A 144,179-nucleotide genomic window follows, 5' to 3' on the forward strand; every position below is an offset into this window, starting at 1 on the left:
AGTATCTGCTGCTCTGGCAGTCATCTGTAACAGAGGTAAATGTCATTTAGAGATTACATTTGAATGACATTTATGATACCGGTCTGATTTTGAATGAGGGATTGCCTGGCTTTGTGCTGGTGGATAAGGTGAGAGGTGGAAGAAGGGGATGGAGGAAGACGTGAGGTCTGAAGAGTTGTTTATCTAATAAAGCGGAAACACGGGGAGGAGGAACAAGACAATGGATCACTGTGACCACTGTGGGAGGGGAGATGCTGCGATATGCTGGTATGCAATGGAGACATTTTAAATTAAACTAACTTTGTCTTCTCAGTAACAGTTTCTGTATTGTATCAAATGATCAATAGAATAAAGGTTAATTGATTTCCAGAATCCCAGCACAATGCTTTTTGTTTCCAAAGATTAACATGCAGATATATCAGAGACACTGTGACCCTTTTTCTTGAGTAATCAAGGCTGTAACCCTAACCCAAAGAAGTATAACATGAAACCGTGGGTGTGCTTTGAAAACTTGTGACACCAGATCAAAATCACGCCCCTCCATCCTCAATCCGTGGTGAAGTTGAGCACACAGATAGTGTGGCTCATCCCTGCCCACATGCACTTGGTCTCTCGGTCAAGTCAAGCCAAGGCAGGTCAGCCGTGCCAGAGTCACGCAGATAGCCAAATGGCCGCCTTCAAACATGTAAATACATTAAGTACACGTTGGATTATCACTATTGCGCTTCATTGCTGTCATTTCCCAAATGCTCATCAGCTATCTGATAGGAAAATGAAGTAATGAATAGCAAAATTTTGAGTACGTCAAGCTGTTATGATGAAACAATACATTTTAGCCATTGTTTTTTCCCCATTCTAATGACAGAGGAAGCATGCAAAGCTGCCAGTGACAGATGGACATGAGAGGATGACAGAATCTACTGTTTGTTTGCTATAAGAGCTGATGAAAGCTTACACATGAATGTGCAGAACAAGCAGGAAGCAGACAGCACTTTTCCTCTGTAGGGCAGGCATGCCCGGAAAACACTTGGATATGGAAAGTATGCTGGAAAAAACACAAGACAGCGACTTAAACATAAAATAGGAAGAGGTGAACCTACAGTGGTAGCCACAGACTGACAGAAGCGAGGCTGCCATATCGCGCCAACACCAGTAGGTGGTAGGTGAAGTGTCTTGCCCAAGGACACAACGACCAGGACAGACAGAGCAGGGGATCGAACCAGCAACCTTCCGGTTACAAGACGAGCTTCCCAACCCTCTGAACCACAGTCGCCCCAATACGTGGTGCACTCTACGGCTCAGCCTCTTTTACACCAACTTGGCACAAGTCTATCAAGTGTCTAGATGTAATCTGACAGTCTTGTTTAGGGGAGGGGAACACATTTTCCTCTTACATAAAAATGTGGGGATTGTGTGATGTGGTGTGACCGCTATCACTTCTGCTTTGTGATTGGGGGAATTCTTCACATTTGTCTCCCAGAGGTTAGTAGTTCAGCTCCCTGAGAAACACAGATGTGTCCTCCTAAAGCACACCCCCGGGGATCGACGTGTCACATTAGGCAGCCCTCTGCATCACTGCATGCAAAGCAGTGGAAAAGACAGCAAGCAAGAGGAATAGCCAGAGAGTGTCTTTATATTAAACCACACAATGATGTCTTTGCAGGCTTCTGTCCTGGAAGCTGTTTACTTTTAATTAAAAATCCACCCTCCTCAGTTGACTCCTTGATAAAACTTCCTACTATCCCAGCAGGGCTCCGTAAGGCGTTGGCATCTGCAATGTTTCGGAGGAGGAAGACGAATCTGTTGCTTCAGACTGCTTTTGATGGACTAAGTGTCTAAAAATAAAAGTGCCCCACTGCTGCCTGTTTTTTAATACTTTCTGTGCAACATTTTATTCACACCAGCTCTCAGGTTTTTGGCTCCTCGTCAAAAAAACTGGCGTGTAACGGCTGAGTAAGCTTTACGTAATCTCTTGCTGGTTGTGTGATTAAACATTGCTGTGCAAACTAAAAGTAAGACCAAAAACACCGGATGGCCTGAGACGCGATGGGAGAGATACTGTTTATCTGAATATTGCCCTGTGTGTTGCGCGTTGCGCGTGCCAGCGTGATCAGAAGATTGTGAGGCTTGATAAAGCTGATCTTCATAATCTCAAACTAATTCTTTAGAAGTGATAAATATATGTGCTTTCATAATAAAAAAAAATGGGAGTAACAGAATGACACATATAGACAGTTACAGTTCTTGGAACTTATAACTTCTGGTTAAGAATTAGAAGGTGTGTCACCTGCTGACCCCAATGAAATCTAAAGCCAGTGAGACCAGGAAGCAGACTTGCTCCAGTGGTTCTGAGCTGAGGCTTAGGAGTACGCCCTGATTCTAGCATAGCAGCTTCATGGAAGAGAAATATATTTTTCATCTGAAACTGGTGACATCTAGTGGGGGTGCTGAAGCTGTACAGCTGCCTGGCTCGCTGACAGAAACATCTCGAACACTCAGTTTGATTGTGATTACTGTGCTTGCTGCTTTACAGGCACGAGAGCTCAAAGGATAATCTGCACGAACATATTGTGAACAAACCCTAGATCTTAACACACCTTAACACATATTGAACTGTGCAAAAGTCTTGAGCTTTCTGAAGGTTTTTTCAGTGGTTTTCTTTGGAAGTTGGCTGCTTTTTCACTCATTTTCAGTTTTAAATATAATCTTTACCTGTTAAGAGGAGACTGTCATAAAAAAAAACATAATTTGTTCCCATTTGTTTAGTTAAATCTGTGGCACATGCCATAGGTTATCTCAGCACAGTGTGCTCCATAGAAAATTGAGGAAACTTGATAAGTGCAAGGCAAACACGGGTTTCAGGTCTAAAAAACAACCTTCCGCAGATGAACAGTATCTTAAGTCATGTCATTATAAAACAGAAGAAAACTGGAGGAGATCCTAAGTGGGCCAGACCAGTGAAATTCCCCTTTCTGTCAGTATAAAAATGTTTAACTACACATTTACTCACCACATCCTCATCTAGGTTTGACTGCATTTCTAATAGATAATGGCACATGGTTTGAGCACAGATTAAAAATGCAGTTTGGGGAAGGCCAGGCAGATCCCCACATATTAAAGAGAGGTGAATGAATGTTTATTTAAAAAAGGAGGTAAGGTAGGGCATTAAAAACGAGAAGAAACGGCTAGTGGTGCAGGGGACATGCATGAGGTGTGGGCCTTCTGTCTGACACCCCTGGGCTAAAGCATCTGTGCTGAAGGTCTATGCTCTATACTTACAGAAATTACAAGCTTGCCTAAGAGCGTCCAGCATGTCTTGATGAATAAAGGTTAGATTGTACAAGCTCTGTTTGTGCCTCATGCACTGCATGTTCCAATAAATCACTGCATCCATTTCCCATTTTCCCATCAAAATAACTTCAATTGCATTTTATTTATATAGCACCAAATGACAACAACAGTCACCTCAAGGCGCTTTTGTATTGTAAGGTAAAGACCCTACAATAGTACAAAGCTAAAATCCCAGACAATCATATGACCCCCTCTGAGTAAGCACTTTGGCAACAGTAGATATTTATCATATGATTTTAACGTTTTGTCTGCTTTTCAACTGAAGCCAATGCTGATAATGTTAAGAAATCATCAAATGTGTGAAAACAATGTCCTAAACTTGACAAACTGTTCTGTTCAAAATGTTCCGCTAAGGCCAAAAAGAAGAAAGTCACGACCTCAGAGTCTGGTGCATTTTTTGTTTTTATTTCTTTAATGACTAGAAATTTAGCTGTGTGAAATCCGCAGGGCACTTGATCTTCTGGTACCAGCCGACGACTCGGCGTCTTAACTTTTTGTCACCAGTTCAAGATACAAGAACATCATGAAAAAGACACACAGATGTAATAAAAAGTTTCTTCCCCCCCCCCCAAATAACAAAAGTTTAAAAAAAAACCCCAAAAAACAAAAAACCTTGAAACAATAATAATTATCATCAAAGAATAATAAATAAGAAGCACTCTTCCCTGTACAGACATATATTCTAGTCTAAAATCTCTTGTAATAAAAATAGAACTTCAGTGCATTTCCTTTGACACATTTCTGCTGCCCCTTCAGCACGTCTGCGATACAACTCTTAGTTATCCTGGCATTAAAGCAATGGCCTTTACAAAAGAAACAATCAAGGGACAAAGTATTAACCCTCCAGAAGAACATTTTTAAAAAAGCTGATATAAAATTTCACAGCCTTCTCTTTACTATACATCTCAAAAACACAAACCTGGACATAAAAGGCACAAGTAACTACAATTTTCAGTAATACTGGACAAACAAAAATGGAATTCTTTTTGATGAACAATTTTGGTCATTTACAAATGTATTTCTATTCCTTTCACATTGACAGCCCTGTTTCCAACAAAGTCAGGACCTGGATAAAAATGTGCATAAAAACAGAGTGCAGTTAAATGTGCACGTTTTGTACCCTAATATGAGAATAGCAAAACTTTTATTACTTTATATTCTTACTGTGGTTTTTGTTATGCTAGATAAAAGAAATCAACACACAGACAGGCAACCATGACGTGAAAAACTGGTGCTATGGTTCGAATACTCAAAAACTTCTTTAAATTCTTCTGTAAATCATGGATGCTGTGTCCTGCAGGCTAAAGACATATACATCTGGCTTGTGCTAAATCAGGTTTAGGATCAGCATGTGGTGCTATGTGGATTGTCTTTTTTTAGGCATGGTGATATACATTCTGCATATGACCATGAAGGCACCGAGGCTCCATCCAGGTGCCAGCGCTGCCCGCCTCTCACTCAGACTGCTGCAAATATTTTTCTTAAGAAATGTAGAAATAAATATAGCAAAATGATCCCAAAATGTTCTGAGTATTAAAATTGTGTTTAAAGCAAAACTAAGAAAAAAAGGTGCTCTCAGAGTTATAGAACGCGGTGCCCTCCTTTCCACAACACTTGGTGTTTTAAAGGGTTGTGCTGCTGTCCCGAAGTTCTTTAAAGATGGTGCTTAACATGACTTCAACTTAAAAATGTGCATATACAATTCAAAAAATTAATGTTTCTACTTTCAACATTTGTTATATTGTCACCAATTTTCAGTTTAATGTGAGATTTAAATCATTTGCAAATCACTGTATTCTGTTTTTATTTTACCGTACATTTTACAAAGTGTCAAAGTGTACCAGCTTCCTTTGGAAACAGGGTTGTATTTACATTATTACCATATATATATGTATATATACATATACATATACACACATATATATATATATGCACAAACATTGTTTTCATAAAGAAAAAAGTGCATCTTTATAACAAACCTGAATATTGCCAAAACAAACATTTAAATGAACAATAGTATTGAAAATGTATATAAAACCCAAAGCAATTACAAAAAAACAAACAAACAAACAAAACAGACTAGTGTAGCAAACAATAAAGCAAAATGGGATACACGATGCATCGAAGTGTAGACGCTGTCAAGTTCTCTGGTCTCTTGTGGCGGAGTCTCCTTTAGCTCCTCCCGCCACCATATCACTACCAGATGTTCGTTCCTCCCTCTCTGGCTGTTGTCCGATGACACTCGAGGCTACCGGGGGTGTTAGACTAGGGGGTGCTCTTGAACGGTCGTCACTGGCGCAGTGCTCAGTGGTCTCAGTAGAGGACCCGTGGGTGTGGACGGAGCTGTGCGAGCTGCCATATTGCTTTGAGTCTGTGGCCTCCAACTCTGGTTTGGAAAATGTTAGTGCTGTGCTAAGACCTTGCTGCCCTGACTGGCTGGTTCCTGCTGTCTGGTGCTCTGACCAGTGGTCTCCAGGAGTCCTAAGCCCTTGAGTCCTGGGGGTCCCGCCCCAGTATGTTTCAAACCTGGCCAGTGATGGCCCCTCCATTGGGGGTGATGTTGGGGACGTCGGGGTAGTAGCGTGGGACCTTGGTCTTGCCTGTACAATTTGGATCCCTCCTATTGGGATCATCGAATAAGGGACCTTGGCTTGCTGGGAGTGCATGGGAAGATGGCTGAAGATGTTGTCTGTTGTCTGGAGGCCAGGATAACCCTCACAAGTGGAAATGCGAAAAGCAGGTGGAAACAAGCTGGTGTCTGACCATGTTGGCCCTTCTCCTGCTGTTCTGCTTTTCTCCTGTAGGTGGAGCAAAGACTATGTTATTGCTAGCTCATGAGCCTGCTCCTCTAGTACACAAAGTCCTGAGAGCTTTTTGAGAGACAGTGTAGAGAAGACATATGGATTGCTTAATGTTTCTCTGGTTAAAAGTGCAGCCACATATCTGTGACTCGTCTATGAACTAATTAGAAAATAGACTTACCACTCTCATGTGACTACCTGATGTACCAGGGTTCTCCCACGGTAAGTACCCAGGGGTTCTGTGCTGCATCCCCAGGGGCGAGGGAGGCGTTGGAACCTGTGACGATCGGTAGCAGCTGGGTGAAAGGGGAAGGAGAGGAGAAAGGGGTCTGATGGGAGAAGGTCCTCGTTCGGGGGAAGGTGAGACATGTCGGCTGGGTGAGGGGAGCTCTGTCCTCGGAGAGAGGCTCTGGATGGGTGACGAATACTCCAGGCGGGGGGAGAGGCTGCGGCTGGGGGAACAGCTCTCACTGCTTGGGGAGAAGGCTCTTGGAGATGCTTTCCAGCCTCGCCGGGAGAACACTGCTCTCCTGCTCCCCGGCGAGGCAGCTCTTCTGCCGGGCCAAACTCCACGTGGGGAGGGCTCCTGACTGGTGCAGGGAATGGGACCCGGAGGCTCGGGGTCAGGAGTGCCTTGCTTCGAGTGCCTGCTGGAGCTTGAACGCCCCCCTGTTGATGGGTGGGTGTCAGACGATACAGAGGACGGTGGGTTCTCGTGGGACGTGGACTCCTCTTCCTCTTCTTCGTCATCGTCGTCGTCGTTGTCTTCGTCGTCATCCGACTCCTCCACGTCAGAAAACTGATGCTCCTCCTGTTCCTCCGAGCCGCACACACGCTCTTCACTCCCTGCTGTTTGTGCAGACACAGAAAAACACGCAGACTTTAGATATCTATTCATGCCAACACCATGGGCCCTAAAATCTCATTTACTGGATGCGCAAAGTCGTGCAATAAATCCTCACACAAAAGTCACAAAACAGCGATTTACAGGAACAAGCACAAAGCGTGAGGACAGTCAAAGCAAAGGACAAACCAAACCCGGCACCCTTCAAACGCACTTTATAAATAGACTGAGAATGAAAAGGAATTTAATTGAAAAGCGCCATGCCTCTATTCACAAACTATCTCAGCAGCCTTGTGAATGGAAAGACAGTTTAAATGGCGCATCCTTGGCTGTGATGAGTGTAGTCTGTTGGCAAGAAAGAGACAGCGAGAGAGAGGAGGGGTTGCAGAGGAAGGTTAGGGAGGAGATCGTGAAGGCTTTGAGGCTTTTTTTCCAGCTTTGACGGGGAGGTGTCAGCTGTGGCAAAAGGGCTCAGCTTTGTTTCGTTATATACCAAGAACTCATCCTTAAGGACAGGTTACAGCAGCCAGACTGTTGCAACAACATCAGGACGCTGTGGCATGTTCTGTATTCTTCATTTATTTATCTTATACTTTTTCAAATTTCTTATGCAAGGCCAGAGGGAGGAGAATAGAACATCGTGTTGCATAAGCTGTCAGTGCTGAACAGCTACTATTCTTCACAGGCAGGAGTTCATCCAGCTGTGTACCAAGATTTCTCCACAGGGGGAAGGCAAGTATGTGAGATTCATCCACCACCTGAAGTACCTGTTTCCTCGCTCTCCGGCTCATCCAATGATGACTCAGATACACCCATTGCCTGGCATTTTTTCCCATGAGCCTTTGACTTCATGTGTTTTGTAAGGTTTCCTAGGAAGAGAAAAAGAAAGAGAGTTTAAGACAAATGAGATGATCATTTTAGCAGCACAGCCAATAATGTGATCACTGGGCAAAAACAGCATTTTTACATTTAGGACCAAAGAGCTCATCACGTTTTAATAAACAGAACCCAAATTTTCCATTCACCTTTGGTTTTGAAGGCAAAGTTGCAGTGTTTGCAAATGTATGGACGGACATCGGTGTGCGTTTTGATGTGCTTTTTCAGCATGCTTGGCTTCTTGCAGCGGATGCCGCACTCTCCGCATATGTACTTTCCCCTGCCGCGACCTCTCACGTAAACATACTCCTCGTTGGACTTATACCTATGAGAAACAGACAGGTAAGAGATCAGAGACAGCAATTTTAAAGCTGCATTTATTAGATTTTAGGTCACTTGAGGAAAACCGGAACAAGCTGTAAGCACAACATTCACATTACCCCATTTGCAAATTTATCACGGTTATGGTGAGCAGATGCAGGGCAACATAACATTTAAGTCCAGTAATACCTCCTCTTTCTGATTTTATGTCTCTGTCTCATCTCGAAAAAACATTTTCCTCTTTATCTTCTAAACTGGTGCAGTCCCTGAATGTGTCGCTTGATGTGAAAGCGACAAGACCGGTTATTTCTGTACTGAAAACAGCACCACTATAAGCATACATTCACTGAATGAGTGTGTGTGTGTTACTGCTAATAAATACTCATAAAGTGAACTTGAGACCAGAACCAACCGAGGCAGATGCAAAATAATCAAACAGGAAGTCGACTTGTTTAGATGTTTGCTTCGACAGTCACACTCTGACAGACAGAAAACACTTAAGCATGGAAGAAATGAATGAGTGAATGAGGCATATTGCATAAAGCGCTATATAAGAACCAATTCATTTACTATTTGCCATTACATAACAACTGGGGACTAAGTAATCAGTGATGAGAGCCATTTTTTCTGAAACTGTGTCCAAATGTTCAGGCATTTCTACAATATATACAAAGGTCCGCTAAGCAGGGTGTGAAAGCATAACAGAAAACAATTATTAGCAAAAATATTAGAATGAGAAGGGTTAGATTAGAATCAGCAGTTAACCTAACCCCACTAACTGCATGTCGTTGAGGTGTGGGAGTACCCGGAGTACGACTGTGGCCTCACAGCAAGAAATACCCATCTTCAAACCTTCTGCTCAGCGTTCAGTTTGTGTGTTTTTCCTTCCTGCGTGATTTTAAAAAGCTTTTTTTATTTTTATGTCAATATAATTCAGCTTTGATCGTTGTTCATTAACACTTAAAAAACATAAAAACTTCAGACTGTGTATTTTTTTAACCTTTTAAAGTCGATTTGGCACTTAGTTGTGATGTTTTAGCTTTGCGGTATGGGCCTTGAGATTGCAACAGGGCAACGAATGTATTCACAATGACAACCCATTCAGCACAGAGCAGAACGGCCAACCTGAGGAAAACAAAGGTAATAGAAAACCGCAGATAAAATATGAGACCCGCTCATCCAGATAACCTCAAATTTGGCACTGCACTTACTCGTGTCCTCGGCAGCGCACCTGCCAAGTTTAAAGTGGATCTGATGAATGTTTGACGAGATAGGATGAGATAAGACAGCCAGACACACATACACATATTTCTTGATTTATCTGAGAGACAGAGCATTATGTTCGCCAGCTAGTTTTCAGTTAAACCCTGAAAACAGCTGCTAGGAGCCCAGAAGGTGATAATGAAAGCTGCAAACCCCAAAGCCCAAAATATGCACTCAAAGATACTTGGAGGATTACTGCAGAGTGCAGTCATCATTCTTTCTTCTTTCACATTGCACTGCGAGCAAATTCAGTGATAATAACAAAGATAACTGTGGAAGTTAGTGATTGCAGCACAGATACATGCACAAACACACACACACACACACACACAAAACTGAGAAACAAGGCTTTCTTTATGGTGCAGGTTGGGGAAGCCCCACCAAAACCCCTTCAGCACTGAGTCCCTCCACTACACCCTGGTGCAAAGAATAGCAGCTATTCTGCTCTGAACGGGTGGCCCTGCCAACAACATCAGCGGCTAAAGAGAGGGAAGGGAAGCCTGGCTATGGCCACCAACCTAAAATAGATACTACATATAAAAATCAAGCAACACATTTAGGTCTACTCTATAAAAAACATTGTTTATGCACAAACTTCATGTTTACCAAAAGGCTATTTGTAGACACGGCGTGGCACAGAGGTCTTATATCTGAATGAATTGTCCTCTATGAAAAATCCACTACTCATGGGGAAACTCACAAATCATTCTGAATTGTAAATATCCAATCTGTGCCGACTGTGTCTAATTACAGGATGTCACGACATCTACGAGACACCAGGCTGTGAATGTTCCCCGTTGTATAACAGAACCAGTAACGGCAAATCATAACAAATTGTTACACAACTGTAAAATAGCCTCAACAGTGAGAATGTGTTGTGTTCATTCAGGAGCTGGCTACTGTTTACCTGCCGTGTATTTCTTGCTACTGCTAAAAATATCCACCCACATATCCGAAAAGAAAAAAAAGTAAAGTAAGAGAACTTCACTTCAGTTATCTAGCATTAAATCAGCAGCATATCTCTCGGTACATTCAGTCAAAAATCATGTTTTAGCTTTATGAGAGCCTTGTTGGATGCTGGGAAGAATAATGCTTCTAACCAAAAGGAGCTACTAAAGATGATTAAAACATATTTAATCCTCATTTGAACAGAAAGAAACAGAATAAACTAATATTTTTGTCCTCAGTCTGTCTGAGGGGCACGGGTAAAGTGTTACAGGGTGTAACAAAACATGCATGGTTAACCATTTGCACCAAAGAAAACAATCATGTTTTTCACTGAATCAGTTCAGCTGCTGCCCACATAAACTTCCCCAGACTTTCACATGACTAGTAAAAAGCATTTATTGTTGCCCATTTCCTGAAATCGATTATTGAGATGACAGTGTGGTACTATTAAACTCCAGAGAAGCCTGGAAGCAGATAAAATCTGGCAAGCCACTGGAACATAAACAAAGCTGCATGATACATATTCATAAAAGACTGCTTTCTAGAATGAAATGAGTGGCACACAGCTATGATTTCAAAGTCTTGACAAAAGGGAGACAGGGATAATGAGTCGGGATGAAAAGCATTCTGTTCTCTTCAAGATTGAGTAGCTGTGACCATTTGCATGCATGGTGGAAACCAGAGGTGTGGACTCGAGTCACATGACTTGGACTCGAGTCAGACTCGAGTCATTAATTTTATGACTTTAGACTTGACTTGAAAAAATGTTCTAAGACTTGTGACTTGACTTGGACTTTTACACCAATGACTTGGGACTTGAATTGGACTTGAACCGGTTTACTTGAAAAGACTTGATATTTTACCCCAAATATAAAATTTAACATGCATATTATATAGAGATTGAAAATGTGACGTCATTCACGGGTAGAACCGCAAAGGATTCTGGGAACTCGTGGCAAGCGGTACTAGCGCACGCAGGCTTTCAATTAAAATCAGTTATACAGCGATAAAAAGAAACACAAAAATGTCAAGAAGCCGTTGTATTATTAACTGCAATAGCCGGTCGCATGACAGCCACGGGAAGCCGACGGGTAAAGAGATCGGTTGTTATCGGATTACCTCGTTGAAGAGAAATTGTTCGAGCCATGTTTCCGAAGTAACAAAGAGGCGACTGGATTGCAGCCATTCAAAGATCAAATATAACGTCCCAGAACCCTCCAGCTCACAGGTTAGTCTGCTCCAAGCATTTACACAAAGGTCAGTGTTTTGTAGTAGTTAATACGTCACTTTCATAACATAACTGGTGATATAGGTTACAAGCAAGTCTGGCGCTGAACAGAAATTGTCGCGCTATGCTCCTTTATTTATTGTGCATAAATAGTGAATTGTCCTGACACAATATTGCGTTTCGCCTCTGTTATTATGGTACATTGACAAAAACATATACTTTTATTCACAGGATAAAACAGGTTTTTTGTATCACTAATTGCCCAGTACGATTACAGCATACAGTATTATTGTCACTGCTACATTTCTGTGATGCTACCAGAAATTATTTCCACTACTAATTAATTACCGTTGAGCTCAAAGGTCCTATTAATAAACGGTTAAGGAATGTGTATTTATGACGACGATTTGTGAGACTGGTAAACTTATGATACGTACGATGGTCTTTCGTTCTACACGGTGCATTTCAAGGTCCTGCACCCATCCGGCGGTAAACTGTACCTGGGCTTGTTGCAGTGACCTGAAGTTACTAAACTTCATGAGTGTATGCACTCACTCCAAGAACCGTATGATTATAAATATGCATATAAATATGCTAAGATGAGATAGCTGACTTCATCTAACTAGCAAATGTTGTCCAGGCTACGTTGGTGATACAGTTTTTTTAATGTGTATGATATTTTTGTCATGCGATTTTAAAGCCGGTCCTACAACCGCATCCAAGAATAACATGCAGCGTATCTCAGAACTGTCGGTGAAAACTATTCTTGGAGCTAGGTTTAATTGAGCTGCATTTTAAAGAGGTGCAATTTCACAATTTGTGTATATTTTCTAAGTTCACTATTTTGTCATGTGTTGAGAAAAACACAGATTTTAAAATTACATGGTCTAATATTTACATTTAGCATAACTGCAACATTATTTCTTCGTTGTTTTTTTTTTTTAAAGACTCGAAAGGACTTGAAATTCAAAGTTTCAGACTTGTGACTTGACTCGGACTTTTACACCAGTGACTTGAGACTCGACTCTGACTTGCCTGACATTACTTGAGACTTGACTTGAGACTTGAGGATAAAGACTTGAGACTTACTTGAGACTTGCAAAACAATGACTTGGTCCCACCTCTGGTGGAAACGCAGGAGAACATCAAGGAGCAGGGATGAGAGACAGGAAGGACACAGAGGAGGTTTTGGAGGGAATGAAAACAAAATAATGTGCAGGTAAGTGAAACTGGAAGAGCTGCCAGAGAGAAATGGGCAACACCTCTGGGGTTTTTTTGTGGATGAAAGTGCACTTCCTGAAGTTCAGTGCCTTATCTACTGTTACACGGACAGCTTCTTTACACCTGACATTCATGCACCTAAGCAGGAAATGCAGGGTGTGCCAAGTGTTAACACTCTGGAAGAGAAAAACTCAAAAATAGAAAATTTACCAAAACCAAACCAAACCAAAAAGAATACCAGTATCATAGGAAATTATCCACGTAAGGCAACATTGTATACCTTCCTTTTATTCTTTTCCACTCAATTCAAATTTTAAAAAAACCCACGTTTTTCAAAGTGCTGTACAGAAAACAACAAGGGAATAGATAAGAAGTACATAGATATGAGATATAGTGGGTGCTAAACATGCAGTCACAGTCAAAAAAGGCACGGGAGACACAGTGAGCAAGTAGGCAGACTCGAATGACATTACGTAAAAACAAGTTTTAAGTCTAGCTTTCAAAATCTCAGTGGAGGGAGCAGATTTGACTGCACAGTTTGGGGGCAAACACAGAAAATTCCCAGACTCCTCTGAGTTTAAATCTAGACCGAGGGACGGTCATCAGCTGACTGGGGGGACCTGAAAGCTGAATAGGAGTGTAAGGAACGAGTCAAACCATGAAAGGCTTAGTGGACAAACAGGAGGAAATCATAAAATAAAGATTTAATCAGATACATTTAATGGGGAAACTTTAGCTCGGAATACTCAAACCTCGGGAATAAAGCACTTGGTGCTGGAGGAAAAATCACTCAGACATTTGTGGAAAGCATTTATGTGTTATCCTGATCTGGTCTGTAGACAAATATGACAGCCTCGACTGTGACTCTGACTGCTTGCAGACTGCTTCATACTGTGCCTCCGTGTGACTTTTTATAGCCATAAAAATATTAATGAGAGCCTCACAAAGTTGGAGACAACCTTTTCCGCCCTCTCACACACACAAACCCACACATACACACACAGACGCTGCTAGCTCTCCAAATTAACACCTCTAAAACACAGACATTCGTGCCAGCAGTGAGAGGAAAAAGCTTGGCTACAGGTACAAATGAAGTCCCTCTGGACTCGTGGCCTCCCATCTGTTATTGTATTTTCTCCATGCACTCTTGTCAGCTCTCCATAGGCTGTTTTGCAGTCAGCGGGCATTGGTTTATGAAGAAGTGTAATGAGGAGCTGCCATATTTTGAAACTATAGAATTAAACAATTCTTACCCTCCTTCAAAGATGCAAACCCGAGAAGGCTCGCTCTGCTTGGAGGTGGATGGTCTCTCCACTTCTCGCATCTCTTTATTTTCTTCCTTCTTTTCAGGCTGCTGCTGTTCCTTTACTTCAGTGAGGGTGCTGGGTGGGGTGGCATGTACCTACACTCAAGACACACATGGGAAAAAAATTCAAAACAACTTATAATAAAATGTTAAGTGCTGTTAAAGCAAGATTCAGTATAATTCCAGTTGTTTATCATTATGTTTTTCTAATGGCACAATTGGTGACCATGTTAGAAAATACTAGCATAGTATGCTACTATGCTAGTATGCTACTATGCTAGCAACCTAAAGAGATGAAGACCGCAGAGCTTTGACTTCTAAGATGTAGAAGTATTCAAGAGAAAAACAGACCGTGAAATGTTCTGATGTAAGCAAATTAAACATGGTCAACATTTAAGTGGAAATGTATGTTTATTGTGTTTATGTTTACCTCTGACACATGCGGCGTCCTGCTGTTTTCAGGGGCCACTTTGACTTCGGCTGGAGTAGGGGCCGTAGCCATGGTATAAATCTCAGAAGTGTGCTTCTGTTTAGAGCAGAGCAGAGACAGGGCGACCTTTGTGCTGATGCCTGGCAAGTTGGGGTTGTGAGCGCTGACGCTCCAGGTTGAATAAACTGAAGTGCGGGGGTCCCTCTGGGCAGATGGGTTGGGTTTAACATACTTCTGGTAGCACCAGTTGACTGAGGTTGAAGTGTGGAGGCTGGGGAACGAAGATGCGCTTGCGCCCACCTCCACAGCTGACACAGCTTCCTTTTTTTGGGTGATCTTCTCAGTTGTTTCCTTCTCTTCCACCTTTTCTTCCCTGTCATTTTTCCTTGGCTGGTCTTCTGGCTGCCCATGCACATCCACACTCGTTACTTCTAATGTATCCGATTTCTTCTTTTCCTTTTCCAGCTTTTTCCCAGTTGCCTTCCTTTCTTCTTCCTGTACTACCTTTGGTTCCACACGGCCCTCCTCCTCTTCTTCCTTATGGTGGCCCTCCTCCTCTTCCTCCTCTTCTTCCTCCTCTTTAACTCTTTTCTGGTGACGCTGGGCTTCTGTGCTGAGCTCAAGACTGGCTGCAGGGGACAGCATGCGCTTACTTCCTCCTGCCCCTAGTGGACCGTATCCATCTCCAGATCCTGAGGCCAGCTCTGATGACAGAGACAGAGGAAGAAGGCTCTTGACATCTGGAGAGGGGACTTTCAAGTAGCTCCTTTGCAGTGTCTCCCGTTCCACCTGGCCCATGATGACCATAGCCGTGCAAGAAACTGGTTCCTGTGAGCGGGTGGAAACCAGAATCTGGGAAAGTGTGGTATACATTGCACTGGCATATGTGGGTATATGAGTCTGGAGGCGTACTGGCACCACGAGAGACACTACTGGTGCAAGCTGTGCCAGGCATGTGGCGATGACCGGCCTCGGGTGGTGGTAGGAGATTGTCACAAGGGACTCCTGAGTCAGTGAAGAAGACACAGAAGAAATGGGGGGTCTGCTTTCTGTAGTTTGAGGAGAAGAAATGTGTGTGGTAAATCTTGGAGGAACGGGCAAGTACATGGCCTGGCTCGATGTATTCCTGGAAGAAAAATGGCGAGGAAAAGGGGGAGGAAGCTGATGGAGGGGTATTCCCAACCTTTCAGCCATGTGGATTTGTACTGGATGTATCTGTACAGGCGGGGATTCTGTGTGTGACTGTAGAAATGCTCTTTGAATGATTTGGGTGGATAGTACTTCCGATATGGCTGTGGTGACCGGGAGGAGCTGGGACAAAGACCCTGGGGGAAATGCTTGATGCCCTCTGGGGTGCAAAGGAAGCACCTCCTGAGAGGATAAAGAAATTTGTGGCTGTAACAGCTGCAAAGCCTTTCCAGTGGCATCGAGGCTAAACTGGGAGCTTACTCCAGTGGAGTACAGAGGAGAAAGATTAGAGTAGGAAGGACCAGGTTGCGGACTCTCTGCTCTGGGCAGCTGACTAGTTCTGCCTCCTACTTCCTGTTCTGGTTCCCCTAATGGAGCATGCTTCACTAGAAGACACTTTCTCCTTTCCTTCCAGGAGGATGCAGACTGCTGAGGAGACAGGGATCCATAGTCAAAGGACTTACTTCTGATCTCTGGGATCTGCTCCGTTTGTTGTGGACTAGCTGGGGCCTGCTCTGAGGCTGAGCGCCTCATCTCCTTGTGGCTTTGGTGGTGTTGGTGAGAAGCAGATGGCACCATCAACATCTGGGAACTTTGGCTACTGGGAGCTCGGGCAGCTTGCTCTGATTGTGCTACATCCTCAAAAGAAACAGAAAAGTTTGAAATGTTGCTTTCTTGACTGGGGCTGCGAGGCAAAGACATAGACTCAAAGCTGGACTCTCCAGAGGACTGGGCAGCTTCTGCCAGCCTGAGTCTTTTCTTCTTTGGTGGCAGCTTCTCTGCAGGGAGCTGGGCCAATGTCTGACTTCGTTGAGGCCAGTGGAACTCCTCTACTCTCTCTGCCTCCTAGGACAGATACATTTTTTTATAAATTTAGTATTTAAGTCAATGGTAATGATGCTAACTTGGACAAATGCATTGTATGAAGACTGTAAACAAGCAAGAAAAAAAAACATAATTCAAAAAGGTACATTTACCTTTGATGAGGATGCTGTCAGCGGGGGTGACACAGGTGGCATTTCAGCATCGGGCTCCACAGTAACAAGTATCTCCGGCACTTGAATATTTGGCTGGCGGATGAGGCGAGATGTAGAGGGTGATGGTTTTGGCTCAGGTTGTGTTTGCTGACTCTCTCTGAGGTCTGGATCTTGACTTTCCATAGATATACTCTCTTGCTTCTCAAAAGAGCTAGTGTGTTGGATGACAGACACACCCTTCCTGTCCTGCTGCTGCTGTTGGTTTGGTTCAGTCTGTAAGGAAACACCTAGACACAAACAGTAGAAAAATTAGCTCCCATTATAGGGCATCAGTATTGTGCTTTTGAGTGATGCAACTTAGCATTTTGTGGATTCTATTCCCATCTACTGTACAGTGCTACGGGTTACATGGTAGTAGTTTTTCCCGCTTTCTGTTTAACTATGTTAAGACAGTGATGTAGTTTTAGATATTCATTGCTTTAACTTTTAGGTATATGATAATCTGCATGTCTCAGATGCTAAAATGGCATAGAAAAGGTCTTCAAGAGAATAGCTGTATCGATTATGCAACTTAACATAATGATTTTAGCTAAAAAAAACATATTTTGTATGTATGAGAGACAAACCTGAGAGGGCCTGCTTCTGCTCTGGTCTGCGTGGTACTGGAATGAGGCCTCCAGAGCTGCCAGACACAGCTACAGATCCAGGACTGGGAGGATCCTCCTCCAGACTCTCCTCTTTCCTCCGCTTCCTCACAGCCATGGCTAACGCTCGAAACTTATGGTGCATCATCAGCGGGCGATCTACACTGCACGCTTTGCTTGCATCCCTGCTCTCTTGCTCCTGCCCTGGGCAGATGCTTCTGTGGGCCTCGAAGACTTCACTCTCTTGAAAGCGGGCCCCACATGTTCCACATTCAAACACGGCGGGACTCTTTTGCTGTTGTTGTTGTTGCTGTGGCTGTCTGGGTAGTTCGGTGCCTCTTGTTGAGGAGGAGGAGGATGTGGTGGGACTGGGCTCCTCCAACATTGACTCGGCTCCCAGGGGAACCTCTATGGCAGGCTGGCGCTTGAGCATACGCTGCGCATGGCCGATCCTCATCTCTGCGACCACTGCTTGCTGCTCATCAAAAGATTGGCAGAGGCGGTAACCTCTGGGTGACATGGTGCCAGAGGCAAAGGGCTCTCCTTGGCTGGTTGATATTGGCATTGAGTGGCTTCTAAGCAGAGGCACTGCTGACTGGTCCTGCGTACCCGGTGGATCAGCGTCAGGATTATGGATGTGCCTCAAACCACTGGGGCCTGCGGCTTCTCCTTTGGGATCAAAGGCATAGGGGTCTTTGGGGGCAGTAAATTTGGGTGACTCCATGCTGCTCTTCCGTGACAGGGAGGAGCGTCGAGGCTTAACGCTGTCAATCTCACTCGTGTCTACTACTGCTTCATTGATAGTGATGAGCTTGGTAATGTGTTCTATTACTTGGGTTTTGGGTACGGCGAAGGAGATGTTCTTCTCCTCGGTTCCTGAGGGTGAGGAATGTGAGGGATGAGGCTGCTGCTGGTGGGGACTCCGCTGCTGCCCTCCCAGCCTTCCATATTTCCCTAAAATAATTTCTGCGTAGGTTTTGGCACTGGAACTAGGAGGGCTAACTTGGCATATGTCAGTACTGCCTGATCCGGAGAAGTAGCCCGACTCTGTGCTGCCTTTACTGCCAGGCCCAATAGAAGAAGATGATGTGGAGAGGGAAGAGGGTGGGTCATCTGGAGAAGCCATGGGCCCACGTTTTCTCTCACTAAGCCTCAGTGCAAGTCTTTGCTTGACAGCGTGGGAGTCTTCAGGCCTCTGGCTCTCCTCTGAGCTTCTCAGGCGCTCCTTACCTCCTTTCCTATGCTGCCCCAGCATCTCTTTAGAGGATTTTCTGTGCTGGCCAGTCTCGTCCTCAGACTCAGTGCTTTCTCCCTCTGTGTGTTCCTCAGGGTCTTCTCCAGCGCCACTGCCTTCTGCACCACTCAAACTGGGCTCATCTCGACTGGATGCCAGACCCGCTTTAATACGATGGGCATGGGACTTGCGGTGTTTGTATAAGTTGCTCTTGGTCTTAAAGGAAAACCCACAGGGCGCACATGGGTAGGGTCTTTCTCCTGTATGTGATCGTATGTGTTTCTGAAGAACGCTTGGCTTGGCACATGGACGGCCACAGTAAGTGCACACATATTTCCCTGGTTTTTGTGGTTTCTTCTCCCCTTTCCTAGGTGAGCTAACCCCTTCTAGGCCCTGTTGACTGGAGTGAGTTGGAACGCCGTGAGCATGCTCACCCTGGGTGGAGGACGTAGAGGGGAGGGATAAGGTTGACGAGGAGCTTGTAGAGAAGAAGCTGCCTCCTGAGGGACCTGGGGTATCTGAACGCTGCCATGCTACTGCTTGCTGCTGCTGTAACCGAAGCAGGTCAGTGCGCTTGGGTTGGCGGTTTTGTAGGCGGCCCAAGGCTCTGTGTACAGGACGAGGATTAGAAGGCTGCTGGGGTTGCTGAGGTGGACAAGAGCCCAATGAAGATTCAGATGTCACATGCTGTTGCGCTTGCCTTCCAGAGCGCTCCCCATCAGCCGGATGGCTGGGCTCAGCCTCCATAGAGTGGGGAGGAGACCTCACAGACTCGTAACGAAAGGCTCTCGGAGCCTCATTGGTCTAACCGCATGGCAGCAGAGAGGTCAGAGGCATAGGAACATTGACAGACTAAGTTGTAAATCAAAATGGAGCACCTTTTTCAGAGTGGGCCAAAAGTTATGCAAGAGGACAAAATGAGGCATCATTAAAAGGTGCCCTGGAGCCACATGGATGCAGGTAAACATGGATCATTTCTCCGTTCAAAGCAGCTCTGCTTCTATCTAGCCTCAGCCATTTTAAAAGTCCTCCCAAGGTCTTTTTTGCATCTTTTTTGTTCGTTGGCAAGACTGTTAGTTGTTCGTCTTTTAAATGGGTCTAGAGAAACAGAAAAAGCAAAGGAAGCAATGAAAGCACTGAATGAGAAAAAGGAAAATTAATCAATCATCAAGCAGATTTCTTTCAAAAAAGGTCCATGTGAAAATACTGTAAACATAACATTTCCCTTCTTCACTTTCCAGCAAAGTTCCTCTAAATAAAACCAACAAAACAAGACAAAGTAGCAATTAAGGTCCTGCTGTTTTGACTGCAGTCAAAAAGTAAGAAATCAACAGATCATATTTAGAAACAGAAAACACAGTGGGCCCTGTGAGGAAGACTTAGTGTGCTTTTAAAAACCAAAAGAGTTACACCGATAAAGGGGAAGGTCAAAATCATTGGTGTCTTATTAGCAAATGTCATATTAAAATATACTTCCACATATCATATTATGAGAAATTGGGCTACCTTTCTTGCTACTGAATTGGGTCAGTGTTGTCATGACGACACTGACAAGGTAAGTGCATCAATAAGTTATTGCTCTCATCTGTCCTCACTTAAACTCTTATTAAGATAGTGGGTACTGCAAATCTATATTAAAATGCAAGGTCAAGCTGTTCTACATGGGAAACTGAGCATGTGCTCATCTGATGTATGCACACAACCCCAAGGTGTGTGCACAGCTCTTGAGTTCCTTAGACTGTGACAAATTAGAAATTAAGACTTCTACTCCAAACAGTGGAATCACAATCATATCTAACTGACGGCCTGCTTACTGGGCAGGAGTCTGAGGAGCCCGAGGCCAGAAAGTCAACATCCAAACTACAGGCACCAGAAAAGGAGACCGCAGTGTCAGGGCAAAGAGTCAAAACAAATGTTCGAAATATAGTCCTTGCATATCTGATCTGGCACCGAAGCTCAAGGGTGTAAATGAAGGGGGTTGTTTTCTAGTGGAGAAGAAGAACTTGACAGCAGCTGGGTGTCAGTGTTAGCCTCTCGCACTACACTGCCACCAGGGTGCAGTGTTTATGAGTAGTGTCTTCACACAGAGTCTACAGTGACACGGTCCTGTAAGACCTTTCATCTGCTCTTTCACACTTACACTTTCACACTTACACTACTAAAAAGCTGTGTTTATGAGGAGCCAAGTATAGCTCATCAGAGAGTCAGAGATGAGGCTATGATGAAATTTCATATTTTATCAAGATGTATGTACTGCAATATTTCCCCACTTACTGCCAAGCCTGCACTCCATCTCAACTCAAGACACGGGATTCTTGTACCAAAGCCAATCAAAACACACTGTGGGAATGGATTGGGTCAATCATAACATTATTGCTGAGCAGCCGTGCCCAACTGCTTACAGTCCCAGCACAGTCACGTCCAGAGTATCAGTCACCATCTAAGACGCTGATAGTGCTTACAGCTCCCTGTGTCGGAATCTGTGCTTCACTGCTCATTGAAGGAGAACACCACGTGTGTTCACTTCACAGCTGCAGACCTCTGCAACAGTGCAGACAGCATGCACCTAACGTGCCGCACAGATACCGACTGAAAGGGGGTGAAAATGTACCTATTTCCTATTATACATGCATATAAAGTACTAGGAAGGAGAGAGCTGAGGAATGAGGAAGAGAGAAAAGACTGAATCAGTGATCCAGTGGCTGAATAAACAGACCCTGCAGAAGACTGCGGCTTAAGGTGCAAGGGGTGGCAAGGCAGCAATGACAGTTCTTTATAACGAGCTACGCTTTTACTCTCTCCATATGTCTAGAAAAACACAGCACAGTCAGCCTTCATTAGAGCCAGTTTAAAGTGGAATAAAAAGAAAGTGAATCACTCTTCCTCCTGGAAAAAAAGCTCACCAGATTCTCAGCTCCATTTCCACGTTTCCACACATCTGCTAAGGGCCCATCATCTATCTGTACAGTGTGTGTTTCTCTAAGCAGACTAGTGCTTTGATTACAGCAGACTTTCACCATCAACACTCAGCAATTACACGACATAACAAACCAAAACAGCATTAAAATTCTCCATCTTCACTTTTCTGGCTTCCATATTCTCAGTTTTACGCGAGGACTTTGTCTAGGGTTCAGCAATAGCTTTTGTGTGTTAAGTCATGGGGACACATTACTCCCCAGGCCCAAATTAAAATGAGTTAGATTGTGAGTAAATGAAGAGTTGACAGACTGAAGGGTAAATACCGACACGCTTAAGAAAAGAAAAATGACAAACAAATATAGTGGGTTAAAGAAAAGAGAGAAAGAAAAGGACAAGGAAAAATGTAGCCAGACAGACAGTTAAAAAGAAAGTGTGTAGAAGGACGATTCTGTGCAGTGAGCATGAGAAAAGCAGACAAATAGCCTTCCTTAACCCTGCCGTAATAAATGTCTCTCTTCATGTAGTCGGCTATCAGGGTGTAATTTTAATGATCCCAAGCATAGCTGTTGATGCAGCCCTTAAACAGGGCAATTAGAAGGCTTTAAGGTTGGGAAGAGCACTGCTTACATTATTCATGGCAGTCTAGACTGCCAGGTTTGAATGGGGAAGCACACAGTTAAGGCCTTCCCAGGAAGACGAGGGAAAGGAATGCAAAAGTCTAGGCGACATTAAACCCTAACACACACACACACAGACGCACAGACTCTTCCGCTTACAGAGTACATACAGTGAACAGCACTAGCCTCCTCACAGCAATGCCTTATAATACTTAGTAGCCCCAAATCCACTCTGACAGATCTGACCGACCAATCAGCCGCAGCGCCCCGAGGTGACCTACCCCCGTCAACCGATCCTCCTGTAGTTTGATGAGGGGTTTTCCTTCCTCGTGATTCTAATACATACACTAGTGTACTTAACAAAAAAAAAAGATCACATTAAGACCTTGTATCATACTGATGAGGGTGAAGCAAGGTCGATCTTTGCTCTATTTCTAGACTGAGGTGCGAGCAGGAAGTTGCCAGCGCAGCTGTCATACAGTGTTATATTCTTTTTATCGGTGATGTCAGATCAAACCCCACCCCCCCAAAAAAAAAAAGATTTCATCTGTCCTGAACCATTGTAGCAGCCTTATGGTGCATTCAGAGATTTGTGGCGTGAACTAGTTTTTTATATCTGCTCCAAAAATGCGATAACCAACCAGCTCAAAAAGACGAGAGGGCAGAATGAGTGAGCAACAAGTGCAGAGTGTGTGCGTGTGTGTGCGTGCAAAAGGGGCTTTGTCAGCAGAAACAGACGTTACTGCAGGTACCCAAGGGAGCCCTGACACACGGAAGAGCTCACACTCCATCTCTTTCACACACACACACACACACACGTGCTGTCACACACCGTCACACCCTGTCTCCACTCATCATCTCTGCCCAGCAGTTATACTTCTAAAACTGTAAAACCCTCACCAGAAAATGCATGTACTTAGCTGTGGTTACACATTGCAGCTTTACCTTTTTTTTTTTATCTATATATAAGTAAATGCTAAAATTCCAGAGAAAAACATTATTTCAGATAACTTGTCTTTCAAATAACGCTAAATATCTGCAAAATAATATGTTTGGCTGTTAATTACTTTTTTTTTTTCCTGTACTGGTTTCGATTAACATGTACAACAACGCAACTAACTTTCATTCTGACTTTCAGTATATCCGTCACTTAGCTCAATAACCACCACAGGAGCTTTGTCAAAAGTTCAAACTTGACCCACGAGGAGGGTTTTGTGTTCCTTCGTCATATCCTCATCGAGACTCTGACATATTCATGTAGCTGGTTATGACGGATAAGATTAATGCATAGGAATACTTTGCACTCTGATAACTAATAAACCTTTTTACGTGCTGTCTAAAAAAAATCTGCTGTCATACCCTTCAAACACACAAACACACAGATCTCACCCCATCCCATTCTTTCTTACTGGCAGCAGCCTGGTGCAGGTTCCCATGGAAACCAGCCTACTCTGAGCAATGGCAGATGGAGAGGGAGCTGGAGGTCTAAATTTATCTCCCAGCATCCTCTCTGACTACAGACGCACACTGGCAGCAGGAAGTGAGGAGAGGTACTGCTTGGCCTGTGCACGCACTGACAAGTTGGCATGACCCTTGACATCTAACTCCACCCCTCCCACCCCTGACCCACCTCTTTTTAATGACAGCTTGAACCAATAATTGATCATTTTCAGCATTCACAGACGTTTTACTGCATTCCTAAAATTGTAAGGTAACTGGAAAATGAGAAAAGTCCTAATACCCCTGCCATCATCGCCAAAAACTGTCGATCAAACTTGGACCCAAAATGCTACAATAGTCTGAAACGTAGGCAGGAATAGTTTGATTTGATAGACAAGAGGGGGAAAAAAACCCACGGATGCTGAAAATCACACTCGCCAAGGGATATCAGCGCTGTCAGCCGCGTGGTAAGGAAAACGCTGTCTGACAAAACACCACATACTCACTCACTCACTCCCTCCCTCGCTGAGCTCTTTGCGGGACGCGCTGGGATCGCCGTACCTCTGGGTGTAAAGAAGGATTTCGCAGGGCTTCAACAAGACTGGCAGTTCACAAACTGTCGCCGTGTTCATTTTGATTAAACACAAGCCAGCGAACTGCAGGTCAATACCGGTCTTTAAATCAAACAAGGGAGAGCTCAGCTGGGTAATGCACACCTCCGTGTTTGAATGACATCTCTGGCAGCACAAAATCTGCCGCTCTGCTCACAAAAATCAACCACAACAATTAACTGACTACAACTTGGGCTAATTGCAGGCTGCCAGGTTTGCATTGTTTTATTTATGGCTGACACCTTCTCGGATTTAAATCATCTGTTTCTTTTGTAGCGACTTAGTTTGAATTATAACCCAGAATTTGACTCAGAAGTCTTCACCTTTAATTGGCGACAACCTACACTTACATCCACTTTTCCACAAAACTTCCTCAGAGACTCAGATGGTGAGGGAGACTCTGACATTAACTAAATCTGTAAGTTGTATCGTAATGTCTGCATACTGTAATTTGCTTAATGAGAAACCACAGAAAAAGACTTATTGACAACTACTTGAATCCTTCAACTAAAAAAAAAAACTCTTCTGGTTATTGACTATTCAAAAATAAGAAACTAAACTTTTAAATTTCAATAAAAAATATTTCAAACACAATAACCAACAATGTGACTCTTAATAACTAACTAGCCTGTTTGCTGTGGCTAACAAGTACACTAAAGTAATGATGAGGGAAAGAGAAGGTGAAACGAGGAAGATTAAATGGATTAGATGGATCAAAATAAGAGAGGAAGGCTGGAAGAAAAGGATAGGGTGAGTGGGGTGCAAATAGAGAAAGAGAGAGAGCGTGAGAGGGAAAGAAACAGACAGAGTTTAGATTACCTGACAGAGCAGTCTGGTCTTCCCCCTTAGAGACGCTTCACAGGCACTGTGAGACAAGCTGGGAGAGCCAGAGAGTGAGAGCGGATATGACTGTTTGAGTGGGTGTATTGCAGTGAGAGACGGAGAGAGAGAGAGGGAGAGAGGGAGAGGCTTGGGGTGAAGCAAAAAAGGAGAGATGGAGAAAGAGGGAGCGAGAAAGACACTAAATGAATGTTTCCACTGTACAAATGCAAAGGGAGGAGGAAAAAGATGTGGCGAGAAGAAAGTAAAGGCGACTCACACTCACAGAGCATCTGAAAAAAAAAAAATCGCCTCATTGCAGTAACATCATTAATTGCCACATTTCTTAGTGCCAACAGAACCGTCACAGTGAAACCAAAACCCTCCGGCTTACACGATCAGGACAGGATCGTCGGCTGCTGTTTCTTTAACTCGTCACATTGCGCGGCTGTGGCACACCTCGACAGACAGGATTACAAACAGGTCTTGCACGGGGTTTTCCCTTCAACGCAGAACCCTGGAGGCGATTCCTTGCAATTATCGCCTCCTTATCTACAAACTTATCTTATTGTAGTGGCAACTGTGCCACAGCAGCAGCCTTCGTTCCTAAGTGACAAATCTTTTGCTGACATGGACGCGTCTCGTTTACGTAAACCTTCCAGTTCCAGCCAGAGTGCCACTGTGCCGCATCTGTAAATGAATTCCAGAGTGGCATCCATTCAAGCAAGCCCCCGCATTACGCAGAACTCGGGCTAGGCCTATCAGCAGTGCAACACGAGGGAGAGAGAAACAGAAAGAGAAAGAGAGAATTTAGAATGAACGGAGGTCCTGCTGTTCCACAGAGCTTTGCCTCACTGGCAGAGCACAGGAAGTGTGAGTCACACACTCTAAAATAAACACACTCGCACGGCGTCGAGCCGGCACACAGAACGAGCGGATGGCTGGCCCGCTGATCAGAAGGCAGGCAGAGAGAACATGGATCCATGCAGGCCAGCAACACGTGCTGACCTGGTTGGGATTCACCGCCTGGAAAAAGAGGATTGTCTCCAGCTCTAATTGCTCTCCATATTTCTTTTCATGCTTCTCTTTTCAACCTTCTCTGCCACACACCATCTTTTTATTCCCCTCTTCACGTTTTTTTTTGCTTACGTCACCTCTTCCACATGCACCACGGCTGGATTGTCCACATGTCTCCCCATTCTTCCTCCTCTGGTTCGTGTTTCCTCTCTTGTTTTATTTGGTCGCATTCAATAGCAGTTTTGTTCAGGACTTGGTGATTACCCCTGGCTCTGTGCGGCTGACTGCTGTAAGGGGACTGTGCTAGCCTGATGCTGGGCTACTCTCACAGGCTGCTGGCCGAGGCACTGTATTGTGTCTCCCTGAATGTGCTCATTGTCACCATTTACAGCACGCACCTTCTATACTGTACTTCCCTGTGAGGGACCTTCACCCATCCGTCATCCCTTTGTCCTCTGTTCCTAAGACTGAAGACTTCTGACGGGAAGGTGGGGATGTCGGGGGTGGAGGCTGACGCCTGGGAACAAAACTGCCACTATGGCAGTGATTGACAGGGAAGTCGCTTTACGCAGACCTAATGATTAGTGAGGCCAGGGAACGAGCAGCAGATAAACAGTCGGATTTGGAGCAAGAAAGAAAGCTAGGATGGCTTAAGGAGAACAGGACAGATCATATTTTGAAAAGTAAATTAAAATGGGAAGTGCAGCAACTGTGAAGGTGGGACATAAAGCTTTCATTAGGCTATAATAAATGGTAACTGTATACTACCCACTGGCCCAAAGCAAGCAAGACTTACAGTATGCAAAGCTGCGCTCATTTACAGTAAATGGAAACAAAGGCTCCCCTGTGGTACGGTCACACGAGGCAGCTTCATGTGTACTGCAGACACCTTCATATATAACATAATGCAGGGACAAGAAACACCTAAAATGCAAACATTGTATTATAAGAAACACTGTGCCGTTTTGAATCGGCCACAGACTATAATTTAGACCAAATGAGTGGTTTGCGCATTTACAGACAACCATACAGATGGCATATTTTTGGACTTTCACCTCATAAACTGCAGACATAGGCAGTAAAGTGGGCAAACACGGTAGTATGTAGAGAGGGTTCTCTCTGTTCCACGGGCAGATTATTTCAGACTTGTGGTCTTCCAGTAAACTGAACCCCTCTGTCCATAAAGCTGTGGTATTATGATAGAAATAAGAGTCATTTAAAGAGGGAGCGTACCTAGTCTACAAAAGCTGCAGTGGCTCGGTGTTGATCTACCTGTTTGTTTATATTTGGAAGACAAAAAAAACAAAACAAAGAAGAAGAGTGCCTTTTGAGAACTAAACCACTAAATCTGGTCATTAATCAAAAAAATACACTCTGACTGTGTCACTGTTTCATGCTCAGCCTCCACTTCAGAATATAAACTTTGTATGACAAGTTTAATCACAGCAATATCTCTGACAGGCCACACGTCAGGTTATACTCCTGACTGTAGGACTCCAATAAACAGTGAGCACTGCTCAGCTGAGGTCAAATGGAGTCATTTTAAAAGGAAAAAGGATTGCTGGACAATCCCTTGGCTTAGTGTAAACATGCATCCATTCTCTGAACTGCTTATCCCACTAAGGTGGCAGGGGAGTTAAACCTTTCCCAGCTGATGATGGGCCAGGGGTTGGGTACCTCCTGGGCAACGAACACTGGCTCATTATAGAGCAGCACAGTCATTCAGGCTTACATCCACGCGTATGGCCGATTTAGAATCTTCAATTAACCTGAGTTAAATAATGTTATACATTCTTTGTGACGATAATCTGCTGCCTGCCCTGTTCACTGCTCTGACATTCAGGGCTGCATGCAGCGAAAGTAACCTGCATGTCATTAAGCTGGAGGGAAGCAAAGGAAACTGTACCTGGAGAAACTCCACATGCAAAGGCTCCAGCAGTTAATGTGATACACAAAGTTTAAAATGCAACATCCATTTCTAAATGTCCATCCATCCATCGCAAACTAAGATGCTGATGCGATGTCGAGATGATATTCGGATGTCGAGGTCAGGTTGTAGGCACTTCCTGAAAACGTGAAATTGCTACATTTTAGCACATTTGGTACTATTTTCCAGACGATGGAAGATTGGAGATTTGTGTGCCTTCCACCAGTGGCTGCTAATGTCGCCTGAAGCAGCAAAATAAATGTGTGGTTTAAATCAATAAATATCTGATCGATGAAAAATATCCATAAATCTAAAACAAACTGTCAGCATAACTATTTTGGACATGTTTTTCCCGAGGGTACCTGCTTGTTGGCATTCAACAGGATTAAGGAAATAAACTGTATTGACAGAAGTGCTGCTCCACCTATAGGAGCATGAAAGTCACGCCATGAAGCTCCCTGCACTCAGTTTCTGTTCTGATGTTAATGCCAGAGGAGCTCTGGACGATGGCAAAAGAACAACAAACGCTATATAAATATTGAGAACTCTTGCAGAAATAGCAACTCAAGTCCAAAAAGATCTGTACTTGTGTTTTGATTATGTGAAGCCATAAACATTTGATCAAGTTATTATTAGCTTTGAACGATGATGGAAAAGACCTCAGAATTATGGAGAAGTTTTACTAGGAACAAAGTCCGGCAATCAGAAGCAACAATGAAATTGGAGAATTTGTCAACATCAGAAGAGGTGTACGGCAAGGGTGTGTGCTGCCACCTGGCCTATTTTCTCTGTACAGCGAGCACATCATGTGCAAGATTGAATGAAGCCAGGAATTGTGGTCAGTGGCGCCTAATTAATAACCTGAGGTATGCAGACGACACTGTAATCATTTCAACATCTAAAGAAAACTTGAAGAAAATGATCAGTTTTATGCCACCAATGAACTGAATTGAATCCAATGAGCTCTTTAGATTGACCTATCCTTTCACAAATGTTTGTAAAGACACTCAGTGGCGATGGGACTGAAAACACCTGACTTCAAAGATTAATAGCTGTACTTTTGTCCATATAGTGTAGCAAAGCCAAATTTACAAATCCAAAGTATCAAAAAACCCCATTGATCTTATAATGACCAGTTACAGAAAGGGAACCAAGCGGCCAGCTAATGGAGTTGAACATGCAAGTCTTTTGTTAATGCCGATCGATACATACCCAGAGCAGATGTGATATGTGACCCTGCAAAGCATTCATAGCCTTTTTTTTTTCCACTCAGCACCTCTGCATTTTATTTTTTAAACAAATAATCTAAATATTAAATAATATAATGCTAAATCCCTTTCTTGCTGGCTATTCCTCTAACTTTTCTGAGAAACAAAAGAAGGTAAACTTTAGCCACGCACAGCATACTCATTATCTTTTTCTTTACCACGCTGCTGTAGCATCATTAAGTGCCAGTGTCTATATATCTGACAAAGTAAGCTTTATATTGTGAGGACAGCTACCAGGAAATCGCGTCCGCATGGCTGCAGAGGGTAGTGATTATGGAAAGTAGCTTGGTGCTCATTGGTAAGTGTTACCATATATAGAGGCAATATATCATTTGCAATTTCTAGTGTAACGGCTAAACCCGGTTATTATATATCTGCACAGTATTAGTAAAAGTCTTCTGAGATCATTTTGACTCACACTTCAAAGGCAAAAAGGGTCTTCTGACATGTAACAACTTCAAAGTGAGCAAACGCATTGCAGCTGAATGGGGAGTTACTGTAACAGAAGTGAAACAAACGGAAAAAAAGAAACAAAACCTGTCTTCGGACAGCTCAGTGCCACACATCTGAATGCATAACTTGCAGCATGCAAATGACATACAAGAGTGACAAAGCATTGTGGAGGGAGGGAGGGAGGGGTTAGCTTGAGCAGATAAATATAGAAAGAGGAACTGACATTTTCAAAAGCTGTCCTCCCAGCGCTCGCAAGTTTCAGTGATGCGTAGATGTCAAGATCACAGTGCACAGTCTCCCACGCAGCCCACCGTACCCGCCGTTCACACTTGGCTGCTTTAAATTTGCTCTCTTAGTTGTGGTGCGAACTGAAAAGTGTTGGCTCGAGGCAAACCTGCGATGAGATGAAGGTGTCCAGTTAATTGAAAGGAAAGGGGACAAAGATGCAGCTCTTGGTATTAAAGCCATGTGACGAGCACGTGAAAAGCATCCACCTGAATCTCTTGGCAGGTTACCTGTATAAAAAGGTTAGAAAGTTCTCAGATTACCCAACAATGAGGGGGGAAATATGCTATAGTCAAAGAGCACCCTGATTGCGTTTATAGATTCCCACATCAAGCGATTTTTTATCTTGTGACAGCGATCCCTTGGTGCGGTTACTTTTGTTTTTGCTGAATCGATCTATTTTTCTCGATGAAGTCACCCAAGTGGATTGCTCCCCAGCGATGGAAAAGCCGGTGCTAGTTCCTCTTTTTGCAGCTGCTGTACTGCATCCTGTGTGAAGCTGCAACAGGTACGACTTAGCGCTGGCTGCTTGGTGCGTGACCCGGCATCAAGCTTTATCTGCACATCTAAGTAAGGGGTTATTTTGTTAATTCACGCCGCCATGCTGGAGCTGCTCGTGCTTTTACTGAGGCCTACACAAACACAGACACGGGGGAAGAGTCAACAGGTGGACGCTCACCCTGAGTGTGTTCAAACATGACAGTTGGCCTACAGAAAGTAGCAACACAGCAAACCTCGGTCCCCACCTTCCTGTTGCTCGGTTGGCAGAAGGGCATTCTTCTGATCAGGGAGTTTACTCAAAGCTAGCCCAGGCCAAGTAATTGCTACCCACAGTGACAAACAACTCCATTCAGTCTAAGTGTCGGTTTACAGTTTACTCTCCCTCCTCCACTGCGAGGCCCTGCTGACCATTCTGCTTGGTGCCACGCTGCATTAGTGGCCTGTCAGCAGAGCCTCTCCTGACGCATCAACGCCTCGTCAGCCTCCAGACCCGATGCGCTTATATACAAACGCCGTGTGCCACAACCCGTCTGTTTGTGTGTTTATTTCTCTGAAAGTGGAGGTGTGTGTTATGGAGAGAGAAGGAAAGAGTGCGAGACGCAGAATAACAAGACAGAGAAGAACAGAATGTGCAAATGCGTAGGAGAAAGGCAGGGACAGAGAGAGAGAGAAGGCTCTCGCATGTGGTCATTTCGTGTTTTCATAAAGTGCCTACAACCTGTCCTCAATGATCCATTTGCCATCTGAGACCAACTTTAAAAGGCTGTCAAATGCATTTACAATATTCAGCCTCTGTGTCTTGAGACCAATGCCCCCGGTCTGAATGAAACAGTTAGTCAATCACGCACAGAAATCGAAACAAAAAGTCAAACTGCACGTTTTCTTTGTGGAGTCATGAACATGTACAGATGCAGAAAAGTGTTATAAGTTTTTACTTTTCCCTTAAGCAATTATGAATGACAGTGATGAGATTTTTAATTTTCCCAGCTCCGTGAGCATTAACGCTGTCAGCATTGCACCCCATCCTCAACATCTGCGATCAAATGCCACAAACCACCTTTCCAAAACCTGGAAACTGAATGATGCCCACAAACATCCATCAGTCCATCCAGCTTCAGCGTATCCAATTTAAGGTCCGAGGGAGGGTAAAGTTATCATAGGGCGAGACCTTGGGACAGGCTGCCAATCGGCCGCACTCCTTGCACACTAACAAGGTGAAAAACAATTGTCACAATGAATAAATACAGAAATATTTGACCACCGTTGCGCTGAAAGTAAAGAAATGTATTCAGATTGTATTTAAACCAAACCAGAGCATCAAATAAAGCATCTACCTGCCCTGATATGTTTTTATCTCACTATACTGTAAGTTTTCAACTGGAAAGCTTGTCGTTTTTGCTTGATGAAATCATATCCAGTCTGATAACACAAGACAGATGGAATATGGATATACTGAAGGTTTAATGAGAACAAACGTGCATAATCATCGTGCTGCTTTCCCTGCGTTCATCTCGTCTTTCCAGCTGAAAACCCTAGAGAGCTAAAGAAACATAGCTTCACTGTACTGTAAACACGTGGTAGGAAGAATTAAGATGTCAAGATGAGTGTGTCAACACTTGCACGCTGCTTAGAAACAAAGTGCCAGCATTGAGCAAACACTTGCACTTGTCTCTCATTCCAATACCAAAATCCGAGTGCTGCTTTACGGAGGTAATTTGCTATTAACAAGTGTGTGAGAGATCCAGAATTTATGTGTGATGCCTTTGTTTACGCTTTAGATGAACCATGGCAAAAACTCCTGCAAACCAAATGCCCCAGACAGACAGAAATGTGTCACTGGCTACACTCACTCACGCTGGGATGTACAGTCTAGTTTGGCCGTTTGGGATGGTAACGCTGCCGTATCACTACAAAGACACGCTGCTCATGAAGTGTCATATTGTGCGTTTACGGTATGTGACACACGCGCTGTAGATGAGCATTATTCTCTCTCCTGACCACCCAAACTAGAGGTAATTGAGCCCAAAGGTCATGTGACCCGCTTTAGGGGTATTAACTGTGCATTCCTCCATTTGTTATCGGCCCGTAAAGATCTCCTCTAAGGGAAACCTGACTCCAAAAGCCAACTCGCCACCTCTTCTCCCTCCTCTCCCTCCATCCCTCCCGTCTCCAGAGTTGCATCCTTCTGCCTGCGAGCCTGATCATTTGAATACAAAGCAGAGAAACAAAGGTGTCCTTAAAATAGAGATGCTGTCTGCAGTGTGCTTTCAAAGAACCACACTGCAGAGAGAGCGAGAAAATAGAGAGAGGATGAGAGGGGGGGGAAAGGGAAAGAACAAGAAGGAGAGAAAGACAGCAAAAACAACAGGCATATGGTGAGCAAATGAGACACTGTATTGATGTAGGATAGGTGGACAGACACATTGATTTCCTGCTAGTTCTTCTCTGGTTATGTACGGCTGATTTGTCATCCAATCCAGGTTGAAGCACGGTCTCTGAACTTGCCCTAAGCCGGGCTTCACAGGCTTCTCTGTCTCAGTATACACACAGTGGATCATTATGTTACCGCTCAGAATGTTTTCTGTGAGAATCGAGCATGATAGAGTGCATGACGAAGCAAAAGTATCAATTCTATCACCAATTAATTAAATGCTATCCTAACCAATACTCTTACTGCAGTTTAACACAGGCACAACAACACCTGAAAACAACACCTTGACAATGCAAGTCACAAAACTCAGACTCTTACATCTCCCTGTTTAAATGTGGTACTCCGGTTCCACCGGAGAATTTGGAAGAAACTAGCTGCCTGGCACCATTTGCTTTGCGTACCGTCCACCTTTTAAATAAGTACATAGATACTTAGTGGCATGAACACAGAGGCTTTTCCAACCCTGCAGATTAAATCAAAGTGTTTAGGGACAAAGTCTTATAAATAGCAACCAATCAGAGATCCCCTTGGAGTTTCACAGACCAGGTGAAGGAGCAAAGCTCTGTGCAGCATAAACTGTAGAGACAGCAGTGAGAAATGGAGCAAATAAGGTGGTTAAAATCATCACTGGATGATGGGGAAATCCTGCACACTCAACAATAATTGGATGGCAGGCTAACTGAGAGGTGAAGCTCAGCGTGATAAGCTGACAGGTGTCTTCCAGACTAAACATGCGGTTAAAGCGGTTTCAGGGAACATGATACCACGCTCATATCTAACCATTGAACATGATGCTACAGCTTAAAGCCACTCAGCTTAAAAGGGTACGAAGGTCGGATGGGCTGTTTCAGTTTCGGCACCTCTCACAAAGCTCATAAGGCATCTCCTTAAAACAGTGATTTGTTTAACCTGTTTAAAAATCAGGCAGGTTTTTATTACTGGACAGAGCTGTGACTGACTGTGTGTCTGTATTATACTAAAGCATTTTACCATAACAAACGACTCCGACTTTAAATATCCACTGAAGGCTCATAAGTGTGTTTCCAAACTGCTGAACTGCTCTTCTAAGGAAAAGAAAAGCTCTAACTGGATGGCTTCCATGTAACAAGCTTACATGCTAAGCTTTTATATCATAGTTGGACAGGAGGAGATGCCTTTTCATGCACGCTGGACAGATTGTCTGATTTAATTTTCCCCATTCTGGGAGATCGTGGCTCAAGAGTTGGGAGTTCGCCTTGTAATCAGAAGGTTGCCGGTTCGAGCCCCGGCTTGGACAGTCTCGGTCGTTGTGTCCTTGGGCAAGACACTTCACCTGTTACCTACTGGTGGTGGTCAGTTGTCCGGCAGCCTCGCCTCTGTCAGTGCGCCCCAGGGTGGCTGTGGCTACAATGTAGCTTGCCATCACCAGTGTGTGAATGTGTGTGTGACAGGTTGTGTAAAGCGCTTTGGGGTCCTTAGGGACTAGAAAAGCGCTATACAAATACAGGCCATTTATTTACCACTGCTGGACCCAGAGAGCACTTTTAGATGAACCTCTCAGAAAACTCAACAAACTCTAAATTTACAAAACAAATCTGTGCCCTTGATTTGAGGAGGAGCTATTTTTGATATTAGATTTAGATCATCTTTTTTTTTAGTCATCATGCAGCCTTGAAGGTTTACTGCATGGTGTGAAGGTTACTCTTCTAGCTGAATAAAGTATTTACGTATAACGCAGTAAGGCGGTGTTTGCCAGAGTGTCAATATTGTGAGGTAGGAGAACGTGGAACAAAGATTAAAAGATACAGACTTGATTTTCTGTCTTCTTTTCAGTCTGTAACAAAGACAAGTGCAAGTGTTTGCATTCACACTACAAGCTAAACAATCAATAAGTCACTAAAGTCTGTTCATTTTCTAGAAAGCTGAAAAATAAGGGAAACCCTGATGAAGAGCATGTTTGATTCATTGGTTTTTATGGTCAGCTTCTACAGATCCAGTCTAGTTTCAACTAAAAGAAAGCACATGAATTGAGAACAGCACCAGAGTTCAATTAAATGCATTTTTAAAACAAATCAGTTCAACCAAAATAAGGTTTATTTTGGTTGAACTGGACCCGAGTGTTTAATGTCATCGTGAAAAGAGTAAAAGATGAAAACAGGCCGTGTACTCCGGTAACAGATAGACAGAGTTTTCTAAAAGTACGGAAACTTGTTTAGAGACCATGTAAAAAGCTGATGAGCAAGTCATAAGTCTGAACCCACAAAATTCAAACAAATGGCAAGATGTGCCCTCCAGTGAGCCGCTAAACTGAGAGTGAAAATCTAATCTAAAGACAGAAAATCGAATCTGCCGACTCTCAGATAGGATAACTTTCATTACTGTAGCAGTCTGACTCAAAAAAAAGAAAACATCGACTGTGCATACCGTCGAAGTAAAACAGTTTCTCTGCAAAAACGGCGAAATCAAGGAGGCTCTGATTGAGAAGATGGAGCGAAAGACAAGTGGACGAGTGACGACTGATTGAAAGTCAGCGAGAACACTTCCTGTACCGATACCATAAACATAAACTGATAGATTAAAAAAATGAACATCAGTTTGCAGACCTGCCCAGCCTGTGAGTACAGCAACTGTGGTTTGGCATGTGTTGTCAGCTTCGGCATGAATCTTAACTTAAATCTTAACTAAAATGTGAAAAAGATTACTGAATTGGACGGTTTCAGTAACAGGGTGTTAAGCAGTTACAGTAGAAAGTGTGTTACTGCACTCCCACCCATAGAAGAACCTGCTGCATTTTACAACCTTTGGCTTTAAAATGATAACGTCGGTATTTGGGCGCGTTTCGGTGACACACAGTCAGCAGGCCTTGGCAAATGAGAGGCAGAATACAATGCAGCACACTAGTCACCATGAAAAACTGCACTGGGGATAATCTGATAACACTGTAGTTACACAGAAAAGCAATAAACTGTGCATTACATAGATTGATGGGGTAAAACACCGGTACCCTCAACAAAACAAACCACAGCTCCTGGGTTTAGTGCTTCATGAGCAAAAAAAAAAAAAAAAAAGGAAGAAAGAAAGAAAGAAGAAAAAGTTGAGGAGAAGAAAAAAACGTTTTCAACTTCTTGATGAAAACAGCAGTTAACCTATGACACGTGTTTCACCATGCTCCCCGTGAACAGTAGTTACAACTGTAACCAGTGAAAGAGAGTTTCTATCCTTGCAACACGCACAGCTCGCACTCATAAGACAGTGCACGCCATGCACCTAACCATCGAATCCTGCAGAGCAATTTCAGTCCGGGTTTACAATCTCAGTGGAGAATGCAGCTCTCCATTCTACACCCTCCAGCCCCCGTCCTCTCCCAAACCCTCACTAGGGTTTCTCCTGATCTCCTTCTTCTGTGTTATTTAGGCACTCCCACAGTAATGGACACTCTACTTAGGGTGCTGCGAGTGGGAATCCAGCCCCTGCCACTCCAGCTCGTGAATATCAGCTTCTCAGATTTGCTGTGAGCATCCACTAAAACCTGGAGGCTGTTGAGAGAGTGCGAAACAGAGACTGGGCCTGGCGAAACAAAGAGAAAAGGACTCTCCCTCTGTCTTTTACTTCAACGCATGCTTCCAGCCGTGCATCTCAAGCGCTCTCTGTGGAAGCTGGTGTCAGACTGAGCCAGAGGACCCCTGTGACGGTGTAAGACTGCTTTAATGACCCAACTTTTCCTTTAGCTCTGGCCTCTTTCCTGGCTGGGAAACCTGTCATTAAGCAGACATAGAAGGCACGGGGAGGAGAAGGTGGGCGTCCTCAGAGGAAAAGGGCACTACCATTAAGCATATTAGAGTTGCAGAATGTTGATGAGAAAAAACAAAACAGCGTTTGCAGTGACTAAGCTGGGGCTGCTCCCTAGCACTGTGCTGACGGAGCAAAGCTGGGAGAAAAAACAGGGAGGAGGTGGGGGACTACCTGGGTGCAAACATTGGGACTGCTGACTGTTTGAGGTTGTTGAGGACAGCAGGATTACATAATAAAAACCACTGTAACATCTCAGACTTAGGAAGAGCTTCCTACAGCAATCTCTGTCTTTTCCCTCCAAAAATAAACGCTCTCATGTCTCCCGCAGTCGTCTGCTTTTGTTATGGTGGCAAATCCTTAATTATGACTTGACTTATAACACCCAGTTAATTTAATTTCACCGCTGCGTGCCGCTAGCTGAATAGTACTGCAAATCCTTTAAAAGGGGCGAATAAGGAATGGATGGATAGATTTATTTTGCAGGATTTTCAGCCTCCACAGTTTGCCCTGTGTTTTGGGAGGGGTCTCCTCCCAACTTTACCCACATCTCATTCATCTTAGCTCCCGGGAAAGCCAAGACTTTTAGCATCCAGTTGTGGATAAACATCCACATGCTTTTTTTTTTTTTCCCATTTTCTATCATCTGTTTATTTTCCCAATTACACTGGGTGAGTCTGTGTCAGCAGCTCTGGGGTTTTGCACTGGCAGGAGGCGGAGAGAGGGAAGGGAGTATCCTCTCCCAGGGTGAGGAAGTTTCTAGAGGAAGCATGGTACAGACAGTCGTGTGCGTGCGTGTGTGTGTGTGTGTCAAATACCTCGTGGTCATTATGATAAGTGCAGAAAGAAATATATTTACAATTGTGTAACAAAAAAAGAGCCAAAATATAAAAGACAGTTTTCTTCCTTCTTTCCACACATCCCCTAATAATGGGGCTCGTGCTTTGCCTGCTGATCCGCTCAGATTGTGTCACAAATGTGTCATGAGATTACTTCACTAAAGCCACGGCGTGTTGTGGACATCCTTCACATACTTGCAGGCCTTCTGGTTAATTCTGAGGCTGACGGATAAACTCGTCTCAGTAAGGATTTATGAGGCTTTTCACACAGACAACTAAAAAAGCAAACGTGGTTTTGAGACCTGAAATTTAAAATTTAAACTTAAAAACAAAACAAAAACAAAAACAAACAAGAAACTAAAACATTATTTCAGGCTAAGAAGACAAACAGATTTCTGTCACAGCCCAAAGTTTTCAGGGCCAAACTGCATCCGTCTGCTTCTAAAATGAGGCAACAAAATGCAAGCAGTTAGACAATCAGAGTGTCAGAAAGCCCACTGTTTAGCTCCCTCCTCATTTAGAGGCCAAGCCAGAAAGTGAAGCACACCTATAATAACGCTAATTCCTCAATAAACAGGAAAACACGGGTCTGTGGACTGGTGGAATTTTACAATGACAGCCAGGGTGATAATTTTTCTGTTTGCCTGTGAAAAACACGGGTTTGTTGATCACATGGAGCTATTTTAAAAGCTTAACTCGACTTAGATTGACTATTAAAAACAGTGACTCAAAGCTGTGCTACAAAAACAAGTTTTGTTTTTACATTTTTCTGGATTTATTTCATTTAAAGCCTGACAAAAAACGACATCAGATTAGGGAGACTGCCACAAGTTGGTGAATTATCCGAGTGAAAAAAAAAGTTCCTCTGAATCAGTTCCTGGACATATTTAACAAAATAACCTGTAATCTTTGCAAATTTTAGACCTTGCCTAAATAAATCAAACCTGTTCGACAAAATCAAACCAGGAAGATTTCCCACCCCCCGTATCCCCTGCACTTATTGCAAGCAAGGAAAGACCTTTTGCTTTGGAACGGCACCAATGTAGCGTGAAGAGATACATCTGACAGTGTTACACTGGAATATGACAGGCACTTTGATTTTATTGAAGTACAGCAGTCGCTCTGTCTTCTGTCTAGGCCAAGCTAGGAAAGTTATCTGTAGGAATGCTCATGCAAATATTGACCTTCAATTAGGTGAAACAGACACCCGCGCTTAGGGGCTGCAATATGGAGACATCAGCAAAAACATCGTACAGGCAAACACGTACAGAATACATCTAAGTGTGCAGAGTGTATGTAAACACATCGTGTGTCAATACGCCTCCTTTTAATGCCAGTGTACTGACAACTGCAAAATCTGAAGACTTATAAAGGTAGTTTTAACCTCAAACAGGATGTCAACAAAGCATCTGCAGCATCACAAAACCACAAAAAACACGAGCTATTTGGTGCTAACACAGAACAAACGCAGACCAAAATGTGGGGAGTTTCATGACCTTTAAAGTATAAAGAGAGAATGGCCTTCCCAACTGACACCAGTTGACCACACTCTTGCATAATTAACAGCATCTAAAGTGAGGTGTTCTTTGCATGACCTTACCTGACAACGTCAGGGCATAGCTTGCCTAGAAAGACTGTGAGAAACAGCAAATAGATGCACGTGTGCAGCCCACAGCCCACATGTGCATTTTTCAGATTAATTATATTTTTAATACAGCATCGTATTCACCGGTTCGACCGATATATTGGATCACACCGCAGGGCATGGCAAATATATGTAAAGAAATAAATAAATAAGGGCATGCCCCGGAGTTCCCCGTAAGCCAACACAGCTCACATCATGTAAGGCACAGCAAGTAAGAAAGAACGGCGCACTCTCCCTCCCTCCCCACTTCAGTGACAGTGACATGGCTGGGGAGGATTGTGCTGGAGCATCGCCTGCTGTCTTGATTTGCTCGGCAGATCCACGGCAGGGTTGGAAGGATTCTGCCCTCCCAAAGCCCTCTTACCCTCCTGCGGAGCAGAAATCCCCTCCAATCCTCACTTACTGCTCCTGCAGGAGTGCCTTACTCACTGAGACAAAGGACTCCATTAGAGGAGAGGAGAGAAATCAGCTCTAAAGAGAGGAGGGAAAGCTAGTATGAGGACATGCACACACACATATAAATATATATATATAACTATATAAGTGTTCAGCACTGTGTCTGCATCGCCTGCATAGTTTACACACTCTCATGGGACTGATATAAGATGAGACAGATTGAGAGCCTGCATCTGAGGACACAGCAATAGGATTTCAGAGAAGTTAAAGCAGAGGTAAACACTAGTTATCTTTGCAGGTGTCAGTTAATGAACACAGATTAGAGCGGTGAACAGGCATCATCTGGAGATTGCAATCTGTGCAGATGCATTGCACGCTGAGGGGTGTGGTCAGAGCGGTGTCTTGGGAGTCGGCAAGTGAAAGCGAGAGATTTGGAAAGTGGTGGAGATATCTGGTAGTGAAATATAATAACTTGCCTGCACCATCGATCAATACGCACACTGGGTGCGTTCTCTTTCTTTCAAGCCAACAGATGCAAAAAAAAAACAAACAAACTGGAGGATTATATGCCTGACCTCCAAAAAGTGCGATTTAATTCTTTCACATAACTGCTAACTCTAAAGCTGAAACTTTATCGTGCGTGTTATCACTTTTGCTTTTGTGTTTTTTCAAGCACTGATCAGCCTCGCCCCCAGTATTACACAAAGCTCAGCAGTGATATCCTGGCGGAGCCCCCTTTCAGACATACCTGTGGTGTGGAGCACAGAGGCTTACAATCATACTACAACAATAAGTATTGCAAAATGCCGGCCGCTGCAGACAGCGAACCCCGTGCACAAAAATGCCCTCCGTGTTGATATAAGGAGAAAACACACAGATTGTTGCATATCCTAAAGACGACAACAGAAAATACAAATCTGGTGATAATGGCAATTTATTGGGTCTCGAGAAAAGTTGGGAGTTAGGATGTAATCAACTTGTCGCCTATTTTCGAAGAAGGATTGTCATTACGTGCAGCAAACCTCTCGACATTCCACTTGGCTACCAATGGTGCTCGAGTGGGTAATGATTAACGCTTACGGAGGGAGTGTTCGAGCGAGTAACCACTTTGTTGCGCTTTCTCTTCCTGTAAGAACCTTCACTGCCTGCACGGACATCACCGTCCAAGATTATCATTGTATAACCTGGACGAGCACACCTGGGAGCGGGCCAGGTGGCGGCACTAACACACATACGGCACAGACTCTGGTCCCTGCCTGGCAAACACAAAGAAACTCCATTTGAAGGGGCCAGCCAATACACAGGCCCGGGTAGGAGGCTGAGTGTAGGCCAGACACTGATAAACAACTGTAACCCCTGCAAACAAACACAAACACACACACTGACCTAAATGACACCAAAGCAGAGTCATGCACTACACAGAAGGCCACAGGGCTAGATAAGTGAAGAAAATGCTTTTTAATATTCAGAATGCATTACAGTGTTACTGAATGCCTGCAAAAGGATTATTGGGCTACTGGGGCATTTGTGAAGTTGCCAGATTGGCACTCCTGACCTCCATTTTACTCTGTGTGCATTTGTGCAATTTGTGTATCCAAGACTTGTTCCTGGTTTACTGTTTACTGCCTCTGAGCACTACAGTGCATCTATTCTTCTCCGGTGCCTCGGAGGAACAGGATTAGTGACCAGCCACAGAGAGATGAAAGATGTGCCCTCTTACCACACATCTTCAACATGTGTTCTTTTTTCCCCCATGAAGATCCCAATAAAACCCCTCAACATCCTCTCGAAGAAAACAAGACTTAAACCTGCTCGCACACACCAACAGCACCAGAGCCAACGCTCGGTTTGAATTTTCGTAGAAAGGTGTGACGCCGTCCGTGAAACATTTCGCGTTAAAGGTTCAGTCTAAACTGCCAAGCTCGCTTTGAAAAAAACCACACATGCTCCCCGACCTTCCTGCTCCGGTGCTACAGTGCTTATCAGACCTTGCTGTCTGCAGGGGATGCATCTGAAGGTTTGAGCAGGAACTCGACAAGACCCCTTGCTGCCAATGGCATTTCATGCAGTAAATCAACACGTTGCCACCTGCAAGGTTGAGTGAGAGTGCGAGAGCTGCAGAGGGTATGCCAGGTGACTGTGGGTGCACGTGAAAGTAGGGATATGGGGTATAAGCTGTTATTAATTGACCAGAACTGGCCTGTTTTCTCAAGTGGTACTCGTGCCAGTGGGAGAGACACCAAGACATAGAGCAGAGTCGAAGTTCTTTAGTAATCACTGTTACTCCTGACACTTATATTTGCTCTTATTGTGCCTGATCAAACTTATTGCTCAAGACTTCAGCTACGACACTGAATATTTTTTATATAGTGAACTGGCATTGCTAATCCGTTGACTTGTGTGTATACACACACACACACACACACACACACACACACATATATATATAAAAACAGGTTCTGCAAGACCTTCGTTTCCAACTTTAAGACGTAGTAATCTCTGACAGCAGGTATTTTGTCCAATGACCAAATCCTCCACGACGCGAACAGTCTTGGAATTCTGCAAGGAAATGGAGCGGCGCTCTCCTCAGGTGCCTGCTGAGCTAGCGCCTTCCTTCAGCCAGCAACACCACAAACTGGTCTTGATCCAGGCCAGAGTGGAGCACCGTAAGTTCGCCACTTTCTGCTGATTCACTAAGAAATAATTGCATATAGGCCTCTCTCCCTTTTCACCCCACACCACCTTTACTACTATGGTGTGACATCTTACTGTATCTTTGTGGTGGGACTTAAAAGAGTACAGCTGGCAGACGTCGCCAAGGACGCTGCAGCATAGAGGCTGCTGTGTTTGTTTCCTTTTCAAATGCTTGCACTGATGAGGTACTGAACCTCATCTCCTATGTAAAACACAACAAAACAAAACAAAAACGAGACAGCATCAGCTGGCTGTGGTCTTCATCTACACAGAACAACAGATTTCAAGTGCTATGATTTCAGATTTCAATGCTTTCCTCCCCACTGCTGTCAGACTCCATAATAAAGACTTTAACTGATCAAGCACACACATCCATACATATGCAATAATACTAAGTGCAATAATCCTTTCTGTCATCGTTGTATTTTTACTCAGTTGTATATAGTATTTGTATTTGTATTCTATTTTTATCTTATTGTATATTTATTTTATTTTATTCTACTGTATATAGTATTTTATTTTATTCTATTCTGTACAGTTGTGTACTGTATTTATTCTTATTGTATTCTAATTTTTGCCTCATAACTTTTGCACTGTCCACTTCCTGCTGTGACAAAACAAATTTCCCACGTGTGGGACTAATAAAGGTTATCTTATCTTATCTTATCTATCCATATCTCACTTCCTGTAAAAGTAACATCAGAGGTGCAAAACCATGACTTTGCCTTATGCCAACTTCTGATTTTACACAGACAGATAGAGTTACACTAAAACTCAATGACACAACTTCAAGTAGATGAAAAGACCAACAAAAAAAAACCTGTTTTGTTAACTGAGCCCATCTATCATATAAAAGCAGATCAACAGAGTACAAAAGCATGATGTCATCGTCCAAAAATCTGCCAAGTGTAGGTGTAGCCCATTACAAATAACTTCACAGGCCTGATCGTGAATCGCGTGTTTATGCGTAGCGTGCGTGTGCTAGCCCCCCATCCCCACCACTCCTGCTCTCCTCAGCCGGTTAGCTATTGAGGACAGCCGGGGTGAGTGAAGGTGCATGATGAAGCATATGCTGTCAGCTGTATATGTGCAGCGCCCCTGCCGCTACTTCAGCGTACAGTACTTTGGTGAAAAGGGGAAAAAAAAACTCGCTCTGCTGCTCGGGTCCGCTACACGCAACACATCTTTAATCATTTATCACCAAAACGCATCGCTCAACTTCATATCACACTCACGCTTTTCAAAATAAATAAACACCAAAAATAAAATAAAATACGGCCGGGATCAGCTGTCAACTTCACACCGTGTACCCCTCCCCTCTCTGTCTCTCTCGCGCTTTCTTTCTGACGAGCACCACAAGCCAAATGAAAGTAAGTAACAAACAGCCGACACGGTTCATATTTACCAGCTTGCTACAGTGCTGGCGCTGCAGCCATTTATCCCGTTGCGAAGGAGCCAGAAGTCCGCATTTCCTGGATTGTGATGCGCCGGGATCAGCTGCTGTGCGCCCGGGTTTCTGTGCAGGGAGGACCGGAGGGGCTGGTTGTGCTTCCCACTGTTGTGTCAGACCGGACAGCGATGCCACGTTCAGCAGATCGCCACAAAAAAACAACATCTCGCCCTACGCAAGACACACTCCGCGGTTCCGCACCACCCCGCGCGGTAGGTCCGGTGGGCACCGCCCTCCCGTCAGCCTCCACCAGTGGGCTGGCGCGCCGTGCCCCGCCTCATGAATAATCATAAGCTGTAGAAGGACGCCATTGGTTGAGAGGAGCGGTTCCTGGTTAATGCTGTTAATTCTAATTAGCTAGACAAGCTCGCGCAGTGAGCGTGAGAGTTCTGGAGTCAAACTGAGCCGTTTATCCACTTTGTTTTCCTCCGTGGACCTACACCATCACCGCACACCTCCATCCTGTACCACAACAGTCTACTTGAACGAGTGACTGAGATGACATCACACAAAAGATCTTAACAATGATTTGTTATGAGCTGAAACCATAAATGAATTAACTTCAATTGCGCAAGGGTGCTGTGCCATTCTGCAGTTTTAGGACCCGATACCAAGTAAATACAGGGCCAATGTAACGATATCCCTAAGGATACTTTTAACCTTTAAAGGGAGCTTATGTAGGGAACCGTGTTATGTTTATGAGATGAATGATCATCAGTTAGCCAAAGTTGAACCCATTTTAATGGCCAATTGATTACTGATTTTTACTTTCCACAATAATTGCTTGATATAACGTTATAACAGGCCTGGTATGTAAATGTGTCTGTCTCTAAATCATATTGGGTATGATTCAGAGACAGACACATAAGTATTAAGCCTATCCTGCTATCGTGCTAGTACCGTTCCAATATCAATACAAGTTTAGGGATGGACACTATCGATATTTGGATCGATCTGCTCACTTCTAGTTTGCAGTTTTTGGCAGACACCCGGCTGCAACGGGTGCTGATCTGTTGACCATGGCTCTCTGACCTTCTCCTATTTGTGGGCCCATAAGTAGGGACTTATAGGAGGTAGATGCAAAAGGTCAATGAGAAAGGCATTCCTGGAGATCAAATGGTAATCAAAGGCCAGTGGACATCAGAGTGCACGAGTTGTGGTAACTGGCAGCCGGAGCTTATCTCTTCACCTGACTCACCCATCGTCACTGCCAAGGCATCCAGCAACTGAATTGCACATGTCCTGATGTTTCACTGGAGAATGCACTTGTGAGCGTACAGTTAGTCCTGCTCTTTTGTGTCTTATATTTTCTGAGCTGTCTGTGCATCTGCATCCAGCACAAAAACTCTTTGTTCTCGTGGCTGAGAACAGCTCTGCAGCGGAGAGGGGAAAAGGAAAGGAAAAGTGCGAGGGAGGTTGAGAGGGAGGGGTGGATGCGAGGAGAGGTGTAGAAACGAGAGGATGGGAAAGCAAAGAAAAACGGCGTTAGGAAGTGAGAGACGGAGGAAGAGACAGTGAAAGGAGCGGGGACACGCTGTGGTGTGAGCGCTCCGGAGTGCTACAATATGACTCTGACGAGTTTATGTAACCAGACCGGCCTGGCATTTGGCTCACAGCAGACGCCGGGTGCGCTAACTATTATATAACTGCATTAGCTGCTCCTCTGAGCTGAGGGAGAGCATGCGCACACACTCAGACTTGTAGACTTCCAGCTTAGAGCAGAGGGACTGCTTTGCACTGTAGCCTGTGCTGTGCGAGAACGTGGAAATACAGAGGAAGTTCATCAGTTCAACAGGAACGAGCAGAGCTGTTAGCGGACCATACATATTTAGTGGAGAGAAACTGCACAGCGCAGTCTGTCGGGAATCAGCATCTTCCCATCATCCAGCAACAAGTTTCCAATCCCGAAAAGCCTAATTGGGGCTTAATGTTGGGTAAATGTTTCCAGTGCTCGTGCAGTATGCCAGCAGGGTCCAAACTCAATTAGCTCCCCTGCATGCAGTGCATAATCCAATGGGCCTGGATTCCACTCTTAAAACCCAATTACACCTCAGACAGGCATTTCCAGTCATTCCGTCAAAGAGGTGGTCAGGGATGCATAACCCCTAACAAAAACGGTACTTATCTAAATCAGCATCAGGAGAAGTCAACACCGCTCACTGTTCAATATTTGCAATATGAAAGTGCGAAACAAAACTGAAATAGTCTCATGCTTTAGTGCGGAGGCGGAACTCGTTCTTGACTAAAATGCGGCCAAACACTGACATTTGCAAGCCGAGATTAAGGTCAGGGCTAACACTGCAAGTGATAACGATTGTCTGAATCAATCTAAAATTAAAAATCCCAGCAGGCCTAACTAAGCATGGCTGCAGAGCTACACTAAGTGGCTCATAATCAGCACATTACAGCTCCCGATTATTACGGCGACAAATTGCATCTGATGATAACAGAGGAAATGAAAGTGAGATTTATGACGCTGGAGCCAATGGCCGAAGACGAGGAGAGTCTTAAATCTACTCAATGAGAAAACCAGATCTCACATTTGTACACCTGATGATAGCAGGGGAAATAAAAGTGAAATTTATGACGCCTGGCTAATTTGTTCTCGGGTGCTGGTGCTGCCTGAATTCAGAGGCTGTTACATTTCAGATGGGGCTAATGAAAGAAGAGTGTTTGTTTAATAAGTCTGATTGTTTTATAATGTAAACGCTCCAGTCAGTGAGGGAGAAATGAAGAAATAGGAGATAAAACAGTTTTGTGGGGTCAAAGCGTCAGAGATTTGGAGGATGTGCTGCAAGCCTGCTCCTGTCAGAGGACAGACATGGCTTCTTTCAGTTTTGGTAGTTTACTACAAATGCCTGTGCGTTTGACAGTGATTACACAAGACTTGACATGCACTCTGTTTCTCCATGAAGTGAAGTCACATGTCAGGCACAAGTATGCAGACAAAAACTGCAAAAAGCCAAAAGGAAAGGCTGGCAAACATGCATGCAATGCGCAGTGTTCCAGCATCACCACATCACAACAAGCCAAATGCAGAAACAGAGCATTGGATATCACACCTGCAGCTGCAGTTAAAAATTGTTCAGTTTTTCAGTAAAGTCCTTTACGCAGATGTTGCAGCCACACAACTGCTGTCCTCTCCTGTGGCAGTTGTGTTTTCCCGGCTTGTCCAAATTTAAATCTGTTGAATAGTCATAATTGGACTCCAACAAGTAACGTACATGTTTACAGAAATGGAAGAATGCACTTTGCACACCATAATATTTTCAGAGCTGTTTTCTTTAAGGATTTAGTGAAGTGTTGTCATCTTCCCCACAGTGTTTAGGAAGTCTTTGTTTCCTCAGCTTAAAGTGAAATAAATCAGATTTCAGTCTGTCAAACAGGCACAATCCATCAACTCAGGATTGAAATGGATAGGCTGATGGAGGGGTGTTGCTGTAGGAGGGTGGAGGTCCACAGGAGGAAGTATGTCCTGAATATTTCCACATTCAGAGCCGACTGGATTGAGTGAGTGCAGCAGCCAAAACCAACATGTCCTGTCTACCAGCCAGGCAAGGAGGAAATAACACAGCGGAGATTGGCACACACTGTGCTGTCTCTGTACCAGCAGAGAGGAGCGATTGCACACATTTTGCTGCTTTGATTTCGAGTTAAGAACAAATGTGTAAAACATGGTGAGAGCTGAACCCTTTTATAGACTGGAAATGGTTCACTTTCAGTTTAGCGTTGTACTCGTGTGACAACAAGATAACTACAAGTACAATCAGCAAAGCATTAGCAGCTGATGAGTGTCCCCCAATCACACAACTGATGGACAGATAAAAATCAGCACATTAGCGCCTGTGAGCTCCTTCTCAGTCCCAGACTCTGGTGCCTCATCACTTTAATCTACATGTTAGGAAAAGAGTGCAATCAGCCTGCGTCCACCATTAGCACCCATAAGCATGAAGGATTCATGTCCAATCTATAACACGAAACCTGAATAGCCCTACAATGGCAAAGCCACCAAAGAAACAAGCACAGCTCTGCCCACAAACAGGTTTTGGTGTAAAACTCCACGTTTGTAGTTGTGATTTATTTATTTAATCCAAAGTTTGTATTGAGACTCATTTAAAACAATGAGTGGAGAAGCGTTTCATCTTTATTAAAAACTGAGTCTATACATAAATTACGTTTACAGTTTATGTTACAGACCAGTGCTTTATGGCATGCAATGACCAGATTGCCACGATGTAAGGCAAGGTGTAGTAAGCACATCAGCATTAGTGATCTATTAGGATACTTTTTGAAAAGTGGAACTACAGAAAGGCACTTAATAGTGTTATGAAATTTTAAATCATGATCCAACATGAAATTTATCTGTAATATTCCCCTTAATGTGACAAAATATATAAACAACGTTAAAAAAAGTTAAATCAATCAGAAAACTTTTGAAAAACTGCATTCACTACACTCATATGCAGCCAAAGAAACACAACATCCGATTCATGTGTGTGTCCAGCGAAATGTCTGAAAATGACAACTGCAAATCAGGATTGTACCAAAAACTTTTTCCACAATTACAAAATATACTCACCTTATTTCAACTCATTCCAGTCAGACTGAAATTGAGGTAACAACTATATAATGCATATGTAAGAGTACTGTATCACCATTACAGCCATCGAATCACTACGAAAGTCAATACCAGCAATAAAAATCAATAACAGCAATTTGAAAATGCATTATTATTGTTTTGTACATTGAGACATTTAAAAATCCAGTTTTTAGCCTAATAATTCACGGTGCAACCTCCTTACTATAATGGCATTTGTAAATGCAGGTAGGGTGGGATTTATGCTTCACCTCCTGAACCATACCACTGCACGACGCTGACTGCTACGGATCAATACAAGAATCCTTGCTGCAAACAGTTTGCTATACATGACATAAACACTGTTGTCTGTGGCTGTCAGAGGCATGGAAAAGCTTAGCACCGGAGAAAAATCATCTTAGCTTGGAGCAGACGAGGAAGAGCTGAGATTAGACTGGCTGTCTATTAGGACACTCTTGCTCAAGGTGCAATCACATGTATTTGCTTGCAGCCTAGTAGCCGCGGGGAAGCCCTGTTATGATCTGAAGGGCGTGCCATATTAGTCTTATCTAGTTTTCACAGTCACCTCATTCTGAGGCTCCCGATCAGGGCTCTCCTCGGTGCCCCCTGCAGTAAAGGAGTACAGCTAATCAGGGGTATTCCAGATTGAGCCAATCAGAGAGCTCTGATCTGAAAGACCTTTAAAAGGGAATCTAACTGAAATGTCTGAGGTATTGAGAAAGTGCCTTGTTGCTGAGTCGTTGTTATGGAATTTAAAACTTAGAACGGAGGTACTGGTGCTTATATGCTCACACTACAGAAGGTAGGGCGGCAAGCCTATTAATGTGAGTCACTGGAAAATGAAAAATTCCCATGGGTAAGTAAAGACTCTAAACTTACCAAACATTTAAAATCTTCTTAAACAATATCTGTTTTAATTATTACACCAAATAAGCCAACCAAGAGGTGTAAACCAACACAAACACAATAACAACACATACAAATGTAAAAACAAAAACAAAACAGAAACATCAAGAAATAAAAATTCTTAATAACATTCTTTCTGTTTCCTTCTTAGCAACTTGACTTCACCAGCCGCCAAAAAACAGAAAACAAATAATCAAATATAAGTGAAAGATGATGCACGCTCAGCTGAAATCCCTGTCAGGGAAAATAAGAGGGGCAATGAGGGTCCAAAGGTAAAGCCCGAGGCCCAGCCAGCTGGAACTCATCTTCACCCAAACAGCTGGCATAGTGCTCTGCATGACCTGGGTGTTGGTTTCTGGTCTGTTGGAGGACACAGAGTGAAAAGCAGCAATTTAGTTTACACCAACTCAACCTACCACATGTTTGGAAATTCATCCACACTTCCTCTACATACATGAATTGGTCACAAAAGAAAGAAAAAACAAAGATACTCTGGTGGTGGGTGAGGTTCATCTAAACCGAGATGATTCAAGAGGCTGCCATTCAATCTGTGCTGAAAGAATGAAGAACTTTCAGGTGAACTAGTCTGCCCTCTGGTGGTTCGATTGGAGGGTGTCAGAACTTTAAACCGCCACATAAACATTGAAACATGTTTTATCCTTTGTTTTGTTTTTTATCTTTAAATGTTTTACCAAGGAGCTCCACTGCTACTGTGCCGCGATCACAAGTAGCTGTATGTAAGTAACTGATAAAGGTGAAAATTATGGATTTTAAATTCACCGTCAGGGTCAAAAGTCTCATATCGTACCTGTTGCTTCATGTCTGTCAGTCTGCTGTGAGTACTTACTTGTACCAGTTGGTAAGAGTCATCATGATGTACAGAGAGGCCAGACAGAGGTGGAAATGGAAAAAGGAGTAGTTGTAAGTGACACTCTCCTCTTCATTGTCAACAGCCCTGCGGATACCATCCTCTCCAACCACACCCTCTCCACCTGACCCTCCGCCCTCCTCTGTCTGCATCAGCTTGTTTACCTGGGTGTTGCTGGATGAACGGATACTGAGGGAGAGACAGAATGAGGAAGTTTAACAAAAGCAAATAAAACAGAACATATATTATTTTCCGGCACTGCTAATCTTACCTGGCATAGAGAGTACAAAAGAGGAAGATGATCAATCCCACAATGCCCTGAGCATCCCACCACTGCACCTGTCCTGTAGGGCTGCCACCAGACGGTTGAGTGGTGTTGACGTTTGACACTAGACTCAACAGGCTGGGGTTACACTTACGATCTGTGCACAGAAGACCACAAAGAAATTGTACACACCAATTATAAAATGATTTGAAAAGCACATTATTATACAGTGAGAAGGTCTGCAAAATGACATATTAATGAATTAAAGTCTCTGACTTCCATCTTGACTATAATGGCAATACACATTTTTTAATGTTTTTTTTCCTCTTCTGTAACTAACAGCACTGAAGATGCAACTTTAAAGTATCAAAAATCCATGAATACACCTTTTTCCCTTTACTGTTAAACTTCTAACATTTAAACGTTTAATTATTTATTCAATGTTTTTCATCTCAACAGTGTCTTTCACACTAGTGCTTCACTGGTGTGAAAGTTGCTTCACAACTCAACTTCAATTTTATTTATATAGTAGCAAATCACAAGAGTCAGGCACTTTAATATTGTAAGTTAAAGACTCGACAATATTACAGAGAAAACCTCAACAATCACACAAACTCCTATAAGCAAGCACTTGGCAACAGTAGGAATGAAAAACTCCCTTTTAACAGGAAGACACCTCCAGCAGAACCAGGCTCAGGGATGGGCAGCCATTTGCCAGTACTGATAAAGTGTGAGCAGAACAATAGGGAAAAAAAACCTGACCTCTGACCTTGAGGTTGAAGTCACTCACATTCAAACTCGTCTGAGATTTTTAGCAAATACACCTATCGTATTCATTTGAAAATCTGACGTCACCTCGTTCTCCAGTTATTGTATTCACTAAATTGGTCGTCCACAGCTTTGAGATGACGAGTCATTACATCTTCAGCGTCACGTCAGTGGGACTAAGATGACTACATCTTAACATGAATGTAACTAGTCAGCACAACACTGCCCATTGTGACTACTCACAGGGGACATGCAACTCACATGAAAATGAGACACAGAGGGTGTGCTAACTATTAGCAAAAAGCAGCTCTTTGTTTATTTAGAGTCCCAGGGAAAAACTCACCTTTCAAATAAAAATGCTGCGACAAATAAACAGCAAGTACATATAATAAATGACAACAGTCAGGAAACAGGAAAAAAAAAAAAGCATGCAGGTAAAACCGAAGGTAGACTTAGGATTAAGAAGTCAGAAGACTCACTGGGATTGTTGGTCATCGCAGACCAGGTGACATACATGGTGTAGAGGGAAATAATAGAAGCCTGAAGCAGACCAGAGTACGGTTGAGTTGCCTGTAAATAGAAAAAGTAAAAATATTTAACAAAATAATAATAAAATAAAATGTTCAGCTGCTTTGAAAGGAAGGTTTATTTAACAGTGTTTGAATGTGCTGCTTGTTTGCATCACAAACTCAACAGAGCCTATGAAAAAATACTCATTCATAAAGACTTGGGGAAGAATATTGACAAAACACTCAGAAAACCTGACCTCTGACCTTGAGGTTTAGGCCACAGAGACTTTAACTCATCTGAGACTGAAATAAATATCATAGTTTGATCTACCAATAAAGTCCTACGTTGCATGTTTTTTGAGTTATCACATTTACAATCTTTTGGGTGCACGCCATTCGCCCGCCCATAGGTTGACAATACCCCATCAACCTTTTACAACTAAGTGGTAAAAAGTACTTAAAAGGATTTAAAGGTACTTAAAACTAAAAAGTACTTAAACCATCAAAAGTTAACTAAAGCCATTAACAGAATGCAAAGAAACAACTGCCATGAGTTTCTATACAAAACATGGGGGAAAAGAAAATAAGAAATAAAAAAAGAGACATTAAGTGAACTTAAAAATAGGTGTAGTGTACTTTTGTGATACACCAATTTGTATCACAAGATAGGGCAGACTGGTTGCTACACTAAGTCCAATGTGAGAGGAAGAGGAAATGCTGATGGCAAGGCAGATATGAAAGGTTTTAGTTATCAGGGCAGCAAACATTGCCTGAAGGACCTGGAAAGCAGCCCTTATTACTACCAGCACTAATTCCTGGAAAGAAACCAGAGAAAAAAAAAATACAAACAGCAGCAAAACGCAAACATCCGGGTTTCTTTCAAGCACTGGTATCTGCCAGAAAACAAGTTCAGTCCGCTGACTGCGACAGGGAGGGTGGCAGGCTTTCTGCTGCAGCCGATGAATGTACTGCTGTCTGTTAGCTATGAAGCTAAAGTGTATGAAACAAATGAAGTAGCTGCAAAGGTACAGCTGCCATGTCGCTACCAACCCAGGAGGTGAGAGAAAAGGAGATCAGTTAGAGAGCACTGAATAATGCTTACACGAGTTCACACACAGCAAACGAGGATATAGCCTACTGTAATTAATTAGGTATTAGGTTGGCTGAACAAGTTATTACAATTTTCTTAGAGCTTCTCAGATTTTCTAAGCTGTTTACATTAAAAGTTACACTTTTTGACTATAAAAATAAAAACCTCACTCTGCTTAAGCTAATAATAACAATGTGTTTGCTGTATGTGAATAACAGCTATGTACCAAATCATTAACCAGGGTATTGTTTGCATTTACCAACCTCCTCCATATAAGGAGGCTGTATTCTATTCCAACTGTAAGAGTAACAGACGAGGTACTTCTGAGCAGGTCACATGTGTGTCACACAGGGATAACGCAGACCACCATTTACTGTCACATCCACACCTAAGACTAATTTGGACACACCAGTTAACCTAACAAACACGTTTTTGTACTGTGATTACTGTTACTGCAGAACATGCAAACTACACTCAGAAAGCCAGCTGACCAGGAAGTTGTTGCACTGCCCCAAACTTAGACAACATTCAGTTTTTCTGTTTCTGGTAAGAGAGTTGGGCTACAACACAAAACATTTGCCTAGCTCTGGTAGACACCGTTCCCTAGTGGTTCACATTTTACAAATCCAGTAAATACCTTTAACCTCTTGCAATCGCTCCTGTGCGGTATCCAACATGAAGAAATACAGTTTCCATGTTTGTACCTGTATCTTTGGTAAGACGGAAACAATGGAGACGATGACGCAGAAGATAAGGTTGAGGCTGATGAAGACTTTGTGCTCTGTGCAGTTATCTGGCATTGTATAGTAAATGTAGAAAAGCACCACAGCAGCGATAGCCAGTGCATAGTGGAGGACAGTGAAAGACAGCAGCCCTGGAATTGAAATGAATACACAATAACATTAATGATGGTATAACAGGATTATTATTTTAAGAAAAATGATGAAATTGACTCGGGCAGCAGAGAAGCTCTGCTTCATCCTGTGTCAATGCCAGAAATGTCACATACCAATATAACTCAATGCTAAATCAGATTTTGTGCGCTATCATTATTTTAAAAAGTCATTACAGTATCAAATATGGAGTCTATCACAAAACTCTTGAATACGTTACCTGCAAACCAGCATTTGTTCCCATTTTCAGCATTTTCTACCCAGGCTTTGTTCCAGGAGTGGGCAAAGTCAATGAGGAGTATGAGTTGGATTATAATGAAGATAAAGGATCCCACCAATCCGAAGTAAAACCACACTGTGAAATGAAAAGGAAAAGATACAGCATCCTCAATCTGCTGAACAGGTATGTGTATATTCTCATTATCATTTCTCAAGAAAAGGATATAGTACAGTTGCTGTTTCTTGTAATTCAGCAAACAGATATTCATACCATCGTGAAATGTCCCATCAGGGATGAAAAAGGCTCCCACTGTAATCCCGACCAGGATCAGAAACTTAAAGAACCAGAACCTGAAGATTTACAAACTTACAATTAGTACAGAAGAAATACAGAAGTAGTACAGTACACATACCTCCCTCCCTGAACCCATTCTTCTGCAATTTAAAAAAAAAGGTTCTCACCCATTTTGAATAGCTGCACGTGGGTCTTTACTGCTACGGACACGAATCATGATGACACAGAACAGAAAGAAGAAGCAGGTCATGGCAAAGCACATTCGATACACAGACTTGTACCCCACGATGACATTACAGTCAACCTGGTTTTCAATACCAGGTATTGAAGTTCCGCCCTTGCAAAATCCTGGGATCTGTGGAACAGATGAAAGTCAAATCAAACAAGCTTGCAGTTAAACTTAACTAAAAAAGTAAACCATGTATCAAATAGCAATTCAATTACTACTGGTTTTCAGAGGCACTGCAATACAAGTCGTGACTTAGACGTATCACTGTTTCCAGCTTAATTGTTACAAAAAACACAATGTTACGGTACAGGGTGGGCCATTTATATGGATACACCGTAATAACATGGGAATGGCTGGTGATATTAAAGTCCTGTTTGTGGCACATTAGTATAGGTGAGGGGGCAAACTCCTCAAGATGGGGGGTGACCATGGTGGTCATGGTGCGCTTACCTGCTGCTCTCTGGCAGGTAGCTCCATGCCCTCCTGGGTTTTAAATGCACCTTAGAACACACATGCATCAACACTACAATGAGCGGGTGGAGGGAGGTTTGGAGTCTTCTTTCACCCCCGTTCTCTGCGGCCTGCTGGAGCGGGGGGGCTAGGAGGAGGAGTTGGCCGTCCGACTGCGGTCTGGAGTGTGGGGCCTCCCTGCTGCTGCGGAGTCAGGGCGGTCTGCCTCTCCCCACCGCAGGGAAAAGGGTAACACCACCTGGGTCTGGGTGCACTTCCCCCCTCCAGGGGCAAGGGTACCTAGACCCGGTTCGTAGAGTACGCTTGGGGAGTGTGATCGTGTGTACAGCGTCTCTTCATGTCTGTCTCCACGTTGGTTGAGTGTGGAGTAAGTGCATATGAGAGCATGAGGGTGGGAATGGATGTTTGTGTCTGTGTGTGCCTGTATGTCTGTGTCTATATGTCAGGTTGGGTGTCAGGCGCCACCTCTCTGGGGACATCTCAGGCCCTCCAAGGTTTGGAGGCCTATCTCCCCCCCCCACCACTTCCCCTGCCAGTGGCGGACTCCCTCAGACGTCGGTGCATTGGTGGTTCTTTGTGTCTGGGGATGGGCGTCCAGGTACACACCGGCTCACTCCTTGGCGGCCGCTTATCGGGGCCTGGAGCCTGGGGCTCGCTCGGGCCACTTCGGAGGTGGGGTGCCCCCGGCCTCTCGGCCTGGGGCTCGGTCACTCAGGCGCGGCTGGCTGCCGGCGGAGCTCACGGGCGCGTCACTGCAACCCCCCCTGGCTTCTGCTCCGCGGCTGCTGAGTGAGCCCTCACCTGGGACTCTCCTCAGCTCTTTCTGGGACAGTGGCGCGGCTGCCCCTCTGTTGGTCTTTCTTGGTCTCTTGTGTTCTGGGGGCCTCTGGATGTCTGGAGGTTTGATCTCCTCCATACCTGCTTCATACCCTGGAGGACGGGGCTGTGGCACCCCCACACCCTCTAGCAGATCATTACATGAAGGAACCTTTTAAAAAAAACAAGCGCGTCCATGCTCACAGGTGTACACACGGGTGATCACACCCACAAACTACACCCTTTTTGGCTCCTACCTCAAAGCACACTTTGTTCTGTTGATCTTATGTGCTGCACAATAATGTTTAATATTTAGTATTTACTGTCATATTCCCATATATCATTGTGATGTTGTTTATTCTATTACTCTTGTTCTCTTCTGCTTGTTTTCTTTTTTCTTTCTCAACAGGTGATCCAGGTGATCGATAGATGCATTTTTTTTTCTTTTTTTTTTTCTGCTCATTCTGTTGGTTTTTGTTTTTTGCCCTTCTCCCCCGTCCCTCTTCTCAGCTGTTTCTCTTTCCCTCTTTCTTTCTCCCCCTCTTTCCCCCAGTCAAGTCTGTCCCGTATTCAGTAAGTGAAAATAAAATAAACAATAAAAGGTGAATCAAATGGACCATTACGGCAAGGCTGGGATGATCAATTTGGTAAAGTAAATCCGTTGGGCATCTTTCTTTGCCTTTAGACAATAATTCTGATGCAAAAGAGCCAAACGGGACAGGCAAAAAAAAAACAACAAAAAAAACAAACCAATATACAATGACCTTTTCTATTTTTCTAGTTTGTAACAACACTGTAAAAGCTGTTGTTGCAGCTAATTTTGTGCACTACAATCAGGATATGACTTCTCAGGTAACATTACTTAAATGGAGATATGAGAACTTTACAATAAATTATTTAGAGATAAAGTAGCTACAAGAAAAGGATCCAACATTAGATCTGCATTATTTTACATACTTGAGTAAGGCTTTGGTCACATAAACCCAGAGACTGGTTGGTGACCCACCTGGCAACCTCCAGTCTCTAGGAAAAAAAAGCGCATTTCCCAGCAGGTTACTGAGTGGCTGTTGGAAGTTTCTGGGTGTTGCCAGGTGAAGTCAGTCATCAAGAGGGTGCTGCAAAAACTTTCTTGTGACTATGTTGTTTGCTACCAGATTGTCACGGTCGCCCATAGTCTGCATGGATACAATGATTTGCCTGCAAACACTTTTCTACTGTGGTGAAACTTGAAAAGTGTGACGCAAACCAGAAACTTCTCCTTTGCAGGCAAATGTGCTGTCTTTCTTGTTTGCATCATTTTTCAGTTTCACTACCACTGTGACAGCAGTTGACAGGGCTCGCAAAATCGCTAGCCCGACGTCCTGGGGCTAGCGATTTTTCCAGTTGGGCTACCAAAATCTCTCTCTTCCCTGCCCGTTGGGCTATCAGAGGAAGGAAAAATATATGTCAGTGCTTTTGCATTCTTTCGGAAATGTAGCTGGGTAATTATGTCATTGGCATCGGTGAGCCACTGTCAATATGTGACATATTGAAATCGTGTTTGAATTTGCGCTTGTTTTTTGCTTTCACTTTGCAATTGCGCGAACTGCATATAGAGAGCGACAGCACTGATTGGTGAGTGATGATAATTTGCGCACCAATTCCTCTGACATGGTCAGCTTACTATGCAAACATGACAAGTGAAATCTCCTGCAGCAACCTTAAACATGTGAAAGGTTGATCGCGCAGAGAATCGCTGAGCGTTATGTGAGTCCGTGTGTAAAAGCAGCAGGATATATATTTTAGTTCTGCTGAGCCAAATAAGACAGGTCTGGGTGAAGAGGCGACCACAAAATGGAAAAGTTATGACAAATCAGACTATAAGGCAAAAAGAAAGTGCAGCTTTATGGTTTCATGGACAAAAGAATTTCTGTGGCTGCAATATGACGAGCTAAATAACCAGGGCTGCACATAAGTGGTCCGCAGGTGCGCATTCGCTGTCAAAATAAAACACGTGCACAAGATAAGAAGTTGCAACGCGTGTTTGCGTACATAAGATTTTCTGGAGGACAGACATTTGTTTAGAACTCTTAAAGATGTCGAAGAAGCTCCTTTAAGCAATTACTTTGGTGTTCCTCCACCTCCAAAGAAATGTCAGAAGGAGTCCGAACCACAAAAGAAGCGTGTATTCTCGGAGAAGTGGTTGCAGGAGGTGAGCTGGCTTCAAACAAATGATGAACGCACAGAGAGGTGGTGCAGAAAATCCCACTCTAGCGGACAAAAACAGTGCTTTTTATATGGACGCAAACGCGCGTTGCAACTTCTTATCTGGTGCACGTCTTTTATTTTGACAGCGAATGCGCACATGCGGACCACTTACATGGTGTATGGACTATATGGTGTATATTATGAGTAGTTGTATGTTAAATACTATTGCATATCATTATATACATAAATATGACAATAAGAACAAAGGTCTTACCTTGCGAAGCTGCGTTTCCATTCCAGGAAGGATCATGATAACAGACACAAAGGTTCCCATCAGCAAGAAGAAGGAGAAAACCAAGCGGGTGATGGTGGAGTTATTTGAAGAGGGACAGCAACCACACAAAAGACATGGTGCTGAGCCACACAGACATGAGGCCTGCCGAGGATGGAGGGGTAGGAGGAGAGAGCGATAAAGAGCGTGAGAGTTGAAGCTGAAGACAGCCACAAAAATATATCACCTGCTTAGGTGTGATGGCACTCATAAATAGGTTAGCTGAACTACTGTGTGGGTAAATTTTAAACATGGCAGTTCCAAGGGTTGATGTTTAGATACAAGTAACATGAAATTCGCGCCTCTCACTTAAATGCTTAATTACAAACAAAAACAAAACAAAACATTAGAGCGCAAGGTTCCTCCATGTATTTTATTTCATCAACGAAAAACACTCCACCTTTACAGATACCCTAGTTCCCATATATAAACGGTTGAACACACCCTGCACTTGTTAAGCCGGTCTAAAAATGAGCTGGTTTCCTACGAAGGCAATCAAAATCACATGCCTTACATCTGGTGTCAGTAACTCGTCAGCTTTAAACATCAAACGTCACTAACTTTCCATTTTATTAACAACGCGATGAAAATGGCCTGTTCACTTCTGACTAGCTTGCTACGCTAACTGCCCTAAATCTAACGTCGAGTATTGGCAGATTTCCCAAGTAACAGTAATGATCAGCTATTTATAAATGGTCTCACATTTGTTGAAGCTATCACATGCCTAACGTCACAACTAACACTTAAACCTGACACCAATTACTAATGTTATCCTTAGTTTAACCTAACAGTGGGAGAATAAACAAAAGCCTTCCGGAAATATCGAAAACAGACATTCATATGCGATACTTACACAGCTGGCTAAAGAGCACAAAGCCAAGCAAGCCCCCATTTTCACATAAATGTGATGAAATGTATGTATGTATTTATGTTCCGACGCCTTTCGTGTTCCTTCACTAACCCGTTAAAAGCTGCTATGTCTAACACTCGGAAGTTACTGGGGTTTTTCAAAATAAAAGCATACTTCAAACGTCATCAATCAACCCCATAGCTACAGACTACGCTATGTTCTCTATATGAAAAAACTCAAATCATAGATTCTTAGTGTGAGAAGAAGAGTTTATATATAGTCTGAAGCATTTTGAAGAGTTCTGTCAACCAAGAAACATTTTGCAGAGCAGAACCAGACAGTAAATACACGGACTCTGAAACCTACCATCTGTCCTCTCCCTCAGCAAGAGATCATTATCTGCTGTTTAAAAGTAGATGCAAAAAGAGAGCCAGTCAGGTGCTGGCAGAAGAAGCCTCGTTAAAGTCCCTGCTGTTGTCGTATTGCTAGTTCATGAGCACAGTAGGGAGCCAACAGGGATGGGGTTATTAATAGTCCTTTTAATATAACCTGTAACATGGAAAAAACTTAATGAAATCTGTGTGATTACTGAGAAATAGAAGATGGTTTTTTTCCCAAGTAACTACTTCAAACATTTCTCAACTCACCGAACATTAAAAACATACTTGTCAAAAATGTACTTATAGTAACAATACACAGCCAATAAATCACCTTTCAGAGACCTCAGCTGTGAAACTGCACTTACTGCATGATTATTTGTTATCTAGTCATCGCATTTGCAAACTTCATAGCATCACCACACTGAACTGGCACTGCTCCTAACACTACTGAAAAGTTAATTTCTATATCCAACACTAGGTTGCAGTATTAACCAGCAGTTTATGCTACTTTCTCTCAGCTAAAGAAGCTCCTGTGACATAATCCCCACTTGTTCTTTTTTTTTTCTTCTTTTTTTTGTGTCCCGTTTGGATCTTTAGCCATCAGAATTGTTGTCTTAAGGCCAAGAAAGATGCCAAGCGGATTTATTTTACCAAGTGGATCATCATGGCCTTGCCATATTGGTCCATTTGATTGACCTTTATTATAATTATGAATTTATTTTATTTACAGTTGCTACAAACGGGACAGACATGACTGGGGGATAGGACAGGGAGAAAGAATGAAAGAAAGAGAGGGAGAGAAAGAAAACCAAAGGGGAGAAGAGACGGTGAGAAGGGGGGGAAGAAAGAAAAACAAACAAAAAAACAAACAAAAAAACAAACAAAAAACACCTGGGTCACCTGTATGGAGAAAAAAAAACAGAAGAGAAAGCAAACAACAAAGAGCAACATAATAAAAAAAAAAAAACGGCACCATCACAATAAACTAGCTAGCAGTAGATATCAATAGTTACTAAATAATAAACAATATTGTGCAGCATGCAAGATAGACAGCGCACAATGTGCTTTGAGGCAGCAGCCAAGAAAGCTGTAGTCCGCGTCTGTCGTCTGTGAATACCCATGTGTACACCTGTGTGCATACCTGTGTGGATCAGCATGCTTGCATTCCAAAGGTTTCTCCATGTAACGATCTGCTAGGGAGTGTGGGGAGCCACAGCCCCGTCCTCCAGGGCATGAAGCAGGTATGGAGGAGATCAAAACTCCAGACATCCAGAGGCCCCCAGAACACAAGAGACCAAGGAAGACCAACAGAGGGGCAGCCGCGCCACTGTTCCAGAAAGAGCTGAGGAGAGTCCCAGATGAGGGTTCACTCAGCAGCCGCGGAGCAGAAGCCAGGGGGGGTTGCAGTGACGCGCCCGTGAGCTCCGCCGGCAGCCAGCTGTGCCTGAGTGACCGAGCCCCAGGCCAAGAGGCCGGGGGCACCCCACCTCCGAAGTGGCCCGAGCGAGCCCCAGGCTCCAGGCCCCGATAAGCGGCCGCCAAGGAGTGAGCCAGTGTGTACCCGGACGCCCATCCCCAGACACAAAGAACCACCAACGCACCGACACCTGAGGGAGTCCGCCACTGGCAGGGGAAGTGGTAGTGGGTGGAGATAGGCCTCCAAACCTTGGAGGGCCTGAGGTGTCCCCAGAGAGGTGGCGTCTGATACCCAACCTGACATATAGACACAGACATACAGGCACACACAGACACAAACATCCATTCCCACCCTCATGCTCTCATATACACTTACTCCACACTCAACCAACGTGGAGACAGACATAAAGAGACGCTGTACACACGATCACACTCCCCAAGCGTGCTCTACGAACCGGGTCTAGGTACCCTTACCCCTGGAGGGGGGAACTGCACCCAGACCCAGGTGGTGTTACCCTTTTCCCTGCGGTGGGGAGAGGCAGACCGCCCCGACTCCGCAGCAGCAGGGAGGCCCCACACTCCAGACCGCAGTCGGACGGCCAACTCCTCCTAGCCCCCCCGCTCCAGCAGGCCGCAGAGAACGGGGGTGAGAGAAGACTCCAAACCTCCCTCCACCAGCTCATTGTAATGTTGATGCATGTGTGTTTTAAGGTGCAATTAAAACCCAGGAGGGCATGGAGCTACCTGCCAGAGAGCAGCAGGTAAGCGCATAGTCCCTCCTGCTAGCCCTCAATGTCTATGTGTATTCAAAATTGAGAGGTGGGCAACGACGCCAGGGGTGAGGTGTACACCCTGATGGTAATTTGGACTCCGTGTATCGTGCCCACCCCCAAGATCCTATATGTATGTGTAATGAGAGTGTGAGTAATGTGAATGTCTAAGTTGTGGGATAAAATTGAGGCAGAGGCAGCCAGAAGGGGACAGAGGGGGGGGTAGCCTCCTCTGCACCATGGTGACATACCCCTACTCCAAGGCCCTGCATGTGTGGGTGGTTGTGGTGGAGCGGGAAGAGGGAGGCAGCTGGAGATGGGGAGGGAAGGAAGGGAGGGGCAAGTGACCCCTCCCTGGGGCCAGCTCCCCCGCTGACCCCAGTAGGCACCCCCATACTCCGCGACCCGCCAGGGAAAGGGGGCCCAGGCCCATCCAGACCGGGGCCCAGTGCAGCAGCGCCTCCCGGCCCCACAGAGCCCGGGACAGTCCACCCAACCCCACCACAGAGAAAACTGCACCCACCCCACCATCCACTCATCTTCCAGACTACATAAGACAATAGACGCCCAGGCTGAGATCTTCCTCCACCTCTCCTGTATCTCCCCCTCCTGCAGAGAGTTCCTGAGGAGAGGAAAGCTCCTGTTCCCCACTTGTTCTTGCACAGTGTACACAGATTTCATTATGTAAGTAAAGTCTGAAGCTACAAGTGACATTTCACATTTATAGATGGAGACATTTTACACAGAGGCATGAAATAGCACAAGTAGAGAAAAATCTATCAACTAGTTTAGGATGAAAAAAATAATATAATAACAATGTATACTTTATTGATCCGCATGGGGAAATTCCTCTCTGCAGTCGCACCCCAAACCTTCCAAACAGGGGGCCACCACTCTACCTACTGAGCTATCCCTGCCAACCATATGTAGCTAACACATATGTTTCTGAAATCTATACTGAAATGAATATTTATAGCTGCAAAATGTCTTTTTTTAGGACCTTTCAAGCCTCTGACAAGATGAATCACAGTTGGAGAGAGCTAATAAACAAAGAAGAAAAAGATTTATCCATTTACTCTTGACTAGGTGGTGTAATTTTAGTTATTTTAAAAGCGTCACAAGAAAATATAAAAACAGACATTAAGACCAAATCTATCAAATGTCAGAATGTTTATTCTCCTAATGCGCCACCTGGGAACTGTTTCCGATTAGGAATCAGTCGCTTCATTTTCAACTTTAAAAACGCAGGTGGGTGATTGGGTACTTCTCTGTGTAAAACCTTTGTCAGCTGCTGGGAATAGCAACTTACCCCTGTTACTCCTCTATAATGACATCTTTGTTCTGTCTCACTTTGTTTGCAGCTTATGTCGGTCTCTCTATTTTATTTTCCATAGGAAGCAGCTGCCAAGATTGCAACTTCCCTCTCGTCCATCACTTCTTCTTCATCACTCACTCAGAAGTCTTTTCTTTAAAGGAGGAGCTGTAAGAGACACAAGAGCAGAAAAACATTCATGTCAGTTTTCATAAAAGTTTCGCTGTTGTGCCTTGTAAGATGAAATGCAAATGAATGTGAAGGCGGTACAGTAAATGAATGAATACATTTGCTGTGTTATAACACTACTATATTAGACACAGAGGTTGAAGAAAGAAAAAGAGCAAAGCACTGTGAGGTTGTCTGGAAACAGCAGATACCTTATAGTTCATAAAGAGTCCATTACTAGTTAAATGACCCTTGAACTTTAATATTCTTTTGAGCTATGATGAAAGTCTCCATATATTTTCAGCTACCATTAACGGTGACAGAAAAAATAGGTCCTCTCAAATGGCCCATAGCCTGTTTTTCCAGAAATGAATTACTATATTTGATTTCATGCTCTGCATCCCTGAGCAACTAATCAGTTTTTTTTATATATTTTTTTGCCAAAGTGACAAAATCAAACATACAGAGGGCTTTATGCATTATCTCAGGATAGATAGAGTTTAGGGTTAACTGACCCAAAATATAAATAATGACTTTTATGCAAGCAGTAACTATTATTTAACCCAATATGGAGCCTCAACATATGTTGACACCTCAACAACTTTCTATTAGAGTTGAGCGGATCAATTTAAATATTTATAGTATCGATACCAACACTGTTATTGGTATCAGATAAATACCAGCATGATCATATTGATACTTTGTTTCTAGCCTCCAAGTTAAGTTTGTAGTGCACTGAATCATGTTGAAATCATATTTTTTTGAAAGTGGAAAAATACACCTAACACGTGCACTGTGAAAATTGCCTGAACCTTTTTGCATTAACTGTCATGTCTATTTTATATATAGCCTATAGCACATTTAAACACCAGAAGCTGACCCAGTGCTTTGGAAACAGGTACATTTACATTTTAAGTGTTCCAAAACACTGGTAGTATTGGAAAACTGGTAGCCACCTGTGCTACCCCTCTGCCTCCTATCAGATGCACCTATGGTATAAATTTGAAAATCCTAGGTGACTTTTATAAAAGTTGACCTCTGTCCTTGAGATTTTGAACTCGTCTGAGATTTTAAGATTATGCACGTATTATATAAATCCTAGGTAACTTCCTTCTTTATTTATCACATTCACAAGATTTTCAGATAACATGACCTCTGACCTTGAGGTCACTGACCTCTGAGATCTTTAGTAGATACACCTATGTTATCGGTTTGAAAATCTTACATTTCCTTGTTCTCGAGTTATTGCATTCAAAAACTTGGGTGTCCACCTCATCCATCCGAAAACCCAGCAATAGCCCCAATCAGCCTTTTACAGCTGTGGGGTAAAAAACAGTTTCAAAATATGAGAAAAGCTAACAGGAGTTTTTTTTGTTGTGTTTAAAAACCCACAGTGATTTATTGGCTTTAATATATCTTGTCATAGCATGCTGGTCTCCCTTACATAAGCTGCATTTATAAGTTAAAAGTATCAGTATTGGTATGGGCACTACTGGCCCTGTATTTACTTGGTAAAGGCTTGATACAAAGATCTGCAGTCACAACGCTATTTTCTATCAGTGAGATTTTTTTAGCCTAAAAAAGAGAAAATAACCTTAATATGAGTATGCCAATGAAACACTTTTTTTTAACTTATTACTGTTTTATTGTACCGTAAAACCCACACCACTTATTTAGCTGTACCCTTTGAGCTTACCGTTAGCTTTATTTAGACTCCTATTTACTTTGCTGCACATTTATCCTGACATATTCCGTTTATATAATCATTTAACTGACAGCTGTACAGCTTTAAGTTACCCACAGAGCCAGCTTTTCTGTGTCTGTTGTTTTTTTTTCACCGCTTCCTTTTCCTGGCGCGCGCGCTTGCAAATACTCGCTATGATTGGCGGACTCAGACCAATGAACGCAAACCTCACTGATGACGTATGGGGTCGGTGGGTTTTGTGCGCCAAGGTGCAGATGTTAGCAGTTTGAATAGAGGGAAGAATAAGGTGGTGGAGGTCTGCTTTTCAAGACGAAGCACTTGACGGTGAGGACAATGGTCTCATGTATGTGTTTAACCAGCCGTTCAGACCACTGCTGGCAGACTTTTAAGCGGGTTTTGAACATTTTTTTGAGTAGTTTGAGGTTCAGATTCACAGCACTGAAGTAGTTATTAATGGAGTTAATTGCTATGGCCGCTGTGCAGAAATTATGGATTTTTATTGCATTAAAGTAGATGAAAAATATAGATTTTTAAATTTCAAATGTTTTGACAAGTATAGTCGAGAAAATGTTCTGCTAACATGTATCCATACTTTCAGAGTAAATTAATTATTTTGCACTAACATTTTTTGTTGTTGTTGATGTTATTGTTATGATGCAACGTCTATCGGTCGTTACATTTTGCTAGCAAACCTAGGGGTTTCGTTTTCTTTCGTTTTTTATTTTTCCAGACAACTTTTCAAGTGCAGTTTTGTGTCTTTGTTTTCACTGCACCGTCTAATCAACGAGGTCTTGGCCCGCCCCCGCCTTTATGTAAGTTCCTGTAAAAGAAAAAAAAAAGGCAGCAGTCTCCACCTGTGGGCAGGCGGGGGTCTTATAGCATGGCTTATTCACACAGTTTTGTTCTGTGCTCTGTTGAGCTGAGAATACCTGGGGCATCATAGAGGTGCAGAACTTGTTTTGCTAGACAATTAAATTAAAGTCATGTTGTGACTGGTAAGTTAACGTATTATATAACGTTGTTTATAACTGAATATGCAGTTGGTGCCTGTTTTATAATTAGAGTTAATGAGAAAACTCATTTTATCCACATGCAAACCCACTTTTTAAAAAAGGAAATAAATCAATTCACACCAGCATAGTTGACAGATTTTAAGTTTACACCTGGGAGCCCACACTGATGATGATCCACTGTGTGTGTTTGTATTTTTCCAAAGACATTCATGACAGTGAAATGCCAAAACATGAGCTGCTACCATCAGCTCTATACATTGGGAAAGTACATGAAAAGTTCTGCATCCTTCAAAGTGTCATTGATGCTCTCCCAGTTGATACTAATTAATGTTTTTTTTTTTAAATATCTTCTTACAGTGGTATTAAAGGCAGCACTTCTGATAAAATGGCGAGTTCTGGAGGTAGGTATAAATTGTGTGCAATGGTTTGCTCTGTTCTAGCAGCTTTTACACTTTATTTGCTTTTAAATTTTACAGTGTGTTGCTGTGTGGAGCTGATATTTGAAGTTCAGTGTTACCCTGCAGCTCCATCTTTCTTCCTGGCAACTCTAGTATTTCCTGTTTTACAGATATCCAAGTGAAAGAGCTGAATAAGCGTGCATCGGGTCAAGCGTTTGAGGTCATCCTAAGCCCCTCGACCCCAGACGCTAAGGTGGATTTTCTGTTGTCCCCGTTGAAGAAAAAGGAAACCTCACTGGATGAGATTAAGAGGAAACTGGATGCTGCTGAAGAAAGACGCAGGGTATCTAGATTGACAGCTGGCTTTATAAGCAGACACAAGGAAAAAAGTGTAGCCCGTGTGTTTAGAATTCTATAAAGTGCAACAGTTGTTTTGTCTGTCTGTCAGAGCCACGAAGCTGAAGTGCTGAAACATCTCGCCGAGAAGCGAGAGCACGAGAAGGAGGTCATCCAGAAGGCCATTGAGGAAAGCTGCAACTTTAGCAAGCAGGCCCAGGAGAAACTGAATCAGAAGATGGAGGCGAACAAAGAGAACCGCACTGCCAGGTTGGCAGCCCTCAATGAGAAGTTTAAGGAGAAGGTAGGCTCTCAGTGGTGCACCAACATCAGCTTGTGTAACATTAAAAATAATAATGTTGTGTTTCTTCTTATTTTTTAACAGGACAAGAAGCTTGAAGAAGTGAGAAAGAACAAGGAGGCAATGAAAGAGCGAGAGAATTAATCCCCTTTCGATCTCTAACGCAGTTTTCACACCTCCAAAGATAAGCTGTATTTTCATGACTGACGTTTAAACGCAGTTTTGTGCTCTTTTTTTGTTCGGATTATGCTGTTCTGGTTAAGTTGGTTAGATTGAGTCAGGATGCAGTCTGGCTTTCTTGCTGTAGATTTCACTTTGGCAGCTGGTTATATTACCTTCTTTAAAGAAGCATTTGCTGGTAATAAATTGGTCCTTCTACTTCTTAATGTTAATACATCACATGCTGTTGTAAACTCTTGCTGGCAATGCTGGATGTTATTGTAGACTGTCCAGTACAGTCCCATTGTTACACCATTAAAGTTTTTATCCTTTTTCAACTTTCTGTACTGTGATGATTCATCTACTAATTATAATGAAGATGTTATAGCTTCATGCTGTATGGTTTCAGGACTCTTCTGACACCTGCTGACAGTTTTACATTTTAAGGGTTTTGCTCATTTTTGCTGTTTTGACCCTTCTGGCATATATGAATGGGAAAAAGTGGAGTGGAATCTCCCCAATTCAACTGGTTGCAAACTTAAGCTAACAGTGAGACTGCAAACTGATAGCAATGTTAGAGTCAAGAATTTTTATTTAAAAGGTCATGAACCAAATTCTGTAGTTGTGCAGGTATGATCACAGCTAAGACTTAAACAGTAATGTATCTTCTTGGTATTGCACAAGCTTCTGCTATACTAAGTTACCAGTAGCCTCTGTACTTGACTAGATATAGTGTATTGAATGAAAGACACTGTCTCACGCCACTGATATGGTATCACGGGTCAATAAAGCATTTCTAAATCCATCCATCCATCCATCCATTCGCTTCTCCTTTTGGGGGGCGCTGGAGCCTATCCCAGCTGTCATAGGGCGAGAGGCGGGGTACACCCTGGACAGGTCGCCAGTCTGTCGCAGGGCCAACACACAGGGACAGACAACCATTCGCACTCACATTCATTCGCACATTCACACCTAGTGGCAATTTGGATTATCAAATTAACCTATCCCCACAAGCTGCATGTCTTTGGACGGTGGGAGGAAGCCGGAGTACCCGGAGGGAACCCACACAAACACGGGGAGAACATGCAAACTCCACACAGAAAGACCCCGGCCTGATGGTGGAATTTAACTCAGGACCTTCTTGCTGTGCGGCAACAGTGCTAACCACCGTGCTGCCAGCAATTCTAAATACAAAAATAATTTGATACAAGACGTGAAAAGAATTATACTTTATATCAACAAGGCAATTTCCACATCAGCTACATGTTGTCTGGGAAAACATGACAAAACTTTGTCACTAGAAGTGCTTTTTAGCGCAGATGAAAGGATGTATTTTCTGCATGTGCTCATCTCTAACTTATGCAGATTGCTGCCAACAAAAATCTCATGATGAATTCGTTATGCACGCGATGCCCTTCTTTAGATGACTGGAAAATCTGGGGGAAAATACACTGAATTACACTTAGGTCCAGTGGATTTTAAATTAAACTATCAAACTGTGACTGAAGTGCATTGTACTCTGAGTCAAAGCTGCTGGAGAACACCCAATCCATTCTCTTAAAACCACCCAGGTGGAACAGTAGAAATAAACTCACTGAAAAAAACAGCCTAGAGCTCCCTGATACCTCAGCTTTTAGATCGGGGATTAACCACGTTTGTTGATATCAAATGCTGGATGGTGTTTTAAAATATTGCTCTATTTCTTTTTAATGATGTAATATCTGTAAATTACGTGAAACTCTCTGAATGAAACAAATAATTCTTTAAGTGGTCAAAATGCCAAAGAATAAAACTCGTGTATCCGAGCACCTTTACATATACTGTAATGCCATTTTAAATGCAGTGGCATAAACTGCACGGTGGAGTTAGAAAATGTCATAAAGTAGCATTCTTGTGCGGGAGATGAGCTCAGGGAGTGTCAAATGCTCTCTTAGCTGCTAGATCTGAAAAAAATTATGTGAAATTTTAGAGGCTTATATTTATTTAATGTTTTTTCTTATTTACGGCTGACTTTACATTTTCCTAAAGAACCTGTGGCTGTGGACTTTTTCAGGTTGATGTAAGGTAGCACCTGCTTGCCACATAATGTTCCGCTTTGTGTAAGGACATAAAGTTCTCGTCAGTTTTTATGGGTTTGTTTACCTTTGCTTCAACTTGCACAGAATTGCAGTCAGTGTGTAACCGGTTGCCAAGTGGCACTGGGTAAGTGCTGATTGTGTTCAGTGACCTGCTTGACATGTCTGATTATTGAAGTCTTAGAGTTTTAAGAGCTTCAAGTTTTGGTGTATAACATATTTTATTCCCTTAATTGGTATATTAGGATTTTTTTTTTCCTATTTTCCCCTATTTTTGTTTTCTTTTTGGAATCTTATTCACATTGTGAAATACAGTTCATTCTCTGTTTATTGCTTGGTTATTTACAGAATGTAATGAACATGAAATTAAAATTTCTTCTGTAGAATAAATTATAGTGTCTCTGTTAATAGTTTAATGATTGGCACTGGTCTAGCTTCATGGGTATTAGACTTGTGTGCTGTGTAAGGATTAACCTTTTTTCCCCAATTTACGTCAGCTCTTCATCTTCCAGTTTGTCCCATTAGAAGTCAACACATTTTTCTTTTCCTGTCCTTTTAATCTTTATGCATCACAGCAGCTACCTGTATTCTCCTTCACCACCTCCATCCTTTAGGGTCCCATCTTTTCATTATTGGCACCATTTCCAGTCCATTTAACATAGTAGCTGCTCTCACTACCATTGTGTAAACCTTTGTCTTCACTCTTGCTAGTATGCCCATCTGTGGTAAATCATTTCTGACACATGCACTCCACCGTACCTCTCACCTCTCGTTCACGCATCAGTCACTTGACCCCTCAACCGTTGCCACCTCAGCTAACCAATCCTCTCACCTGTCCTATCCACTGTCCTCTCTCTCATTCATGCACTGTCCTGACTTTCATGGGGTTTTTTTCCCCCAGAGGATATACTCTCCAGGATCTTCCTGACTTGCTCTGTACTCTTGAAGCAGATCACAATGTCATCTGCAAACAGCATAGACCACAGACGCTCTTGTGGGATCTTGTCTGCCAGCGTGTCCTTCAAGGAAAGGGCTGAACATCGACTCTGTGTGTAATCCATCCTCCAACTTGAACCTATCTGTCACTTCTACTGCAAACCTCACTACCATCTCTCTTCCCTCATCAATCACCCTCACATTTCTGTCTCTCTTAACTTCCTCATACAGCACCGCACTTCTACTTCTATGCAGTTCCTCATTATTTGTCTGCAAATAAAAAAAAGAAGCTTTCAGACCTCGTATTAAACATCACATCTGTGGTGTTTGTTTTGCTGCTCATTAATCATTAGATCTCTTCTTAACCTATCTTCCCCTAATATTTACCGTGACTTCATTGCTACATGGATTTATTTGCCTTTTGTTACTTTATCAGTAACATGCTTCTTCTCTGCTCACACACACATTGTGTCAAACATCCCTGATCAAACATCCCTCAAACCATCCCCCATGAAAATCCTCATACCTTTCATCCTCATGAACGTTCTGATCTACAATCTCCACACGATCCAACCTTTTCTTTCTCTCTCCTTCTTTGCTTCAGAGCACTGCTTTCAGTCTCTCGATCCTTTTTCTTTTCAGCATATTTTCATCCTAATCCTTCACAACCCTTATCTTTTACATATCCTATATGGCAGTCAGTGTAAGACCTTTTCTCCATCCTAAGCGTTCAACCATGGCTACAACTGTCATCTAACAGAAAGATATAAAATATCTTTTTCTAAAATATTTATAAGATATAAAAAGAAAAAGAACAGGACCAGACCAGAAGAAAAATCTTACCAAGCTAAAATCCAATAAACAGTATGAATGTTACTATTTTTGAGAACTACACCTGAAACAGTACCATCCATTTGACTATATGATAAACTCTTTTCCATTCAGATCACATTCTAAATTGCCCTATGAATCATCAATTAGCCTAATATCGCTAGCTGCATGTCTCTGAACTGTAAACAGAGGGAGAACATGCAATCTCCACACAGAGAGACCCCATCCAGATGGTGGAATTGAACTCAGGCCCTTCACCTGTGAGGCAACAGTGCTGAACGCTGCACCACCATGCTGCACTGTCTTACAGGTTTTCTTTGGAAGTTTAATACTCTGTGTGCACCATACGCTGCAAAAATGTTTATATAAGAGTGTTTGTGTTGGAGTCTTGCGTGCAGTTCTGTACAATCCCTCTTTGTCATGTGTTTGGAAAAACAGCTGAACTCATCAGCCTGGAACTATGTCCTATAGTGCACTGCTCCTACCCTGTCTGACCACACAGGGGACAAAAGCTGGCCTGACTTCAAGAATCGTTTCTCAGTATTTTCTGGATTTCTCTGGATTGCTGGACAGACTTTTTTTTTTTTTTTTTTTGCTACACAAAGATGTGTGTTCAGCTCATGTTCCCCCGAGCTGACATTAAGATACAGAGAGGATAAATACCCAAAAGACCAACACATTATTATTTCTGTTTTAGGCACGCCTCTTAAATCCGTCTGGGAATATAGACTGAGTAGGGTGGTTGGTTGCAGTTAAATGAAACTTTGTTAAAGAATGGAAAGACTATAGGCTGTAAACGTAATCTGACCACCACTAAGAAGCAGGGAAATTGCCTGTTTTGATAAGCAAATTAGACCCAGTGGAGTTGGCATTGTGTTATGAAAGGTATCTCTGAAGCTGAGACACTGAAGAAGCAGTGCCGTCCAGTTTTATGGGCTTCACGATATCGTGTTTTAGTGCTTTGTCACAGTACTCAGGAAGAACTGTGTGGCAACTGTGCAACTCATTTGCACAAGTGGTGACAGTGGCTCTCGTGTTTAAAACGATTGATTTGAAAAACTTTTAAATCTTTATCAGGGCTACTGAAAGATTCATCAGCCTGTTCCCACAGAGGGTAAACTACATGCAGGTGAGTGTGTAAACAAGAGGGGAAATGCAGCATTGCATTTGCATTTTGTGGTGCTGGAACAACGAAACGGTCATTAGACTGAGGAATAACTAAATATATTAAATTCTTCTTTTCTCTTATTAACATAAACTTCAAACTATTTTAGAACAGGTGTTAACACTTAGCTAACAGCGACTGGACGTATAAAGCTCTTATATATACATATGACAGTGGAAGATTTTCTGTGGGGGAGTGGGCTCGTTTGCCGGCGTTAGCTATCATTGGTCGAATGGATTTGCAGAAGAAGCCTTGTGTTTGCTGATTGGCTAGAACATCAGTCCGTTCACCAAGCGATGTCCGCCCTCCCAGCGATTGAGCCGTGAGAGCCGCCAGGCGCCGCTCCCGTCACGTTTCTCCGCTGCATGTTCACCGCCGTCAGATAATGTTATCCATGATCTCCACGGCTCTAACTCGTCCATCCTCTCCTGTATCTTCGGCTCTGGATTGATTCTCCCGTCGAACAGGTATGTGTATTTATTTTGCCATTAGCCTCAATCTATGAATTATCTAGAACGTTCGTTGCATCAGTGGAAGGATGCGCCTCGAACGCAAAGCCCTGTCATTTTCTATCATCGTGCAGCGGCATTTCTCGGGCTCATTCAGCACTAATGCCTAACTGCAGAGTTATGTGGCGTCCACGAGGAATCGAAGCGAGACGATGGTCGGTGGAGAGGTACATGCAAATTCATCCCGGCCACTGGGTGTCAAGTTTAAAGCAGACCGATGGTGATCAGGTGCAGGCTTGCTCGGGGGGAATTGGCTGCATCAGGCCCGTAAAGGCCCGCGTTTAATACCCACTAGCTCTCTCTCTCTCTCTCTCTCTCTCTCACACACACACACACACTAGCGCGCTTTTTCAGTATTTTCGAGAATTTTTCTTTCATCCATAAATATTTCAACGTGCATCGCAATTGTTGGAAGCGGAGGGTGTGGACGCCGGATGGGGTTATGTTACGTAATCCCCCCCTCATTCATCACTCCACGCCATCCCTCCTGATCGCCGGCCCTTGTTCATCCCACACAGAATGATCTCTGCAACGCTGCTGCCTCCGCTCTCTGCCTTTCCTAGTCCCTTCTCCACATGTTAATCAAAAGAAGTATTGATGAATTAAATGACCTTTTTTAGGGTCCCTTACGCACACGTGACTCAGCATTCTGAGCGTAGTTTACAAAATCTGATTTAATTGGCCCAACAGAACACAAAGAATGTCTTTACAGGAAGATTTATAGAAACTTTGTATTTTCCCACATCGTGCTCCAAACTGAGCTTTATTTGAAAAGGAGGAGCTAAACTACTGTGTGGTACTTTGGCTGCTTAGTAGGCACAGATCATGCCTACTACTAGCTAGTTATACTGTGATATCGGTGTCTTTTTGGATAACTGTGTAGCACACTGTAGGTAGATTACCGTCGTCAGTTTGCTTTACCCATTAGTACTTTCTATGTCAATAGCAACACTTTTTCAGCTGCAGGTCTTTTAGATCAAACCCCATTTTCAAACCCATCGTGCATTTTTTAAGTTAGCCGAGTAGCAAACATTCACTGTGTGTCAAGTGCTGCACTTTTTGGGAAGCAATTTCTCCCCATTTTCAATCAGTGCAGAATTTATGAGCTGAGGTGAGAGCTTTATTGTACCCGAGGTCCCGTGGTGTGCATCCACCCTTCAAAGTGATGCATTATGGTGAGTGGAGCGTAGAGGCTTCAGGACACTTTCAGACACACAAATCAGCTCATTAAATTTTGGATAAGTTACCTTTGGTCCCAGCAGCTGGCTTCACCTCTCTGAGCCTGGTTCTGCCTGAGGTTTCTTCCTGTTAAAAAGGAGTTTTTACTTCCCACTGTCACCTAGTGCTTGCTCGAAGAGGCCGTTTGAGTGCTGGGGTTTTCTCTGTATTGCTTTTGTCACGGTCCGGGGCAGCGGCCGTGTGGAGAGCAGAAGGAGGACTCAAAACGCAGCACTTATTCAGGTGTGAGGGTGATTTATTGATAATATCCAATATAAAGTGGGGATGGTAAAACAGAACTAAGGATGAACTAACTGGGAGAAACTACACAAAGAAATAGCAAACCTGAGCATGAAGGGAGAACAGCAGGGAGAGCACGCAGGGGATTACACCAGGTATGAACACAGACGACGCGACAAGGAGCAGAGGAAATCACACACTATAAATACACAAAGAGACACTGGGAAATCACACACAGGTGGGGGAAACAGCTGGACCTGATTAACCTGACGAGACAGGGGAACACTAACACCAGGGACCAACAGAGGGAGCACAAACCCAGAACCCAGTGTCTAAAATCCCAAACACAAACCATCCCAAAACAGCCATGAATAATAATGAAAGTAATAACAATAAAGAACATAAACATAAAGTCACTGAGTCATGGTCGCAGGACCATGACAGCTTTAGAGTCTTAACCTTACAATATAAAGTACCTTGAGGCATCTGCTTTTATTATAAATACAATTTAATTTAATTTCAGACGGGAAACACTTAAAGCTGCGCTGAGCCATAATGTTTAGTTACCAACAGTGGATCAGAAAGGCTGTGGGGGAGCTTAAACTGTTTCTCTCTGCAGACAATAACAACTAGTTGGTCATCTTTATTGGAGCCGTTTAAACTACCGATTTATAGATCACTGCTGTTTATATCTAGACTCTTATCAACCCCACTTTTAGCCAGAGGAAGCCGTGTTATTTTTAGCAGAAAGCTTTTCAAGATAAAACCCACTGCACACCACCAGCAGGGCCTCCAACAGAAGAAACACAGTTGCATAATTAGCTGCCAAGAAGTCGGAAATGTTCTGACGTTTGACATGTGACAGATGTAATATTAAGTCAAGTTGTCACATAGTTTCACTGCCCCCCGGTGGCCAACAAATTCATTAGATTAAATTAATTAATTTAGTTTATAATTTTTCATTTAATTTCATGTTGCATCTGATGGCTTTTACATTCAGTCAATCTGCTGATTGTTTTTAAATAATAAAAGCAGTGAACAATGAAAAAGATGTCAAGTCCTCCAGTGCCCACGGTGAACTGTGTGACGATTAAACCCCCCCACCCAAAATGACCTAAAATCATAACCTGTGCTGTTTTTGGGTGTCATTCTGCTCAGTGATCCAATGACCGCTGCTCAGATTTGCTTTGTGATATCAGTAGTATTGCAGTTTATAAATGTGTTCATACATGTTGACACAAGTGTGGCTCAAAGGCAGGTATTGACTAACCCTCCTCTTTGGTCTACAGTTCGCCATGGCAACGGTGGTGATGGAACAGATCGGTCGCCTGTTTATCAACGTGCAGCAGCTGCGGCAGATCCCTCAGCTGCTCGAGTCGGCCTTTCCAACCCTGCCTTGCACTGTAAAGCTGTCCGACGTTCCGTGGGTGTTCCGCGAGCGCCACATCCACACGGGGTACAGACAGCCGGACCTGAGCTGGCGGTACTACTTTCTCACCCTCTTCCAAAGGCACAACGAGACCCTCAACGTGTGGACCCATCTGCTGGCTGCCCTCATCATCTTGGTGAAGTGGCAGGAGATCTCGGAGACGGTGGACTTCTTGCGAGATCCTCACGCTCAGCCCCTCTTCATCGTGCTCCTGGCAGCTTTCACCTACCTCTCATTCAGTGCTCTCGCTCATCTCCTCTCTGCCAAGTCGGAGCTCTCCTACTACACCTTCTACTTCCTCGACTACGTGGGGGTTGCCGTTTACCAGTACGGGAGCGCTCTGGCACACTACTACTACGCTATAGAGAAAGAGTTGCACACTACTGTGCAAGGGATCTTTTTGCCCGCTGCGGCATTCCTGGCTTGGCTCACGTGCTTCGGCTGCTGCTATGGCAAATATGCCAGTCCCGAGCTGCCCAAGCTGGTCCTCAAGCTCTTTCAAGTGGTGCCCTCAGCCTTGGCTTACTGCTTAGACATCAGCCCCGTAGTCCATCGCATTTACAGGTGCTACCAGGAGGGCTGCTCCGACCCGATGGTGACGTACCACTTCTACCACGTGCTCTTTTTCTTAATCAGCGCCTATTTCTTCTGCTGCCCTCACCCAGAGAGCTTGTTCCCTGGGAAGTGTGACTTCATCGGGCAGGGCCACCAGATCTTTCACGTGTTTGTGGTGGTTTGCACCCTGGTGCAGATTGAAGCGCTGCGAACAGACTTCACAGTGCGCCGCCCCTTGTACGAGCGTCTTCACGGGGATCTCGCGCACGACGCCGTGGCGCTCTTCATCTTCACTGCCTGCTGCAGCGCCCTCACCGCGTTTTACGTGCGCCAGCGCGTGCGGGCCTCTCTCCACGAGAAGGAAGAGTGAGAGTTTAGACTATTTAAAAAAAACAAAACAAACAAGTCAAACAAAGTCTCATTTATTTTACTCTATAGTGACTGTTCTAAAATAACTTAAATGTTTTTGTCAAGGAAAGTTATCAGCTCGTGATAGTGACTTCTGATTATTTCTTCTCTGTGTTCTGCCAAACAACAGTGAACTAAATATTGACTGAGGCGGTGTTGTTGTGACTTAAAGGGGGGGGGGGAAAGGGGGCTCCTGCAGCTCATCTGTAGCAATGCGGACCCTGCAACAAACCCTTACATCCTAACTTCTCTTTATTTATTTATCTTTTCTAGACGGTCTGAAGGAATGTTTTACTTTACGAAAGAAAAAAAGTCTTTGTGCACAGATTAGCAAAAAAATTGAGAGGCTAGTTTCTTCAGTTGCCTTCTTAATTGTATTTGGAAAAAATCTGACTGTCTTAATCAAATTGTAGCATTTGAATTTAGTATTTATAGTCCCTCAGACTAACTTTTAGCTCCTGTTAAGTTTTACACTGGTGCTTTTCTCAATGTCCTGATATTCTTTTGTGTTTCTTTGGGTTTTGGTTAGGTTTGGATATCAAAGCAGGGATTATTTTTCCATTTCCCAAGGCGCTAACACTAGGCCACGCTAATGTTTCAACACAGTCCACAAAGATGGAAACCCAATTTGAAAACCAAATATTTTACCTCCTTATGAAAAGCAGACCCTTTTCCTTGGATTCGATGACACTCTGTTGAAAAGGAGGCTGGCACTCTACACTGGTTAAAAGATGAGCGGAAGATTACTGATGTCTCCTTGTTGTTGTGACAATGTTAATCTTTCTCTATTTTCTTTAATTCAAAGGGCTGGAACTTCAGCTTTTGCCTTTTCACGTCCTGTGATGTCAGTGCTTTGCGTGAATCATTTTCATTGTTGGTCGATTCGAGTCGTGGAAAAAGGAAAAAGCTGCGTCTGACCTGCTTTTAGTATGGTTTTTTTTTTTGTATGATGAATATGTATGTGCCTCTACGCATGTCTTTTGGTATATACCGTGGATAATAAGTGTGTGAATGTCTATGAAAGCTTAGCCTTGCACTTCTTTCTTACCCTGTAAATAGCTGTATTTCTCTTGAAATTTTCTTTGCATCCCATTTTCTCCCCACCTGATGGCATTCGGAGGTGAATGCACAATATTTTTCTGTGGATGTCACGGGCTGCGATGGCAGACCGTAGAGTGACAGTGAAAGCAGGGCCCAAACGCGAGACTCTAAGTGAAGGACAGTGGATTTATTTACAGGAGGTGAAAAACACACAACTATATACAAAATCCCAGCACTGTGGTCCCGTGGTGATTCTCCCTGAATCCCACACAGTGCAGATGTCCGTGAGAAGTGAAAGGTGGCGACTCCAAAAAACTCCAATTCCCACACCGTGACTTTAGAGGCGTACTCCGCTCCCGATTCCTGGTAACACAAAAGGCAGAGGGTTAGCAGGGGATCTGTTTCCGCGGAGGTTACGTAAAAGCTCACGGCAGTACTGACGAGTTCTGACTCAAGGATCCAGCGTCGGCCTCAGCTCAGCTGCAGTCCTAAATGCCGTTCCTAGACGAGCGTAATCTGCTGCAGCTGGCAGAGGACGACGAGCGGCAGGTGCGGCCGTCTCTCGAGTAGACCACTTCCGGGTTCGCAGTCTCCTCAGCGAACCCACACCTCCGGAAGCTCACACAGAGACACATGGAGAGATGGCGAGCAAACCAATACAACACACGGAAAACATAAACATAAACATACACTGAAAATGCCTGAGCCCTGGGTCCCTAGACCCAGGCCATGACAGTGGAATACAGCACATTACTCTTTTGCTGCTTCCTTTCAGAGCGTGTTTTGTGTCCTCCTGCCCATCAGACTGTAATGGGTATGAATATTGTAATTTCATACTGCCTCACTCTGAAGAGTCCTCTGGTTTATCTCTTTGGTTAATGGCAGTTCTTATAAAAATATCTCACAAATATGGCTTCTGTGATAACGCCGCTTGGATTTTTATCTCACAAAATGTCAAATGCCAGAAATGATCTATATTAATGACTGCACTCCTTGTTCATGACAGTGCTGTAATGTGCCAATGAATCTGTTATTGCTTCAGGGATGGCTTTACTGAAAGATGAATGAACAGACATAATGCAAGACATCGATTTGAGTGGAGATTTAACCATAATTCTCTTGATTATAAACCTAATTATAAATTGGTCTCATCATGCACTGTCTAAATCCACACTATATATATATATATATATATATTGTAGCTGACAGCACTGGCTGTGTTTACATGCATGGAGGCTGATAATGCGGTTATTCTGGTTTTCTCCTCAAATGTCATAAATCAGAATAACGTGGTTAAGTCTGTACTCCTGCTGAGAGAAATTATGTTGTGAAGCTCTTGTGTATAAAACAGATTTTCTGCACACAGTCTTCACAGTCTTCACTGAAATGATCCATTATGGGCTAATCATTTCTAATTGGCAACCAATGTCTCCTAAACCTCTGCCCAGCCCTATCTGTAACATAAGGGTGTTGTTGTGACCATCAAAGGGACCAAAACAACTACTTTATAGATTATAATGTCTTTTCTGTGTGTTAGAGAGAACGTAACTTTCTTGAAACTGGAGGGGAACAGTTACAAAGTAACAAGTATTTCTTTGCTTAACTGATTATTTGTGGCAACAAAGACACTCTGTCACAGGTTGTCTGCGATACGTGCCGATTAAACCGGAGATCTTAACTGGAATAAGGCCAGCACTCCATGCAAGCGTGTGTGTGTGTGTGGGTGTGTGTATGTTCAAACGTAGCCTCTGATACTACTGAGGGTTTCCCTTTATCCCGTTCAGAAAAGTAGGTTGAAAGGGACGAGAATGTCTTCTGCCTCTAAAAATACGTGTAACTGACTGTACTAATATTCTGTTGTATTTAAGAAAATAAAGTGTTACGGTACATTCAGAAATTCTCCTATGTTGTTTGTACTGATTCTAAAGAAACTGAAATATCCAGTTTGCCAATTCTGCACCAGCCGAACAGCTGTGAAACATTTTCCTTGGGAAAGAAGCCGTGTGAATATGTTTGAGGTCACGTCTGAATTTTACCTGCCAAATTTAATTTCAATGTGATGGCTGCACTTACAGCCACACAGGGGTGATATCCACCATAATAGTGTAGAGCCTTATACACAACATTGCATTCACATTTGTCTTTAAATATAGGAATTAATTTACAGGACAATTAATAACTGGTTTTGGTTTAGAATTAATTCACATATCCACATGACATTGCTTTCTAAAATAAGTGTGCACATTTTAGTTTACACTGTTATGTATGATTAATCTTTTGTTTTCTGAGTTACCTTAGTTGCAGCTGCTCCAGTCCCTTGATTGAGGAGCCGAGAGGTGGAAAAGGGGCGGAGCAAGCTTTGATGGAAAACTGCAAATTGGCTCATTCCATAACTCGGGACCATGGGGGGGATTGGAGTTCATTTTGTTAGTTTCAGTTAGGTTTTGTGTTTTACCCCTCTGTGTTTTTGTGGGCTGATCAGCCACTATTTAAGTTTCCCCTTTGTCTCTTTAAGTTAGTTTGTCTGAGTTATCGGTGGCGCCTGTGTCCGGCAGCCTCGCCTCTGTCAGTGCGCCCCAGGGCAGCTGTAGCTACAGTGTAGCTGCCATCACCAGTGTGTGATTGTGTGTGTGAATGGGTGGATGACTGAATGTGTAAAGCACTTTGGGGGTCCTTAGGGACTAGTAAAGTGCTATACAAATACAGGCCATTTACCATTTTACCATTTATCAGTATTGTTGTCAACTTTGAGAAGAGTTCTGTTATTTTGACCTCTTTTATGGGCCCAAGATTTGGATTCTTTTTGCATGATTTAACCAATTATGTTTAAACTGTGCCTAAGTTTCCTTCGCTGCTCGGTCCATCACTTTCAGACATTTGATTTAAATATTTTAAAGAATCATAAATGACTGAAAACTGTTTTTCTCTCACTCACTCATCGAAATATTGCAAGGTTGTTACTTTCTGTAACATGACCCAAGAAACTGACTCCAGTTCCTATTTTTATTTGTAGAATTAAGCTCTTTGTGAGTATATACTCACGGCCACGCCAGATATTAACAACTGGCCAATCACATGGCAGCAATTCAACATGTCACATGTAGGCATTGTGAAGATTACCTGCTGAAATTTAAACAAGCATCAGAATTGTGACAAAAGGTAATTTGCGTGACTCTGAACGCAGCGTGGCTGCTTGGTTTGAGTATTTCTGAAACTGCTGATCTGCTGGGATTTTCACGCACAGCCATCTCTGGGGTTTTACAGAGGATGGTCTGAAAAAGAGAAACTGTCCAGTGAGAGGTCAGAGGAGAATGCACAGGTTGCTTTGAGATGATAAGAAGAATAAGTAACCCAAATAAACACTTGTTACTACTAAGGTATGCAGCAAAGCATGTTCAACCGTGAAGCAGATGGTCTACAGCAGCAGGAAGTGGAAACTGAGGCTACAGTTTGCATGGGTTCACCAAATATTGGACAACAAAGGATTGAAAAAACATGGCCTCGTTCTGAAGTCTTGATTTCTGATTGGACTACAGGTCCTGATGGTGAATTTGGCCTAAAGATGAAAGCAGGGAAGCGTCCTGCCTTGTATTTAACAGTTTGTTGGCTGGTGATGGCAGCGTAATGGCATGGGGGATATTTTCCTGGCAAACAACAACTGAGTATCGTTAAAAAGCCACAACCTCTCTGACTAGTGTTGCCGGCTATGTCCATCCCTTTATGATCACGTCTAATATCTGCTTCCAGCTGGTTAAAGGCACTAAGTCACAAGGCTCAAACTGGTTTCTTTAAGATGATAACGAGTTGTACTCATTATCATCTGTACTCAACTGGCCTCCAGATCTCAATCCAACAGGGCACCCTTAGGACGTGGTGGAACAGGAGATTTCCATCATGGATGTGCAGATGACACATCTGCAGCAGCTGTGTGACGCTTTAATGCTAACATGAACAAAATCTGTGATGAATATTTCCAGCACCTTATTGAATCTGTGTCATGACGAATTACAGCAGTTCTGAAGGTAAAAGAGGTCAAGGTAAAATGAAGTGGACAGTAACAGTACATGTAATTCTACTGAAAGCACCAGAATACACTATGATAATATAACATAGGAAGTCTAATGAATCTGAACTACAGCTGAACTACAGCTAGTGCATGTTATTTACTGTAAAAGTAAATAACATGCACTAAAGACATAATAATATAATAATATAACATAGGAAGTATAATGAAACTGAACTACAGCTGTTGCGACTGTGAAAATAAATAACATGCACTAAAGACACATGCTCAAGGATAGTCATTTCTCAGACACACTGTACCTGCTGTCACCAGCAGAGGGCAGCCTTGTCGTTTGGTGAAAGCGGCAGTAGCCCTACAGCACACCGACTTATCTCAGGTAAAAAACCCTGAAGATGTATTGTGAGGTAACAAAATAAGCAAAAGCAAATGTTGTATTTATCATGGTTCGTGTTTTCATAGTAGGTTTTCTTTCCGCTGAAAATACTTTTCATCCCAATAACTGTAAAATAGACAGAGTTGTCCACATGAAGGTATACAGTAAAGACTGGAAAACAAATGAAAAACCCCCACTTAACTTAAAATGGCTCTTTTGTAATAAATGTAATAAATGCATGAAGACCGAAGTAATGCCGAATGGAAATTAGCTGATTAAAAACTGTTAGTAGGATTAAGAAAAACTATTGTGAGATTATAGAGTAGCTTTTTAGGCTAATACAGAACATGCTGTGGTAGAAATATGGCAATAATATCAAACAGGTGTTTTTCCTCATCTGTCCAGGGTACAGTCAAATAGGAGTAGCACACAATAACTTTCATCTTGGACACAGAGCTCTGACTGGTATCTAACTAGAAAACATTTACCAAAAAACCCCAAAATCTTTTAAGAACTGTTTTGTTATTTTCGTTACACAAGAAAAATAAATCTTTCCATTAGGGGGCACAAATGGTCTGCATATCTATTTACATCATGGATGTATAACTCCACTTTAAAATGAAATCCATCAAGGCAAGTTTTTCTTTGTTTCTTTTGAATAATTTTTGTAGATAGTGATACCCACTGTTGTAATGAAACACAAAACTCATTACAGGCCATCTGCAGCCAGGATTACTGAACAACAGTCTATGCTACCCCCTTTTGTTGAATTAAACCTTCTGTGAAAATGAATAAAACTTAATTATTGCTGCAAACATTTGCTTAATAGACTAAGAATAATATTACACGAGCAAATCTAATGTCTTACATGTAACTGTTCATCTGGAAGCAACGGCTGGAGCGGCTTCCTGCTAAGATTGGATGTGGGTGGCACATTATGGTTTATATATGCATATGTACGTTCTGTACGTGTGGATTCAGTCTCTCGGGTGTTAACACTTGTATTTATTTACATATGTCTGTATTCCAGTTTTTTTCCCACATAAGTTTGTGTGGGTTTGCATCGCATCGTCCTTTTGCTATTTGTCAGTAGCTTTGGTTTATGATGATTAAGCTGCATTGTACATCGTGCATTCATATGAGGGAACTATCTCATCAGGCGCATCCTTCTGTCTCTCGTCTGCCTACATGCTCACATGCATAACATTTGTACCCTGCATGAGTGGAAATTCATATCGTGAGATAATTAGAACATCTCTAAACTACGTTTTCCAGTAATGGAAAAGAATCATTGGAATTTAAGGCTGAAATGGGCTCTTGATATATCTCCCTTGGATGTGATTAATTCACAGTATTACACACTCAGACGGTCCTAAATCAAATGGCAGAGATAGTGATAATTGCCTTACAGCCTGCTTCCTGTCCTCTAACTATCAATTGCTTCCTCAGACTCCATCAATTTTCATATGCCTGCTTCTGGAGCAGCTCACCGTCTCTCTCCCGGCTTCACTCTTCTCCATTGCCTGTCTCTTTTTCTGTCTGCGAGTTGAGCTACAAAGCTATTTCTTCTCTTCTTTCCTTTTTAAATGCTTCATTTGCTTTATATGATTTGTATCAAGGTTACCAAGGCAATATGAGGTGGCCTTGGTCTCACATCATGTTTTGTAATTAAAGGTTTGACTTGCTAGAGGGAATGGCTTTGTTCAGAGTTATTAAATCGCCTTCTCTTTTTGCCAGGTGACAGACAGCCAACTTCTCTCCCATCTCTCTTTTTTGATGAACCTCTTCTGTGCTGCCAGGTATTTTGTTCCCACATCCTTTGTTATTGTGGCATTTTCATATGGTCTCCTGCTTTTGTTATTACTTGGAGAAAAGCTTAGGGAAACTCACTGTGTTATGAAGGATGTAATCATATAAAGAATGGAACAATGCATTATCAGACTGTGAATTAGAAATGAGTCAAAATGGAAAATGTAATACCTGTTCTCCAGTCCCTCTAATGTACTCATAAGTAATAATGGCACGGTGCCACTGCATGTAGACGCTGCACAAGTGTCAAATATTTCTCCTCTAAAACCTAGTTTCATCATAGGTGTGTGTTTACAGTATAACCAATGGTTTATTTGAAATCATAAAAGTCTATTAAAACAAATGAAAAAAGACTTGAAATATTTAATCCGTCTTAGGCAGCGATGAGTTATTGATTTTTATCAGGAGGCCAAATGATAAACTCAGACTGTTGTGGAGGGCTGTACCAGTGAACTTAATATTAAGCAGATATTAGTTCAGCTTATTAGTGTAGCCTTCCACAACAGTTTATCATATGGCCTCCTATTAAAATGACTAACCCATCACTTTTTAGACCAATTAAATATTTCGAGTCTTTTTTTCAGTCTTTTTAATAAAGTGAAATAAGACCTGCTTAAAATTTGTTTTATTGGTGCGGCTCTCAACAACAGTCCCGGTTTTTTTTTTTTTTTTTTTATTACTTGGTTTTTAATAAAGGTTTTACATATTTTTACAACAGAAAAGGAAAACAACAAACAACCAAAAACAACAATAACAAAACAAGCAGTCGACTGAAAAGCACAGCTTTTCCCCACAAAGCCAGTCCCGGTTTCTATTGTGGGAAAATTGATTTCCCATCCCTGTTCTAAAGGGAACAAGAAACACACTCTTTTGCATTCTAAAGTTCATTATTCTACCTTGTTTATGTTTTTAATTGTTTTAAATCAACACAATTGCATACTTGGTAAACATCCTCAATTTAATTAATGAGGGTTGCATCAGGAACGGCATCCCACGTATCCAGCATAAGGCACTGTGACAAATCAAATATCATAAAGCTAGCAAGACGTTAGCCTAGCTTAAAGACCGGAAACAGAGAAACTGCTCCGTCTCCTTCTTTGGGAGGTCACCAAATTGGCTTGCCAGTAGCTCTAAATCTTACAGCTAAAGTGTTTCATTTTATTAATTTAATCAGTACTTTTTTATACGTTTGCAGGTTAAACAAGATATAGTTTAAGGTTCTTGTAGGTGGCTTTTATTGTACCTTTGAGTAGTGCAGGTTAACTGGTTTCCCTGCACCACTGCGACTGAAAAAAACTGGTTCAAGTTTCACATGACGGATGGGAGCACTATTCCTCATCCTATAGCTCGAAATAAACAAATCAGCATTTTTCCCATAATGTTTTTGGCTTAAATTGTGCAGTCACTCATCAGATGGTCACATCTGGAAACAGACGTGGACAGAGAAAATGTGCCATAGCATAGTTTTATTACTCATAAGCAGGTTACTACAGCAACATGTTCTCACTCCCAAAGCGTAATATGTTACGCAATGTGCCAAATCGTTGGTATGTTATGCTTTCGGCCACTCAACACATTCCTATGTTATGCGTGGGGAAATAGGAGGAAACATGAGAACTGAACTGAATCGCTTTGGAAAACACTGTCTAACACTGTCTAACACGATTAGGACTGTGGTTAAGGTTAGGGATTAAGGTTATGTATAGGGTTAGGTTTTAGCTTAGGGTTAGGGAGAGAATACACGGCTGGAACATGTGTCATTCTATTGGATTCCATCCACAATCGGGCACGTATCAGGACGGGTACCTTTCGCGTTCCTATGGGACTCCTCGGGACCTGACAAATCGTTGGTATGTTTCGTGTATCCAATCTAGATTACACCACCAAAAGACTACAACCTACTGCCATTTAAAATATGGAGCTTTACAAAGAACCCAAAGGCAGTGTACACACAGTGATAGACTGATGAGACCACTCTGTAATTGGCTAACGACATCATTTATAAGTTGTAAGTTCAGAAAGCTGTTTTCCCTTAGACTTCTAAAGGACCCAGAGTCTTTTTCCAACAACAGCTTTCTCCATCTGATGGCCTTCAGATAAAGTGCAATTTTAAAACACTTGCGCATCGCCTGCTGTGTCAAAGCATAAATTTGCACCGTTAGTCAGATATTTACTTTAATAATAATAATAATAATGGATTGGATCCATTACTTTACTCTCATATGTTTTTATATATAGTGTCACAAAAAATTGACTACTATATACTGTACTTTGAGTACCATGATGATGAAATCATTTTCTGGGTTTTTAAAGATTAGTCTGGATGCGGATTAGAAAATTTCTTTTTTTTTTTTTTTTTACATTACTTTACTTTAGCCCAGTATGCACAGCTCTATTCTTGTCCTTAATAGCGCTTTCTGCACTGTGTTGAATGTCACTGTGTTCCAGCGTTCAGCAATTTAATGTACTTTACAGTGTTTATTCTGGTATTTCTAAGAATGTCTGCCGTTTTTCCTCATCAGTCACCCTACTGTGTATTGGTAAGCAGACTGTGGTAGACAGATAAAGACTGTAAGAATAAAAAGCATACAATATAGATAACAGAGTTGATGAAGCAAGCTTTAAAAGCAATTGTGAGGCTGATGATCCTTCTAAAGTTACACAGTGACTATGTAACTGGCAATGAGAGGCACTGGCTCATTGTGTACTTAAATGCTAATACACTCACCACTAAAACAGAATCCAAAAATAAGTCTCTTTATTTTAATAATCACACAGACACTGCATTGTCCTTGCTAACACTGATAGATATATATTGGAGCACCTCTTCTCCAACACTGTCAGAATATAATATTAGCCTCATAGATTCTGTCTCTTCTAAATGAGACACTTCTTACCTCCTCTTCATCTTTGCAGTTGCCTTGATGCTACTTGCTTCACCAATCAGCTCGCCCACTGATCGGGCCTATTCATCATGAGCTAGTTGAGGAGATACTGGGGGCTGGGAGAGGTGAGGAAGAAGCACGTATGTCCTATCTGAAGGTCTCTCCTTCTCTTGCCAGAATCCGGAGCCGCTCAAGGATAATGAATTCCCCCCTTCGACCCTTTAACCTCTCTGTATACAGCTGGGTTACAGACTCCAAACACATTATACCCAGATAACCAGCAAGTGGGAAACTTTGAGATGCCTGGACTCTGTGTTTTTGCTCACAGCGGGCTTGCGCTAGAGCTGCTTAGGGGGTATATAGACTTATTTTGTGGGTGTTATTGTTTGAATAACCTTTTGCTCAGAGTGGAGTTGAGATATGACAGCCCATACTTCATGCTTCTGCAGCGCAATTACTTTACTGCAACCTAAATCGTGCCGTCCATTATTGGCTGTAATGTTTGCAATACCTTTGCGGTGTCACAATTATAATCACTTGATTTGTTACTTTTGGAGGTTGTCAGCTCGCGGTAAAGGCTGTACGCACAACACTGGAATGTGGCCACAGTGTGTGTATCAGCGTGGCTTATTTAAATGATGAATAGAATATGCAGTTGCTTATGTTTCAAACTAGATATCAAACACACACTTAATGTATCTTCTCACTTCTTATTTTCCCACCAGAGAGTCTATATGTTCCATTTCTGAAAACCCATCACCTGCCAAAGAGTCCTCCCTTCCTCTTCCTCCCCATCACAGCCAAAGTATGAATTTTCTCAAAAGACTCCAGATGGCTCGGGATCATTTTGTTGTGGCCCATCTGCATGCTTCCTCTGCCGATCTCTGTTCCTTCATACGCGGTATTTAATTACACATGCACCTGCAGCGCTGGTTTCAATTTTCAGACGGAAGTACGAACAGGCTTTTCACGCTTGTTGCTATAGAAAATGAGAAGCCATTTCAAGTTTCTCTGCAGTCGCTGCTGTTAATATCTTTAGGGTTTTCTATACTGTAAATTACTGTTGAAGAGTTCTTATGATGGATTGGTTAAAATGACTTCCTTTTTCCTCTCAGTGAATGATGAAAGTCTCGGGCAAGACAGAGCAATGCTCTTTCTGTAGATGATTGGAGTTATCTGTTTTCAGCGATAACTTGAAATGTAATTCTTGGATTATGCAACTGGATGGGCTCAGTTATTGTTGTGACTTTTTCAGGGATTACATCCACACTGAGGATTAGTAGCAAAATTGTTAAATTGAATTTTGGGAAGGTACAGAGATGATAAAGGCAAATATTGCTATGTGGCACATTGCCTCAGCATTGCTAAATACACTCGCTCTTGTTCAAAGAGCAGGAGACCCAAGAGCCGCTTGAAACTGGAAACATTCTCTTATCCCCCTTTTTACAGTCTTAACCGGCTTAGTCAGCAACAGCTGAGCAACCAAAGAATGACGGATGTTGTGTTTTCGATTGTTAGGCCTTGCATTAAATATATACGTAAAGCTTACAAGGATGCACTGCACTGTTGGACTGTCAAACTCATCAGCAGCTCTGTGTTTTCAGGCTTTGTAATAACCATGGATCCGGTGACTCACCAGCGACACAGAATCTGAGGAGTTCTTTAGCCTCTGTTGTTCTGGTTTCATGCCATTTTTCTAATACTTTGCTCTCATTTACCTATTCGTCAAACCATTTCCATATATGCATTAAAAAGGAGACACATCAGCGAAAGACAAGCTTGGGTATAAATGAAAAGATTGTTGCTGTCATAAGGTATGATGTGTCAGAGACTTAGTTGGTTCAAAAGTATATCTTTTTTGCATGTTAAAGCATCAATACTGCAATTTCTTGTTCTCATAAATTCAAATTTTGGAGACCAGAAGAAATAAAAAAAGCAAAAAACAGTTGTTTTTATTTTACTTAAATATGTTGGCCAGCAACACAACTCCAGATGAATATTGTGTTATAGGTTTGGCTGCAGAGCAACAAAGATGGAGAAAACAAATAACCAGGCAGGGCTCACAAAACGTTTCTGCCTGTTGTTACCTAACATCAGTGATCCTGGATAATAGATACAGGCAAGAGTCGTGTAATAGAAAGTCTATAATAATGCAGTTTTTCTTTTAAAAAGTGATTAAATGTGAATTTAATGATCTTGATTTCCAATGACAAAGATTACTTTTCTTTGAAGTGGATTAGTGTAACAAAGTATCTGCCTTTGATTCAACTTCCTGTTTTGACCTGCCCTGAAGATGAGGTGATTAATCCCGGTTATGTGCCCTTATCCCAGCTCCTATTTTCTCAAAACTGATTGCAAATCTTTAGTTTGAGTTTTGTCCATATGTGTTGCTGTTTTTGTTAAAAAAAATATGTTCTTTGTAAATCGCTATGACAAAGAAACGACTACATCAGAGGGCCCGGTGGCGCCAATGTCCGGCAGCCTCGCCTCTGTCAGTGCGCCCCAGGGCAGCTGTGGCTACAATGTAGCTGCCATCACCAGTGTGTGAATGTGTGTGTGAATGGATGAATGATTGAATGTAGTGTAAAGCGCTTTGGGGTCCTTAGGGACTATGTAAAGGCCATTTACCATTTTACATACATCAGAGTAAAACAGCAAAACACCATGTAAGGGGAAATTTGGGGTTTTATTTACAGATCCATAATAGTTTTGTTATTCAAACCTTAGGATATCAGAAATTAAGACCTTTCTTTGTTGAAGGACCCACAATAGTCTAAACCCCCAAGTCCCTGCGTACATGTAAGATGTTCACTTTCTTATCTGTCGAGGAGTCGAGCTGGGAGTATTAACGAAACGATTGTGACGATAGAGGAAAGACGAGAACCTCCCTGCCCATCAGTCTGAAACAATACATATAATGCGATGAGTGTATCTTGACAAAATCTAAATAGAAATGTCTGTGGGAAAACAAGAAATGGTTGGAGGCAGTGGCTGTGGTTTGGAACTCCCAGCTCTGTGAGGCTGATAGATGGCTCTCAGCCCAACAACACTGCCACAATGACTAAATCACAGGGAGGAGGGACACGGCTGATAAAAACTCTGGGACTGTCACACTGTTTCTGATTAAGGTTTTCTTCCAGCCCCTCTGTTGTGTGAAAGCAGTACTTTTACACTTGCTGTGAGACTTTTTAGAGAGATGCCCGGGGGTCGTGAAGAACCTCCTTCTGATCCTAATTAACATGAGCAGTAGTTCTGTGAGAGTATGACAAAGTGGGGAACGTGACCTGTATTTAACATGTTTTTTAGGCGAATATCAATGTCGAGTGTGTACAAAGGATTTTAGGTAAAAGTATTGATACGACCACCTAGTTTCATCTAATTTCTCTTTTGTTAAGGGGCTAAATATAAACACATAAAAACAGGAGTTAGCCTTTTAAGGTCTGTAATAAACATGTTGTGTAATTGCTGATAGATGTATGTAAAGTTTGGCCGCATTCCATTTGCAACCAATCTGAAGATTAGAGATGTTGAGTGGAATTGATGCCAGTCCACAGAAACGCAAAAGAAAAAACCCCATCTGTAGATCTTCTGAAAGGCAGATGATATGCTCACTTCAAATAAATTCCTGCTCTGAAGATAACAGCGGTTTGCATTTTTTGTTGGAAACTCAGGTGTACTTTATAAGAAAATGCCCTTGAAAAGGACCACTGATAGGTTTGTAGCTTGAACCCATCCGCTGGAACGTTGAAGACAATATAATTACACTGCTAAGCAAGACACAAATAGGCAAAGTTCTTCATGTTACTCGTGCACGGGAGAGACCGGACAGAGCGCCGTCCCTTCGCTTGACCCCAGTTGCTCTCGTCCGTCCTCCCGTAACACTGTCCTTTTATTGAGGTTACATGAATATGCATAGGTTCATTAACATACGACGTCTACATACAAACAAAGAGTACCTTGCCTGTGTGTGTGTGTGTGTGTGTGTGTGTGTGTGTGTGTGTGTGTGTGTGTGTGTGTGTGTGTTGCTGATCAAAGGGTCAAACATCCTTGGTCAGGAAGAGGGTAGACTAGACCCCCCCCGGTGAGGAAGTCCAGCAGTTCATCTAAACAGAAAAGCACTTAGACTAGAACAGACGTAGCTACGTTAATCCTACCATAAAACAATTAAAACAAGATGCGACCTCTTCCCGTGCTCCCAGGATGTAGGTGTGCATTCTAGTGTGGAATGCACACCAAGCCTCTGTAGCCTGTTAAAGATCACACAACTTATCACTACACAATTGATTATACACCTCTAAGCATCTATGGTTAAATATTTCTAAGCATAAATAACAATCAACAATACAAACTCTAACAACCACCAATGTATTTTAGGCTACATGAAGTGCGACTCTTTGTGGTTTAAGAAGCGCACACCCACATGCACTTGTGAGTCAGCCCGCTTTGCTAAAGCAGTCAGTTAAATTAAACTTGGCAGCAACAATTTTAAGATTATGTAGATTTTAAAAAACCTAGTATCTGTGTTTAAAAAAAAAAGTTTTTTTGTTGTCCCTCCAAAATGAGCATGAAGAATATAAACACTACATACAAATTATACACTCTTGCTGGCAAGAAAATGCCCTGCAATTTAAAATAAAGTTGTCTGCTATATGTAGACAGACATCGGTTCCTACTTTGAGTTAGCTACTTTTTTTAATGCTTGAAGGATTCATAGATCAGTGTTGAGTGACCTATGAAATCAGTTGGCTTAACAAGCAAAAAACATTTCTCACAACTGAACATAAAAACATGAAAAAACAGCAAATGTCCAAAGAAAAATGATAAAAAGACCTTCAGGATGCCTTGAGAACTATCATTAAATACCACTTTTAAAACAATTACAAGAAAGTCTGGGTCCTGAGATGCAAAGTTACTGTTGCACAGTACTATAATTAAATATAACAAATGCTCAATGTAAAATCTTTCAAATAGATTGAATAGCAAACCAAAAAAAGATGTTTCCTCTCTATAGTGCATTACATTGGAAGTCTCTAGTGAAATGTTATTCAGATTCCTTTATATGTAGGACATAAGCTTGTGTCCTTGTGTGAGTTCAGTCTTACAGATCTGCCGAGCAGCTAAATCTGAAAACACTATACCTCACAGTGTAAGCGATCACTATAACGGATGAAGGTCATAGTTTCCAAGAACACTAAATGGATGCACATGCTGAGCATGGATTTTGAGCTATCACAGAGTTGTAAACAAAGACTGGCTCCAAAACGAATCTGTAATGCTTTCAATTTCTTTAAACGGACAAACTACTGATATCAAGACCAGTTTAATCAGGACATGAGAGCAGTTTTCAAAAACTCTTATGTTTCTGAGCTCTGAGGGGAGCTTTTCAAGGTGATGCAACAGTGACGGCATCGGGGTTATCTCAGCTTGGACTTAAGAACTGATATTTTAAGAGTCAGACACTTGAGGAGTTGTTTTGAAACATGCATACACCTGTTGATCTACATTGTTGCACATGTAAAATAGTGAAATTCAGATTTACACTAATTTAGAGGTGATTTTTTTGGATGCATGAGCTGCCAAAAATTGTTGGAATATCATTTTCCTTTTGCTCACCCAGCTGCAAGATAATAAAGACATACATTCAGAGATATTCAGAGTCGGTGTCTGGCAATCTTTCGATTTGGCTCCTGTCTTTCTTTTGATTCACAATAAAAGCTCCTGAGTTTACAGCTGTGAGAACAACAGGCTTGGTCAATTCTATTTTTCATGGCTTAAATCTGGATGTTGTAAATGATCAGATTGCGGTGTAGTTCAGACGTGCCCGTCACACCCGTGGCCGCCACCCAAAAGCCCAAACTCGAGTATATGTAAGCACAGATGGTAATGCAGTTGGAACACATATACAGAGCAAATATAAGCATATTAAACCAAGTGAATGAGAGGAAGAACAGATGCTGTATTAATTTACTTGCTGTTAATCCAATACTCAGTGGCATGCCACACACTCCCCTCAGCACGAAGGTCTGCTGACACAGAATTGGTATTCTTCTGCAGGCACAACTTTCAGGGGTAAATATTTATAGAGGGGACTGGCATGAGGTGATAAGGAGTAGGGGTTCATTCATGATAACGCGGGGGGAATTTGCACAGAATATTTAATCAAGCACTAGTTTATATCTCGGGGACAATAATGTTTCAAAGCTTTTAAAGGCCTACCTTGAAGCGTTTTGGCAAAGGTCAAGGAGGATTTCTACAAAGTTTTATTCACCCTGGAGCTCAGTGCTATTTAGGGGCTGCATTCATAGTCTTGTAATAATCACTGACAAAAAAAAAGAAAAACGCAGAATATTTGTCCCAGAATACATTGTGCTGTGGGCTTACTGCTGAGCATAAAAAGCTATCTGAATGCACACAACATGGAAAATAAAAAGCAAACTTGCAGCTGCATATTCTGATATGGAAATATCACAGAAAGAGTTGTATTATGTTTGCTCCTACCTCATTCCTTCAAAACAACAATTTTGCCTGTTTTTGTGCTACTGTGTGCAAAAGGATGATTAAAAAAAACCCCATCATGCTAACAACAGCAATTTCCAAACTGCTGGTACTGTGAATCCATCCTCTGTGCAATGCTTAACTTGTGAATCTTTGTTTGCCATTTCAGTTACCATTTCTAATACCTCTCCTAATATGATACTCATCTTCAGCATTCACAAGGTGTGACAGAGAACACAGAGCTTATGCAGGAACAGGAATCAATACATAATTCAGACAACAAGGCCTGAAGCGCTTATATTCACATCTGAATGAGACTTCAGTTAATAGTTTTACTTCTAAGAGCAAAAACGAAGTCCTGGTGTGAGCACAGAAGCTATTCAAGTGGCTGGCTCTCAGTAGGTCAAATTGCAGCCTCTCTTTCAAAACTCGGAATAAATTGTTTGCAACACAATATGTTTATACGCTAAAATAATCTGTTATCTGAACGTATAAAAACAACCTGACGGGTCAGATAATGAGCAAATAGGTTGTTTGATGAAGCTGTTATGTGGTGACAAATGTTGCTACATTTTAAAGTTAAGCAACCCCCAACGGGAGTGTGAATAATTGCATATAAAATATGCACTGGCTATATCACCTTCTGATGGGCTCAGAAATCTGGAAGCCCGAAATAAAGCTTCTAACACTGCTGGTGTCATATATTTTAAACAAATGTGTAATCAGATTACAGTTATTAATCAAGTGATATTGTTATGTCAAACATAACAAGCATAAGAAGAAACATGTTTTGTGCAGCAGTTGCTTGACCTCATATCTTGCAGGTTATAGGACAAAATGCACTTTTTATTGATTACCCAGAAAGAAGGGCATGAGAAAGAGAAGAGACAACAATTCACCCGTCCCTTTGGCACCCTAACCATTACTTCTATGCCTAAATCTCACCTAACACCAAATAGATACGAAGCAAACAGTAACTGGAAGCAAATGTGTAGTCTCAGACAGGAACTCAACTCAAAGATACTAATTTTGCAGGTCTTTTTAATCACTAATGTATGTCATTCCAAGGCTCTGACATCAGTTGTGATAGTAGTAATATGATCGATTAATTGGTGGAAATGCAGTCTGTGGAAAAAGCAACCTAGGGTAGGCTTACACAATGTTTTGCTTCAATATAAACAACTTAACAGAATATTGATACTCAATCAACTGTAGCCCATAGAGCCAAGAACTGTTTATCTAATGATACTCTAAATCTATAATGAATTATTCCATAGGACAGCAGGGTGGTGCGGTGGTCAGTACCGTCTCCTCACAGCAAGAAGGCTCTGGGTTTGAATCTGACCACATGTGCCCCACATTTCATGCCAGTAATAAGGCCCACAGTGACTGCTTGCACTGGCATGAGATGGCATGACTCTATTCCTAACTCTGTTGGAATACTGGAAGTAGGCATACTATATACACGTTAGACATACTGAAGCAGTGTATCTAATCACAGTTAAGCTATGATACCTTTTCAGTGCATTGGTGATGTTCTTTTACACATAGTTCTGTATGTAAGGAGTGTGCTGCACCTTACTGTAAAGACAACCACAAATACAACAAAAAGCCTGTGCTTTCAGTTACAGCACACCACAATAACTCTGTATAGCCATGAGTGTATCTGCTGCTGTATTACCGGGGCTTCCAAAAGTTGTTCAACTAACTGAAAAATAGTTTAACCAGGAAAATGTTAAGTGTGAGGCAGAATGAGCTTTAAAATCTTTTCAAAGGAGATGCTTGGCAGCAAGGACCTCAATGTGACAGATGGCTGAGGGAGGTGAGGGAATAGAGGAGAGCACCAGATCAGACCTGATTCAGGATTGCAGGATTGGAGAGAGTTGGAGTTGGAGAGCGAGTTCTTGGATCTCAGGATGAAAAATAGGCGATGAGAGGAGGGACGGCAGGACTGGCTCCAAACATGAATCATGTAACTTTAATGACAGTTTGGAGCATCATGACACAGCGAAGTCTTTCTAGTGCTTTCAACGACTTTCCACAATCACGAGGCATTGCATTAAGATGCACTCAGTGAAGTGCATTGTTACGCTTAATTTCGTTCTCATGTTGAGCCTTGTGATGAGTAGAATTTTTTCCTTCACATCTTGAACTTGGGTCATTCTTATTTGCATGCAATTAAGAATTTAGATGTGCAAAGAACATGGCTGCTTGATGTCGTACGCGCTTACAGGAGGCTTCCCACAAATGTTATGGGCAGACCTAGCAAAGTGAAGCCTTTTTGGCGACTTAATTAACCCTAATCATGCTTGTATTGTGCCCTGGTTAGTGTAAATGGCACTGCTTGGGGAGAAGCATGCAAGTGCAAATGAGTTGGTAAAAGCCTCACGATGAGCCACAATTTGGATTACAGTAATGGATAATTATAAAAATGCAGGTTGGAGTGAAAATGTCGAGCGTTGAAACACGCTTCGTTAATAGTCGTGCTCGCATAGTCGGTCGTAAATGGTCTTATTTTTTACTAAAGCTGTAAAATTATACTTTGTTAACTGCAAGGCTTCAAACATCTTTTAACAGCAGGAGGAACAAACACTGATCTAAACTGTTCCCTCTGCAGATTTCTTGGTTTGGGGCAGCATTCTCTCTTCTTCTTGGCATGGCGCTCTTGACCCAGGAGCCAGGCTTAATGAGCGTAGTGGTTCATCTGTTTTTCAACATTCAACACTTAACACCATCTGTTGTGCTTAAGTACTACCCACCCGCAGGTCCAAACCCACCACCTGATTTTCTAACAGCGCCGCGCTGCCCACCCCCCCATCCTCTCATCCTCTCGCTGCTCCTGAGGGAGTCTGTGTTTCAGGCTCCAGGTTGGTGGATAGAATGTGTCCAATCTTTCTGGTGCACTGGGTATTCAATCTTGTCTTTTTTTTCTCCATCTGTCTTTCTCCCACTCTGATGATCTCGGCAGCCTCTCCGAGCTTTATCTTTTAGAGGGAAGCAGCTATCTGCATCATCATCCTCCCTTTGTAAATTGTTTTTTTTTTCTCCCCACACCTCCTCTGACTTGTTGTAAGCCATCAGTATGATTTAGTGAGCGATGCTTCACTGGCTTTAGTATCGCTGTAGTGAATCAAAAGAAAACTAACAAGGAGGGCAGCAATGTGAATATGTCTTTCTTCTCTGCTAAAATATGAGGTGTCATGCAAGTTTTAGGGCGAAGATGGGAACAAAGGTGTACTTAGTGTGCATCCAGCAAGTGTGAATATGGCAAAGTACCAAAAAAGATGAAAACACCCATGTGTTTATTGGTAAAGGCATGACAATATTTGGAGCATTATATACAGAACAGACCTTCACGTATAGTTTTAAACTCTTGTTGTTCGTCACTGAGACGTTTACTGGTGAGGTCAACAGTCATACATATAAGGATGATTAATTTAATCTAACTGTTGTAATTTCATTCATGTCAGGCACGACCTGGGGTGTATAGGTCATAATGGTTGAGCTCATTCATCCTAACAGAGTGCAAAATTTTACTTTAGATGACTTAGTGAATATAAATATGAGCGATGTACTGAAAGTGCCTGCTTGGAAGTATAATGAAGCCTCTTCTGTACCGCTGCAAGACAGACCTGCATCATCTCAGTGCAACAACTTCATCATCTGCTGCATCTGAAGCTGAAATACTTAATAGGCAGTGTAGAGATATATGCAAATACTCTTCCCAAAACTCCAAACTCCTGTTTCTACATTATAGTACATTATATACTATAGTATAGAAGTGATCATATACTACATTGCCGTGGATTTCCACTAATTGCGGTGCCAGTTTGTTCTTTTTTTTAATATGCATATGATATCTGGCCTTCATTTAGCCTCAAACCTGTAAAGTTTTGTGATCAACAGAGTCTGTCCAGGTGCCATATACCATCAGCCAACACATTAAAACCACTGATATGTGAAGTGAACTGATCATCATCATATGCAATGTTCTGCTGGGAAACCTTTCCACTTATATTGATGGTATTGTGACATTTGAAACATTACTGTAGACCAAGCACAGCCCTTCCATTGCAGTGCCAATCCACCATCAGGAGCATAAAAAACATCCTTAGGTGTTGACTTGACCTCCAAACTCCTCAGATTCCAATTCAGAGCATTCACAGGGGTTCTGCATCAAGCCTGATCCATAAAAGACCCCCTGCAAAACCCACAAGACCTAAAATGTCTATGCACACACAGGGCAATATGAGGGAGACCTACATTATTAAGCAGGTGGCTTTAAGTGTACATAGACACCTGTTAAAGTGCTTAAATCCAGCTTTGTTATAGACCTTCTGTAGCATGTGTCTCATTTAGCCACAGTAGCACACACACACACACACACACACACACACACACACACACACACACACACACACACACACACACACACACACACACACAAGATGAAAATAATACTAGCCCTGCTGTCCCAGCTGGTAACTAGCTGACAGATAAGAAGTTGTCTTTCAATCACACAACATATCAAAAAGTTACCCAGTTGGCATGGAAACAGAGAATTTCTGTTTTTCCGAGCGCTTCCACAGACTTCTTGTCCAGGTTATCTGAAAAGTTGGGATTGACATCAGCTAGCAAAGACATGTTACTTTTGGAGTTTCTGATTCTTTCCATGTAAAAACACTGTAAAAATTGAAAACTTTACTTTTAACTTTATCAAACAGTCAATGGTAACTATGCTTGTTTGGGTCAGTTTAACTGTGGTCCTTAGTCACACTGAAATGTGGCTCAAACAACAAATGTTACATGATAATACACCCTCTCAGTCCATGTAAACCTTACTTCACAGTCATGCTGGCACTTTCCACTTCATGGTAGTCTTGAGTCTGGCTGGTTCCTGAGTTGGTCCTGAAGATCCTAACCAATTTCCTTTCATCTGAGGGAGACAGTTTGGGTCTTCTTCCAGAACTTGGTAAAGTGGTGACACATCTGAACACCTTGTGCTTGAGTACAGTTGTTTGAGCCAATGATCTTGGAGTCTGCAGTTGTTTAGGTGGAATTATGGACTCAAATGCAGATTTGAAGAGTAGAGAGGAATAACATGGAAACTAACTTTCATTTTGGCAAACAGAAAATCCAAATAACTGTGAATAACTAAAGTCCAGCTAGCGGGCAAGCAGAAAAAACAGTATGACCCAACAAAGGCCAAAGGCAAACTGAGGGCTTAATACAGGCAGTCAACTGCCTAAACAAAAAACTTAACAAAAACTAGATAGCAAAACTAATGAAACTCAAAATGTAGAAATAATTATATAAATAATAAACTATAAATAAAAACACTTGGGATAATGCATGAAAATAAACTAAGACTCGACAGAGAACAGTAAATAAAAGTCCAAAACTCGAACAGTCTGGGTTAAAATAACACAGCAACACGAGATAACTAAAGATTAAGATGAAATCAGAAAACCACTCAAGTATAAAGTAAACTTAAACCCAAAAACAAAGTAAGAAAACTCAAAACCACGGACCAGGGACCGTGACACTTGTTAATGCACAGTCCTCCTTAGATTTTCACTGAGCTCCTCTCAGATTTAGCCATTCTTATATTTTGCTTGTTCTTATGTTATTGTATTTTTGCACACCTCTGTTGCTTGTGAAGCTCGCACACAAGAATGTCACTGGCATGTACTGTACCAGTGTACCTCCACATGTGATGTGACAATAAAAGTGATTTGATTTGATTTTACTGTCTCATATTTCATGATCACTAACAAGTTAACAGGCCTTGGATGCACATGAGCCTGGAAATCGTCTTTTCTACATTGATTTTATTCTGATTTCCTGCTGCTGTGTTCTTGGTCCCCCCCTGTGCCACCCCTTTTAAAGCATCCTGCCCCGTCACTGATTACGGTAATGTTAACTTCTGTATTACATTGCAGCACTACAACGTGTACTATCTGAACGACAGCACAAATGTTCCAGAAAGCTAAAAACATGCACCCTGTTTTTATATTCATATTTTTGCCTCATACAAGAGTACAGAGTACAGTCACGTACACCTGGCTGGTTTATAGCAGCAGGAGGTCTGTTGTGTGCTGGAGTTCTGCTCTGGGTCTCTGCCACTGATGTTACATTGAGACTAACTTTTCTCACCTCTCTTTTTTCTTAATACCTTTCCCTTTCAAGGACCTCATTTAGTTCTTCTGTAATTATTCTTGACAACAACTTGCATAAATTAGCATAATTTCCTTCCAAAGCATTTATGCCTCTTGTTAGTGTTGTGCTGCAGTGCCAAAGCAATGCAGAGGTCATCCTTTTCTCACAAGTGGTCTGTGTCTTCCCCCTGCAAGAGCCTGAGAGTCTACATTTGTGTTTTAAATATTTCATGTTGAAGCTGGAAGAAAGGATAAAGCTGCCTCTTTTATGCTTTTATCTTTATCCATATTATTATATTGCTATTATTATTGTCATCTCCCATTGCTTTTTACCACTTGTCCAATTCAGTGTTATGGGGCCATCCTGAAATCATGGCTGATTCAGTGCTTTAAAGCTTCAACATATCCAAAAGAAATGTATCTCTGCATTTAAGAAACTAGAAATGCAATTCAAACATGGTCACTAGTCTAAAGAAATGATGAAATATTTTACAGTCATGCATCCTAGCTATGCATGGATCCTTTGGAATAACCAGGATTTCTGAGGCTAATGTGAAATCTCAAGAAACCTCCATTAGTAGTAAAAACATCCCTGCTGATAGCAAAGGGTTCAGAAACTTTTTCTATTTACCCCACTCTCTCTTCCCACACCTCTTCTCCACCTACGTCCTTCCCACACACACTGGTTTGCCACTCTCAGTTTGTCATCCACCTTTTTCCACTACCGACATCTAGATTTTTCACAGTAGGGGAAGAGCAGATTAATGCATTCCACTTACATCTTTGTGCAAGGTGTTTTACTGCATATTAAAACACAGAGCCTGCTTTATTTTCTCCGGGCTTTCCACACTGTAACAAGTCTGCTGTCAAAAAAAGGTCTTTCGCCTTTGTGCTCAACAGCACTGCAGTCCAGTGTTTTGTAGTTTGTTTGTTTTTTGCTCCCTGACTGTTATTTTGCGGTCTTGGTCCAGTTTATTAGATTTTTATTTAATTCTTAGTGTTTATTTCATGTTTGAGCTTAATTCTGGTTATGCTTGAAGTTTGATAATATTTGTTGTCCAGTGTCATGAATCTGAGTTTTAATATCCTTAATCTGTTAACTCTTTTTGGGTGATTGGCTTGATTTTCATGTATTTACCAGCATTCTATGCTTTCACCTTCGGCTTTGTGTTGGCTTCTGCGTTTAGAGCTCAAATTCTTTAAAAAGTTGTGTAAAATGTAAATAAAACCAAAATGCAATGATTTGCAAATCCACAAACCCATGTTTTATTCACAATAGACAAAAGAAAACATTTCAAATGTTTAAACTGATGAAACGCAAATTTAAAGAAAAGAAAAAGTTCAGTTTGAATTTGATGTAAACATAAAAAATGGAACAGGGCAACAAAATGCTGGAAAAGTAACTGGTACTTAAAAGAAACAGCTGGAGGAAGATTTTGCAGGTCAGTAACATTGCACCAGGTGCTACTACCTAAAAAAAACATGATACATATTGTGGAAGGACTGAGATAATCTGGAGAAATCTCCACATGAAAGGGAATCATTATTGGATACCACCCTCAGACGGCATGACACAACTGCATGGGCTCAGAAACACAGTCTGCTGTACTGTCCATAAATTCATGTTAAAGTTAACAAAGTTAAAGAAACCCACAGTGTCTGTGAACATGACACAGAAACAGAGCTTCTTCCCTGGAAGCTCATTTCAAATGGACTGAGGCAACATAGAAAATTTTCCTGTGGTCCAACAGACAAAATATGAAATTATTTTCAGAAAACATCGATGGTGTGTCCTCCAGACTAAAAAGGGACCAGGGACCGTCCACCTTGTTATCAGCACTCAGTTCAATACCCTGAAACTGATGTTATTGAAATATGTCAGTCACTATGGAATTTACAGCCTGCACATCTGCACAGGTTTTAGGCCAACATATGATCCCATCCATGTGACATCTTTTCAGGGAAGGCCTTGCACAGTTCAACAATTCAACATCATTCTGCATCTGTTACAACAGCATGACTGTCTGCACTCCACACCTGGAGTCCACGCCTTCAGAGAAGCAGGTAAGAACCAACTAAAAACATCTGGAGCATCATGAAACTAAAAGCTGAGCAGACCCAGGACTGTTGAGCAGCCAGAATCCTATATCAGACCTGTAAAGGCTAAGCTTATGCTTGAAGCCATTGAGGTGTTCGTTGACGGGGGTGACGCGATATCACTGGTATGCATGAATTTATTAAATAACTGCAGTCCAATAACTGCAGCCTTACTCATCTTGTCATTCAGATTCTTTATTTCCACGATTTAGCATAGCAGCACAGCTGTTTGTCTTTTTCCGATCAACAACACACCTGCCGCTAATTACATGTGTCTACCTTAAATACATTCACCAAAACTCAAAAAGTGACCTCTAGCAGCATACATAATGTATAAATCCAAAAATGGCTCCTACAAGACCAGAATGGAAATATTTTCTCTCCCAAAAGTCCAGCAGCTGCTGTCCTCAGTGCTGAGACGTTTAGGGAGGAGGGGATGCTACACAGTGGTAAACACCGACCTGTCCTAACTTTTTTGTCATGTGTTGCTGCCACCAAATTGAAAATGAGCCAATATTTTTCTCTTAAAACGGTCCATTATCTCAGTTTGAACATTTGATATATTTTCTGTTATACTGTGAATAAAATATAGGTTTATGAAATCTGCAAATCATTGCATTCTGATTTTATTTTCATTTTTCGCAGCAGCCCAACATTTTGGAATTGGGGTTGTATTTATAGGGTTTATTAGTTCTGTCATATTTTCCTCCATTTCATCCTGTTATCCTTCCCGTTCCTGTGTTTCCTTCTGTCGGCTGTTTTTCACTTTCTGTTTTACTTTAGCAGTTATCTCATGTCTGTTTTTACTTCCTCCTCCGTCTCATGTCTGGGTGGGTTCACTGATATCTTTTTACCCTGTGTCCAATTCTGTGATTCACCTTTTGTGTATATGAAGTGTGGTGTTGTCCCCTGAGCTTCCTTGGATTTTTGTCTTGTTGTTTTGGATTTTGTTTTTTCACTTTTTAGACTTTGATCAGCTGGAATAAAAGTCTTGCTTTTATTTTAACCTGCACCTACACTTGGGTCTTTTTACTCCACACTTCAATTTTGTCTCTACCTGAACGCCTTCTCGCCTGTTTCTTCTTACAGCTGATGTCTGTGCTTTGGTTTCTTTAGCCACATTCACCGTTTTGTTAGACACATGACTGAAAGCTGTGAACCCATTTTGGCTCACATACTGTGGCCCATTATATGTAGATCTCTCCACATGACTTGTGGAAAGAGGACAATGAAAACTTGTTGGCTTAGAAGCAAATAGGACTCAGTGTGACCGATTTACTGTGTCTATTTAGAGCCAAAAGGGGAAAAAAGTCTAAGCATACTATGTAACAAAGACATATTTGTGACTGAAAAGCTGAAAGAATGAAAACATTTCTGTCCACAACCAATTCTCAAGGCTGCTTTAGTCTTAATGTCTTTAGGAAAAAAAGAAGATCAGAATTATCTATCTGCAAATCGCAGCTAGATAACTGAAAAGCTAACTGGTGTCAGTTCAAAATGCTATCCAATGTTAACAAAAGCTTCAAATTACAAGCAGGAAAGGTTTTGTTTCTTTTTTAATATCATCCAGGAGTGGAGTCGGGTGGTGGGTCAAATACGAATCACTCAAGCCCCACTTATTACAGACAGTAAGGAGACCAATTTCTACTTGGGCAGTGAGAACAGAAGGATCGAGTACTTAAAAAAAGATGAGGGATAGCAGAAGAGGGTCGTGTGCTGAGAAAATTGGGAAGAAAATGAAGGGGTGAAAGTAGTAAGACAGATTTTAAGAAATGTCGAGAGATAATTTGATAGCCTCCACTGACAGAAAATCCAACTTTATTGTCACGGGAGTGGAACGGACTCAGGCGCAGACTGAGGTAGCACAGTTCAACGACACTTTATTAATTACACTGGTGCACTATATACACGTGAAGGGGGGGGAAAACACCAGGGTCCCGGGGATCACTTGGCTGGGGAGACACACTTCTTCGCACTCGCTCTGCTCCTCGTCCAAACAGTCTCCACACAAGCAGCTCAGCTCACTCTCCTACTCACGGGGTCCAGGGGTCACAAAAGGGCTGATCCAGGTAAACCTGTTTACACAGACGAGGGTAAGTCGAAGGCAAACACGGGAACAGTAGAATCGCAAGGAAGCCAGGCAATACTAACGAGAGTTACTCAATATTCCAGCGACGAACAGCTCAGAGCCCCAGCCTTAAGAGCCAGAGAACTGCAATCCGCTCGAGATCAGCTGCAGGTGCGTGGGCCAAGGGCAGGAGCCCAATCAGAGCTCCGCCCAGGCAGACAGGTAGGAGAGACAGAGTGAGAGAAAAACAACAAACACTTGTGGCTACACTGGGCTGGCCGGGGAGGCACAGGGACCATGACATTTATAGAAAGACAGGCAGGGTATTTTGGTAGTTAAGGGACATCTTTTCATCTTGAAGAGTTTGAATTTGAGACTGATGGCTTGGTATAAAATCTTCATGTCAGCAGGTATCCATCCTGCTGCAGCATTATTGACCAAAACACTGAAAGCCTCGTCCCAGGGGTTCTGTTTTCTAATGTTTTTATAGAGGCGGAGAAAGAGAGATTTTTCCCCTTAAAGCAAACACCAAACGATCACAAACAAAATTGCTACTTATTTTCCAATTCTCAGTAATTTCCTGTGTGGCAGGATACTGGGTTAAAAATAATTAGGGTCCTCAGTGTGTTCAGGAAAAGTTTTCCTGCTCTATAAGTGTGCACAGATATATAGCCAGCTGGTAGGGACTGCAATAAATATGTTTGAACTGTAGCCCCAGGAAAAAAAATCAAAGAAGGCCTGCAAACACTTTTCCAGATGAACTGCAGTGACCCCGCACATCAACTACTGAAACGAAGAAGAAACAGTCTAGAAAAAAAAGATTTCCATTAGCAGGTGTTCAAGACTGCGTGACATTCCTTTCAGGAGGACTAGTTAAGCTTTCTTTGACTGTGTATTTTTTAAATGAATGCTAGAACATCTTTGTATGTGACATTTAAAAGATTAAAAGCCAAAACAAATGTGACCTATAAAGATTATTATGTTCAGAGGACGACGTGTTAAAGTTATTGCAAGACTTTTCTTCACACTTCTTTGGTTATTACGCTGTCAGGGAGGACTCATCCTGTTTGCTGCACTTGATGAATCCTTCTTGTGCCACTGTTTTCCAGGCCCAGTTCACTGTGGGTATTTTTACAGCTCAGACTTTGATAATGCATATGGTCAGGTTATTTGGTTTCCATAGAACAATATTCTGTGATGAACAGTCTTGGTTTCCGGCCCACATTCACATCACATCCCCTCACTTTTTTAGCTGTGCTGCTGCACTGTGGATGAAAATGTCTGACAGTTGGTCAGTCCACCGCTTCAGTTCCAGCTGAAATATTTAAAGTAGTTCAGCTATGTGTTATAAATACTGAAATGGTTTGCCTTGAAATTCCAATAAAATGTTGCATAAAGAGACGATAAATCTGGTGTTCCCCTGACATTTTTTAATTAGTCCTCCTGAAACATGAGGGAGGAATGAGGGCATAAGACCTGTGCTCACAGCCCAGTGCTGTGCAACTAATTTAGCACGTACTAGAGAATACCAGAACTGGGGGTTCCAGCTCTGGTGCCCATTCTTTAAATAGAATACAGAGCATATTTCTCCTGTTTTGGCTTCCCTTCATTGGCTTCCTGTTAAATCCAGAATTGAATTCAAAATCCTGCTCCTTACTTACAAGGTCTTAAATAATCAGGCCCCATCTTATCTTAATGACCTTGTAGTACCATATCCCCCCATTAGAGCACTTCGCTCTCGCACTGCAGGCTTACTTGTTGTTCAGATTCAGATTCAGAAGACTTTATTTATCACCAAGGGGCAATTAGACTAAACTAAACTAGACTAAACTTGCCAACCGTACATACAATACGGTTGTTCCTAGAGTATTTAAAAGTAGAATGGGAGGCAGAGCCTTCAGTTTTCAGGCCCCTCTTCTGTGGAACCAGCTTCCAGTTTGGATTCGGGAGACAGACACTATCTCTACTTTCAAGATTAGGCTTAAAACTTTCCTTTTTGCTAAAGCATATAGTTAGGGCTGGACCAGGTGACCCTGAATCCTCCCTTAGTTATGCTGCAATAGGTGTAGGCTGCCGGGGATTCCCATGATGCATTGAGTTTTTCCTTTCCAGTCACCTTTCTCACTCACTATGTATTAACAGACCTCTCTGCATTGAATCATATCTGTTATTAATCTCTGTCTCTCTTCCACAGCATGTCTTTTATCCTGTCTTCCTTCTCTCACCCCAACCTGTCGCAGCAGATGGCCCCACCCCTCCCTGAGCCTGGTTCTGCCGGAGGTTTCTTCCTGTTAAAAGGGAGTTTTTCCTTCCCACTGTCACCAAAGTGCTTGCTCATAGGGGGTCATATGATTGTTGTTTTTTTTTCTCTTTATGTATTATTGTAGGGTCTACCTTACAATATAAAGCGCCTTGAGGTGACTGTTGTTGTGATTTGGCGCTATATAAATAAAATGGAATTGGATTGAATTGAAAAACAGCAGATCATCTGCCTCTCACCCTATCCCCAATATCCTCTTCTGTCACACCCACCCTCTGCAGGTCCTCCTTCACTACACCCAAGAACTTCTCTGTAGTTTTTCTGCTGCATCATTGCATTCATCCTTTCTCTACCACGTGTTCTTATCTTATCACATGTCTAAAACATTGCAACCTTGCCTCTCTAACTGTGTCACCAACTTACTCATTTCTAATCGTATCCTTCTTGGTCATTCTCGGTGAAAATCTTCAACTATGACACCTCCAGTTCTGCCTCTTATCTTTTTGTCTCTAAACTATTAATCTTGTAAACATTTCCATGCACAGACTCTCCTTTTGTCACATCATCACATGTTCAATAGAACAATATTCTGTGATGAACAGTCTTGGTTTCCGGCCCACATTCACATCACATCCCCTCACTTTTTTAGCTGTGCTGCTGCACTGTGGATGAAAATGTCTGACAGTTGGTCAGTCCACCGCTTCAGTTCCAGCTGAAATATTTAAAGTAGTTCAGCTATGTGTTATAAATACTGAAATGGTTTGCCTTGAAATTCCAATAAAATGTTGCATAAAGAGACGATAAATCTGGTGTTCCCCTGACATTTTTTAATTAGTCAAGCTTGACAGAATGTCAGATTATTTCAGATTTGTGATGTTTTGCTTTGACCGCTAAAGACTGGAAAAACAGAAGTTTCCTCAGCTAACAGAGATGGCACAAACTGTTATCTGCTTGTACACAGTGTTGGGAAGGTTACTTTTAAAATGTATTCCACTACAGATTACAGAATACATGCCCCAAAATGTATTTTGTAACGTATTCCGTTACGTTACTCAATGAGAGTAACGTATTCTGAATACTTCGGATTACTTAATATATTATCATGCTTTTACAACTACATGAATGTGATTTATTACTATTACTGAAGTTCTGCGGGTCTGAACCGTAGTAAAGGGACCTCTGGCTAATACGTCAGGTTCCCTGTTGGGCTCGTAGCTGAAAACTAGCTTTACTTTGTTGTCTGGGTCAACTTTGCTTGCGAGAGAGAGAGAGACAGAGAGAGGCGTTGAAAGGCTGCTCCAACAGAACTTATTGTTTCGGATGAAAACACGAACACAGCGTACAGTCGAGTCGTAATAGCTTACTTACAACTGGGCTTGTCAGGCACTCTTCTTGGCTGCAGTGGTTATTATTATATTTACATGCTTCCAGCTCCCGTTTCTGCTTGACGATAACTCCTGCTTTTCGACTCTCCTTTTTCTCCCTCCTCGCGCTCACAGACCCATAATGTGTATGGCAGTCCATGCTCCCTGCAGCACGGACTACACTGCCCATGAGGCTACATTCTTTAGGGCTATGTCTGTAACACTCTACCTTTTAGCTTAGCACAACAACAACAACAACAAAAAAGGCGCTCTCTCACCCAGGAAACACAGTCACAAAGAGAGCGCGTCACCCTGTAACCATGGCAACCGTAACGCTGCCGCCTGGAACAACAGAACGTAGCTGTCAAACAAAACCCAAACAGTCCCGACCCGCCACAATATGAAACAGGAAAGTACCGCCGTGTAATCAATTTATTTCAACAAAGTAACTGTACTCTAAATACCACCTTTTTAAACGGTAACTGTAACGGAATACAGTTACTCATATTTTGTATTTTAAATACTTAACGGCGGTACATGTATTCCGTTACTCCCCAACACTGCTTGTACATCATTAGGTTAGCATTGTAAATGTGAGCATTTTTTAGAGTTTAGCAAAACACTGCTACACCCTTGAGCAAAACTAAGAGCAAGAAAGGCCTATCTGTGTAATTGTAGGCTGTGTGGCAGGCTGGGTTAGGACCCAAACGCAGGACTCTCGGCAGGGGCGTAATTTCCTGGGGGGTTAAGGGGGTTATGACCCTCCCAATAATCAGACCCAACCAATATAACCCCCTCAATAAAATTATCAATTATCTTGAATAAATAGACTGTTGATTTTCTTTACTCATTTCAGGTATTACCAGCAAAATAGTTGCATGTTTAATGATCTGGGAATTTACCCACATTTATTTATTTATTTAGACAGAGATCTTGACCCCCCAAATGTTCAGCACAAATTTATGCCGATGACTCTCAGACAGAAAACTTAAAGCTCTAAAACAAAAGACATGAATATTCAAGAAACAAACTAAACATAAACTAGAGCTAAGAATCTCCTGACTAGCAACTAAGGACTTTACATGACTTGACAGGACTAGAGAACATGGAACAAATGCAAGGACACACAGCCAATGCGGTTACGATGTGACAACGAACAGAGGAAAACACAGGGCTTAAATACACAAGGGAGTAACATGGAAACAGGAGGGAAACACAGCTGGGACTAATCTGACATAACGAGACGGGAAGGAGGCAAAAGTGAATACAATGAACACAGGACAAGGAACTATCAAAATAAAACAGGAAACAGACAGACTGAAAACTCAGACTCCATCCATCCATCCATCCATCTTCATCCGCTTATCCGAGGTCGGGTCGCGGGGGTAGCAGCCTAAGCAAAGAGGTCCAGACCTCCCTCTCCCCAGCCACCTCCTCCAGCTTGTCCGGGGGAATACCAAGGCGTTCCCAGGCCAGCCGAGAGATATAATCTCTCCAGCGTGTCCTGGGTCTGCCCCGGGGCCTCCTCCCGGTGGGACATGCCTGGAACACCTCGCCCAGGAGGCGCCCAGGGGGCATCCTTGCCAGATGCCCGAACCACCTCAGCTGGCTCCTTTCGATGTGGAGCAGCAGCTGCTCTACTCTAAGCCCCTCCCGGATGGCCGAACTTCTCACCCTATCTCTAAGGGAGAGGCCAGCCACCCTTCGGAGGAAGCTCATTTCCGCCGCTTGTATCCGCGATCTCGTTCTTTCGGTCACTACCCACAGCTCGTGGCCATAGGTGAGGGTAGGGACGTAGATCGACCGGTAAATTGAGAGCTTCGCTTTTACACTCAGCTCCCTCTTCACCACGACTGACCGGTGCAGCGTCCGCATTACTGCAGCCGCAGCCCCAATCCGTCTGTCGATCTCCAGCTCCCTTCTCCCATCACTCGCGAACAAGACCCCGAGATACTTGAACTCCTCCACTTGGGGCAGGAACTCATCCCCGACCCGGAGTGGGCACTCCACCCTTTTCCGGCTGAGAACCATGGCCTCAGATTTGGAGGTGCTGATCCTCATTCCCGCTGCGTTACACTCGGCTGCGAACCGCTCCAGTGCGAGCTGGAGGCCCTCACCCGATGAAGCCAACAGAACCACATCATCCGCAAAAATCAGAGATGAGATTCTGAGGCCACCAAAGCGAAAGCCCTCCGCCACTTGGCTGCGCCTAGAAATCCTGTCCATAAAAATTATGAACAGAACCGGAGACAAAGGGCAGCCTTGGCGGAGCCCATCACCCACCGGGAACGAGTCCGACTTATTGCCGGCGATGCGAACCAAGCTCTTGCAACGGTTGTATAGGGATTGAATGGCCCGTAGCAATGGGCCAGACACCCCATACTCGCGCAACACCTCCCACAGGACGCCCCGAGGGACACGGTCGAATGCCTTCTCCAGGTCCACAAAACACATGTAGACTGGTTGGGCAAACTCCCATGCACCCTCAAGTATCCTCGAGAGGACAAAGAGCTGGTCCAGTGTTCCGCGACCAGGACGAAAACCGCATTGTTCCTCCTGTATCCGAGGTTCGACTAGCGGACGAACCCTCCTCTCCAGCACCCTGGCATAGACTTTCCCGGGGAGGCTGAGGAGTGTGATCCCCCTGTAGTTGGAACACACCCTCCGGTCCCCCTTCTTGAAGATGGGGACCACCACCCCGGTCTGCCAGTCCACAGGTACTGCCCCTGATCTCCACGCAACATTGCAGAGACGTGTCAACCAAGACAGCCCTACAACGTCCAGAGCCTTCAGGAACTCGGGGCGGACCTCATCGACACCAGGGGCTCTGCCACCAAGGAGTTGTTTAACTGCCTCAGTGACCTCGCCCCCGGAAATCGGTGGGTCACACCCCTCATCCCCAGACTCTGCTTCCTCCCCGGAAGACGTGTCAGTGGGATTAAGGAGGTCCTCGAAGTATTCCTTCCACCGCCCGACAATTTTCTCAGTCGACGTCAACAGCGCTCCGCCAGCACTATACACAGTGCAGGTAGAGCACCGCTTTCCCCTCCTGAGACGCCTGACGGTTTGCCAGAATCTCTTCGAGGCAGTCCGAAAGTCTTTTTCCATGGCCTCTCCGAACTCCTCCCACACCCGAGTTTTTGCTTCAGCCACTGCCCGAGCCGCATTCCGCTTGGCCTGTCGATACCTGTCGGCTGCCTCCGGAGTCCCACAGGCTAACCAAGCCCGATAGGCCTCCTTCTTCAGCCTGGTGGCTCCCTTCACCTCTGGTGTCCACCATTTGGTTCGGGGATTACCACCACGGCAGGCACCAACCACCTTGCGGCCGCAGCTCAATGCAGCAGCTTCGGCAATGGAGACGCTGAACATGGTCCATTCGGACTCAATGTCCCCAGTCTCCCTCGGAATGCTGTTGAAGCTCTGCCGGAGGTGTGCGTTGAAGATCTCGCGGACTGGGGCCTCTGCTAGACGTTCCCAGCACACCCTCACTACGCGTTTAGGTGCACCAGGTCTGTCCAGCGTCCTCCCCCGCCACCTGATCCAACTCACCACCAGGTGGTGATCAGTTGACAGCTCAGCCCCTCTCTTTACCCGAGTGTCCAGAACATATGGTCGCAGGTCTGGTGATACGATTACAAAATCGATCATCGACCTACGGCCTAGAGCATCCTGGTGCCACGTGCACTTATGGACACTCTTATGTTCGAACAGGGTGTTCGTTATGGCCAAACTGTGATTAGCACAGAAGTCCAATAACAAAGCACCGCTCGGGTTCAGATCAGGGAGGCCGTTCCTCCCAATCACGCCCCTCCAGGTCTCGCTGTCGTTACCCACGTGAGCATTGAAGTCTCCCAGCAGGACAACAGAGTCTCCAGGTGGGGCACCTTCCAGCACCCCCCCCAGGGACTCTAAGAAGGCTGGGTACTCCGAACTGCCACTCGGCGCATAAGCGCAGATGACAGTCAGGACCCGTTCCCCGACCCTAAGGCGCAGGGAACAAACCCTCTCGTCCACCGGGAAAAACCCCAACGTACCGGCAGCAAGCCGAGGGGATATAAGAATACCCACCCCAGCCCGCCGCCTCTCACCAGGGGCAACTCCAGACTGAGACAGAGTCCAGCCCCTCTCCAGGAGACTGGTTCCAGAGCCCAGACAATGCGTAGAGGTGAGCCCAACTATATCTAGCCGGTACCTCTCAACCTCACGCACCAACTCAGGCTCCTTCCCCACCAGAGAGGTGACATTCCATGTCCCTATTGCCAGTCTTGGCAGCCGGGGGTCGGTCCGCCAGGGCCTCCGCTCCTGGCCGCCACCCGGCTCTCATTTCTAGAAATATGGACAAATTTATTAAACCCCCCAAAATATGACTATCCAGAGTTGGGACCAGGAAGCAGAGTTGCAGTCTTACACGCTTCTCTGCAGCTTCTCTCCTCCTGCTACCCCCCCAAAAACCCATCTCCATAGAGACTGTGTCAGCTTCCAAAAAGACAAAAAACAAACTAAAAACCAGCAACAAACAACTTAAACATAAACAATCACAAAGAAAGAACAATACAGTATCCACATCTGAACCAAAGAGTAAAACAGTGAAATGTGGATTATTAAATATTAGGTCTCTCTCCTCCAAGTCTCTGTTAGTACATGACTTAATAATTGATCAACAAATTGATTTACTCTGCCTTACAGAAACCTGGTTGCAGCAGGATGATTATGTTAGTTTAAATGAATCAACACCCCCGAGCCATTCTAACTACCAGAAATCTCGAAGCACAGGCCGAGGGGGCGGTGTGGCAGCAATTTTTCACACCAGCCTATTAATTAATGAAAGACCAAGACAGACTTTTAATTCATTTGAAAGCCTGATGCTTAACATTGTCCACCCCAGCTGTGAAACTCAGAAACCAGTCTTACTTGTTATCATCTATCGTCCACCTGGGCCTTACACAGAGTTTCTGTCTGATTTCTCAGACTTTATATCTAATTTAGTTCTGAGCTCAGATAAAATAATTATTGTGGGTGATTTTAACATCCATGTAGATGCTAAAAATGACAGCCTCAACATGGCATTTAATCTGTTATTAGACTCAATTGGTTTCTCTCAAAATGTAAAAGAACCCACCCACCACTTTAATCACACCCTAGATCTTGTTTTAACATATGGCATCGAACCTGAACATTTAACAGTGTTTCCTGAAAACCCTCTCCTGTCTGATCATTTCCTGATAACATTTACTTTTACAATAATTGATTACACAGCGGTGAAGAGTAGACTTTATCAAAGTAGATGTCTTTCTGAAAGCACTGTAACTAAGTTTAAGAATATAATCCACCCACTGTTATCATCTCCAATGCCCTGTACCAACACAGAGCAAAGCAGCTATCTGAACGCTACCCCAACAGAGGTCGATTATCTTGTTAATAATTTCACCTCCTCACTACGTACGACTCTGGATACTGTAGCTCCTGTGAAAACTAAGGCCTCAAATCAGAAGTACCTGACTCCGTGGTATAATTCTGAAACACGTACCCTAAAGCAGATGACTCGTAATCTGGAGAGGAAATGGCGTGTCACAAATCTAGAGGATCATCATTTAGCCTGGAGAAATAGTTTGCTGCTTTATAAGAAAGCCCTCCGCAAAGCCAGAACATCTTACTATTCATCACTGATTGAAGAAAATAAGAACAACCCTAGGTTTCTCTTCAGCACTGTAGCCAGGCTGACAAAAAGTCAGAGCTCTTTTGAGCCAACCATCCCTTTAACGTTAACTAGTAATGACTTCATGAACTTCTTCACAAATAAAATTTTTATCATTAGAGAAAAAATTACCAATAATCATCCCACAGATGTAATATTATCTACAGCTACTCTTAGTACCATTGATATTAAGTTAGACTCTTTTTCTCCAATTGATCTTTCTGAGTTAACTTCAATAATTACTTCCTCCAAACCATCAACGTGTCTTCTAGACCCCATTCCTACAAAACTGCTCAAAGAAGTCCTGCCATTAATTAATTCTTCGATCTTAAATATGATCAACCTATCTCTAATAATCGGCTATGTACCACAGGCCTTCAAGCTGGCTGTAGTTAAACCTTTACTCAAAAAGCCATCTCTAGACCCAGCAGTCTTAGCTAATTATAGGCCAATCTCCAACCTTCCTTTCATATCAAAAATCCTTGAAAGAGTAGTTGTCAAACAGCTAACAGATCATCTGCAGAGGAATGGTTTATTTGAAGAGTTTCAGTCAGGTTTCAGAGCTCAGCACAGCACAGAAACAGCTTTAGTGAAGGTTACAAATGATCTTCTTATGGCCTCTGACAGTGGACTCATCTCTGTGCTTGTCCTGCTAGACCTCAGTGCAGCGTTCGATACTGTTGATCATAATATCCTATTAGAGCGATTAGAACATGCTGTAGGTATTACAAGTACTGCGCTGCAGTGGTTTGTATCATATCTATCTAATAGACTCCAATTCGTGCATGTAAATGGAGAGTCCTCTTCACACACTGAGGTTAATTATGGAGTTCCACAGGGTTCAGTGCTAGGACCAATTCTGTTTACATTATACATGCTTCCCTTAGGCAGTATCATTAGAAGACATAGCATACATTTTCACTGCTATGCAGATGACACCCAGCTCTATCTGTCCATGAAGCCAGATAACACACACCAATTAGTTAAACTGCAGGAATGTCTTAAAGACATAAAGACCTGGATGGCCGCTAACTTTCTGCTTCTTAATTCAGATAAAACTGAGGTTATTGTACTCGGCCCTGAAAATCTTAGAAATATGGTATCTAATCAGATTCTTACTCTGGATGGCATTACCTTGGCCTCCAGTAACGCGGTGAGGAACCTTGGAGTCATTTTTGACCAGGACATGTCCTTCAACGCACATATTAAACAAATATGTAAGACTGCTTTCTTCCATTTGCGCAACATCTCTAAAATTAGAAATATCCTGTCTCAGAGTGACGCTGAAAAACTAGTTCATGCATTTATTACTTCCAGGCTGGACTACTGTAATTCATTATTATCAGGATGTCCAAAAAACTCACTGAAAAGCCTTCAGCTAATCCAAAATGCTGCAGCAAGAGTCCTGACAGGGACTAGAAAGAGAGAGCATATTTCTCCTGTTTTGGCTTCCCTTCATTGGCTTCCTGTTAAATCCAGAATTGAATTCAAAATCCTGCTCCTCACATACAAGGTCTTAAATAATCAGGCCCCATCTTATCTTAATGACCTTGTAGTACCATATCACCCTATTAGAGCGCTCCGCTCTCGCTCTGCAGGCCTACTTGTTGTTCCTAGAGTATTTAAAAGTAGAATGGGAGGGAGAGCCTTCAGTTTTCAGGCCCCTCTTCTGTGGAACCAGCTTCCAGTTTGGATTCGGGAGACAGACACTATCTCTACTTTTAAGATTAGGCTTAAAACTTTCCTTTTTTCTAAAGCATATAGTTAGGGCTGGACCAGGTGACCCTGAATCCTCCCTTTGTTATGCTGCAATAGATGTAGGCTGCCGGGGGATTCCCATGATGCATTGAGTTTTTCCTTTCCAGTCACCTTTCTCACTCACTATGTATTAATAGACCTCTCTGCATTGAATCATATCTGTTATTAACCTCTGTCTCTCTTCCACAGCATGTCTTTATCCTGTCTTCCTTCTCTCACCCCAACCGGTCGCAGCAGATGGCCGCCCCTCCCTGAGCCTGGTTCTGCCGGAGGTTTCTTCCTGTTAAAAGGGAGTTTTTCCTTCCCACTGTCGCCAAAGTGCTTGCTCATAGGGGGTCATATGATTGTTGGGTTTTTCTCTGTATCTATGAAGCGCCTTGAGGCGACTTTTGTTGTGATTTGGCGCTATATAAATAAAATTGAATTGAATTGAATTGAACAATGCACCCGACCCCTATGGCGCCTCCTGCGGGTGGTGGGCCTGCGGGAGGATGGGCCCATGTCTCCTCTTCGGGCTGTGCCCGGCCGGGCCCCATGGACTAAGGCCCGGCCACCAGACGCTCGCCCTCGGGCACCCTCCCCGGGCCTGGCTCCAGGGCGGGGCCCCGGTAACCCTATCCCGGGCAGGGTAAACTGTTCCCTCGATATTCTTTTCATGGGGGTCTTTTTTTTTACACGCACAGAATAGACACGGGAAAACTCAGACTCAAGGCCCGTAATCTTAACACAGTGAGTGGAGAGACACTGGAAACATAGAGACAAGACATGAAACGTGGGACACGGGACACGCACAGAATAGACACGGGAACAGAGACTAAACACAGGCTAAGCACAGCTAAGCTAACCACAGGTTAAGATAAACACTGAGAGAGGGAGAACTAAGATCACTGAGAAAGACATAACAGAACCAAAACCAAGAATAAAAGTAATAAAAGAATATTAATTAATCAACAAACACAAAACACTGGGTCACAGACTCAGTACCGTGAGAGCATACAGCCAAACACAAATGCTTTACAACTTGCCTCATCCTCTGTATCACAGCCCTTTCATTTGCTACTATTATTCCTCAGTTAGTATTGTACATTACCTTGTAGTGTCACATTAACCTAAACCTTTCCTAAACCAAGCTTGCCCAGGTGGGAAGCGTATTCTGTGTCCTAAAGTATACTTTTTTATAATTAGATGCAGTGGCACACAGTGGTGCATAATAACAGAGCAGTGCATCTGTTTTCTTCTTCTTTCTATTCGATTCAGCATTGCGGTTAGGCTGAAGAGTACTCCAGCTGGTATCCCAGAGGCGGGATTAACTCAGTGACGTCACTTCCTGGCCAATCAGTGGCATGCAGTCTGTTTACTGCATGATTTTGTTTTATTTAATCAAATTTATGTGCTGATTTTGGGATATTCATGTTGGATATGAAGAACTCAACATGGAAGTTACCTAAAAAGATCTTCTGATTCATCGTTTTGACTCAATCATATTCTTTCTCTAAGCCTAACTACATAACTATACTGTGAGGAAAAAGGAATAAACTACCAAAAATAAAAATAAGATAATAAGATGCAAACAAATTCTAAAAAAATTCTAAAAAAAACCCAACCCCAAAAGGAGATGATCTCATCATCCAAATTGTCACTAGGTGTGAATGTGAGTGTGAATGGTTGTCTGTCCCTGTGTGTTGGCCCTGCGACAGACTGGCGACCTGTCCAGGGTGTACCCCGCCCTTCGCCCTATGACAGCTGGGATAGGCTCCAGCGCCCCCCGCGACCCTGAAAAGGATAAGCGGAAGCGAATGGATGGAGGGATGGATATCATCTTACTTAACTTGCAAAGTGCTTTTCTGCTGAAGCATCAGTGGCAAACTTCTCCTAAATTTGTGGGAATATGTAAAACATCCATGGATCTCTTTGAGGAAGCTTGCAAAGTCTTTTCAGTGCACATGCCACTGAGCAATTTTGGTTTTGAATGAATGAGATGTCGTCTTGTAATCCATCTCGTAGACAGTTTTCCACAGTAACTCCATAGCTAGCATGACTCCATGCTACTTCTACTGTGCTGTGAAACTTTCTTCAGAAGCTAATAGACGTGTTAAAAAAGAGAGAAGGCTGAGTGCAGTCTTTTACTCTGCTTAGCCACAGGGCTCAAGGATAATGCATGTTTTACCAACCTTGCTCTCAGTGCTGTTCCCTTCAGAGGCTCTCATTATGACATACTGTTCGGGTGTTGGTGCAGTGGAGGACACTTTCTGGTAAATTGCTGTGGAAAGGAGCTTTAGCAAGTTGACATTAACACACTCCGCTCTCGGTTGCATCACTCGGCAGCTAAAAGCTGACTGCCTTTTGCAAAGCATTTATCTTGTTAGCTTTGGCTAGAGCATAGTGGTGCTTTGAAGGAGATAGACGGGTGTGAAATGCTGCATTTAAGGGTGGATGTCCTCTTCCTCAGCAAAAGTTTGCCTCAAGATAAATAGCTGCCCATTCTGCTGGTCGACATTGCCAGAGTGAGAACAAAGACAAAGGCTTCAAAAGACTCTCTGAAAAAATGGGCTAATGCAAATAAAACCACAAATCATATTTGTTGTCTTTGCTTACAAGGCAGCAGATGCAGAGGGGACTACGAGGATCACTTTACCTTCCAGATGGTTTGTTCTCAGACAAATCCTTCATTATATGTTTTAAACCTGCTATCTATCACACCATCCTCCCCACCAGCCTTCAAAGTACTTGTTACGTTTATACTGCTTTCAACAAAGCAGTAGTTCCCCAATTAAGCTTGCATAGAGTTATTACCATCTCATCTAAAAAGTAAAACAAGAAAGATTTAAGTGGCACAACTACAGTAACGAGTTATGAGTTAATTAGCCATTATTTTGTTTTTTACTTAACATAACAGTGTTTTGCTTTAAACACAAACATACATGAACGCATGGTTGATCAGTTGATCCCGTACAGGTGATGAGAGCACAGAAAATATGCATCTCTACAGCTAAATGTAAATTACAATGAGCTCCAGCACTGTATCACGCGGCTGTTGGTGTGCAGGCAATCAAACAGTCTCCACAATAATTCCAAGTGAATCTTGTTTCATGTGCAAAACTGCAAGTTGACAGACTACAAATCACCAAACATCTACTCAAACATTTTTATAAGTCTGGGGTCTGACTCAGGTCTGCATTTGCATAATGAAATCTTTTGTTTATCATAAACTTGTGCATTCATTTCACCAAGGACCATTAAACAAGCACAAAGTAGTTAAAACTGTGGATGCTATGGTGTGGAATATAAAATTAAAATGCAAATGTGGCTCAGTCCTGATATCTAGTCCTCCGTGGCCCAATATAACACCAGCGAAACAGGTAGCGCGTACTCGATCTGTGGTGTTTCTCCACAGCGACTGACAGAGAGCAGAGGACCCAGAGGAACGGAGCCAAAGCAAGATGTGGATGATGACACTTGATTTCCTTTGATGAACGAGACTCAGGTGGATACTAAGAGTGTGCAGAGGGAGACTGTGGGGGGAATGGGGGAGGACAGGATGGTATGAACAAGCAGCAGATCAGCTCCACACTATTGTGCCATTAGTAACTTCCTGCGCAGAGATGTTTGAACAGCTACTTGTGAACTTGTTGTGAAGGCAGACAAACAGACACAATTAAAGGTCAGGTCACTGAGGATTAGCTTGTTCATTCCGCATAAATATTTATCAGATTGTATGTGTCCTTGTTCTGTTTTTTTACATCTACTTCCACATGTTTATACACGCACACAGAGAAGAGGATAAGGTTACATTTTGTGGCAGAATGATCTTCTTTCAGCTACAAAGCAACGTGCTGTTGCTTCTGGGCAAGTTGCCAAGACAACATGACTGGATCTGAAGTATGTGGCAAGCTTACATAACCACAAATCTATGTCTAAGCTGTGGCAATGCCATGTACTAGCTCCATAAGAAAGGCAGCCAAATTAGGCTACTGTCAATCGCGTCTTTTCTTCACAGTGTTTTGGAAGCTTTGCTTCATACCGATCAGCTTCATGAAGATTGTAATGATTTTCTACAGAACAAGAATGAAAGAGCTGAGGTTAAACTTGCCTTATGCTGCACACACTGTAACAAGGGGAGGAAACAGATAAGTGAAAACAGAGTACAGCAGTAGGTTTACTGTTCATATGGTGCTTGTTTAGTTTGCTGCTAAATTAGAACATGAAGGAACAATCCAAATAAAAGAACCAGATTTTATCATCATTTGCTTTCAAGAGAGTACAGTACAGCTATCTCATTACCAAAGGTAGGCTACAATTGCTGCGTAAGCTAATGACTTTTGTAATTATTTTATTACTTAGTAATGGAAACTGTTGCTATTGCTGAAGTCTTCTTCACTACTGGGAGCATGAAATGATGCCTGCAGCCCATTCACATTTGACATTTCCAGCTCCTTCATGATGGCACACCCATACATGCCACTGTAAGTATGCTGTGTCTCCCAGCACATTCTCAAGAACGTGAAGGAGATACCAGGAAATTGGCTGTTACATGACGAGAGCAGGATTCAGTTCAATTCAGTTCAGTTTTATGTATATAGCACCAGAAAATAGAGAAAACCTCCAGAATCAGACAACTCGACCTGAGCTTTGGTGGCAGGGGAAGCGAAGGAAAAAACTCCCTTTTAACAGGAAGAAACCTTGGGTAGAAACAGGCTGACGGACGGGCAGCCATCTGCCATGACAGATTGGGGGTGAGGGGAGGGAGACAGGACAAAGACATACTGTGGAAGAGAGCCAGAGATTAATAATAATTAATAATTAAATGTAGAGTGGTGTAAAAACACATGGTGAGTGAAAAAGGTGAGTGAAGAAGAAACACTCAATGCATCATAGACAGACCCTAACAACCTAGACCTCTTGCAGCGTAACTAAGGGAGGATTCAGGGTCAACTGATCCAGCCCCATCTATCAAAACATTTTAAGCCTAATCTTAAAAGTAGAGAGGGTGTCTGTTTCTTGAATTCAAACTGGAAGCTTGTTCCACAGGAGAGGGGCCTGAAGCTGAAGCCTCTACTCTTAAATACTAGGAAGTAAAGCAGTAGCCTGAGAGCAAAGCGCTCTAATTTGGTGATATGGTACTATGGGGTCTGTAAGGTAATATGGGGCTGGATATTCCATGACCTCTTATGTGATAAGAAGGATTTTAAATTCAGCTCGGGATTTAACAGGGAATCACTGAAGAGAAGCCAGTATAGGAGAAATATGCTCTCTCTAGTCCCTGTCACTATTCTTGGGTCAACAAAAGGCTTTCCAAAATGACCTCCAGCAGACCACTGGTTTGACCGTCTCTGACCAAACTCTCAGAAACATGAGGGAGGAATGAGGGCATAAGACCTGTGCTCACAGCCCAGTGCTGTGCAACTAATTTAGCACGTACTAGAGAATACCAGAACTGGGGGTTCCAGCTCTGGTGCCCATTCTTTAAATAGAATACAGAGCATATTTCTCCTGTTTTGGCTTCCCTTCATTGGCTTCCTGTTAAATCCAGAATTGAATTCAAAATCCTGCTCCTCACATACAAGGTCTTAAATAATCAGGCCCCATCTTATCTTAATGACCTTGTAGTACCATATCCCCCCATTAGAGCACTTCGCTCTCGCACTGCAGGCTTACTTGTTGTTCAGATTCAGATTCAGAAGACTTTATTTATCACCAAGGGGCAATTAGACTAAACTAAACTAGACTAAACTTGCCAACCGTACATACAATACGGTTGTTCCTAGAGTATTTAAAAGTAGAATGGGAGGCAGAGTCTTCAGTTTTCAGGCCCCTCTTCTGTGGAACCAGCTTCCAGTTTGGATTCGGGAGACAGACACTATCTCTACTTTCAAGATTAGGCTTAAAACTTTCCTTTTTGCTAAAGCATATAGTTAGGGCTGGACCAGGTGACCCTGAATCCTCCCTTAGTTATGCTGCAATAGGTGTAGGCTGCCGGGGATTCCCATGATGCATTGAGTTTTTCCTTTCCAGTCACCTTTCTCACTCACTATGTATTAACAGACCTCTCTGCATTGAATCATATCTGTTATTAACCTCTGTCTCTCTTCCACAGCATGTCTTTTATCCCGTCTTCCTTCTCTCACCCCAACCTGTCGCAGCAGATGGCCCCGCCCCTCCCTGAGCCTGGTTCTGCCGGAGGTTTCTTCCTGTTAAAAGGGAGTTTTTCCTTCCCACTGTCGCCAAAGTGCTTGCTCATAGGGGGTCATATGATTGTTGTTTTTTTTTCTCTTTATGTATTATTGTAGGGTCTACCTCACAATATAAAGCGCCTTGAGGTGACTGTTGTTGTGATTTGGCGCTATATAAATAAAATGGAATTGGATTGAATTGAATTGAAAAACAGCAGATCATCTGCCTCTCACCCTATCCCCAATATCCTCTTCTGTCACACCCACCCTCTGCAGGTCCTCCTTCACTACACCCAAGAACTTCTCTGTAGTTTTTCTGCTGCATCATTGCATTCATCCTTTCTCTACCACGTGTTCTTATCTTATCACATGTCTAAAACATTGCAACCTTGCCTCTCTAACTGTGTCACCAACTTACTCATTTCTAATCGTATCCTTCTTGGTCATTCTCGGTGAAAATCTTCAACTATGACACCTCCAGTTCTGCCTCTTATCTTTTTGTCTCTAAACTATTAATCTTGTAAACATTTCCATGCACAGACTCTCCTTTTGTCACATCATCACATGTTCAATAATGAATAATTAATGAATAAATAAGGGTCTGACTGCAAGGTTTGTATTCCAGTGCAGTGTTTGGCTGCCTTAAAGGGAACTACAAAGAGTTTGTAATTCAGTTTCTCCAGTAAATACATTTTATTTTATGTTTTCTCATTTTGGGGAGTTAGGTAATCTCACGTACAGGCCCATCACACAGGAAAACACTGGATATTGCAGCCCAAGGAACATGAAGATGGTGCACAAACTAAACTTCAGGCTCTCAAGTTCCCAGTCAAATGGAGAATCTGTTGGGTTACCTGAAATAAACACGATGCACAGTGACTCCACACAAAAACTCAGAGCAGCCAAAGAATCTACCAATGTCAGGATGTGTCTCAGAGAGGACATTCTGCCCTGATGACACACACACACACACACACACACACACACACACACACACACACACACACACACACACACACACACACACACACACACACACACACACACGACAAGATGGAAACAATACCAGCCATGCTGTCCTGGCTGGTAACTAGCTGACTGACAGCCTTGTCTCAAGAAGCTGTCCTGGAGCTTTCAATCATACCAAACATCAGACCTGAAGAGGAAAACTCACTCAGCAACTGGAAAATCTTTCTTAAAGGTGTTCATATATACACAGTGACTACATATAAAAGCCTTTATGATTGACATTAGAGAGTCTATATATTAATATTTGCCTTATAGCATAAGTGAGTCATTAAGAGTGCACAAATGAGCAACTCAAACAGGTATGTGCCTGGGATGTGTTGGACCACCTTTGCAGTTGACAAAAAAGACTGAGTCTATAACTAAAAGTCACGTTTTCCCCCCCATAACACATTTCAGCTAACATTGACAGTCAGTCCAGCTGCTGTGATCTTGGTAATGCTTCCAGTCGGTTATTTCAGTTCAACAAGACCAAAGAATCATCGGAGTGATCAGGATTCAATGTCTCAGCATCATGTTTGTCTAAACTGTTGTTTGCTAAAATTATTATTTTGCTAAATATTTTCAGTTTTAGGGCAAAATATTCGACAAACCAGCCAGCACTGCCACCTTTCAAGGCAGATGATGTCACGGAAAGCTTGTTTTTACATACTGCCCTGCAAATGTGTTTTCCCCACCATCATCTGACAGTCCCCTCCCCTAAAACCATCCATGCTCTGTGTAGAGGATGTTAATATTGCTTCTCAGGACGGGTTCCAGGTGTGTACCTGTGCAGTATGCGCACTGCTCTTTCGTTATCCAATGTGTCTCCTCCCCATGTTTGTTGAGGATTTTCTGGTTGTGCCAGCTACACACTCCTCGCTGCACTTCACTGCATCTGTGGCTCCAGTGATGTGCAGGTATATCATCCCTTGGGTAAAGTAAGTGTTACCTCAGTGTGTTGGCAGGTTTGTCAAAAACATGCTACCTGCTGTGGTTTTAGACATTTTTGTGGCATTTGTCAAAGAAGGTGGATTAAAACAGAAAAACTGGCAACCACGATGGTCGAGGTTTGCACTCCATGTGGGAGCTTTGCTTTTACCCACCTTTTAGCTTTTCCTTTCACTGTTCTTTGGGTCAGTCAAGGAACCCCAACTCATGAAGATATAACACCAAGGGGTCCTTTCCAAGAGTCTGTACGTGATGAGTCTGGAGTGAGATTGAGCTGCTTTTAAAAAGTGCAGCAGAACCAGCAGCTTGGAGCTTCAATCACCAGGATGCACCCAGTGCTTATTTCTTCATTTCCTGCATGCTGTGGGGTACACTGACGAGGCTGTGACAAAGCCAATATGAAAGGAACTTTGAAGTGTGAATACTCCTTCAACCAGTCTGGGCTTAGCTGAATTCTGAGCCTCTGCCATTGTTACTGTTTCCACTGCTTCCTTTGTTGGAATACATATAAACATTATTATTTTGTTATACTGTTATTTTATCTGATGTTGCATTATTTCCTAGACATATTTCACAAAAGAGTCATCTATTCAGTCCTAATTAGAGGTTTTAAGACAGCGGCTTGGCATATGGATATATTTCCAAAGTTGCAGCTGGGTGGAGGAAACTTTACATTTCTAGAAATAAAGTTTGTAAATGTGAACTAAAAATGAAAACAGACAAATTTCTGTTTCCACACTGTGAACAGCCCCTAATCGCATTCTTTCTGAGTGTTTTCTTCATTGATATTCAAATGTGTCTTTGCTCGCGCGTCTGCTATCAGTTCTTCTCCAGTAATGTTTCATTTAAGCTGCTCGCCACGGAGAGCATTTATTTTACACCGTCCACATTTGTCCATTTGGAGTGTGTTTGTCTCTCTGCGGTGAGCAAGGACAGGGCATATTACTGACCTGTGACAGCGACAGCACACTCAATCAAGGGCAAAGAGCAGGAGGAAAAAGAAAAAAGGGTCTGCATAAATTTCCATCGCATTTGATTTGTGACTTTGAGCGGCTGCGGACAGGTGAGCAACTTATCATCCATGAAGAATGAATTTTAGCACCTGTCGATGCTTTTAATGTGTTTGTACAAGTTCTACGATTTAAGACAACTACTTTAATACAACCACCGAGTCACTACAGACAGAATTGTGCTGTAAAGCCAGAAGATCAAGAGAGGAATTCAAATTTGATTTCCAGTGGGATTTTTACCGTGAAAATGCGACTCCTTCAACACCCCCATCCTCTCGTCACATTGTCATCTCCTCTGAAGTCAAACAAATCTGTTTCAAAATCCTCCCAAACATTGGACTCTCTGGCACTGTTGCCATGGAGGCCACTTCAATATCAAGTTCCCCTCCTCCTTGTGAACAACACATTTCATTATGGCCCCCCAAACCAGATTAAAGCTGTTTTGCCCTGGAACAACCAAAGGCCTAAACCAGCTGTCATAGTTTATTAGATGATAGCACTGCTATAAAAGAGCTGGAATCCTCTAATATCACTCTGTTGTTTTATTGCATGTTTCATTGTAATTATGGACATGTGGTATTTCATGGGTGTGAACACTTTTTCTTTTTGCAGTTCAGAAAAAACTTTGATACTAATATTTCTTTCACTTAAGTAGAACAACAGCAGATTTATAAGCTACACTCACATTCTGAAGCTATTCCAAAAAGCACGAGGCATTACAAGCCCTCTATATCGTGACTTTCCACCAGCATGTCCTCCTCTCGCTTGCAGAAACAAAAGCTTAACTGTCTAACATTGCCAAAATGAGCTCCCACACACTAAACAATGTCTTAGTCTGTGTGTGCGCTGCACACTGTTGAATAGCCAAATAAGCTATGCGCAGTGCTGGCATTCCAGTAGGCGGGCAAAGTACAATCTACTATAGTGGGCGGCTCTAATGGAATTCAAATATTTCGCACCTCGCAGATTAAAACGGGAGCTGATAATTCCAGTTTAGAGGGAGACGTTTAGATTAAGCCTCTTCTCGTTCGCTCTGTCTCCGTCTCCCTTTGGCGCTTTGCGTTTTGCTGTGTGTTACTGGAGCCTGAGGAAAAACACAACTGCCACTGATGGAACTCATGCTAGGTGTGAAATTCACAGTGGAAGAGCTTTTAAATGTGCAAAAAACAATAAAACAAACAAGAACAAAAAATAAATTAATCATCATTCTCTATTGTCTGCTTTGGGCTGAATCGATATGGGGCACATACTCGCAACTGCCATAGAGGTTCTCATCTAATTTATCACAGTCTGCAGAGAATTGCTAATCAATAAGCCCATCAAGCCTCTTATGCTTCAAGGTCAAAGGTGTCTACAATATAACACATTTCCCACCCCTCATCACGTGTTTGTCGTCACCGTTAGTGTAATTGTGTTTCTTAAACCTTGAGAAGGTGACGTTCACAGGACCCAGTGAAGGTAATCTGCATTCAGCAGCATCTCTGGCTGCCTGTGCAGATGGTTTTCAAATGTTTTCGTACTTGTGAGCGAGACACTAAATCCGACAAATGAACGGGGGTCATTTAAATTTTATTCAGATTTAATGGCTTGTGAGCCGTGGAATTATCTTCTGAATGTTTTTGATGAATATTCCACGTCAGTACATGCATTTATTCTTTCAGTCATCATTTTTCTGCAGCTCTGAATGAGGAGGGGGGGGGGGGAGTATACCTTGTTGTTCTCTAGTAGACCCGCTGAGTAGTATCACCTGCTGCATTAATTTGCAAAGCAGATGGATTTTTGGGGTGAAAAATAGACTGTTGCGAAGGCACAAAATAAATGCACTTGCAAAGACCCTCAATCTCCCTCATCTGACAGCAGGGGGCGCTAGTAGGCCGTTAACTGAGTTGGGAAGTTGGTTTCTTGTGAACTGAGAGCAGGAGCTGGGGGTTTTTCTCCTCAGATGTGGTATATGGGCTCTTCAGCTACACAAACACAGCTCCTCTTTTCTGCTGCGAAGTGCGCATATTGCACGGAAAATACTTAAAGAAAAGAAAAAAAAATCAATTCCACCACATTCTTTTCCTTCTTTCTTTTGCTTTGACAGATAAAGCGTGAACTTGAATGACCTATCATCACCACCCCTGCCTCTTTGTACACACACCAAAAATGTTGTGTCACACTTTTAAAATATTGCCTGCTTTGTATCGCGCGAGGAATAACCCACAAGATACGCCGCTACTCTGCTGTCGTGAAAATGGGAACTCGGTAGCTGAACAATAAAGCTAAACAGTTCATTTTGGAGTGATTTACAAAAATAAGCCACTGTCTGGAAGTATGAAAAACATTCTTCACTTCGCCGGCAAAGATAAACACTGCAGCGACATTGCACAGTCTATTGTTATGCCTCTCTTTCTGGAGGGTGGTGCAGTAGCTCTCATTACACATTACACAAAGTGCTTCGATACTAACGCACCTCTTATGACAAGGAGCTCACATTTGGTTTGATTCTCCTCCCTTTTCCCGTCTTCCTCTCTCTCTCCTTCTGAGTGTGTCGCTGTGCTCTCCAGATCTCCCACCAAAGAGCTGCGTTCATGAAACAGTGCAGTCTATCTCTGGATATACTCCATTGTTCCTCGCACATTTAAGTGTCTGAGTCTATCACTCCTTTCTTCCCCTCAAAGATTTTCCTTGAGAACTTGACTGACTATAAATTAGGCAGCTAATGTGTTTTTAATGTTTAGGGCAATCTCACCCTTTTTAAAAATTCTATGGAGTCTTTAGGGAAACGCTGCTATTGGAAGTTGTTCAAGTGAGTGAGATTTGGTCTAGCTGTCTCTTCTAATGTTAATTGGTCCCTGTGAAGGTCTGTTATTAAATAAACACTGGATAGATTCAAATTACATTAAGAAACAGCTAATGCACTGCACATTTTCTTATCTATTATCACAGAACGAGGGTGGGGAAAATAAGTTGAAATGGTAATTCTTCAAACTGTCATAAGAGACATGATTCTAATCAAAGCAACTGGTGGCCAACAACAGTAGCTCAGAGAAGTGTTTCGGGCTTTAAATAAAACATTTTTCACCGAATTTCCATCCCAACACCACTTTTTGAATTCCACCATCTTCAGTTTATAACACAGGGTTTCTATTATCATTTTAACATCTAAAACTCACATTTGCCAGTACCACAGGAGTTATTTTTTCCTTAGCAGGGTATGTAGTGTTATCTTCCATGCGTTTTAGATGTGATGTTCAAAAATCACATTGCGCGAGTGCACTCTGGGCTTTGACCATCTGGTTCTTAAGTACTACTGTGCTCCTTAGTGACTTTGGTTTCCATAGCTGAACTATCCCCGAACAGCTATTGACAACCAAGAATGGCAGCTTCATGAGGCAGGAAGTTTGTTCCTTTCTTCTCATTGGCTGTAAAGAGAAAAGAATAGATATCATTATGAGATGTGCTTCATTAAAAAGGGTGCTAATGGCTGCTCTTTAACGCCGAGCCCAGGCTGCCTCTGCAGACATTAGTGCTCTATAGTGATTGCCACTGCAGCCTCAGCATCACTTCACATTAAATCTGCCTGTGCTCTGTCTTCTTTGAGCTAGGAAAGGGAGGAAAAAGGAAGACGCCAGTCAGCGGATTAATGAATGCAGAAGGACCTATTCGCTTTTCCTTCCCTTAGTGAGAGGAAATGAAAGGCACTTTATCGTGTGAAGAATAGAGACTAAACACGAGACGACCCTTGTGGAGAGAATGGAGAAAGCAAAAGGGGACGAATTACTTTATCCCAGGAACCCTGTGACTCATGATTTCTCCTTGCTGCACTTTCTCTCTGTGCTGCTACACTTTTGTGAGACATTGAATACGGTGCAAATATGTTTTGAGCTAAAAGTAAAGATTGCCTTCAGAAACAAAGGCTATGATTTGGTTTTATTCATCAAGTAACTTAAAACAAAGCGCGCAGCAAACAGAGAATATCTAAGAAAAATCGATATTTGGTGCATCCACCCATCTCCTTGAAACAGTAAATCTCCCACATTCGCCTGCACACAATTTTTCAAGGGGCTTGGCAGCCGTATATTTCCAAGGATCTCGGATATGACTCAATTTCTTCTCTCTCTTCATGTAATCCCAGACTGACTCCTTGAAGTTGAGATGAGACTCTGTGGGGGCCACACCACCTGTTCGAGGAGTTCTTGTTCTTGCTGTTCTAAATAATGCTTCATGACTCTGCCTATATGTTTGGGGTCTGTGCCTTACCGCAGCATGAATTTGGGACAAGAATATAAACATCTACAGCAGCTAAAACTTTTCCCTCTTGCTGTATATTTGTCACGTAGAACCATTATGCCGTTAGCCTGGCTTTTAATGGAGAGATCTGTGTGAAAACCCCGTTTCCCCCATAAATACTTCTAATGAGCATAACAGCATGTGTCACTATATAAATTGCATACATAGAGCTTCTCAGCATTTCCATTTGGATAGGCTCATAAAATGCTAATATGCTCTGAATTTTAAGTCAAACTCAGGCTCAAATCAAGCTTTTAACTGAGGCAACGATAGGACATGTGAGTCTTGGAATCAATTTATACACATTGCAGCCAAAATGAAATAAATGTTGTTGTTTTTTTGCTTTTTTAAAAGATGGCAATTCGAACATCAAGAGAGCACAGAAAAATACTCATGACTCATGATTTTTCTAGACACAACTTGGCGTGGATAAACAGGAATAGAAGAGCTCACTCGATGACAGCTACTAAACCCTTCTAGACATCACTGTCTGTCTTATTCACCATAGCCGTGGTCTCAGGATTGCTTATCAGGAACACTGCTGTTTTTTGTTATAAGATGAGGATTTTTGGAATATTTCACTGGACCTTTATGTTTCTGGGTTTCACTTATTATAGCTACTAAAATAATAAAAAAGGTAAGGTGTATTAAATCTATGGAAAAATACAGACAGTATGTTTTGTGTAAGAGGGTTTGCTTGAAGTAGATGCAGTGATCTTTGTGAATGCCCTCGTGTATGACAGCTGACATAAACCCCCTGAATCCCATTGCCACAGATGGACAGAGGGGATGTAGCCCATGCATACCCTTTGCACTGACATGCAGCCCCCCGCTGGGTGATGCTGAGGTACCAGTGTTCAGCCAGTAGTCCAGTGCATATTAATGCTGACAACAGTGCTTAAACAAGGCTAGAAAATGAATGCTTGGCAACACGAGGGAAGGAGCACTAAGACATGATAATCAAGTGTCATTGTGACAAATGCCTATTTCTCAAAAGCGGGTGGTGAAACTAATTTTATTCAAATGAACTTGCCATCACCAGCTTGGGAGCTCATCTCCATACAGTGGGTCATTCGGCTTCATATGGTTTCCCTACTGTGAAATTCTCACACTGTCTTTATTGCAAGAAAATAAGGTGTAAACTTCAAAGGCACTGCATGGAAAAAGCTACACGGTGCTAAACTCATTGCGGATCTGTTTGGGGTTTTTAATGCTCATCTTGTTACTCATTTTGTTACAGTAACTAAGCTGCTTGTTATTGGCTTTGGTCATTCTGCTAATAGCATCTCCAGAGAGTTGATAAAGATCTTCCACCAATACTCTGTGGATGAAGTAGAAACTCAGGCCATCCGGGTTAACGTTGCAGTAATGAGCTTTTCCATCCTTTGAAGCGCCTACAGTAATCTACAAAAGTCTCATTTCTTTATATTTAGCTAGCGTAATGGGAAATAGGCGCAATGATTTATTGAAACATGTGCAAACATACATTGAAATACAGTATATGAGGCAAAAACAGAGTTGGTACAATTCTAACAAGTATAAAAGTCAGTATTTGGTATGACCGCCTTTATTCTTCAACACAGCCAGAACCCTTGGGCAAGCTTTCTCATATTTTCTTTAAGTAGTATTTAGGAATAGTACTCCAGGCTTCTTGAAGGACACTCAAAGCCCTTCTTGGGATGATTGCTGCCTTTTGTTGTGTTCTCCATCAGGATGATCACACATCACTTTAATAACGTTGAAGATTGGGCTCTAGGGAGGCCAGTCCATGACTGATTGTGCTCCATTGTGTGTTTATCTAATCAGATAGGATTTTACTGCATTGGAATTGTGTTTTGGATCATTGTCATGGTGATAAATTAATCAGTTGCCAATCAGATGCTTTTCAGATGGTGTTGGATGGTGGATAAAAATCTGTCAGTTCTTTTCTGTGTTTACATCTGTCAGTTTAGACAATATTTCCAACACCACTGGCTGAAATACAGCCACAGACGCTCCAATCTGTTCTACAGATGGCTGTAGACAACTGTCTCCTGACCTCCTCAATACATACTGAACCAACTAATTCAAATTTGGATTTATCAATCTATAAAACCTGTTGCCACTGATGATTTCAGTCCAGTTCCTGTGTACACCAGAGTGTAGTCTATTGGTTTACACATCTGCATTGTAAAACCTAATATTGTGCTTAATCAAAAATAAAAATTGGACTCAGTTTTGGCTTAAAGTTGTTAGAGTTGGCTTAAATTAGAAAAAACTAAGTAAGCTGGAAATTTTTCTTCAATGGTAGAATGTAACATTTCCTCTATATTGTACTCAAGTAGGTTACAACTCACAGGTAGCCTGCTTTACCTATCCTTGCTTCACTATATTTTATTATTTCACTTCATTATCTGGCAGTTTATGTTACTGTTGGACTTTTGTGTATTTTTTTTAGACAAAAACAAAGAACTAGATTGAGAGACTGCTTCTTAGCTCATACAAATGCCCCCGTAACTTTAAATAAACCTTATGAAATGGTCATTTTATTTTGTTTTATTTCATTATCAGATGATTTTGCAGAGAAACAGACAAAAGACCGTCACCCTTCAGCAGAAGGACAAAACGACATGGTTTGAAAATGCCCTGTCACTGCTTTCCTCCTCCCTCGCACAGATCAGTCCGCATGGTTGGCACTAGTTTTTTCTAGAACATATTGAGCAAATGTGGGTGCTTTATTAAGTGTTTTACTAAGAATCTCTTGCATTCAATGATGATAAAACATAATGTGATTTAGTTGCATTAGTAATTTAGTAAGAAAAAATTAAAAACAGTAAGTTACAACAAATATTTTTTTAATTTAATGGAACTTGAAATGTTTGTCGGTGGGTAAACAGTTAGTATCTATGGAAGCGTAGAGCTGCCACCCAGGCAAAAGAAAAATAGAAGTATATCACATTATAACGTGAAAAATTTATCATTCTAACAATATACTTTTCATGTTTATATAATATAATATCACGTTATTACAATATACATAATTATCACGTTCGTACAATATAATATTTATACTGTACAAACGTGATAATTATGTGTATTGTAATAACGTGATATACTTCTATTTTTCTTTTGCCTGGGTGGCAGCTCTACGCTTCCGTAAGCATTACTAGTAAAAATCAAGTTATTCTTAGTGCATCATTTTTACTAGTGATGCTTATCACTTGCAATGAATAAGTTGTCCAAACATAGTTCGCTTGGTTTTTTTGAGGCAACACGTTTGTAAAAAGTTCTGGACCTAATTAGATTTTATAGTGTACCTGATGAGTGAAAGAACCGGGCTTGATCCAAAGAGGGGACACAAATCCTTTTGCGGTTTTTATCATGAAGGGCATCTGATGTGAAAATCAACCATGCATAGCTAGCTGGAAGTAGCTCTATCGTGTAATTTGTCATATCTCAACCTTTTATCCCTGACAGAGAATGGCTTCTTGACAGCCACCCTTCCAGCAAGACTGTTTCTGATGCTGCTCTAGTGAGCAGCCGATGGATCAACTGAAGGGCCAGTTGTACCTGTCAGATCTTTGTTGGTTCATTTCTTAAGAATGTGGTTTTCAAATATTGTTCATCTGCTTTAGATTGTGTTTACACCTGTAACTACTTATTCTGTCCTCCACTTATCCAGTTTCCTCAAAACTTTTAAGGAGACAGTGCACACCATGTAGAGATCTGACAAAGTTTTGGTTATTAGTTCTTTGCTAGTCCTAAAATACTATTTTATTTCTTTCAAACTGTCTTATATTGGGGATTTGTCTTAGATTCAGCTGAAGAAATGGGAACAAATTATGTATTTATATTGTCTGTTATGTGTAGATGCAGACTGGTTCGTCCCTTGAATTAGGTGACTTTTTGATTAATGATTCATAGGTTAGTGTTGTTAAGTGGTTTAATAAATAATAACAACAACAACAAAACTTTCTAAAAACATCAGGTAGCAGGACTGATTCGAAAATGAGTGAAAAAGCAATCAGTGTCCACAGAAAAGTCTGGAAAACTGTCGCTCAAGACGTCTTGATCCATGCTTAATCATCATGGCAATGACAATTTGCATATTAATGGTCAAGAAACTAATCTCACAGCACATTGTTTGCCAGTGGTGCTAGTTTCATTCATCATACAAATGTACTGTTTATAAGGTTGGGGAAACCTGCAGTCAGCTGAGACTGAAGAAGTCACTTCAATTCATGAATTCATTTCACCAAATGTTTCTCCCACTGAAAACGCTACGTCCAGATGAACAGAATCAACTTTTGGGACATTACTCAAAACTAAGGCTGGGTATCATCGTCACTGATTTCTATAACTGATTCTATTCTGAGGTCCAGATTCCAGAGGTGTGGACTCGAGTCACATGACTTGGACTCGAGTCAGACTCGAGTCATTAATTTTATGACTTTAGACTTGACTTGAAAAAATGTTCTAAGACTTGTGACTTGACTTGGACTTTTACACCAATGACTTGGGACTTGAATTGGACTTGAACCGGTTTACTTGAAAAGACTTGATATTTTACCCCAAATATAAAATTTAACATGCATATTATATAGAGATTGAAAATGTGACGTCATTCACGGGTAGAACCGCAAAGGATTCTGGGAACTCGTGGCAAGCGGTACTAGCGCACGCAGGCTTTCAATTAAAATCAGTTATACAGCGATAAAAAGAAACACAAAAATGTCAAGAAGCCGTTGTATTATTAACTGCAATAGCCGGTCGCATGACAGCCACGGGAAGCCGACGGGTAAAGAGATCGGTTGTTATCGGATTACGTCGTTGAAGAGAAATTGTTCAAGCCATGTTTCCGAAGTAACAAAGATGCGACGGATGGCCTGGATTGCAGCCATTCAAAGATCAAATATAACGTCCCAGAACACTCCAGCTCACAGGTTAGTCTGCTCCAAGCATTTACACGAAGGTCAGTGTTTTTTAGTAGTTAATACGTCATTTTCATAACATAATTGGTGATATAGGTTACAAGCAAGTCTGGCGCTGAACAGAAATTGTCGCGCTATGCTCCTTTATTTATTGTGCATAAATAGTGAATTGTCCTGACACAATATTGCGTTTCGCTTCTGTTATTATGGTACATTGACAAAAACATATGCTTTTATTCACAGGATAAAACAGGTTTTTTGTATCACTAATTGCCCAGTACGATTACAGCATACAATATTATTGTCACTGCTACATTTCTGTGATGCTACCAGAAATTATTTCCACTACTAATTAATTACCGTTGAGCTCAAAGGTCCTATTAATAAACGGTTAAGGAATGTATATTTATGACGACGATTTGTGAGACTGGTAAACTTATGATACGTACGATGGTACTTTCGTTCGACACGGTGCGTTTCAAGGTCCTGCACCCATCCGTCGGTAAACTGTACCTGGGCTTGTTGCAGTGACCGGAAGTTACTAAACTTCATGAGTGTATGCACTCACTCCAAGAACCGTATGATTATAAATATGCATATAAATATGCTAAGATGAGATAGCTGACTTCATCTAACTAGCAAATGTTTTCCAGGCTACGTTGGTGATGCAGTTTTTTTTAATGTGTATGATATTTTTGTCATGCGATTTTAAAGCCGGTCCTACAACCGCATCCAAGAATAACATGCAGCTTATCTCAGAACTGTCGGTGAAAATTATTCTTGGAGCTAGGTTTAATTGAGCTGCATTTTAAAGAGGTGCAATTTCACAATTTGTGTATATTTTCTAAGTTCACTATTTTGTCATGTGTTGAGAAAAACACAGATTTTAAAATTACATGGTCTAATATTTACATTTAGCATAACTGCAACATTATTTTTTCGTTTTTTTTTTTTTTTAAAGACTCGAAAGGACTTGAAATTCAAAGTTTCAGACTTGTGACTTGACTCGGACTTTTACACCAGTGACTTGAGACTCGACTCTGACTTGCCTGACATTACTTGAGACTTGACTTGAGACTTGAGGATAAAGACTTGAGACTTACTTGAGACTTGCAAAACAATGACTTGGTCCCACCTCTGCCAGATTCGATTCACTTCACGATTCCATTTGATTCAATTCAATTTTGACTCAGACAGTCAGAAATATTAACATTCTGATCATTTATCAGTACGTATCCATATTTTTATATTTCTGAATAAAAACAAAGCTGACACTTGTGAGACTTCATCAGAGGTGCAAGCATCACAGCAGATGCCTTTGTGTCAAAGTAACTGAGGATAAAAAAGAAAAATATGAAGGAGATTTCCCTTCCCTGGCTTTTTATAGCAGATAACTGCCGTAAAAATATTCTGCAGTAGATGAAAAACTAGAGAGAACCATGAATCAACATATGAACATTACCTGATGCTGCTGAAGTGAAGCAGAGCAAACTTACAGACGTTTATTAGAGACACAGCTAAGTGTTTTGCAATTTGGCATAATTTGCAAAAGTTTAAATTTCTTTGGTATTGAAACAGCAGAAATGAAGCTTTCTTGTCTTTTTTTTTTTTTAAAACTACCGCCAACAGTGCTGGACACAACAGTAGACTGCTGCATAATAAGCAAGCGAATAATGCAGAAAATTGAGATTTATCATGGGAAACTGTTCCTGAAGTACACTGACAGAGAGAGAGCTGTGCAGGAAGTGCGATTTTATCGTGGTGAAAGTAAAACTGCCAAAGTGAGAGGGAATTAATGACGATATTTATCAAAAGTGAAGCGTAGTTTTTGGTCAGAGAGTGACGAAACCTGCAGCTTCAGTATCTGAGAGATGTCGTCTCTTAGCACTCGATGGCATGTCCGTACATGCTGTCGGGTCGCGCTTTGTGTTTACATCTTTTTGCGGACTCGGGGCCTGTTCTTCGTACCACGCTAAGTGAGTTAGCTGGATGAGATTGTTGACGATTTCGCGTGATCCTGGATCGTTCGGTTCCCCGAAGCCCATCCGGGACTTGCTGTCATAGCAACAGAGCCGTAAGCGTAAACCTGCTGGGGAGCAGGTTTACTTTATGTAAACAGGATTAGATCGCGGCCACGCAGGTATGTCCGCGTCATTCATACGAAAGCAACAGCGATATTCCACCACTGTTTCACCATAAATAAATAACATCAATGTAACTAAAGATAATGCAGCACTTGATCCTTTTATTGATTTCACACAGATACATACAGGTCATTTCCTAAAAAAGGGAAATGAACTATTAACATTCTATTACATGTATGTGATTATTACAGATGTAATTCATATTTCAGAGTAGTAATTGTAAATTACTTCGTGTAATCAAGATGAGAGACCACGGCTATAAAAGCGAAGGTGGATTTGGGAAGCCTGTCGCAGCCATGTCCTGTCCGTTTACGCGAGCAACCCATTGCGGAAGGTGCAAGATTGATAAGGAGAGTCCTCAGAATTCAGCGTATATTGCGGGACAGACAGGATCCTTTAGCTCAGCGCGACAGTGTGCTCATAGAGAGATATCGATTTTCCCGTGAGGGTATTATTCACTTAACCAACTTGTTGACGAGGGGGTGCAGGACCACCACCTGTCTTTTTTTGCTCTGCCCTTTTCTTGGTTGCTGTTATGAACAAACAAACAGATTATTTCAGGGTCTCTTTCCAAGAGACGACAAGCAATATAAGTGATAAATATTACCATTCTGTAGAATATTCTTATATTTCACTTTTACTTGTTCCCATGTTCTAGTGGGTCCTGTCGTGGCTCTAATGTGAAAGGGGATATAATATAACATATTATAATATAATATAATGTAATATAATATTGGATAATATGGTGTGATATGATAAATCTACCCTACCGCCTACTGGTGTTGGCCAGAGGGGCCGATGGCGCAATATGGCAGCCTGGCTTCTGTCAGTCTGCCCCAGGGCAGCTGTGGCTACAACCGTAGCTTGCCTCCACCAGTGTGTGAATGTGAGAGTGAATGAATAGTGGCATTGTAAAGCGCTTTGGGTGCCTTGAAAAGCGCTATATAAATCCACTCCATTATTATTGTTATTATTGAATTACTTACGAGTTTGATTTGTCAGCAACTTTCTGCCAGCCCTCTCTCCTTGCTTTTGCAGCCTTTGCAGTGTTCCCTTGCGTTTTAATTAAACTCTGAAACTCCTGAAATCCCTCACTCAAGAGTTCTTGCTCTGCTGCCGAAAAATACCGAGCGCGCTCCTTCGACATTTTCGCCGACCAATCAAAGGGTTGCCGATCAATGTTTCTACTATCGATGCGTAGCCCCTGTTGGGCCACCCAGTGATCTCACATTACTTCATCCAGCTATACTAATCGTCAACAACAGGTGTGTTCGGGGAACCGGAATAGCGAGCTCAGAGTTAGCGCGATGATTTGGTCTTGGATGTTTCATTTGATCTTGGATGTAGTAAGCGACGTACGAAGCACAGGGCCTCTGTTTATCCGCTCTTTCAACTTTAATTGCTGTTTTAACTGTTTGGCATCTGATGAAATAGTTTACACTTCACACTGAGATTCCGGGGTTTCAGGCAAAATACACTGAAAAAAAGGCCATGTTGGATTTACTTAACTCAATAGTGGATATTGGTTGCACACAAATGTTTTGCTTTGGCAGAAACTTAAACAACTGAGTTAAATCAACACAACTTATTCATATTCAATAAACTTGTGCATTTTGTGTTGATAAAACGCGATTAAAACATGTTTAGATGAAGTAAGTTGAGCTCTTGGAATATTTTAATCCAGGGGTGCCCAGTCCCGGTCCTCGAGAGCTACCGTCCTGCAGCTTTTAGATGCATCCTTGTTCCCACACACCTGAATCAAATGAATGGCTTGTTATCAGGCCTTTGCCAAACATGATGGCATGCTGAAGAGGTAATCAAACCATTTGATTCAGCTGTGTTGGAGTAGGGATGCATCTAAAAGCTGCAGGATAGTAGCTCTCGAGGACTGGGATTGGGCAGCCCTGTTTTAATCCTTCACAATTTTGTCATTTTATTTCGACACTATTCAATAACTTCTACCTCAATACTACTTGGTCACTTAAATACTACATATTGTCTTCATATTACATAATGTTCAGTCTGGGTACCATAAAAAGTGAATGGATCTACAACAACTACCACCCTCCTATCTTTATCCTGGTTGCAGAGGGGTTGGGGAATAAACCTAAAGTGGCAGGTCACACTGTGGACAGCTCACCGGACAAACAACCATTTGCACTTACATTCACAGGTAATTTAGAACCACCAATTAACATAACTCCAATAACTGCATGACTTTCAACTGTGGGAGAACACCAGAACACCCAGAGAGAAACCACTGTAAGCTAGCCAGGTTGTGGATTTGAACCAAGGACCTTCTTGCTGTGAGACAATAGCACTAACCACCATGCCATCAATCCAGGCTTAACAAAAGTAGGAAAGTTCAAGGCTTGATGCAGAATTTTCTGTACGTTTTTGTCCTTGACAGGTTAGACCAGAGGTCCCCAACCTTTTTTGCGCCACGGACCGGTTTATGCCCGACAATATTTTCATGGACCGGCCTTTAAGGTGTCGCGGATAAATACAACAAAATAAAACTAGCACCGGTACCGAAAAAAAGAACATTTATTCATAACACACGTGAAAAGACCCAGGAAAACCGAGTTAACGATAAAAACGATAACAAAATAACGCTGAAAACCGATAAAAACCCTGAAAACTATACATTTCACACCTGAGCCTCAACTCTCGCGGCCCGGTATCAAACAACTCACGGACCGGTACTGGTCCGAGGCCCGGGGGTTGGGGACCACTGGGTTAGACTACAATAAATAGCGATAGCATATACGTGGTGTTTGTGTGTAGTTGTCTGCCTCTTACAACTCCAGTGATTTTCCTGCAGTTTGAAATCTCGTGCGATCTTGTGAATTTCACCAGTCCAGCAACTAACCACTCGTATTAGATTGCATCATGTCATCTCAACAAGAACAAATTAAGTTGTTGAATTTCATACAAATTCTACATGATTTAATTATGTTTAAGATAGAAACATGAAATTTTTGTGTTCAAATTACAAGGTAATTGTAACTTTTTTGGACTTTTTTAATGTAACAACCCCCTCTACTTTTTTCGGTGTACCAAAAAAAGTAGAGGGGGTTGCTTGACTTGACTAAGATGGATGCCTTCCTCAAACCACAATCCAAAGCGTGCGAGACTGAAATCCCATGCAGTGTCGTGAGATTTAACATTGCTATATTATTGACTTACTTCACATATTAACATGATATGAACAATTTAATCTACCCTCTCTGCATATAATGTAGTTTCTACACTATATAGTTACACTTAACTTTAAAGCACGAGGCAATTGTGTTAAATACAAGCAAGATGCTTACATAAATCTAAGAGATGGCCAATCACTTTTTTTCAGTGTACATTTATATAAAAAAAATTGATTTAGGACTTAACAAATCGATATTGCATTATTCAAACTAAAATTGATTTGAATTGGGAAATCAATTTTTTTTTAAACCCACCCCTACTCGAGACCAATTACAAAAATAACATGAAAGTTTGGGTCCTCATATAAAGGATAGAGGAGTAGCACAAGACTTTTGCACAGTACGGTAACACTTCCTAAAGATGTTAATGTAGTGAACTTTTTCAACTCTTAAAACACACTTCAGCTGTCCTGGGATTTGAGAAGTCTACATGGCTGTGATGTGGTCTGCAGTGACAATGACATAAAGGAATCGCACAAAGAACCACAAAGACTCAAGCAAACATACAGACATCCACATAGCTCTGGGTACACCAGTGGTATCAAACTGTCTATGACCAAATGCAAAGACAGTATATGTATGTGTGTGTTTATATGTGTCAGGTGGGGGTGTTGGTAAGGTAATGAAGGGGACTGTGATGTATGTATAAAAATGCCTGTGGGGATTTGTTTTTCTGTTTGCAGTGCCGTCGAGCTCTTGTTGCATGAATTTCTTTTACATTATTCCACCAATTGTTATCAAGCTTGTCTCTGGGGACCACATTGGGTTAGTTAACTACCCAATATCTGGCATAGCATATGCACTGACAGCACAATCATTTTGCCTTAACAATCTTGCAACAATGAATATAGTTTCCTTCAGGAAACAACAAAAACCTTGTTCACACAGAGAGTCTTCAGGATGTCTTTTGTGTGAATGGCCCAGGCTGTGCACAGTGTTCTGCCCGTTGGCAGAAAAAGCCATTTCTCAACAGCTTCCCCAAGCAAGATGTCCGTAGGTTGTATGCCTCCTGACCCCACTGTATCAACAAGCAAATTAATATCAATTTGTGTCACTTCATTACACTCTGCCATTATTTAACATCACAGTTGCAAATTCTTTACATCCCCTTTGCTGCGAGACTGAGATTAAAGCTCTAACGGACACTCCCTGTTCTCATTAGAAAGCTTTCCCAGATACACTTTTCATCTGAGCCTGTCACACACAGACCCGCCTGTCAGCCAAATGATGATAGAGGGACCCTTAGAAAGCTTTGTTGTTTTGCTGAAGTGTTTGGGTTGTTTTCTCGTGTGTATTGCTGTTTTTTTCTTCTTCTTCTGCATCTTAGGCCTCATTTTATACTCACAAATCTGGTTATACATTCATGTAGATGATTGTCTTGGATAATCTGGTGCAGCAATGCTGATGCAAATAATTGGTGACTTGACCCTTTAGCCGTCATGTCTTCTTGTCTATATGTGACATATGCAATAAGAAAACTGGTTTTAATTTAATAGGAGGATGTCTATGGGAATGGAATAACTACACTACTATTGTGTTGTCAGCTGTTAATGGCCTGATGAAACTGTGGCAAAACAACAGCAGTGCAGTCCCATTAAACATGTGCACGCTATGGTTCTGTTGCTAAAATTCATCCCTGTTCTTTGGTTTGGGTGGCTTCATATTGAAGTCTCCTATCAGATTGCTCTGCAGTGCAAAGCATCATGAAACCATAAACAAACATCACTCAGAGGCATCAGCTGTGCTGGGTTTTCCGGATAATGATCAGAGTTTTTAAGCCGATGCGACTGCAAGTGCTGAGTCCAACTGGACTGCCTTCTTGTGTTTGTGTATACAGAGAAGTGTGAGTGTATTTACGGCATCTCCTCTGACACAATTTTTAATAACTCAGTGATTGCCATATGTAAATTATTCTGTGGAACCGGCTCTTCCCAACAGGAGGAGCAATTTGAGAGATGAAGCTGCTACAGGCATTTTAAGATGAACAACAATTCTAGTACAAGAACAATATGCAGAGGTGTTAAAATATTCAACATAGCCTGCAAACAGTCTTTGCCCCTCCCTGGGTTATTGTGCACTGAAATATGTAGCTGATATTGGTGAAGGGGCAGCTGTGAAATGGCAGCTCTGTCTGGTTTCTGTGCCTCTGTGAGTCACTAATATTGTTCAGTAACGTCCAGTATGCACTGATGGAACTTTCGATTGAGCATGTAAAGCTGGAGAAGCAGGGGCATACACTTACATCACATATCCCCCCGAAGTTTCCAGCACAGGAGGGCGTTTTAATTCTCTATTTTGCTTTGCTGGGTTTTGTAATGAATCACAATTCAGAGACCTCTGCCTTGAATCGATACAAAGCGCCACCACAGCACTATCTCTGCCTTATTACAATATGGTTAGAGTCATTGGAAATTAGTTCCCAGCAAGCATCCCACTAGTTCTTTAAAAATGCATAGGATTAAGAAGGAATGGTGCGCTGCAGTATCAATCAAGCTCAACCAAGTGAGTAAAAGGACAGAGGGGATAGAAAAACTGACACTTGACAGTTTCCACAGAAGCTGCTTTCTGGTATTTTCTTTCTTAGATGTTCTGTACCGAGTGTTGGTGATCAGAGGGTGGCAAGGTTATTATTTATTGCTAAAGCAGAATTTTCAGTGTGAATTCAGCCAAGTGTGGGCTGAAATACACTATAAATGAATTTGTCATTATAGGCTTTTTAACTTTTTTTCAGTACGCTTACTTGGCCAGTTACTCAGTCGACTCAGCTACTTGTGATACAAACCAAAGCCCTGATGGATACATGGCAGTGCTGGTGGAGTAAAAATGCTCAAACATGCTTTTTATGTTATCTGCAGCACCGGCTGACACCTTGGTCATGAAACATGGCCAATGATTTACATCTGTACCTGCAAAGAAACTGAAATCAAAATGCTTATGCACAATTATGGGTTTGATACTCACAATGTACAAACATGGCGATGGTATCAATGAGTTCAGGTCCTTTAGAGCAAAGCAACACATGAAAATATTTACTTATGTCGGGCCATTTCTTGAAAGTACTGAAGAAGGTGTGAGGAAGGCAGAGGAGAAAGGGGCTGAGGTAGTTCTCAAAGGTTGGTGTGTTTTGTGGTGGAACCTTTCAGTTCAAGTTATATTTCACAAAGTGAGTGTGTCAGCAGTGATATTCAAAAATGCTTTATTTCTCCAAAGGTGAAGAAGAGCCAAAGGCATCTCAACGAACCTGAAGTCCTCAAAGAGAAACACATGGAGTGAATTGCTAAAATCCTTCTGAATATCTTTTGTGCTGTGACACTCTCGTGACACCACGGATATTGTGTGCCTTTTCCTAGGTGGAAAGTAATTCTGAACCAGGAAAGATACAGGTGACAGGAAAGAAGGAGGCCAGAAAAAATACCAAATTAAAAAGAGGGTCGTAAACACTATCAGCTTCACAGAAGCAGGACAAAAGGCTCTATGTGGAAATCCCAATGAGAGCGAGCCCAGAAACTGGCAGAGAAAACTCCAGTTTCCTCAAGCACCAAAGAATTTGATAGAAGGCACTTAACTCTTACATACTGTTCAGGTCAAATTTGACCTGTTTTGATATTGACAGCTCAGTAGGTAGCGTGGTGGCCCCATGATTGCAAGGTCAGGGGTTCAAATCCACTAAAGGGCTACTCTGAGGTACCCCTGAGCAGGGTACCGTCCCTACACACTGCCCCCTGGGTGCCCAATGGCTGCCCACTGCTTCACAGAGTGAATGGGTTAAATGCAGAGAGGACTTTCCCCAAGGGGATCAATAAAGTAAATGGTAATGGCCTGTATTTATATAGCGCTTTACTAGTCCCTAAGGACCCCAAAGCGCTTTACATATCCAGTCATCCACCCATTCACACACACATTCACACACTGGTGATGGCAAGCTACATTGTAGCCACAGCCACCCTGGGGCGCACTGACAGAGGCGAGGCTGCCGGACACTGGCGCCACCGGGCCCTAAGTATACATTATTAAAACTGAAAAATACGTACATTTCAGAATTATAAAAAAAGGCCTTTTTCATGGAACACAAAATGTGTTAACAAGCTGTTCTGCAGCAAAGGAGGTTGGTCAGGCCTTGAAAGCTGGTGCTACTTCTACAGGTGTTCCAACTTTTCTGGATTACTTACAACCCCCCGGTCTGCGTAAAAGCAGTGTTGGAGCACACTGTGGTACCATACTCTCCAGTTGAACAGTATTGTACTGCAGAAAGTAGCGTGCTGCTACAAAAAGAGTGGCATCATATAGAGGAGGAAGTGTGATGGTCTGGGGCTGTTTTGCTGGATCCAGGGTCGGTGAATTGCACAGAGTGAGAGGCACCCTGAACCAAAACGACTACCACAGCATTTTGGGGCGCCATGCAATATCCTCTGGTATACACCTAGTTGGTCAGGGGTTCATCTTACAGCAAGATAATGACCTAAAACATAAGTCCAAGCTATGTAAGAAATACCTCAGGAACAATGAACATGATGGTAAGCTTGAAAACATGAAGTGGCCACCACAGTCTCCAGACTTAAACCCCATTGAGCTGGTCTGGGATGAACTGGACAGAAGAGTGAAAGCAAAGCAACCTAGAAGTGCCACATTTTTGGGAAGGTCTGAAACAGATATGAACTTTTCTGGAGAATATTTGATTTCTATTGTAGAAAGAATGCCACGTATGAGTTCAGCTGTTATGTCTACCAAAGGTGGCTACTTTGATTAGTCAAAAGTTTAGAACACATTTTGGTCCATAAATGTATTCTCTGATTTCTTTTTTTTAACTCCATTGCTTATGTGTACTACGCTTTCATTTAAGAGTGCAATGAGATATTAAACTGCACAATTTTCAATAAATAACTGGGGTGTTTTAAAACTTTTGACCAGTAGTGTAAACAATAATAATATTGAATTAATATCACACATCATAGATGGTAGTTATGAGGATTTCTTTATGATGTATAAGTGAGGTTGTGCTCTGTAAAACAGTAATTGAGTATTAATCATCCATTTATAAATGTCAGACGGGCTGTTTATGTATTCTAAATAGATTTGTAGTTGAGAATTTGCTATACACACTTACTATGAGGGAATTATTGGTCTGGGTCAAAACTGATCCAACGTATACAGTGACGGCATGAAATATGAAGAGTGTGTTTGTCATGACAGATTGGAGGAGAAGAAGCAGCAGAGTTAAGGACTAACAGGTCATCCAAGCATGGTTGCTCACACTGGAGGTGGGCTGCTGGAGTTTTCAAACTCAAAAAGCATGATGTCTTCTTACTAAAGTGTATGGGAGAAATTAGGCTAAAAGCTGTGAAGGAGCTGATAATATTAGCTATTTGTTGTTGTTCTATTCGCTGTTTTAAGATATACCGTATACAGTCACATCCATCTGCTTCTGCTGATCCTTTTCAGGGTCGTGGGGGGCGCTGGAGCCTATCCCAGCTGTGATAGGGCAAGAGGTGGGGTACACCCTGGACAGGTCGCCAGCCTGTCGCAGAGCTAACACACAACCATTTGCGCTCACATTCACACCTATGGGCAATTTGGATGAATCAATTAACCTATCCCTACAAACTGCATGTCTTTGGACGGGTAGAGGAAACCGCAAAATCCACACAGAAAGACCCCGGCCTGATGGTGGAATTGAACTGAGGACCTTCTTGCGGTGTGGCAACAGTGCTAACCACCATGCTACCGTGCTAATACATACCATAGACAGTCACAGCTACAGTAAATTATAAAAATGGGTTTCTTATTGTTAAAGAGTCTGTTAAACATCATGAAATTTTAAATGGAATCTGTATATTTCAAGTATTTGACTGAAACCTTGACAGGATTGTGCTGCCAGTCGCCAATCCCACCACCTTTGTTTCTGTTTACCTTACAGGTTTAAGGTCAGGAAAATATATCTTTCATAGTCATTTATTCAGCTTGGGTTCCCTCTGTGAATAATCTTGACATTTTCATAAAGGTTAGAGCAGTGAAGTCCTAACCAGGCTTTAAGACTTCCAGCCCACTGGTGTCCATCTGCCTTGCAAAAGAGATTCAAGTAGCCTGACAAAAAAGTGCCTCACAGTAAAGAGAGGGCCATTACTAATTTATTTTTATACACCCCATATTCAGCTTC

The 144,179-nt window shown here is 42.4% G+C and overlaps 4 protein-coding genes and 1 long non-coding RNA gene across 9 annotated transcripts; 3 read left to right on the forward strand and 2 right to left on the reverse strand.

The window, feature by feature from the left end:
- Window positions 1-3,462: 3,462 nt before the first annotated feature.
- hivep3b (HIVEP zinc finger 3b) lies at window positions 3,463-43,915 on the reverse strand. Of its 3 annotated transcripts, XM_086310937.1 has the most exons (10): window positions 43,668-43,915; window positions 29,927-30,097; window positions 17,381-19,730; window positions 16,755-17,041; window positions 14,590-16,623; window positions 14,107-14,255; window positions 8,022-8,197; window positions 7,764-7,865; window positions 6,334-7,001; window positions 3,463-6,149 (listed from the first exon to the last, which is right to left on the reverse strand). In XM_086310937.1, the coding sequence occupies exons 3-10, from the start codon at window positions 19,377-19,379 to the stop codon at window positions 5,490-5,492; spliced, it is 6,075 nt and encodes a 2,024-aa protein (XP_086167063.1). In that variant the 5' UTR covers window positions 19,380-19,730; window positions 29,927-30,097; window positions 43,668-43,915; the 3' UTR covers window positions 3,463-5,489. The 3 variants fall into 3 exon arrangements, with proteins under 3 accessions (XP_086167063.1, XP_086167062.1, XP_086167065.1); XM_086310936.1 differs by lacking the exon at window positions 29,927-30,097; XM_086310939.1 differs by lacking the exons at window positions 29,927-30,097; window positions 43,668-43,915 and adding an exon at window positions 25,039-25,492.
- Window positions 43,916-47,838: 3,923 nt separating this feature from the next.
- Window positions 47,839-59,391, reverse strand: serinc2l (serine incorporator 2, like). 2 transcript variants are annotated; one of them, XM_086310932.1, is made up of 10 exons: window positions 59,373-59,391; window positions 58,100-58,261; window positions 54,290-54,477; window positions 54,099-54,178; window positions 53,829-53,963; window positions 53,420-53,589; window positions 51,596-51,686; window positions 50,355-50,505; window positions 50,063-50,272; window positions 47,839-49,575 (listed from the first exon to the last, which is right to left on the reverse strand). In XM_086310932.1, the coding sequence occupies exons 1-10, from the start codon at window positions 59,373-59,375 to the stop codon at window positions 49,437-49,439; spliced, it is 1,329 nt and encodes a 442-aa protein (XP_086167058.1). In that variant the 5' UTR covers window positions 59,376-59,391; the 3' UTR covers window positions 47,839-49,436. The 2 variants fall into 2 exon arrangements, with proteins under 2 accessions (XP_086167058.1, XP_086167057.1); XM_086310931.1 differs by lacking the exon at window positions 59,373-59,391 and adding an exon at window positions 59,010-59,194.
- Window positions 59,392-64,957: 5,566 nt separating this feature from the next.
- On the forward strand, window positions 64,958-67,302 carry stmn1b (stathmin 1b). Of its 2 annotated transcripts, none has more exons than XM_086310933.1 (5): window positions 64,958-65,081; window positions 66,128-66,171; window positions 66,339-66,511; window positions 66,617-66,808; window positions 66,890-67,302. In XM_086310933.1, exons 2-5 carry the CDS (start codon window positions 66,156-66,158, stop codon window positions 66,947-66,949), a joined length of 441 nt encoding a protein of 146 aa, XP_086167059.1. In that variant the 5' UTR covers window positions 64,958-65,081; window positions 66,128-66,155; the 3' UTR covers window positions 66,950-67,302. The 2 variants fall into 2 exon arrangements, with proteins under 2 accessions (XP_086167059.1, XP_086167060.1); XM_086310934.1 differs by having other exon boundaries at window positions 65,036-65,100.
- Window positions 67,303-72,284: 4,982 nt separating this feature from the next.
- Window positions 72,285-76,501, forward strand: paqr7b (progestin and adipoQ receptor family member VII, b). Its single transcript, XM_086310935.1, has 2 exons — window positions 72,285-72,438; window positions 75,228-76,501. The coding sequence occupies exon 2, from the start codon at window positions 75,234-75,236 to the stop codon at window positions 76,290-76,292; it is 1,059 nt and encodes a 352-aa protein (XP_086167061.1). The 5' UTR covers window positions 72,285-72,438; window positions 75,228-75,233; the 3' UTR covers window positions 76,293-76,501.
- An 8,789-nt stretch (window positions 76,502-85,290) lies between these two features.
- LOC147318810 (uncharacterized) lies at window positions 85,291-87,303 on the forward strand. Its single transcript, XR_015131397.1, has 3 exons — window positions 85,291-85,427; window positions 86,494-86,587; window positions 87,188-87,303. It is a non-coding gene; the product is annotated as an uncharacterized LOC147318810 (long non-coding RNA).
- The last annotated feature ends 56,876 nt before the right edge of the window (window positions 87,304-144,179 follow it).

This window comes from Aulonocara sp. 'chitande type north' Nkhata Bay, linkage group LG11 (assembly GCF_057382095.1).
Source record: "Aulonocara sp. 'chitande type north' Nkhata Bay isolate Kocher_YH1m ecotype deep benthic linkage group LG11, A_spYH_male_GT1.1, whole genome shotgun sequence".
Classification (NCBI taxonomy): Eukaryota; Metazoa; Chordata; class Actinopteri; order Cichliformes; family Cichlidae; genus Aulonocara; species Aulonocara sp. 'chitande type north' Nkhata Bay.

Excerpts from the sequence above, each read along its gene's own strand:
- hivep3b (XM_086310936.1), bottom strand. The coding sequence starts at position 19,379 with ATGGAGGCTGAGCCCAGCCATCCGGCTGATGGGGAGCGCTCTGGAAGG. Across the intron at positions 16,624-16,754 it reads TGACAGCATCCTCATCAAAG|GAGGCAGAGAGAGTAGAGGA; the intron begins GTAAATGTACCT and ends TATCTGTCCTAG. Across the intron at positions 8,198-14,106 it reads GTTTGCATCTTTGAAGGAGG|GTATAAGTCCAACGAGGAGT; the intron begins GTAAGAATTGTT and ends TGTTTCTCATAG.
- serinc2l (XM_086310931.1), bottom strand. The coding sequence starts at position 59,048 with ATGGGGGCTTGCTTGGCTTTGTGCTCTTTAGCCAGCTGT. Across the intron at positions 54,179-54,289 it reads CGTGCAGCTATTCAAAATGG|GTTCTGGTTCTTTAAGTTTC; the intron begins GTGAGAACCTTT and ends GTAAATCTTCAG. Across the intron at positions 53,964-54,098 it reads TGATGGGACATTTCACGATG|TGTGGTTTTACTTCGGATTG; the intron begins GTATGAATATCT and ends TTCATTTCACAG.
- stmn1b (XM_086310933.1), top strand. Across the intron at positions 66,512-66,616 it reads CTGCTGAAGAAAGACGCAGG|AGCCACGAAGCTGAAGTGCT; the intron begins GTATCTAGATTG and ends TCTGTCTGTCAG. Across the intron at positions 66,809-66,889 it reads ATGAGAAGTTTAAGGAGAAG|GACAAGAAGCTTGAAGAAGT; the intron begins GTAGGCTCTCAG and ends ATTTTTTAACAG.
- paqr7b (XM_086310935.1), top strand. The coding sequence starts at position 75,234 with ATGGCAACGGTGGTGATGGAACAGATCGGTCGCCTGTTTATCAACGTG.